This window comes from Lepus europaeus, chromosome 1, assembly GCF_033115175.1.
Source record: "Lepus europaeus isolate LE1 chromosome 1, mLepTim1.pri, whole genome shotgun sequence".
Taxonomy (NCBI): Eukaryota; Metazoa; Chordata; class Mammalia; order Lagomorpha; family Leporidae; genus Lepus; species Lepus europaeus.
The window spans coordinates 18,348,257-18,488,810 of record NC_084827.1 but is presented as its reverse complement, the minus strand read 5'-3'; the positions used below and the strand labels follow the sequence as shown (position 1 = coordinate 18,488,810).

The 140,554-nt window shown below is 50.2% G+C and overlaps 4 protein-coding genes and 1 pseudogene across 4 annotated transcripts; all 5 read left to right on the top strand.

Annotated features, from left to right (window-relative positions):
* Positions 1-24,278: 24,278 nt before the first annotated feature.
* On the top strand, positions 24,279-45,250 carry CPA2 (carboxypeptidase A2). The gene is made up of 11 exons (XM_062198224.1): positions 24,279-24,343; positions 26,966-27,047; positions 27,653-27,787; positions 28,616-28,711; positions 30,497-30,598; positions 32,530-32,628; positions 33,974-34,084; positions 35,099-35,189; positions 37,037-37,236; positions 39,240-39,324; positions 45,063-45,250. The coding sequence occupies exons 1-11, from the start codon at positions 24,279-24,281 to the stop codon at positions 45,248-45,250; spliced, it is 1,254 nt and encodes a 417-aa protein (XP_062054208.1).
* A 2,501-nt stretch (positions 45,251-47,751) lies between these two features.
* Positions 47,752-69,177, top strand: CPA4 (carboxypeptidase A4). Its single transcript, XM_062195170.1, has 12 exons — positions 47,752-47,819; positions 49,075-49,368; positions 53,476-53,557; positions 54,418-54,552; positions 55,579-55,677; positions 59,133-59,234; positions 60,807-60,914; positions 61,589-61,699; positions 62,751-62,841; positions 64,591-64,790; positions 65,667-65,751; positions 68,990-69,177. Exons 1-12 carry the CDS (start codon positions 47,752-47,754, stop codon positions 69,175-69,177), a joined length of 1,563 nt encoding a protein of 520 aa, XP_062051154.1.
* A 1,515-nt stretch (positions 69,178-70,692) lies between these two features.
* LOC133762078 (large ribosomal subunit protein uL10-like) lies at positions 70,693-80,617 on the top strand (annotated as a pseudogene).
* An 18,042-nt stretch (positions 80,618-98,659) lies between these two features.
* On the top strand, positions 98,660-121,978 carry CPA5 (carboxypeptidase A5). The gene is made up of 11 exons (XM_062198214.1): positions 98,660-98,775; positions 99,722-99,803; positions 101,119-101,253; positions 113,162-113,260; positions 114,966-115,067; positions 116,180-116,281; positions 116,641-116,751; positions 117,105-117,195; positions 120,768-120,967; positions 121,258-121,342; positions 121,791-121,978. Exons 1-11 carry the CDS (start codon positions 98,660-98,662, stop codon positions 121,976-121,978), a joined length of 1,311 nt encoding a protein of 436 aa, XP_062054198.1.
* Positions 121,979-128,914: 6,936 nt separating this feature from the next.
* CPA1 (carboxypeptidase A1) lies at positions 128,915-134,506 on the top strand. Its single transcript, XM_062198204.1, has 10 exons — positions 128,915-128,979; positions 129,393-129,474; positions 129,864-130,097; positions 130,335-130,436; positions 130,972-131,073; positions 131,178-131,288; positions 131,589-131,679; positions 132,131-132,330; positions 132,783-132,867; positions 134,319-134,506. The coding sequence occupies exons 1-10, from the start codon at positions 128,915-128,917 to the stop codon at positions 134,504-134,506; spliced, it is 1,260 nt and encodes a 419-aa protein (XP_062054188.1).
* Positions 134,507-140,554: the final 6,048 nt, after the last annotated feature.

Here is a 140,554-nt window from a genome sequence, read left to right as displayed (position 1 = left end):
AAGTGTCAGGCTACACAGCTTCCCATCCAGTCTTCTGTTAGAGCACCCTGGGAGGCAGCAGATGATGGATGAAGTTTGTGTCCCTGCCACCCATGTGGGAGACCAGGATTGAGTTCTGGGCTGCTGGCTTCCAACTGGCTCAGCCCTGGCTATTACTGCAGGCATTTGGAGAGTGAACGAGTGGGTGGAAAATTTCTCTCTGCCTCCTTCCCTCCTTCCCTTCCTCCTTCCCTCCGTCTTCTTTCTGTTTCTCTGTGTGTCTCTCTGTCTTCCTGTCAAATAAAATGAATGTAGCTAAGACTTTTATACTAAAAACTAGACCCCACCAGAACATCACACATAAGGGTGGGTGTTGTTTTTGTTTCAGTGTGTGTCTACCGAGTTGTAATGCGAAATGTGGTTTTTACTATGGTAAAATAAACTGCTCTAGAGTAGTTCTCTTTGCAGCTTTCACGTTACTCAACTAAGCCACCAATTTAGTGAAGGCAGTAGTCGCTGCACACATTTCCAGTTGTTTTATGCTAGTAATCCATCAGCCCTCAGCCCATGGTTCAGGAGGGAACAACCACCCAGACGGGTGAAAAGTCTGAATGGAATCATATTACTTTAAAAGGACTTCAGGTTTATTATTTTCAAATACAGTACATGGGAGCAAGCAAACCAACTGTTGCCTGGTACACGGAGATGGGGTTTGCCTGGGTGAATAGACCAAAGTCATTTGTAATTGACATTTCAAAGAAGCCTTAGAAACAGGCCAGCCTTTGTTTAATTCATAATTACCCTGTTTGTATGTAAAAGGATACTTCTAAAGCATTTCAAAACAACTGGTTCTTTTAAGTAGATAATTATTCCCCTTGCAATCTTGTTTACACTATTCAGAACTTTAGTGAACTCTATTTTTTCATAGATAGTATAAAGGTTAACTTCAGCCAGGCCTTCCTCAAATTATCACAAATTCCCAATTAGTGAATTCTAAACAGGATTTTCCCTCTAACAACATGCCACAGACTTCTAGGATGTGTTCTTTATTGCTTTGAATAACATCTGACAGGTTTCCAAGTACCCAGCCACCTGGATATTCTCATTCTGTCAGGAACATGTGCTTCGAGGGGTGGATGGGAGGGAAAGGGGGAGACGCCAATCAGGGGCAACCTCAGGGGTGGCGAAGGAAGACAGAAGGGAGACAGCGCTCTTGTTGTTGCTTTAAGTATCTATTACTTTCCAACGGATTATTAAATCATGCACTTCTTGATAGAAAGAAGAGCTGCACTGAGTGTCTACATTTAACAAAGCTGCACGTGAAAATAGAAAGCTGAGCTTCTTTGTATGTAGACTGGAAAGTTCTTGGAGAGGCCTAGGGGTGTTGGCAGCAGAGAGGCACAAAGGGGATTGTACATGTCCTTTTTTGAATAACTTATTTCTCACTGTAAACGTCCACTCAGTGCACAAAGGAAATGCATGCAATACTTTTGTAAAAGCAGACACTGGGGCTGGCGCCGTGACTCAACAGGCTAATCCTCTGCCTAGCGGCACCGGCACACCGGGTTCTAGTCCCGGTCGGGGCGCCGGATTCTGTCCCGGTTGCCCCTCTTCCAGGCCAGCTCTCTGCTGTGGCCAGGGAGTGCATGGAGGATGGCCCAAGTGCTTGGGCCCTGCACCCCATGGGAGACCAGGAGAAGCACCTGGCTCCTGCCTTCGGATCAGCACGGTGTGCCGGCCGCAGCTTGCCAGCCGTGGCGGCCATTGGGGGGTGAACCAACGGTAAAGGAAGACCTTTCTCTCTGTCTCTCTCTCTCTCACTGTCCACTCTACCTGTCAAAACAAACAAACAAACAAACAAACAAACAAAAAAACAGACACTGTAAATGTGTAAATGCCAGGGCGTTTCTTGTATTTTTATCTTGTATTTTCTGAGCTTGGCCTCCTTCACAGGCTGTTCCTCAGACTGCCTTGTGCTCTATAATTGTCTGTGTTTACTGGGGTGCTCTGTCACCATGAAGTTTCATGGGTTCAAAATCTTGATTTAGCAGCGAGAACGCCATGCAGGGAGCTGACTCTGTTACTAATTAGTATAAATCAAGAAGGGGAAGTGGGCAGATAAAAACCAGGTTATACTGGAGAGGTCTATAGCTAGGGTTCACAAGACTGGCCAGCAGGCCAGAGGTCTGAATAAGATACTTAAGGGCTTGGAGAAATGCCACTTAAAGCCAGAATATTTATATTTATATTTATTTTTTAAAAGCAATGGCCATAGCTGAGCCGATCCGAAGCCAGGAGCCAGGAGCTTCTTCCTGGTCTCCCATGTAGGTGCAGGGGCCCCAGGACCCGGGCCATCTTCCACTGCTTTCCCAGGCCATAGCAGAGAGCTGGATCAGAACAGGAGCAGCTGGGACTTGAACCAGAGCCCATATATGATGTTGGCAGTGCAGGCTGGGGTTCTAACCCACTGCACCACAGCGCCAGCCCCAAACCACAGTCTTTTTGTCTCTTTTGTCTGATTGCACTGTTTCACACTCAGAAAGGGTATGTAGTAGCCTCCACTAATGGTTTCCTTTCTTTCATTCTAGTATTTCCTGATTTTGTTCCATTGTTTCCCTCTTCCATGGCTTAGAGTTGAGTTTTCCTTGGCCGAAGCTGGTCACGCTCAATGAATGCTCTAACATGGGCATCTCATTCTGGGTCTCAGAGGAAGTTAGCATTCTGAAAAAAGTTTCTTCAGTCTTAAAAACCAGCAGAGAGGGGCCAGTGCTGTGGCACAATGGGTTAAAGCCATGGCCTGCAGCACCAGCATCCCATATGGGCACTGGTTCAAATCATGGCTGCTCCACTTCCCATCCAGCTCCTTGCTAATGTGCCTGGGAAAGCAGTGGAGGATGGCCCAAGTCCTTGAGCCTCTGTACCCATGTGGGAGACCCGGAAGAAGCTTCTGGCTCCTGGCTTCTGCCTGACCCAGCACTGGTCATTGTGGCCATTTGGGAAGTGAACCAGCAGGTGGAAGATTTTTTCTCTCTCTCTCTCTCTAACTCTGCCTTTCAAATAAATAAATAAATCTTAAAACAACAACAACAACAAAAAACCAGCAAAGAGGAGAAATGGTCCCTTTCTTGTTTGTGAGGACTGGACCTGTGATAGCTGGCTCATCTCCATGAAGGCGTTAGTCTGAATATGATAGAGGAGAAACATGGGACAGACCGGTTCCTGAGCTGCTGAATTAACAAATTTGGGAAATTTCCTATTGTTGGACTTCTGGCTGGATAAGACCGATGTGGGCGGTGAATATATTAATTTTTGATCTGGGTTCTTGTCTCCCATGGAGATAGAGATACTAACTGGAGACTGGTGTTGGGTGCAGATAGGAGCAGAGTTTATTTGGCAGTGAGAGGATCATCACACTCACATGTGAACGTGGGCCTCCCCACACAGAGGAGCACCCAACATGAGTGGGCCAAAGAATTGCCCATAAACTGGAGAGGAAAGGAAAACCAAAAACGGTACCTATAGCTGGGAAGGCCCCTCTGAGAGTGGGTTAGCGTGGGAGAGGGAAAAGTGCAGCCCAGCTCTAGGGTGGAGAGGGGTAGGTCTGAGTGCTCACCTGTGGAAAGGGAGCAAATGGGAGCAGTACCTCTGATCATAGCATGTGCCTTGGTCCTGGATGTGACAGGTGCATCCTGGGAAGGTGGGTGCAGCAAATTGACAGTTAAAGAGACAGCGTCATTTTGCAGGGATTGCGTTCCAGCTCCTCACAGCTAGCTAGCTTCCTGCCTGTTTATCCACATCAGGATGATTCTCCTGGCTGATCAAGCATTGTAAGCTGGTTTCCCTGCCACTTGCAGCTGATACAGGTCTTAATCATATTACCCCCCGTAATTCCAGAGCAGCTCCTTTTACCTAGAAAGCATCCCATAATGCCCAAGTTACTGGAGAAATAGGCGCATGTACAGTTACCTTTGGTCTCCACAATACATTGGTTCCAGGACCCGCAAGAATCCCAAAGTCCATGGATACTTGAGGCCTTTATTTTAAATGGTGAAGTATTTGCACAGAACCTATACATGTTCATATATATATGTGTGTGTGTGTGTGTGTGTATGTATTTATACACATATGTGTATTTGAGAGATAGAGACAGTATCATACCTTGGCACTTTAATATGTGATGTGAGTGAACCAGCTGCTAGGCTCCACATCTGCCTCCTCCCCCACACACTTTAAATCCTCTTTAAATTACTTACAATACCTTAGTTGTTAATACTGTATTTTTAGGGAACAATGAAAAAGTCTAGGCATGTTCAGTACAGATACAGTTTTTTGGGGGAATACTGTCTGGTCTGGTTGGGTCCTTGGATGTGGAACTTGCAGATAGAGAGGGTCCACTGTGCTGCAGGGGGGAGCCTGGAGCCCTACCTGTGGTGGCAATGATGGTGAGAGCTATCAATAGCTGAGCGAAGGTCTTTATGGATGTCTTGATCCTTTTGTGTTGATTGCCCCATCTCTTTTCTTTCTGCCGAGCCTCTTTCTCCAGTTCTCATGAATGTTAGTGTGAGGTGACCCTGTCCACTCCCACTCACTTCACCTTGACCAGACACTGATGGCAGTAGAATTTTCTTCCAGTCTGACTCCCTTTCTGAGAATTTGGAGTTGGAGCCAGAACAAAAAGCCCAGTCATTCCCTGGGTGAGTGGACCTAGCACAGGGGCCACATTTCCCTCCCTGCAGATTGGAAATGAGTGGAGGCAGACTGTAGCTGAAAGAAGACAATGAAACAGAGGGGAAGAGAGACATGAAATGGGAAGTCCTGATGGTTTTCAAATCCCTGGTCCCAGGTCCTTCCTAAGGCCCATCTGCTCACGTTCTCCTGGGCACGCTGAGTGTCACCAGCAGATTCTTACAATCAATCCCCCCTTTTGCTTATGCTAGCTCAAATGGGGATCTATGAGTGTTCCTGGAACCCAAAGAATCCTCAAAGCAGCGATGGTGTTTAACAACTGGCTCTGATTTTGTAGTACTTGCTGAATCCCACGATATGGATACCCCCTATTGCTTATCCCAAGCTAGAGTGGCATCACTGAACATGGGGCTGGGAAGACACGGGTACGTTAGTCCTGGGGAGCTGGTCTGAGATAGCTGCGGCCCGCCCCTGACTACGGATCACGGCACCCACACCACTTCTCAGTTACACAGGAGGTTCAGGGACATCCATGTGTGGCTGCCTAGTTAGGAATTCCAGTACAACATCTTTTAATTAGTTTCAAATGTGCAGAGTCTTGCGGCTCAGCGAGTAGAGGAAGTAGGATTAAGCTTTTAAATCATATTGAACTTTTTTTGTGTGTAAGAATGCACTTGTATGTGTTAGGAGGTGGGTGGGTGGGTAAGGGAATTGGACAGGAGAAGGGAAAGAACTGGGCTATGTGGAAGAACGTGACCCCTGGGAAGACGGGCCCCAGGGCTCCACAGAGTGGAGAGGACCGTGTTTCCCAGGTGGCCAGAATGCCCCTGCCCACCTGGGACCCCAGGCCACCACACCAACAAAGGACTACATCAGAGTCCTGTGGCTGACGGGAGATCCCTGATGAGGAGAGGGGATGGGGAAAGACGGAGTCTGGGCTTTAGGGAGCCCATTCCAGTCACCTCTGCACCCGGGTTCCTCTGATGGGAGAGCAGGTCTTCAGATGAATGCCTCAAAAGTGGAAGCTGACCTCAGGTTTGGACTAGCCTGAAAGGTCTTCCCTCTGTAACATTTCTGCCCCACAGTTCAGGCTCCTGTTGTAGCTGATCACATATTCTTGTAATGGATACTGATCCCTCCTCTCGTATGTTTGATGTTCAAGTAACTGGAGTAATTTAGACATTACACAGCAACAGAGTGAAACTCACAGAGTTAGGATATTTGTACATGAGCTCATGAACAAACATTTCAAGTAACTGCATTGTTTAATTTCAACAGCAGTATCTGTGCACACTGGTGTTTGTATATCTGTTTGAATATTTGAGCCTTGGCATTTATACATGGAAAAATGAATGTGCTATGTTACTGATAAGAGTAAATCTTGTAAACTTAGTTCAGTTGAGACAAAGCTGGAAATCATTAGACTTGCTGGCTGGGGTGCATTTTAACACCAATCTCATATTTAGACTTAAGCCTGTTGATTCTGTTCATTTGTGAAAAAGGAAACTGTCAAAATTAAAGAATACACATAAAATGCTTGAAACATATATTCCTGGAGAATATATCTATCTGAAAGTTGGTGTGGACTGATCCCTTACATAAAAATTAATTCCAGATGGAACAAAATTGAGAAATAAAACAAGGAAATCATAAATGTACTAGAAAAAAGATAGTAAAAAATTTCCTAATCTCACACAAAAGTAGGCAAGTCTTGTCCAAGCATAATATAAATAAAACCCAGAAGCCTTCACAAAAAGGTTCATACTTGGACTGAATAAAAATATTTAAATCTCTGTAGATTGAGAAAAAACACTTAGTAAGCAAAATAAAAAGAGGAACTGGGGGAAATTTTGGAGCACAAAATTAGGTCAAGCCTTAATTTCTCTGATATATGAAAAGCTTTAGCAGTAAGTTAAAGCCAAATAAATTAGTGGAAAAGTAGTCATAACTTAGGAACACAAAGTTCACAGAGGAGAAATCCCCAATGGCTAACAGATACATTATAAAGATACTTGACTTCATAAAAAAATGTGAAGTAAAACACGAAGTATATTTCTGGTTTTAGATACATGTAGATTCAATTATTGATGATATTAATATGGGAAAAATATGGAAAGAAGCCGTTTCAAAAGCAATTTTGGTGGGAAAGAAAACTATTTTAGTTTCCTTGGAGGGTAATCTGGAAATACTAAAAAGAAAAATGCTCACATAGTGTAACCCAACAATTCCATTGTTAATAATTTATCTAACAGAAATATCCTATCAGATGCACAAAAAAATAGACACAGACCTAAGAATATTCACTTCAATATTGTCTATGTTTAGGTTTCCAGGATCCTGGAATCTGCTTCTTAAAAATGACATTTTTTAAAAAGATTTATTTATTTGAAAGAGTTACACAGAGAGAGAAGGAGAGGCAGAGAGAGAGAGAAAGAGAGAGAGAGAAATCTTCCATCCGCTGGTTCACTCCCCAAATGGCTCCAACGGCTGAAGCTGTGCCGATCTGAAGCCAGGGGCCAAGAGCTTCTTCCAGGTTTCCCACGTGGGTACAGGGGCCTAAGGACTTGGGCCATCTTCCTCAGCTTTCCCAGGTACATCAGCAGATAGCTGGATGGGAAGTGGAGCAGCCAGGACTTGAACCAGTGCCCATATGGGATGCTGGCACTTCAGGCAGCGGCTTAACCTGCTATATCACAGTGCCGGGCCCAAAAATGTCATTTTTAATGTGCTGTTTTTTGATTAGAAATATCCATCCACATTGTGTAAGAAATTAAAATAACATTACGTTAACATAAAAAGAAAAAATTAAAAAAAAATTTTTTTTGACAGAGTGGACAGTGAGAGAGAGAGAGACAGAGAGAAAGGTCTTCCTTTATGGTTGGTTCACCCTCCAATGGAGGCTGCGGCTGGTGTGCTGCAGCCGGTGCACCGCGCTGATCCGAAGCTGGGAGCCAGGTGCTTCTCCTGGTCTCCCATGGGGTGCAGGGCCCAAGCACTTGGGCCATCCTCCACTGCACTCCCGGGCCATAGCAGAGAGCTGGCCTGGAAGAGGGGCAGCCGGGACAGAATCCGGTGCCCCAACCGGGACTAGAACCCGGTGTGCCGGTGCCACACGGCGGAGGATTAGCCTATTGAGCCGCGGCACCAGCCTAAAAAGAAAAATTTATCCCAAAGGTGATTACTACTAATAGTCACATGTATATCATCTCTAGACATGTATATCATCATTTTTGTATGATAATCTACGTTCCAAACTTAGGAGCCAAAAGGATTCACATAAATATTTTGAGAAATATTTTTCTTTGTCCAAATTCTCCATATTTGGTATTCAAAAGTTAGAAGAAGGGGCCGGCACTGTGGCCTAGCCGGCTAAGCCTCTGCCTGCAGCACCAGCATCCCATATGGGAGCTGGTTTGTGTCCCAGCTGCTCCACTTCTGATCCAGCTCTCTTCTATGGCCTGGGAAAGCAACAGAAGATGGCCCAGGTGCTTGGACCCCCCTATACCCGCGTGGGAGATCTGGAAGAAGCTCCTGGTTCTTGTTTTCAGATTGGCCCATTGCAGCCATTTAGGGAGTGGACCAGCAGATGGAAAATTTCTCTTTCTTCCTGTCTGTAACCCTACCTCTCAAATAAATAAATAGATTTTTTAAAAAAGCTAAAGTTAGAAGGAAACTCACTGAATTCCCTACGTAAAGCTTAACTCTTGCTGTCTCAGTTTAGAAATATATTTGGGGGAACAGGCAGCGAAGGCTAGCAGTTAAGATGTCCGTGTCCCACGTCGGAGTGTCAAGGTTTGATTCTTGGTTTCCTGCCAGTGCAGCCCTGGGAGTCAGTGGTGATGGCTCAGGTAGTTGAGTTCTTGCCACCCATGTGGGAGACCTGGACTGAATTTCTGTCTCTCAGCTTTGGTCCCAGTTGGGAGCTGCTGCAGGCATTTGGGGACCAGTGGATGGGAGCTCTCTCTCTCTCTCTCTGTCTCTCCCTGCCCCATTTGTCTCTCTTTCTCTCTGCTTCTAATATACATAAATGATTTTTTAAAGAAATAAATTGGGATAGCCAGGAATAATTCTACAAATATTTTCTTACCAAAGTTAAACTGTAACATACACTATTCAAAAACTTGCCTTTTAAAGCATAGAAATATAGTTTAGAACCCTTCCTGGCCAGTTGATAAAAATATCTCTCAGGCAGGGTTCCCATCTACTGGTTTTCTCTTCAGATGCCTGCAACAGCCAGGGATAATGGCCAAAGCAAAGCACCAGGAGCTCAAGCCAGGTGTCTCACAGGGGTGGCAGGTGCTCCAACACTGGAACCATCACCCACTGCCTCTCAGGGTTTGCATGAGCAGGAACCTGGAGTTGGGAGCAGAGTTGGCACTTAGGTATGGAAGGAAGGCATCCCAAAAGGTGTCTGAATGCCAGGCCAAACATACACCCTATCTCTTTTCTTTTTTTTTTTTTTTTTTAATTTTTTGAAGATTTATTCTCTCTCTCTCTCTCTCTCTTTTTTTTTTTTTTTTTTTTGAGAGCGAGTGAGAGCGAGAGAGAGGTTTTCCGTCTGTTGCTTCACTCTCCAAATGCTCTTCAACAGCCAGGGTTGGACCAGGCCAAAGTCAGGAGCCAGGAGCTCCATCCTGGTCACCCATGTGGGTGGCAGGAGCCAGAGTACTTGGACCATCATGTGTTGCCTCCTAAGTGCATTGGCAGGAAGTGCGATCAGAAACAGGGCAGCCAGGACTCAGACTGGAGCTCTGATACGGAATGTGGGCATCTTAAGCAATGGTTTAACCCTGTACCACAATGCCCCCTCCTCATTTCTTTTAGTATTTTTTAGAGATTTATTTATTTGAAAGGCAGAGTGATACACACACACACACACAGATCTTCCATTTGCTGCTTCACTCCCCAGATTGCCACAACAGCCATGGCTGGGCCAGCTGAAACCAAAAGCCAGGAACTCCATCCTGGTCTCCCGCATGTGTGGCAGAAGCCCAGGTATTTTGGGCCATTCTGCACTGCCTTCCCAGGCAAATTAGCAAGGAGCTAGATTGGAAGTGGAGCAGTCAGGTCTTGAACAAGCATTCCTATTTGGGATGCCAGTGTTGCAAGAGGTGGCTTAACCCACAGCCACAATGCCAGCTCCCTAGTCATTTTTTATGCTACATTTTTCAGTAATTTTTTCATGTTTTTAGTATGTGAATATTATTTAGAAGGTATTGTCAAAGAACAAAATTTCAACAAATTGATTCTAAAAATATAATTTTATTAACAATCCATGCATTGGGCAGCATGCCATCTACAAAACAGTTGTTTCATTGAGCTAAGCAGATGGGCTGGCATTGTGGCATAGCTGGTGAAGGACACTGGCATCCCATATGGGCATCAGTTCAAGTCCTGGCTGCTCCGCTTCCGATCCAGCTCCCTGCTGATATGCCTGCTAATAAGATGGCCCAAGTGTTAGGGCCCCTGCACCCACGCGGGAGACCCAGAGGAAGCTCCTAGTTTTGGTCTGGCCCAGTCCTGGCTGTTGTGGCCATTTGAAGGGTGAACCAGTGAATGGAAGGTTCCTTTCTCTGCCCCACCCCCACCCCCACTGACTCTGCCTTTCAAATAAATTTTTAAAAAAATTTTAAAAAATGAGATGAGCAGAGTGAGTGGGTGTGCTTTGTAGGCAGAAAAAGGCCAAAGAAAACAGCAGTAAGGAGCACAATGCAAACTGGTCACCTCAAAGCTGCTTTCCTCACAGGGCTCGAGCGGAGGTGGCTTCCTTGTCCGGCTACTTGGATTGACTGCACCGCTTTCTATTAGCTGCTGTGGATCACGTGTTTTTTGGAAAATGGGTGTATTTCTGAATTCAGTTAGGTGACATGGCCTCTGAAATGAGGGATTCCATCTGACCTGTTGAACCTTGGCATTTAGTCTACGACAATAGCCTCCAGATATAAGTTTTATTTAGCAGTGTGTGCCTGAATGCTCTTTGTAAAAGACTGAAATAGTGAGGGGTCAGTGTGGTGGTGTAGCAGGTTGGTCAGCTGCCTGCAACTCCAGCATCCCGTGCGGGCACTGGTTCGAGTCCTGGCTGCTCCATTTCCAATCCAGCTCCCTGCTCATGGCCTGGGAAAGCAGTGGAGAATGGCCTGAGGACTTGGATCCCTGCCACCCACGTGGGAGACCTGGAAGAAGCTCCTGACTCCTGGCTTTGGCCTGGCCCAGCCTCAGCCATTGCAGTCATCTGGGGATTGGAACAGTAGATGGAAGATCTTGCTCTCTCTCTGTCTCTCTTGCTCTCTCTGTAACTCTGACTTTCAAATAAATGGATGGATCTTTAAGAAAAAAATAGTGAAAATTTTGAGGCCATAAAAAAGGATTGCTTTTATACTCCAATACTGGTTATACTCCAGTACAGTATAATTCTCACTTAGAAAATAATATATAGGGGCCAGTGCTGTGGCCTAGAAGGTTAAGCCACTGCCTGCAGTGCTGGAATCCATATGGGCCCACTTCCAGTCCCGGCTGCTCCACTCCAGATCCAGCTCCCTGCTAATGTGCTTGGGAAAGCAGTGGAGGATGGCCCAAGTGCTTGGGCCCCTGTACCAACCTGGAACACCCAGATGAAGCTGCTGGCTCCTGGCTTAGGCCTGGCCCAGCCCTGGCCATTACAGCATTTGGGGAAGGAAGCTAGCAGATGGAAGATTCTGTGTGGGTTCTCTCTCGGTCTTAATAAAAAGAAAAATAGCCGGCGCCGCGGCTCACTAGGCTAATCCTCCGCCTTGTGGCGCCAGCACACCGGGTTCTAGTCCCAGTTGGGGCGCCGGATTCTGTCCCGGTTGCCCCTCTTCCAGGCCAGATCTCTGCTGTGGCCCGGGAGTGCAGTGGAGGATGGCCCAAGTGCTTGGGCCCTGCACCCCATGGGAGACCAGGAGAAGCACCTGGCTCCCAGCTTCGGATCAGCGCAGTGCACCGGCTGCAGCGCTGGCTGCAGCGGCCATTGGAGGTGAACCAATGGCAAAGGAAGACCTTTCTCTCTGTCTCTCTCTCTCACTATCCACTCTGCCTGTCAAAAAATAAAAAAAAAAAAAAATAAAAAGAAAAATAATATATGAAATAGTCTATATATGATACATTTTTTTTGACAGGCAGAGTGGACAGTGAGAGAGAGAGAGACAGAGAGAAAGGTCTTCCTTTGCCGTTGGTTCACCCCTCAATGGCCGCTGCAGCCAGCGCTGCAGCCGGTGCACTGCGCTGATCCGAAGCTGGGAGCCAGGTGCTTCTCCTGGTCTCCCATGGGGTGCAGGGCCCAAGCACTTGGGCCATCCTCCATTGCACTCCCTGGCCACAGCAGAGAGCTGGCCTGGAAGAGGAGCAACCGGGACAGAATCCGGTGCCCCGACCGGGACTAGAACCCAGTGTGCCGGTGCCGCAGGTGGAGGATTAGCCTGTTGAGCCACGGCGCCGGCCATGATACATATTTTTTTAAAGATTTATTTATTTGAAAGTGTTACATAGAGACAGAGGCACTGTGAGAGAGAGAGACAGAGCGAGTGTGTGTGAGAGAGAGAGAGATCTTTCATCCATTGGTTCACTCCCCAAATGGCCGCAACGGCTGGAGCTGTGCCAATCCAAAGCCAGGAGCCAGGAGCCAGGAGCTTCCTCTGGGTCTCCCACATCGGTGCAGGGGCCCAAGCACTTGGGCCATCTTCTACTGCTGTCCCAGGCCATAGAAGAGAGCTGGACCATAAGAGGAGCAGCTGGGTCTCAAACTGGTGCCCAAATGGGATGCCAGCACTGCAGGTGGTGGCTTTACCCGCTATGCCACAGTGCCGGCCCCTATAATATGTTTTTACATAGATCAAGCTGTTTATTGTCTCTAGGAGTGTTTTACCTTTCTATTTTTGTGATGTTTTAATTCTTTTTTTTAAAAAAAGATTTATTTATTTATATGAAAGAGTTACACAGAGAGGAGAGGCAGAGAGAGAGAGAGAGAAAGAAATTTTTCATCCATTGGTTCACTCCCCAGTTGGCCGCAACAGCCGGAGCTGTGCCGATCCAAAGCCAGAAGCCAGGAGCTTCTTCCAGGTCTCCCACATGGGTACAGGGGCCCACGGACTAGGGCCATCTTCTACTGCTTTCCCAGGCCATAGCAGAGAGTTGGATGGGAAGTGGAGCAGCCAGGACTAGAACCAGCGCCCACATGGGATGCTGGTGCTTCAGGCTGGGGCTTTAACCCGCTACGCCACAGCGCCAAACCCTGTTTTAATTCTTTTTAAGCTGCATGAATTGCCTTTAAAATTGAGGGAAAAAAGGTTATTATTTGATGTAGGTTGAAATTTAGTATTTTACCATAATTTTTAGCACTTCAGAATTACATCACCTGTTATGTCAGGTAAGTCTTTTGTTTAATTTTTAGGCATTAACTTTTTCTGCACATTTCCAGGAACCTATTATGTTTGACACTAGAAGACTGTTTGCTTAGACATCATCTTTTCCTCTCTAGACCATTGCTGTCCAGTTGCCACATAATATAATTTAGACTTTTCTGGTGACTACTTAAAAAAAGACAAAATAAACAGGTGTGATTAGTTACCATCCATTTAATTAACCAATGTATCTAAAATGTTACCATTTCCCCATGTAATATATATAAAAATTATTTTTAAAAAAAGATTTATTTATTTGAAAAGCAGAGTGACAGGGAGAGAGGGAGGGAACGAGAGAGACAGATCTTCCATCTGCTGGCTCACTCTGCAAGTGACTGTAATAGCCAGGTTAGGAGCTCCATCTGAGCCTCCCACGTGGGGGGCAGGGCCCAAGCACTTGGGCCATCATCCACTGTCTTCCTATGCGCATTAACAGGGAGCTGGATTGGAAGTGGAGCAGCTGTACTCACACTGGCACTCCCATATGGGATTCTGGTATGACAAGCTTAACCTGCTGTATTACTACACGGGCCACTGGATGTAAAAATTATTGATGAGATATTTTATACTCTAATTTTCATACTAAATCTCTGTAATCTAGTAGTGTGTATTTTATACTTACAGCATATTTGAATCTGAATGGTAATTTTCAACAGTTAAAATGTTGTCATTACCAAACAGGAAAGTTTAAAATATTTAAAGGAAAAACAGTCTACAATGCTCCCATTTTAAATTTGTTAAAATAAATTGAAATTAAGAATATTTTAAGTCAGTTCCCCAGTCACACACGTAGCTGATGTCTACAGCTTGCTCCGTGTGACTACACATCAGTTCCCTGGCAGTGCTGGTCTGGACCCTGAGCTCTTACCACATGAAATCTGTCTTAGTCATCTTTTTTTTTTTTAACTTTAGATTTCTTTATTTATTTGAAATGTAGAGTTACACACACACACAGAGGCAGAGATAAAGAGAGAGAGGGCTTCCATCTGCTGGTTCACTCCCCAAATGGCCTCAACGGCTGGAATTGGGCTGAGCCAAAGCCAAGGGTCAGGAGGTTCTTGCGGGTGTGCCATGTGGGTGCAGGGGCCCAGGGACTTGGGCCATCCCCTACTGCTTTCCCAGGCCACAGCAGAGAGCTGGATTGGAAGTGGAGCAGCAGGGACTTGAACTGGCACCTGTATGGGGTGCTGGCACTGCAGGCAGTGGTTTTAGCTACTGCACCACAGTGCTGGCCCCTGTTTTAGACATCTGTGGACTCTACAGTCATGCAGAAGGAACTCCAAAAACGAGGAGCCCAATCATGGTCCTGACCTGGGGTCATCTGGGTGGGAAACTGATGAAGAAGGAGAAGGGGACACACAGTTCTGGGCAGCTCTATGTGCATCCCCCTGAGGCAGGACAAATAGTGCTTGTACTTGGAGCTCTTTCTTTTGCTTGGGGCTGCAAACAACGAATGATTTCAGAGTCTATTTGCTAACTTGGTTTTTTTTTTTTTTTTTTTTTTTTTTTAATACAGAAGAGAATGTGTGTCATGGACTTTCAGACCCAACCAACTACAAGGGCTGCTGTGGGCCAAGGCAGGAGCCCGCCCAGTGCAGACCGGGACGCGCTGGGTCGGCGGTGGTTGTCTGCTGGGGGCAGGAGGGGGCAGCAGAGAGCTGCCAGGGTGGTAAGCTCTGGGGAACCCCAAAGGACTGGCAAGTGGGAATACAGTGTGTGAGGGCAAACCCAAACCATGAACTCACAGATCAGAAGGACAGCCAGACTGGAAAGTATGGAACTGGGGGGGGGTGGGGTGGGGTGGGGCAAAACCAAGATGGGGCCAAGGTGTAGGGAAGGATGCTGAGAGCCAGTGGCTCTCCACACCACTGCTGTGGGGACCTGGGTTTTGTTTCTGTTTTTGTGTTTTGGTTGGTTGGTTGGTTGGTTGGTTTGCTTAAATTGCAAGCAAAATGAAGACAGTTAAAATTGATGCTCAACATAGAAGTTTTGGTAAACTTATGTGACTATCTCTGAGTTAACTATCTGTTGTATTTCCTTCCAATATAATTATCGTTTTGAAGGCATGCTTTATTTTGTAAACTGTGTTTTATTCTTTAAAAGAGATTTTTTTAATTTGAAAGAGAGAGTAACACAGAGAGAGGGATAGACACACACACACACACACAGAACTTTCATCCACTGGTTCACTCCCCAAATACCCACAACAGCCTGGGATGGGCCAGGCTGAAACCGGGAGCCTGAAACTCCATCCAGGTCTCCCGTGTGGGTAGCAGGGACACAAGCACTTGGGTTATCCTCCACTGCTTTCCCAGTGCGTTAACAGGAAGCTGGATCTGAAGTAGAGTAGCCGAGATTCCAGCTAGCACTCTGATCCAGGATATAGTGTCCAATGGCGGCTTAACCCAGTGTGCCACGAAGCCCGCCCTGTAAGCTGCTTTTAAAAAAACAAAAACAAGGGCCGGCGCCATGGCTCAATAGGCTAATCCTCCGCCTAGCGGCGCTGGCACCCTGGGTTCTAGTCCCGGTTGGGGCACCGATCCTGTCCCGGTTGCCCCTCTTCCAGGCCAGCTCTGCTGTGGCCAGGGAGTGCAGTGGAAGATGGCCCAAGTGCTTGGGCCCTGCACCCCATGGGAGACCAGGAGAAGCACCTGGCTCCTGGCTTTGGATCAGCGCGGTGTGCCAGCCGCAGCGTGCCAGCCGCGGTGGCCATTAGAGAGTGAACCAACGGCAAAGGAAGACCTTTCTCTCTGTCTCTCTCTCTCTCACTGTCCACTCTGCCTGTCAAAAAAAAAAAAAAATAAAATAAAAACAAACAAAAACAAAACCTTAATGCTTTGTGAATATCTTTTCATGTCTCTAAATTTCTTAGTATTCTTAGCCACATCATTTTTAATGGTCACCTCATCTTTAATTGATGTGGGTTTGCTCTGCCTGACTTAAAACCAACTGCCAATTGGAAGATAATAGGTTATTTTTAATTTAATACCATTAACATTTTTGAATTTATTTTTCCATTTTATTTGAAAGACAAGAGAGGCCAGTGCCGTGGCTTAACAGGCTAATCCTCCGCCTTGCGGCGCTGGCACACTGAGTTCTAGTCCCGGTTGGGGCGCCGGATTCTGTCCTGGTTGCTCCTCTTCCAGGCCAGCTCTCTGCTATGGCCCGGGAAGGCAGTGGAGGATGGCCCAAGTGCTTGGGCCCTGCACCCGCATGGGAGACCAGGAGAAGCACCTGGCTCCTGGCTTCGGATCAGCGAGATGCGCCGGCTGCAGTGACCATTGGAGGGTGAACCAATGGCAAAAAGGAAGACCTTTCTCTCTGTCTCTCTCTCTCACTATCCACTCTGCCTGTCAAAAAAAAAAAAAAAAAAAAAAAAAAAAAAAAAAAAAAAAAGAAAAGAAAAAAGAAAAGAAAGAAGACAAGAGAAAGATAAAGCAGGCAGACAGACAGAGCTCTTCCATCCTCTGGTTCACTCCCTAAATACCTACAAGAGTTGGTCCTGGGACAACTGAGCCGGGAGACAGGAAAGCAGGTCTCACATAGGTGCAGGAACCCAAGTACTTAAGCCATCATCTGCTGCCTCCCAGGGCACACACTAGCAGGAAACTGAACTTGGATGTGGAGGAGCCAGGCAAGACTAAAACCAGGCACCCCAATATAGAATGTGGACATCTCAAGGGCCAATTTAACCCTGTGTCAAACATCTGCCCCATCGCCATTTTAAACTCCATAAATTCTTGGTGAATTGTTGTGTGGACCCCTAATGATACCCTTAGGATAAATTCCTATAGGTAGAATGGAAGGCACAAAAATCTGTGTGTTTCTGGATTCAAATTTCTAAACCTTCCTCTTGGAAGGGCCATCACAGTTCATATTCTTCCCTTGGTGTTCACTTTCCCAAACCCTCACCAACTCTGCATAATATACACATAATTTTTAAAAAAATTAACATAGCACAGTAAAAATCCCATGACCAGTTAGGGAAAATAAATAGCATCTTCTTTTTAAAAACAGGATTTCTTTGTGCTGGGTCTTTGGCACAGCAGCGGGGATACCTGCATTTCATATTGGAGTGCCTGGGTTTGAGTCTCACCTCTGCACGCAGGCCCTCAGAGGCAGCAGGTGACAGATGGCCCAAGCAGTTGAGTCCTTGCTAGCCGCTTGGGAGACCTGGATTGAGTTCCCGGCTCCCAGTTTCTAAGTGGCCCAGCTCTGGCTATTGTAGGCATTTGGGGAGTCAAACAGCAGTTGGAAGATCTCTGTCTCTCTGCTTTTCAAATAAATAAATAAATAAAAATTTAAAAAATAGCATTTCTTTGACAGTACAGTTGTTGAACTTTAAAAAAATTTGAGAGGCAGAGAAACAGACATTGACAGACAGGCAGACGGACACACACACACACACACACATACACACAGATCTCTTATTTACTGATTTACTCCCCAGATGCCCACAATAGCTGTGGCTGGACAAGGCCAAAGCCAGGAGGTGGGAACTCAGTCTGGTAGGGACCCAAATCCTTGTGCTATCTCTGCACATTAGCAGGGAGCTGGAAATAAGGAGCCGGAGCAGGTAATCAAACCCAGGCTATAGGATACAGGCATCCAAATGGCTATGCCAAACATCTACCTCAACTTTTTGTTTTTTTTTAATGGTTTTATCTCTGTATGTGTGTGTGTGTGTGTGGGGGGAGAACATGCACTGCCTATTTTGTCCATTTTCTACAAAATATTTCCTTTCTTAAAAAATGTGTTTTATTTGTTTATTTGAAAGGCAGAGTGACAGAAAGAGAAGGATAGATGGATGGAAAGATCTTCCAGAGCGTGGTTCACTCCCCTAATACTCATTAACAACTGGGGGTAGGTCAGGCTGAAGTCAGGATCCAGGAACGCCATCTGGATCAATCAGTTGGGTGTCAGGAACCCAAGCACTTTGGGCCATCATCACCTGCTGCTTCTTGGGCCATTAGCAGGAAACTGGACTGGAAGTGGAGGAGGGACTCACTCCCTGCCAGGCACTCCCAGACGGGATGTGGGCATGAAGTGATATGTCACAGCTCCCACCCCTACGAGATCATTTTCTCTAAGTTTTCTAAGTGCTCTCTGCATAGAAGGATATTAACCCTTTGTAATAGGTATCACAAATATTTTCTGTTGTACGTTATTTGCCTTTGCATTATTTTGACACGTGTTTCCCAGAAGGTTTTATGTTTTAAATAAACTTGCTATTTTAGAATGATGTTTTTGGAAATTGTTTTAGATGTACAGAAAAGTTGCCAACACGGTACCTTGGCCCAACTTCGCCTAATGTTAACATCAGCTAAATCATGGTACATTTGTCAAAACAAAGAAATCCCTTCAGCTTTTACAGGTGCCCTGGTGTCGAGTGGCAGGCGCAGGCTCCTCTGATGTCTCCCTCTGCCTGTAGTGGGGAGTTCTGTCTAAAGTTTGCATGATGGAAACTGGGGGCATGTTCCCCCCTACCCCCCAAATCATGATTTTGTGAATTTCCCCGTCAGAACACTGAAGACAAGTTGATCAACAACATCCTGAAACACATCATGAATTGGTTAATATCACTGTAGAGCTCATCTTACCAAGTCACCACATCTGTGCCTGCAAGAGCCTAAAGAGCTTTTTTTTTTTTTTTTTTTTTTTTTTTTTTTTTTTTGACAGGCAGAATGGATAGTGAGAGAGAGAGACAGAGAGAAAGGTCTTCCTTTTTGCCATTGGTTCACCCTCCAATGGCCACTGCGGCCAAGCGCATCGTGCTGATCCAAAGCCAGGAGCCAGGTGCTTCTCCTGGTCTCCCATGTGGGTGCAGGGCCCAAGGACTTGGGCCATCCTCCACTGAACTCCTGGGCCATAGCAGAGAGCTGGCCTGGAAGAGGGGCAGCCGGGACAGAATCCGGCGCCCCAACTGGGACTAGAACCCGGTGTGCCGAAGCCACAAGGTGGAGGATTAGCCTGTTAAGCCATGGTGCCGGCCAAGAGCTTTGGTTTTGAAGTGTTCCGGGGTCTCAGACGTCCACTGCGAGACTGAAGTGGTGCTGCTTCCTCCTGGGATCCCAGCGAGAGTCCTAGGCACCCTAGTGTTAGGCGGGCTCACCTCCTGGAGTTCAAGGGTAAGAGCGGGCAATGTGCCTTAGTCATCCTTAGAGGGAGTAACCATTAGAGCTGTTTTCCAAAGACAGCAGTCATCTTTCTCTTGGTGAATCCCAGGCTCCCCAGGGATAGGCTGATAAGGAAGCCTTGGCTCCTAAATGGTCTTTTCCTAGAGCCAGGTAGATTTCCCGAGGGTAACTGGGCGGTGCCTGGGGCTGAGGCCAGCTCCTGGTGCCTGCTCTACCCCCGAGGAGGAGCCTGCTGCTTTCCGTGATTTCTTTGCGACTGGATTTTCTCTGTGATTCTGGGGATGACGGACATATGATATGTGATACTCGTGGTGCTGATAGTTTCATCCTGGGTGCATATCTATGTCAAAATGTATCACATTACAGGTTGTAAACAAATGCAAAGTTGCATATTTTAAATATATGCAGCTTATCCACTCCAAAACAAAGGTTCAGAAGAGGTTTTACTCAGCTTCTAGAATGAGGAGGAGGAAAGGCCGTGCCCTGTGGAGCCATGGGTCAGTTTGTATCATCAGAAACACAGACAAGGAGACTACAATGTCCTATGCTATGTGCTGTGCCTTCTCCTTCTTCCAACTTCTATTTATTTATTTTTTTAAATTACTCTCAGGGCCAGTGCTGTGGCATAGCAGGTAAGGCCTCCGCCTGTGATGCCAGCATTCCATATGGGTGGTGGTTCGAGTCCTGGCTGCTCCACTTCCAATCCAGCTCCCTGCTATTACACCTGGGAAAGCAGCAGAGGGTGGATCCCTTGCACCCACGCGGGAGACTCTGACTCTTGGCTTCTGATTGGCCCAGCTCCGGCCATTGCAGCCATTTGGGGAGTGAAGCAGCAAATGGAAGATATTCTCTCTCTCTCTCTCTCTCTCTCTCTCTCCCTGTTTCTTGTAACTCTTTAATAAATAAATAAACCTTAAAAAAATACTATCCTCATCCCTTCCAGGGAATGTTGGTTTTCCTCACTCAGGCGTCATCCTTGAGTCTTTTCTCCCTTTGGACTTGACACAGGATAGAAGCAGGCCCCTCCTAATCGGACATGGATCCATCTCCAGCTGTAAACCAGTCAGGAGCAAGGGACATGCGGAACCTCCCTGCAGATGACCTCCCTGGGGCTGACGGCAGTGAGCAACACTGACGATCTGAGTGTGTCATGTGCCAAATCCCCAACAGCACTTGTGCAGAACATGGAGCAGGGTGTACACTGAAAAGTGTCGTGTGCCAAGGGGGAGGAGCCAGGTTGTATGCCAGGGATGCAAATCAAAGAGTCATGTGCCGAGGGGAATCTCCAGGGCTCCCCAGTCCCATAAAAGCACCTGTCCAGCTCCCAGGGGAAAGCGAGGCGGCAGAACCTCCTCCCACCATGCTGTCCCGCCTTGTTCTTGAGCATAAGCCCCAATAAACCTTGTCTGGTTTGTTCATTGACCTCTTGACAGTTTGTGTTTGCAGATGAGTCACAGAACCGGGGGTTGGTAACAGACTCAGGAGTGAGGGTCACCAAAGCCTCCTTTGGACCCCCACTCTCTCTCTCTCTCTCTCTCTCTCTCTCTCTTGCCATTCCCACTATGCCTTCTGGGAAGAAAGGAGAGCACTCTGTCTGTCCAGTAACAGTGGTCTCAATTCATTGGCTAGTACTTCCCAGGAAAAGTTCTTTGGGAGTGTACCCATAGAGGAGTTCATCAAAACAAACTCTTGTGGTGGGCATTTAACCTAGCAGTAACACGTCTGTGTCCCACATCAGAGTGCTGGGGTTTGAGTCCCAGCTCTGGCTCCTGACTTCATCTTCCTGCTAATGCAGACCCTTGGAGGCAGCAGGTGATAGCTCAAGTAGTTGGGTCCCTGCCATCATTCACGTAGGAGACCTGGGCTTAGTTTATAGCTCCTGGCTTTAGTCCCGGCCCAGTCCCTACTATCGCAGGCCTTTGGGGGGAATGAATCAGTAGATGTGGGCTCTTCCTCTGTCTCTGACTCTCAAATAGATTTTTTTTTTTTTTTACAGGCAGAGTGGATAGTGAGAGAGAGAGACAGAGAGAAAGGTCTTCCTTTTTGCCGTTGGTTCACCCTCCAATGGCCGCTGTGGCCAGCGCATTGTGCTGATCCGAAGGCAGGAGCCAGGTGTTTCTCCTGGTCTCCCATGTGGGTGCAGGGCCCAAGCACTTGGGCCATAGCAGAGAGCTGGCCTGGAAGAGGAGCAACCGGGATAGAATCCGGCGCCCCAACCGGGACTAGAACCCGGTGTGCCGGCGCCACAAGGCGGAGGATTAGCCTGTTAAGCCACGGCGCCGGCCATCAAATAGATTTTAAAAATGGAAAAACCCAACAAGTCCTGTGGAACTTGGATGCGGAGGCCCTCTACCGTCTAGCCTAAGCTTCTCGTTGCTGTGCCTTCCCCATAACTCCCAGGTCGAGTCTTTCCTTCAGCGGGGCAAGTTTCCCCCTTAACCCAGTTGTATGCTGTATGCTTGGCCTGTTCTCCACTTAGCTCATGTTCCTCTGCCACAAGAAATGCAGGCTCTCCTCACGCTGGGGCAAATCCCACTGGCCCTAAGACAGCTCAAACTCCATCTTTGCTACAAAGCCTTTTGGGCAGCTGGAGTCAGGAACTTTATCCATGTCTCCCAGTTAGGGTGCAGGGACCCAATTACTTGGCCACCACCTGCTGCCTCCAGGAATCTAGAATGAGAAACTAGAGGCTGGAATTAAACCCAGGTACTCGATGTGGGATGCACGCATCCTAACCAGTCTTTATTTATTTATTTATTTATTTGAGAGGTAGAATTACAGACAGTGAGAGGGAGTGACAGAGAGAAAGGTCTTCTGTCCGTTGGTTCACTCTCCAAATGGGTGCAACGGCCGGAGCTGCGCCAGTCTGAAGCCAGGAGCCAGGTGCTTCCTCCTGGTCTCCCATGTGGGTGCAGGGACCCAAGCACTTGGGCCATCCTCCACTGTACTCCCGGGCCACAGCAGAGAGCTGGATTGGAAAAGGAGCAGCCAGGACTAGAACTGGTGCCCAAATGGGATGCCGGCGCTGCAGGTGGAGGACTAACCTCCCCTAACCAGTCTTAACCACTAAGCTAAATGCTTGCTTTTCCTGGAGGATTTGATGAATTCTCCATCACATTCATTACAATTTATTGGACAACTGTTTATCTGATAGCTGCTGGGGACGCGAAGATGAGTCATTAGCTTCTGCCTTTTGGTTTTGGTCTTCTCTCTAAATCTCAAGAGAATGATAAACCAAGATAATCCCATGATTTCTTAAGCCAGAAACATCATATGTATACTTTTTCTCTTAACCAGGGACTTGAGAATTTTAAGCCTGGGATTTAAAGTGAGTGTGGATGAAGGATTGGACACACAGAGGATGGATGAACATTTTTTTTTTTTTTTGTAGCTGTTTGTGGTTGGTTCTTGTCGGGCTTAATATAATGTGTATGGGTGACCAAATATTATTAAGTATGATTCCTAGAAATACAGGTTCTTTTTTAAGTAAAAGAGATTTATTTATTTATTTATTTGAAGGGCAGAGTAACAGAGAGAGAGAGAGAGAGAGAGAGAGAGAGATGTCACATTCCCTGGTTCACTCCCCAAATGCCCACAATAGCCAGAATTGAACCAGGCTGAAGCCAGGAGCCTGGACTTCTATTCCATGCAGGTCTCTCACAAGGGTCAGGAACCCAAGCACTTGACCCATCATCTGTGGCCTGTAGGTGCATTAGCAGGAAGTTAGATCAGAATGAGAAGCAGGACCGAATCCCAGGCACTCCAGTATGGGATGCAGGCTTCCCAAATGGCAGTTTGACCAGCGGGACCGCAACACCTGCCCCACAGGTGTTTTCTTGTGTAGTAAACAGCAGTGGCTGATTAAGGTGGATCTAGGAAAGATTACTTTAAAAAAAACAAAACAAAACTCTTTGCTTAAAAAGCAATATGTGTGAAAAAATACTCTGGGGCAGGCATTTGGCACAGAGGTTCAGATGCTGCTTGGTGTGTCCGCATCCCATACTGGAGTGCCTGGGTTCAAGTTCCAGCCTGCCCCTGATTCCAGCTTCCTGCTGATCTACACCTTAGGAGGCAGCAGGGGATGTCTCAAGTACTTGGGTCTTCATCATCCATGTAGGAGACTTGAATTGAGTTCCGGACCCCTGGCTTCAGCCTGGACCAGTCCCAGCTGTTGTAGGCATTTGGGGAGGGAACGAGTGGACAAAAGATCTCTGTCTCTCCACGTCTCTGCCTTCCAAAGAAATAATAACAATAATAAATAAAGTCATGGCTTCTTTGAAAAAATATTGTGAAATATAGAAAGACATTTGGAAAGGTATCCTCCGATTGGTGATGACACAACACACTTCTTTTTCATCCAAATTTTCTATAGCAAGCACTGTTATTGTTACACCCAGAGAGACATTTTCATTTTTGGGAAAAACTCAGGGATATCAATTAGGTGCAAATGCAGATAGATCATGTTAAGAGACAGAAAAATTAAATATTCAAAGGGCTTCTGTCTAGTTTTACTGTAGAGCGAGGATTGGAATGGGCCATATCTACAGGGACCTTCAGCAGATGTGGCCTCAGTGATTGTGGTGTTTCAGGGTAAACATTAGAAAAATAAACAAACGAGCGAACTAATGGAATGTGATAGACAGGGTGCCCGACTAATTGCCATAAGTGCTCTGCGCCCCCCCCCCCCCCCCCCCCCGCCTTATTTCCCCCGTCAGAGGCCCAGAAAGGACTTTCACCTCCAGGTCTGTTACTCTGCCTTCCCTCACTGGGCAAAGCCAGTGTTCTGATCATGAATATATGTTTTGCCCTTGGCGTACTCCGGCAGCGCTGTTTTCTTTCCGACCAAGTTTGTTATCGCACTCAAGCAATGGCAAATGGACAGCCGGGTGATAGCACGCAGGTGGCTCTCTGCAGCCTTGAGACTTTCCCAGGCAGGTGGGAATTTGACCATTTGGGAGTTTGCTTGAGTTCTAGCGGGCCAACAGATCAGCCTCCGCTGTGTACCCTATAAATAAAGTTCTGGAAGGACTGGATCCTGGACTCTGGGAAAGCCTTGACCATGAGGTTCATCCTGTTTTTGGGTGCACTGTTTGGGCACATCTACTGTCGAGAAACATTTGTGGGGTAAGTTAACTGTTTCTGGTGCTTGTTTGAATTTTACTTAACTGATGCACAGGACTCTCCCTGTTTGTAACCTAATAAGGGGTGAGTGTGTTCAGTATTTTCAGAGGTGTTCCCTTAGATTGAAGGAGGGTAGTGGGGAAGGTAGGAGCGAGTGATCAAAAAAGAGATGCATGACATTTAAAGGGGGAAAAAAGGTGAAAACCATCAAAGTCAAATACAACTATAGAGACGAATCTCCAGTGGAGGAACTTTGATTTGGAAATAAAAGACCAGGATTGCGATCCAGGACATACATGCACAAGCCAGGGGAACTCTGGGATGTCCTGAGAACAAAGGAAAAGTGAGGGGTTTGGTTAGGTCAGAGAAATCTATAAGTTATTCTGAATGACGACTCATTGCCACTTTCGGGGCTGGCCCATGCTGGCCAGTTGCAATTATTATGCAAGGTTAGACGTAGGGCAAGGCTGCAGTTCTGTTGGCCATTGCTAAGGGAAAAGAGCCTTGAAGAGAGGGCTGGCTGCCTTGCTGGTCTGTGAGGGGTCTCTGTGTTTGAGTCCTTTCTTCCCCATGGCCCCTCGACTCCATGTCAGTGGACGTGTCGGGACTGACTCCATTCTGTATCACGCATCTTCATGAGACAACACACACACAGCCCTATTTCTCTCCGGGCTTCTGCATTCTTCCCTCTGATCAGAATGCCGTGATGAGAGACACCAGGGAAAGTCAAGCTGGCCCCTGGCCTCTGGGGGTCACCAGGCTACTGTCCCACTGCCTCTGCAGGCCCCTGGGCTGTATCCTCCAGGTTGGCTCTGGGCCTTCCCTGTCTTCATATCCGGTGGCTGCGCAGTGGGACCTTGGCAGTGGGAAGGCCAGGGTTGTTAGCAGACTGGCACTTCTCTTCCTGGCTTTGTAGGGCACATCCTTGTGAAGTCCTGTGGTCCCACAAGCTGTGAAGGGCCTTAGGCAGCATTTCTTTCTTCATAATTTAAAGTACAAACTCCATTTTATTTATTTGATATAGATAGAGAATCTCCCATCTACTGGTTTCACTGTCCAAATGCTTGCAACAGCTGGGGCTGGGCTGAAGCAAGGGAGCTGGACACTCGGTCCAGGTCTCCCATGTGCGTGGCAAGAGCCCAGCTACTTGAGCCATCACTGTTGCCCACCAGAGTCCACATTAGCAGGAAGCTACTAGAATCAGGAGCCAGAGTCAGGAACCGAACCCAGGCACTCAGATATAGGAAGCAGGTGTTTTAATGAGGGTCTTAACCACTAGGCTAAACAGCCACCCCTCAGCAGCATTTTTTTTTAAAGCATATTTGTAAGGAACTAAAGAAGCTGGAAAAAAAAAAACTTTGTCTAAAAAAACTGAGTAGTCAAATAAATTTGGGAGGAAAGGGACATAAATATTGTAGACTTTCTAGGAACTTGGTCTAGATTAGGGTGCTTCTGTAAGAGGTGCGCTAGGTCACAGCATGGACCCAGGGTTTTTTTTTTTTTTTTTTTTATCATGAAACTCCTATCTCTTTATCATTTTGCTGAGCAGCTCAAAGGACTACTTACCGATCTTCAGAACACACACCTGGAACTATTAGCCTAATGCATTACTTTTCCCAGGGCTTTCCCTTTTTAAAAGAGGACCCCAGGGAGCCCATGCATTAACCAAAAGTAGTAAGACTCAAGTGAAATGCGGAGTATTTACAGCAGATGGATGTGTGGAGGCAGGAGCGCCTGGAAGAGCGCATGCTCTCTCCTGATGTTCACTGGAACCACATGGGGCTTGGTTTCAGAAGACCTGACTCTGGTTCCTGTGTATGGCTTATTACACAGATTCATCCCCCACTCACATATGGATGTGTGTGGCGGGGACTTGGGAAGTCAGTGGCTTAGAGAAAGGGCTGGAGGAAACTGGCGCCAAGAAAAGTCTGTGGGATGCACCCGGTTTCTTCTCTAGGATATGTCTGCTTGTTCTGAGAGGTCTTTTTCCTTCCCAGGTGTCCTTAATATCCTGTATTCCGTGTGCATGTGTGTGTGTGTGTGAGAGAGAGAGAGCGAGCGAGAGCAAGAGAGCAAGAGAGAGAGCGAGCGAGAGAAGCACATCCTGACTTGTCTGAGTACTAATTGTACCCAGCCATGCTCCAAGTTTGGGCCACGTGAACGGGGGTTTGGATATGGAGCATTGTCAGCTGACAAAAACCAAAGCAATACAAATAGAAGATCTACCTCAGTATGAATTGATTTACGAGCACTAAACTGATGATTCCACTCTCCCTTGGTATTATTTCTGAAAACCGGGCATAAGTTTTAAAAGCCATTGCAGGTGTTGTTTGACAAATACTCTTTAGCTAAAGGAGAGTAAGTGTAACGGCAGCTCTCTGCAAGGAGCAGGTCTACCTCTTACTGGTTATTTCCCTAACCCTGTCTTGGAGGAAAGGAAGCCGTGGCGTGACCTCCCCAGGTCTGGGGATCTGGGTGCGTATGCTCACGAGTTTTTGGACTGTCAAAGAGATGATGGACGATTGCATTCATCTCTTCCAAGCGGACACTGACCGGAGCAGGAAGCTACTGAACGCAGTGTTCAAGCTCCGTTCTGAAGTCATGTTTGTGGTCACTGTGTTTTAGAGACCAGGTTCTTGAGATCACACCAAGCAATGAAGAACAAATGAAGAGTCTGGTGCAGCTGGAGGCTGAAGAGCATCTCCAGGTATCCGTCCTTGCGGGGGCTCTCTGCCTCCCGGAGTGAAAACTGTAGGTAGACACGACGGCTGGGGTCTCTTCCGCATTGCATGCTGACCTCTCTGACATGGCGTGGAATACGAACTTGTGAGATGGGATTCTGAAAACCTGGGCTCCAGTCCCCGCTGCCTGCCAGGTTGAAGTCCCCTACTGGCTTGTGTTTCATTTTCCCATTCAGAAACACGGGCATAAATATACCATTCACCTGTCGCTCAGATTTATTGTAAGAATGAAGAGATCAAATGTGAAGGTTACCTTGAAACACTATTGGGCACTTCGAGCACATTGTTTCCTTCCTAAAACATTTCATAGTGTTCACATCTTATGATGAAATGAGGCAGCTTTTTTAAAAAAGTGCCCTAGTTTTAAATCTTTTCCTTCAGTCCATTTTAATATCTAGCTGTAGGGGAAAACAACACAAAACCTTTGCTAATACTTGAGTATTGAAAAACCCTTGCCCTGTTGTAGGGAAAACAGATACAAAAGGATTTCTTGAAACCTTTCCATGCTGAGCCGTCCATGTCCCCAGAATAACCCACTCATTGCCTTGGCTTGGCCATTTATCCTTTTCAGCTGGACTTTTGGAAACCAGTGACCATACCAGGGGCAAGAGCCCACGTCCGTGTCCCCTTCGGCAGCGTGCAGGCTGTCAAAGCTTTCCTGGAGTCCCAAGGAATTGCTTATTCCATCATGATTGAAGATGTTCAGGTAATTACAGCACAGATCAGCCTCCCCGAGCTAGCTGTTCTCCGTGAACTGGAGGTCCAGCCTGGGGGCCCTGCGGGTGTCACCAGGGCCTCCCAGCAGTCTGGGTTACAGCTGCAGGGGGGCAGAGGGAGATGCTACCTCCTTTGCATTTGGCACAACTGGAATATGGTGACAAAGAATGTAAGGGAAAGGACAAAAACAAGCTACAGTATGAAATAGGAGTGCATACCGAGGGTATTAGTCAAAATAGGAAAAAGCAAACTGCTATTCATTTCTTTCTTTGAGAGTCAGAAAGAGAGAGAGAGTGCTTCTACCTGCTGGTTCACTCCCCAGATTCCTGCGACAGCTGGAGCTGGGAGCCAGGAAATCAATCCAGCTGTCCCACATCGGTAGCATAGACCCAACTACTTGAGCCACTACCTGCTGCCTCCCAGGGTCTGCGTTAGCATGAAGACGGAGTGAGGAGGTGGAGTGTGGATTGAACCCAGGGACTTCTGTCTGGAACATGGGTGTCTTGTCGGCTGCTGTTTAGTTTTTAATCAGAAGTCAACTTGGGCCAGGAGTTCCCAGAAAGGTAGGGAGAGCCATAGGAGTGTGCCATCCACCAAGGGACTGCGCGTCTGTGTCTGCCGCATCTGACTAGCTGGAAGTCCAGTTAGTGCCACGTTCCCTTTCAGAGGGCTACCGGAATAAAGACAAGATATGACCCTAAGGCCAACAGGACAGGAAGGGGAAGGCTTGGTACGGGGACCTAGGAGTCACTTCTTTCAAAACTGGACTGAAATGCATTGCTATGCACTGACTATCCCTAGAATTGGTTTATCTTAGGTGCTGTTGGACAAAGAGGATGAAGAAATGCTACAGAATCGGAGAAGAGAACGCAACGGGAACTTCAACTTTGGGGCCTACCATACCTTGGAAGAGGTAGGTGTTTCAAAATGGGTGTTTCAACATGAACACCGGAGAAATGGGCCACTCTCTCCTCTGCTGATAAGGACTACGTGGGAAGTGATTTGATGACTTAGAAAGTAGTCTCAGGCCGGCGCCGTGGCTTAACAGGCTAATCCTCCGCCTTGTGGTGCCGGCACACCGGGTTCTAGTCCCGGTTGGGGCGCCGGATTCTATCCCGATTGCCCCTCTTCCAGGCCAGCTCTCTGCTATGGCCCGGGAAGGCAGTGGAGGATGGCCCAAGTGCTTGGGCCCTGCACCCACATGGGAGACCAGGAGAAGCACCTGGCTCCTGGCTTCGGATCAGCAAGATGCGCCGGCCGCAGCGGCCATTGGAGGGTGAACCAATGGCAAAAAGGAAGACCTTTCTCTCTGTCTCTCTCTCACTATCCACTCTGCCTGTCAAAAAAAAAAAAAAAAAAAAAAAGTAGTCTCCAATTACTTCCGAACCTCTCCAAGTTTTCCTAGGATTTCACAGCCAGTGTCACGGTCACTGCCTTAAGGCAGGACCTAAAGTCTGCCTGCCCATCCCAGCAGCCACCCAGGGTTGTGGATAGTCTGACGTGAGTTCATAGGCAGCTGCTGCTCACAAAGCCAATGGAGAGCTGTACCTTAGCACTGCCACTGAGGATGGAATCAGGGGCCACCGTGACACCTCTGACTTCCAGCCAAGGTTGGGGTCTCCCAGCCAGCCCAAGCATCATGGTAGCAAAGTCTTACTTGAGTGCCATGAACCATGCCCCCTACCTCTATGTGGGTCACCTGGTGCTACCTGGGTTCCTGGGTGGTGCTGCATTGAACTGTTTGTGACACAGAGCACTTCTTGGGGCCCACTGGGGTCCACCTGCACTTGGGAATCAGGTGGGTGAGGGAATGGTCATGGGGGGTTAAGAAGTGAGAGGGCGGGGGTGGGGTAGGAGCTGTAAAGAAGGCACAAGTTTCCAAACCAGTAAATTAAACATTTGCAAGCATTCTGAAAAAATTATTTGTGGGGCAGCACGGTGTGATCTAAACTCATTTGGGGGGCAAAATCTGATGTGACTGACTGGCTAACTTGTTTCACCACCGGAAATACTCAGGTGCCCGAGTATGCAGCAAGGTCATGTGTGTGTGCCACACAGTATACTTCCAATTACTCATATAGAACTCCCTCTTCAAAAACAAAGTCTGAATTTGAAACACATACGGCCCCAAAGGTTTCAACCCGGGACTGCGTGGATGAAGGCAAGGAGTGGAAGGGAGCAGCCTGGGCTGCTGGCACCTGCCAATCGCGTGCACCTCGCTCCCAGCGTGGGCGCAGGCGGGCAGCGTCTCCCCGGACAGGAGCGAGGCCACCCATGGCTTTGGGGTCGCCGGGCAGACTCGTGTCCCAGGCCCGAGCTAGCCCGGCTACATTCTACAGCAGCTGCCTTTGTGGGTGCCACTGCCATTTGCGTCCCCCTGCGGGGAAGGGCGAGCAGCTTTAAGGTCAGGGCAGCGCTGCCCGGAGAGGGGCCGAGGAAAACCCCAGGCAGACCACATCTGGCCTTCGCTTTGCACCGAACTGCCAAGAGCCGGCTCTGCTGCGGCAAGATGGCCTCTCCCTGCCAGCCCTGCAGGCGCCGCCTGGCCCAGCCTCCGGCAGCGGGGGCCCCAAGTCAGCCCACCCGGCTCTTGCCATGGGGTCCCCGGGGTCAGGGATGGGGAGAGGGAGAAGTCGTTAATGTTAGGATTAGCTCATTCAATTGCAAATACTTTTTTTTTTTTTTTGAAACATTGCAGATTTCCCAAGAAATGGACAACATCGTGGCCGAGCACCCTGGGCTAGTGAGCAAAGTGCGCGTTGGGGCTTCCTTTGAAAACCGGACCTTGACCGCACTCAAGGTAACGGCCGCTGCGGAGCGGCTCTCCCTCTGGATGCTTCTAGAACCCAGCTCCTCCCAGCTCAGCCGGCTAGCTGGCCTTTTTTTTTTTTTTTTTCCTTCCTTCCTAACCGGTCCTTGCTGGTTTTGAGCACCCCTCCCCCCACCCCAACCTGCAACCCTCTTTCTCTTTTTCTCTTGCGCAGGCTGACGCAGGCTGCAGCCGGGAATTAATGCGCACGTACTGATGGTTGCGCTCCCAGGGACCGGGACGAGGGGGGCTCACCCGCGGGAGCCAGGGCGGGGGCGGGGGCGGGGGTGGGGGCGGCCCGGCGGAGCCAGGAGGGGCGGGGTATATTGTGTATTAATTAAGGTGGGCGTCCTTTGCCTCCCTCCCTCCCTCCCTCCCTCTCTCTCTCTCTTTTTCTGTATCTTTGCCTTTCTTTTCTAACAGTAAAAAAAAAAAAAAAAAAAAAAAAACCCACACACAAAATGACAACACCGAGAAATTGCCCAAGCTGCATTAAAATAAAAGGTTCAGCGTGCGGGATGACGGCCAGCTACACCACGAGGGCAAACAGATGCCTTGCACCGCAGGCAGGCGGGTCTTAGGTGATCGCCTGGAAGGAGGTTAGAGTTTTACTCCAACTGGTAACCTCTAACCGCCGCTAAGTGCTGACCACTTCACATTTTTTGCACTTTGCCCTGAAAAAGAGTGAAAATTATTTCCCCAGATTTCCTAGAAAGAGCTTGTTAAAAAAAAAAAAAAAAAAAAAAAAGGGAGCAAGAGGGAATGTCACAACTGGGCTAAATTTGGAAGCGTGTGGCTGGGAACCAACTGAGTCACTGGGGCAGATGGACTTCGCCAGTGTTTTTCCTCCAGCGGGCCTGGCAGGAGTGTTTTGCCTGCTTTATGGAGCTGCGGTACGGTTGTTCACGTTTACTCCTCTTCTCCGCTTCTTCCAGCCACGCGGCCGCCAGGGTTCTCCTCCGCTGTGGATTTTCCTGGGCCTCCCCTCTTCCAGGTGTTCCGGTGGTTGGGGATGTCGCGTGGTTTTGGAGGAAGAGGCATAGAACACTTTGAACCAAAACTCTCCAAACCCGTGAAATGCAATTTTTTAGCAAGGATTTGCATTTCTCATTTACCTTATCTGCTGTGTTTAGAATGCTGCGCCGAGAGAAGTTGATGGTGCAAAAATAATCTTTTCCTCCCCATTTACTGATCCAATTGGTCCAGCCACTGTTCCAGATAAAACCAAGTCACTTAGATCATAAAATTTCAGCTCTAGAAAGCTCCTCCAGAGCCTGATGTCCTGTTTTTGATGAAGGACTCCAAAGGTTATCACAGGCATTTTTCTAACAAAAATTCACAAGATCATTACACGAATTTGGAACAGAGAGAAGAAAACCAAAAAAACTGAGAAAAGGAAAAAAAAAAAAACTCCATCATTTTAATTCTTCTACAGGATAATAGCTGGGACTATTTTGTTGTCTATTTTTCTACTTCTTTCTCTCTTTTTCTTTTTCCTTTTCTCTTTCCGTCTCCCTCTCCCTCCGTTTGTATGGATGTATACATATGTGAGCATTTACGTGAAGTCATATTTTTAAAAATAAGGATATCCTGTTCTGTAACCTGGCTTGTTCCACTTTCCAGCCTGAGAATGTATTTTCATATCATTACACTCTCTGCAAGAATTTTTCTTTTTTTTTTTAACAGACATCAAAGGATAAAAAGTCCGTGCCCTCTTGTTAGCCTGTATTTAAACTCACTTTAAAAGGGGGACAGAAGATACTCAAGTTTGGGGAGAAGACACTGACTGTCAGCTGCCCGCGTCTCTTCCTTCTCCCTTCTCTATCGCGACTAGAACAGAAGGTGGGGGGAGGGCAGAGGAGGAGACAGGGTGGAGAGGCTGGGGGCAGGAGATTGGTCACATTCTTGCACTTGTTTTTCAGTTCAGCACTGGAGGTGACAAGCCAGCCATCTGGCTGGACGCGGGGATCCATGCGCGAGAGTGGGTTACCCAAGCTACCGCACTCTGGACAGCAAATAAGGTTATCTTGCCCCACATTTCTAACTTATTCTGTCTTTCTGGGGTCAGGCCCACTAAGTGTGCAATAGTCCCTGTGGTCCTGACAGCCAAGCCTCCTCTTGCCATACGGGCAGGAAATAAACCCATCCAACCCCTTTTGGTATTGCCCTATCCGGTGCCCTGGCACACTGACCCTGGCCCAGCCACTGTGAGCTCTATTGAAAGACACAGGGAGCTAGACAAGATCAAGATTGAAAAGGTGGCGGAGAAGGGCCCCGGGGGGGGGGGGGTGGTGGTGGTCAGGGATTTCAGCATTAGATTCCAGAGAGATCGCTTTGCAGCCTGACTCAGAGGGCTGAAGCTTCATGTACCAGGAACCTATAAAATGGCAAAAGGAGCTCGGAGGGGAAATAGAAACAGGTGCGAAAGCAGCTTACTTGGACCTACAGATCCAAAGTGAAATTAGTTAAGGGTGTTTGGGTTGCTCTGAAAATTTCCCAAATCTGATTTCGAAGTCAGAATGTAGCAATCGCTCCCTTCCACATGTTCCTTGGCATTGGAGTCAGGACATGGGGCTGGGTGGGACCTAGTCTGGTATTTCTTAAGTAATTCCGAAATGACATGCTATAAATCAGAATGTTAATTCATGAGCAAAGGAAATCAATCCACATCAGATTATTCAAGCATGTACAACCACGTGCATACCGAGTGACACATTTTTGCCTTCAATTAAAATGCGGTTACCTTTAGGGTATTATGAAATGGATATTTAACAGTTGAATAATAATGCCTTAGGATGGCTGAGCACAGGAAATGAATAAATTTTAATCCGGCAGAAACTCCAACTCTACCGCAATTGATGGCGAGTAAAAAAAAAATCTAATTCCCTGAATGGAATTTAAGGAGTTGTCTGTATCTTTAGCAAAGTCTACATGTATTTCAGTAAATCTGATATTGGTCAAGAGCTCTGGAAAGCCTCTATGTGGGGGAATTAAGGAATATTAAAGAATATTCCACAATATAAATAAAAAATTTCTCTTCGGCTCATTGATCTATATGAGTGACCATTGCCCATCCCTGCGAAATGCCTCAGTAGAGTTCGTAGGCAGACGGCTGCTGCTTCGGGAGAAGAATGGATGTGAGAGCTCTGATTTTTGCTTCATACAAGTAAATTATGCTGGCCGAAGATAAGAGTCTAGGCCCAGGCCTGTTACACTCATTAACGTTACAGGAGACTGGGCTGCTGTATCAGGAAAGTTCTCGTTGATCAGTAGTGGTTCCTAGCTCGCATTTGGAAAAATCGCATTGCCCTGTGTCCCCTGGCGAACGGGGAGGGTGAGGGTGATGTATGTGTTGTCGCTGTTCAGATTGCCTCCGACTATGGAAGGGATCCATCCATCACTTCCATTCTGGACGCCGTCGATGTCTTCCTGTTGCCGGTAACCAACCCCGATGGATATGTGTTCTCGCAAACCCACGTAAGCCTGGACTTTTCCTCTTCTGGCCCAGGGACCTAAGATGTGTAGGAACTTGAAAAACCAAATAGAAGTAGTCTTCCTGCCCTGGATTTACTCCAAACAGAATGCCTCACCTCACAGTGGTGGCCCCGAGCTGAGGCATGGAGGAGTGTTTCTAATCACTTCTTAGCGCGGCCCGCGGTGTCGGGCCACGCTGCCTCAGCTGGAGCCCACTTCAGCTGTTCCTGGGCTTGTAGAGCCCAGTGTCGGCTGTGAGTCGCCTGGGAGATTTGTCCCAATTATCTCCATGTTCCTTGTGTTGGGATGGGTAGGAGAGCGGAAGGGATGTTTACCTGCCGACAGTTAGATGGCAGTAGGACCTGGGTAGGCAGGACAACGCAGCTAGCATCTAACTTCCTGTTTGTGGTAGAAGTCCTCTGTAACGGCACTAAAAAGGAGCTGTGCAGTGGGTCCCCCCCCCCCCTTTAAAATCTCATTACAAAGTGCCATTGTGGCCACCGTGACCCCGCGTATATTGGAAATGAATCAGAGCTTCCAGCTTTGTGTTTGGAGAGAGCTGACCACGGCCGTGCTTTCAAAGAAACAGAGCTGCCGCCCGGATCAGATTCCACAGTCAAGAGCAGGGAACACCACCCACTATATCCCTTTCCCAGAGGGTCATCAGAACCTTGCGGGTTCTGAAGTAAATTTACCAACTCAGCCCCATAGTTCCCCCCAATGACCTCTTGAGGAACACCCCCCCCCCACCGGAACCTGGTGGGGCAGGCACATATTTGAGGCGATGGGGGAAACCCCTACTTCTTGCCCAGGTGAGAGGGCCAGATAAGCCCAGGCAGAACCCTGCAGGTGGGACGGGGTGAGCCCTCTGCGAACAAGGGAAGTGGGTGCAATTCCACAGGGACCTTGGGACAAGGGAATGGACAGAATTCCAAAGGGCCCCTCCCATCAGGCCAAATGACCAGCGTTCTCTCCCCACCCTCCACCCCCATATTCCTTTTGGGATGGATGTTAAAGAATCGCATGTGGCGCAAGACGCGGTCCAAGGTGTCTGGAAGCCTTTGTGTCGGAGTGGATCCTAACCGGAACTGGGACGCAGGATTCGGAGGTGAGCAGGGGCCTGATCCCCGGGGACAGTCAGACCTTTGTCTGGCCAGATAGCCGGTCTGCAAGGCGCCGTAGTGCGTCAGCCCGCTGAGCCCATTCAGGATCCCAGGCATTTAAAAAGCTATTTGAAAAACACTTAACTAAATTCTCTTCACAGGAGTGCAGTGCTGTCACAGAGCTCTGAGCAGCGTTTAATAGGTTTGGTCTCATGTCTTGGTTTTCCCACAAGCTGCAGCCCCGGTTCCCCGGCAAGACTGTGCAATGGCGGGAGCCTCAGGAAGATCTTAACCAGCCACTAGAGGGGGTTAGGACCTATTCGGAGGAGAAGAATTACATCATCCGTGGACGCTTCGAGAAAGAAAGCTGAAACGAAGTACACATAGGATTAAGAATTGATTTTCAAAATAGTTCCAGAAGATAAACTATTAGCTTGCTTCTCTGGCTTTGTTGTCTGGGTGCTCCTAAGTGTGGGAGTTTGGTGGCAGGCGAGGTGGGAGGGCCCAGTTGTTCTCAGGACCAGTTAAAACCCGATATGTTATAGTGATTGCAGAGTGGAAATTCATCTGGGTTTTCCTTACTGGGCCACTGTGCCAGTGAGGTCAGGAGCTGCGTCTTTGTCCTATTCCTGACGCCTGGTGCAGCATCCACAGTGTAGTAAAGCAAATGAATTACTGAGAGTTAGGGAACCGAGTCAGGACACACTGGGGAATTGTGACACGATGTGGATGAGTGGCAGCTTCCTTCATTACTGTTACAATTTTTTTTTTTTAAGGATAAGGGGGGAAAAAATCAAAGCTCCAGACTCAAAATACTGAACAAAGCCTAGCAATTTAATGACGCTTTTTGTCCTGAAATGTTACCCTATTAAATAATTTTAACAGAAGGCAACAGAGGTTGTATTTACACTTGCTGTCACTGAGATCTGGGGACTCCCGGCCCTCACCCTGCTCTCAGGGGTTCCGCAGCCCCAGAGCCCCACCAGGCCTATGGCGGCTCCACTGCAGGGTCTTGGAGCAGCTACAGGGGCCCTTGTCACATGTGCCCCTCATGCAGAAGGGTGGCGGAGGCTCCTTGCATTTGTGGCTTTGTGACTTGGAAATACAGATGCACACGATCTTCTACTCTTGGACTCTATGAATTGGAAGAGATCCCAGAAAATGAACTTAATAAACTCCCACCCAGTGCAGGAATTCCATCTATAAAATTAAACCTAGCTTTTCTTCCAACAACTCCCAGAGAGAGGAGATGATCTAATTTGATAGCCCTTCTGTCATATGGAGGTACTATAATTGTTTATTAATTTTCATTTTATTGGAAAGGCAGAGAAATAGATGGAGAGGTTTTCCATTTGCTGGTTCACTCCCCAAATTCCCAAAACAGCCAGGGTTGGGATAGATTGAAGCCTGGATTGCTTCTCAGCCTTTTGGCTAAGATCAAGTGTGTAGATTGGAGCCTGGAGCCCAGAACTCGGTGCAGGTCTTCCACGTGGGTGGCAGAGACCCAAGTACGCGAGCCGCCACCTGCTGCAGCCCAGGGTGTGCTTCAGGAGGAAGCTGGAACGAAGAGGAGCAGCTGGGACTTGAACTAGGCACTCTGATTTACGGTGCTGGCATCCCAGGCAGCAGCTTAGCCACAGTCCCACATACCTGGGACAATCTGTCTAGAGATTTGTCTAGGTTCACTTCAGTTAGGCTTCCTGACTACGCCCTTAGGAAGACACAGGATCTAGCACCATGATCGTCTCGGTCTGATTTCCAGAGGGGGAGCTCAGTGGTGTGCATAACCTCCTCCCTGGAGTGTCTCCTTGAAAGCTCCTGGTCCTCACTGGGCTCTTCTGCACCCCATTAGGCCCTGGAGCCAGTGCCAGCCCTTGCTCTGATTCGTACCGCGGATCCAGGGCCAACTCCGAAGTCGAAGTGAAATCCATAGTGGACTTCATCCAGAATCATGGGAAAGTCAAGGCCTTCATCACCCTTCACAGCTACTCCCAGCTGTTGATGTTCCCCTACGGGTACAAGTGTACCAAACCCGAGCACTTTGATGAGCTGGTGAGTCCCCGAAATTTAACTTCAGCTCAGCCACGAACATCCGCTGGCTGTGTGGACGAGTAAGTTTCAGTCAGTAGGTGGGCCCTGGGGAGGGGGCAGGAGAGGTGGACCAGTACAAGTCACACAAACGAGTGACACGGTAGTGAAGCCCCGGTCCACGCTGCCGAGATCATGTGGCGGCCAACGGTTTGCAAGGCCGGTGACAAACTTTCCTTGGGAAACAGAATTGCTGAAATTCTTGTTATGCGAATCTAAATGAGCAGAACCCTGATTTGGCCATGGTTTCTCAGAATGTACTTTCTATTGCTTAGGGGGAAAAAAAAAACACTTGGATTTGTACTGAGGCTCTTAGATCAGGCGTCAGGTGCTCTCTGCTGAGCAGTGGCTTCCAGCAATTAGCACAGGAGTACCCGGGGCCTTTGGCTGTGTGACCTCTCCCCACGATGCGCTGGTCTATGACTTGAGGGCGAAGCCCTCTCCTCTCTAACTGGGAACCTTCCATCCTTTTCCTGCTGGTGACAGCCTTGGGTCAGCTGTTGACACAAGCGAGGAGCTGTCCACAGCTGAAGAGAATGTGCAGACATATCTAATTTGGCTTGAAGGCCTGGCTCTTGAATCCCATCAATTAGGAATGAGCCCTTAATTAGGGCCTTTTGATCAGTTTACCTTCAAATAGATGATGAGCAGCAGCCCCAGGCAGAAGTGGTGGTGCTGATTCCACCTAGATGTCTCTTTTGCCTCATCAGTTGAATTTTGGTCCCGTAGGACAGCTTTTGGAGTTCTGATTGTGAGTGTTACCGTGTCAGGGCCGGAAGGTACCAGAAGTGTTCTTGCAGCAGACCTAGCTGACCTCACATCATGCAAACCTGGTGCTCAGATCTTTGCTGGATAGCCTCCAGCCCACGCCTGGCTGCATCCTTGCCTCCTAGGGAGCCCATTCCTTGCGGGCAGGTTTCCGTGTTAGGGCTTCTCCTAGCCAGCCAGTAAGGAGTCCTGCTTAAGGTTTTCCCAGCCAGCCCGGGTTTATCATCTGGTTCTACTGAGCAAGTTTATTTTCCCATGAGAGGTGAAGCTAATAGTTACTTGAAGGCAGTAACCTGCCTTCTCCTGGGTCTTTCTCTGTTCCCCCCAAATCACCCCAGTTCCTTTAAGTATGCACAGTGTGGACCCCGGCTCGCTTGCCATCCTGGCCCTTGCTTTCTGCACATGCTTTGCTTTGTCTGTGTTTTTCTAGGGTGGCTCACAGAGGGGAGTGTGAAGCTGGTGGGCTCTCCCGCGCAGGGCCGAGCGTGACCACTGCTGCCCTTGTCCACGCCAGGCATTTGTGATGGCTCTTGAGGGTCACATTAGTTCTTTGGCAGTAGCACAGCAGCGCCGTTGACTCACATTGGGCTCACTGACAACTGAAACCCCCAGGCTCTCCCAGGCTTCTGCAGAGCCAGGTTTCCCCCATCTGGTGATTGTACATTTGTTTCCCTGGACCCAAGTTCACGACCTTCCATTTATCCCCTAGCAAGGACGGTAAAGCCTCAATCAGTCAACATTGGAACCCTCAAGTAACAGAAACTATTTTGCTGAGCTCCACTTCTTGGAAAAAGACAATTACAGGGAAATGGGCCAATGTAGGGATATAACAACAACAACAAAAAATATCAACTTCCTAGACGCCTCCTGGAGTCAGCACACATTCTCTTAGATGGTCCCATTATACCCAGCTTCTTTCTATCCGCACTCCTGAGCAGGGAGAGCCGGTGGCAGAACTGTGCCGGTGGCAGGACCCTAGAGTATTGTACACACCTGGGTGATCAAGTAGACAATGGGGGCTCCATGCTGTGTTTGCAAATGTGCTCATTTCTCAGTGAAATCCTTGAAACAAAAAGGGCATCGCTTCCACCTGGAGTCCAGTTAGCCAGGACTTTTCAGTCCACGTTCTGTTACTGGGCAGCCGATCTCCTGGGAGACAAGTGTTAACCCTTCACCTTTCTTTGGTTTCCCCACTCTAGAATGACGTAGCCCAAAAGGCTGCCCAGTCGCTTGCGAGCCTGCACGGCACCAAGTATGAAGTAGGACCCATCTGCTCAGCCATTTGTAAGTACCTGATGTGCAGGACGTTTTTACAAAGGATCCACTAAGATGGCAGGCACCCTGGGAGTCCAGTGAAAGCTTTTTTTTTTTTTTTTTTTTTTTAAGATTTATTTATTTGAAATGCAGAGTACAGAGAGAGAGGGAGAGACAGAGAGAAAGGTCTTCCATCTGCAGGTTCACTCCTCAAATGACTGCAACAGCCACAGTTGGGCTGGTCTGAAGCCAGGGGCCAGGAGCTTCTCCTAGGTCTCCCACGTGCGTTTGGGGGCCCAAGGACTTGGGCCATCTTCCTCAGCTTTCCTAGGTACGTCAGCAGGGAGCTGGATCAGAAGTGGAGTAGCCAGGACTTGAACTCGTGCCCATATGGGATGCTGGCACTGCAGGTGGCTATATCACAGAGCCAGCCTCCACATCAAAGCTTTTTAAATGCCTTGGTCTGAAAGGGATAGGCCTTCATGCCTGGAATCCAAGCTTACCGAGTTTCCCTCAGTAACTCTAGACTCCTCCATGAGATACTTACTATGGATATCTAGAACGAAGAACTTCTTCAGTATATGAGTTGTGGGGCTTTCTTAGGCTTGTCTAGACCCTTACAACTAACTCTCACCATGTGGAACTTCTTTGCTTAAAAAATGAGTCCTTTATCAAGACCTGCTTCTAAGCCATGCTCTCTTACTAATTTTCTCTTTCCTGGCCAAGAAGATCTTCTGTCCTGAATAATCCAGCGGACTGTGCTGGGAGACACAAAGGGTGTGCCTCTTCAGGAGGACTGGATGGCTCTGTGGGTGCACTGTGAAAGCCATTTGTCTGTGCCGTGTGTGGGGAAACAAGGAGAGGGCAAGTCAGGGGTCCTGAGTGCGGGGAGGCTGCTGTAAGAGGCTCTCCTCCCCGGTGGGTGGGAATAAAAACAGGAAGTGCTGTAGTGTTGTGGGAAATCCCAGTGCACACTTGTGCGGATTCTGAATCCCGCAAAGGCACAGTCCCTTTCTGGTGGACAAAGCCAGAAACTGAGGCCCACACAGTTGAATGAACAGGAGTTCCCTAGTGCTGTCAAGTTCAAGGATCCTTCAGAAACCAATGTCTCCAACAGGCACTTGTTCTGCTCAACACACTATAATGCCAAATACTAAGAGAGATACAGAATGATCCCACAAGGAACCCACTTTTTCGTTGAGGTGCACAGAGAGAATTTTATATGATCTGTGCAATGGTAGGCTATACGTGATACAAAAGTATTAGACTGTTAAGGGGATTTGACGTGGCTGGGTCAGGAAAAGTTCAAATAGGAAGAAGGCTGAGGTTTAAAGGTTGATCACCTTGTAGCTGGGGGAAAGGGATGAGGCATTCTGGCTACTCAACAGCACGTGCAAAGGCCCAGCATAGGAAATTGCGGATGAGCTCTGGAACTGCCTGTCGGTTTGGAATTGCTGGAAGGAAAGAGGTAAGAGGGGAGAGTTGGGAGCTCAGGCTTTTGTGTGCCACGGGAAAGAGTTTAGATTTGACCCAAAGGATTCTGGAAGCCACTGCCAGTTTCAGCAGGGTAGTGAGTGAGTTGAGGCACAGTGTGGAGATACACATGTTACCTGCACTGGAGGATGGAGGGAAGCTGGACCGGAAGTAGGCACGTCTCCTAGGAAGAGTAGGAGAAACTGAACGGAAGAAGATGGGCTAAGCTAGAGCATGGCCAGTGAGGATGGTTGAGGCTGAAGAGGTAATGCCAAACTGGATGTGGACATTCTGTCACTAAAGGTCATGACGATGAGCCACTACTGGAGAGAGATCCAGGACAGTGGAAGAGGGGTGGAGTTGGAAAGATCACGAATTCGATCGTGGACCTACTGAGGTTGAAACCCATATTAGGTGAAAGTGGACATGTCCTGTGGCCTTTGAGCTGCATGGCTTGAGATTCTGCAGAGACAAATGTAGGAAGAACGGACCGAGTGAGTGTGGTTAGAATGGAAGAGCAAGGAGATATTGGGAGTGGGGCAGAAGTGGGGAGCCAGGTTTTAGACAGCAGAAGGGGTTAAGAGCAGACAGTGAAGCTGAGAACCTTGGATTTCAGTAACCAGAGAAGTTGCAATTGTTAAAAAGGAGGCCGTGGTTAATAATGATGAAGGCCATGAGAAGGTCAACTAAGGCAAGGATTGAATGTGTTCCATTGGATTTTCATCACTCGGTTGTTGGTGACTGTAACAGAGCAGATTCAGGAAAGCGGATGAGAAGTCAAATGGGAAAGAAAGAAACGGAAGGCTTTGCTGTTCTTTCTCTCCTTTCTTTCTTTCGAGATAAGAGATGTATTTGTTGACTGTGGGAGAAGAACCAACAGAGAAGGAGAGGTGGGAGAAGCAGGAGAGAGAAATGATCAATGAAGCTGGATTCCCGAGCAGGGGAAAGACGGGGTCACCCACAGGTGCAGAGAAGTGCGATCAGGCTTGATCAGAGCACTAGGTCTTTGGACACGCTGTGGGCCCGGACATAGCTGGAGCCGCAGGAGGGGTGGTGGGAGTGGCGGGTGGAGGGTGCGGTGGTGACGTGCGTACCTCTTAGTCATGGTTTCCTTATCAGGGGTCTTGGAGAGCAGAGCAGAAACATTTCACTCACGAGATCCAGAATGCCTCCCAGAAATGCAAAAATTACTCATCTAACAACACGACATGTCACAAAGGTTTCTCTTATTCCCAGAGTATAATTGTTGTTTTAGTTTAGATTCGATTTATGATGCATTTTAAAAACTATGGGAAAAAGTATCCAGGGATCATCATGTTTTACTTTAATTTGCAATCACATTGTTGATTTTTGTCAAGGAACCCGCCTTATCTAGAGGTGGAAGGCTGGGATTGAGTGTTTTCCTTGGTGAGATATTGCAGATATTTCCAATAAGCAAATATCACGCAAATATAGGGTTTGCTGGCTGATCTTTTGGAAGCTGCCCATCAATCGCCAAGCAAGTTCTGGCTGCCTCTCTGTCCAGAACTGAACCTGTTATCCTGCCTCATCGCGGCTTGGACAAGCAGTGCCCCTAAGCACCTTGTGCCTCTTGCCCCAGGCCGGTGTGCTGCTCTGCAGGCAGCACCTGCACCACTCCACCCGGGAGGTGGGTCATCTGTCGGGCGTGAGACATTTCCGGGGCAGCTTCCCACGCAGAGAGCCTGGCCCAAGAGAAGTTGTTCCTTGAGTTCATCCTCAGGGAAGTGTAATGGAAAAAACCCAGACCTGGAGGCTTGACTTTGACTAATAGCTCTACCACGTTGGAACTGAGTCACCTTGGGCAGCTCGCTTCTCCTCCCTTGATTTCTTCATCTGTGAAAAGGCTTGTCAAGAATTTTGAAAGATAGTGTGTGGACTAAAAGCGTTTGCTAACGCTCATGCACTTAGAAACATTGTTAGTTTCCTGGTGAACTGCTCTGCTCTTGGTAGCGCTGATCTGTAATGTGGTCCAGCTTTTTGGATAGGATCCTAGTCATTTATTGATAATGATATTTATAGTCATAACTGATGCTTATTGAAGCCTACTGAACATCATGTTATCCCAGCTCCTTTACTTAATCTCCTAAATCCCAACTGCCTCATTTTTTAAATATTTATTTATTTGCTTGAAAGTCAGAGTTACACAGAGAAAGAGAGGCAGAGAGAGAAAGAGAAAGAGAGAGGTCTTCCATCCGCTGGTTCATTCCCCAGAAGGCTGCAATGGCTGGAGCTGTGCTGATCCGAAGCCAGGAGCCAGGAGCTTCTTCTGGGTCTCCCATGTGGGTGCAGGGGCCCAAGGACTTGGGCCATCTTCTACTGCTTTCCCAGGCCATAGCAGAGAGCTAGATGGGAAGTGGAGCAGCCGGGACTCAAACTGGTGCCCATATGGGATGCTGGCACTGCAGGCTGGGGCTTTATCTGTTACGCCACAGCACCAGCCCCCCAACTTCCTCATTTGTAAAATGGGAATACCACGAGGAGACTTCAAAAACTTAATGGGAAATGTAAATAAAAGATAAGCTTATTTTGGTGCAAAAATGTCTGAAACCCATGAATAGCTTTTTCATAGTTCACATTTTCTTTGAATTTGTTGAAGACGCTCCCTTAGCCCCACTACGTGTTAGCAGTTGATCGTGCCTGTTTGCCATATGATGCGTCTACAACTCAGAGCAATAAATGACTCGCCATGGGTCACCCAGCTGACCCATGCAGGGTCAGGATTTAATCTGGAGGAGCCTGTGTTGTGTCCTTTGGGGATCCTCATGGTGGGACTGGCTGTGGCAGAGGAATTGGCTCTAGCCAAGGTTAGTAATTCTGGTACCCAGGGAAGATTCAGGTCAGGGGTGCAGCCATTTCGTCTTTGTTATTCACCAGGTGCTACTATAGCCATCATGAGTGAAGGCAAGGTCTTGGGGTTCCTCAGCATTATAGATTGAGGACCCCTAACCCCAGAATCCAAAATGCTCCAAACCCTGAAACCGTGTGTGCCAGGGTGACTCCATGAGTGGAAAACCCCATGCCTGGTCATGTCGCATACAGGTGCCTGGGAAGTGTTACATAAAATTACCTTCAGTCTCTGGGTGCAAGTTATCTGAACCATAAGTGAATCTTGTGTTTGGACTTGGGTCCCATCGCTGGACATCTTACTAAGTAAATGAAAGGGCTCCAACATCTGGAAAAGTTCGTAATTCAAAACACTTCTGGTCTCAGGCATTTCTGTTTAGGGGTTCTCATCCCATAACTCACAATATTTTTTTAGTCTATTTTTTTAGACAGTGAGAGAGACAGAGAGAAAGGTCTTCCATCCATTGGCTCACCCCCCCAAATGGCCCCTACGACAGGCGCGCTGCACCGATCTGAAGCCAGGAGCCAGGTGCTTCCTCCTGGTCTCCCATGCAGGTACAGGGCCCAAGCACTTGGGCCATCCTCCACTGTACTCCCGGGCCACAGCAGAGAGCTGGACTGGAAGAGGAGCAGCTGGGACAGAATCTGGCCTCCCAACTGGGACAGAATCTGGTGCCCCAACTGGGACTAGAACCCGGTGTGCCAGCGCCGCAGGTGGAGGATTAGCCTAGTGAGCCGCGGCGCTGGCCCATAGCTCACAATATTGACCTCGAGGCCTACTCTCCTCTGGCCCAGTCTCCTTGCCCGCCCAGCCCTGTTCTTAAGAACCAGGTGGCTCCCTCCATCTTTGCCCCAGCCAGGTCCTCCGTGTGACCTCCACCTGCCCTCCCTGGGCGGGGCCTCAGGGCAGACTTCTGAGTCACACCTGCCATCGTCCCTCCTCACTGTCAGGTCAGCAGCCACACGAGTCTCAGGTGCGCATTACTGTGCTGGCCTAAGTCACCCGCAGAGGTGTCAGGCTTGTGACTTGTATCAGAGCAGAGTCTGCTCCACCCTCGGCTGAGGGTCCTCTGAGGGCAGGGCCTTAACCCGCGCTCTATTTGCAAGCCCTCCTCTCCCACTACACATCCCCCGAAGCTGGAGAAGACGTTAGTCAGGAGCGCAGGCAGAGTTCCAGGTGGTCCTGGGGGGAGGGGGGCAGAGACCACCCAAGAAGACGAAGTGTAGTGGCCACGTGCAGACACCTTTTGCTTTTCAAATTATCTTCGAGTTTCTCATGAGCATGACTTTCTCCTAAACTCTGTTGTCTGCGTCCACGCATGTAGGGGCCTGCCTTACGTTCGATGATAGAGAACTTGACATGGGGGCCACGTGGCCGTGAGCGGCCAGTGGGAAAACATAACCAGACTTTACTCCCGTGTGCCCTTCAGACCAAGCCAGCGGCGGAAGCATTGACTGGTCCTATGATTCTGGCATCAAATACTCCTTTGCCTTCGAGCTGAGAGACACGGGCCGCTACGGCTTCCTCCTGCCAGCCTCGCAGATCCTGCCCACGGCCGAAGAGACCTGGCTTGGCCTGGAGACCATCATGGGGCATGTCCGGGACCATCCTTATTAGGCTCTGGGGGCGCGCGAACACCATTAAAGTCTCGTGGGTTTGAAGCAGAGCTGGGTTGTGCTGGTTCTTGTTTTGAATCCTCATCTGGGAGCAAGCCCCTGCCCCGTCCCCCTTCATTTTCCAAAACCAAAAAGATTCATCCTAAGCAAAATGTTCCCAATTTCCTTTAAAATTTTTTATTGTGATAAATTATACAGAATATAAACTTGATCATTTTGATCACTTCACACGGGCTGGCATTGTGGCATACAGGGTGAAACCCCTGCCTGCCATGCCAGGATCCCTTATGGGCACAGAATCAGGTCTTGGCTGCTTCGCTTCAATCCAGCTCCCTGCTAATGGCCTGGGAAAGCCGTGGAAGATGGTCCAAGTGCTTGGGCCTCCACACCCATGTGGGAGACCTGGAGGAAGCCCCTGGCTCCTGGCTTTGACTGGGCCCAGGCCTGACTCTTGTGGCCATCTGGGGAGTGAACTAGTGGATGGAAGACTTCTCTCTATAACTATTTCAAATAAAATAAATATATAATTTTTTAAAGAGCATTTGCAATGTCACACCGCTGTTCATCTCTAGAACATCATTGTCATCCCAAACTGAAACTCTCTCCCCGTTAAACAGTAGCTCCCCTTGCCCTCTCCCTCCTGCCTGTGGTTAGGACGGCTGCGCTTTCTGCCCGTCTCTCTGAATTTCCTATTCTTGGTGCCTCTTAGAAGTGGGATCATACAGTTTGTCCTTTTGTGTCTGGTTTATGTCACTAGGCATAATGATTTCAGGGCTTCAGCCTGGTGGTATATAGCACAAGTCAGCTCCTTCTTCCTAAAGTTGATGAGCAGCTTTTTAGAGCAAGCAGTGCACTTTTGAGTTCATTTATTGGATGAATACTAGTGAATCCAGCACAGGTACCAGGCATTACATTGTGTGCCGCCTCCTCTGGGTCCAGCGTTGCCGCTGGCTTTTCCATTTCTGGAACGCTGCCTTGTGAAAACTGGTAGGAACCCAGACCTACAATCTTCCTGTCTTTATTTTTTAAAAAGATTTCTTTTATTTATTTGAATGACAGAATTACAGAGAGAGAGGGAGAGACAGGTCTTCCATCTGCTTGTTCACTCCCCAAATAGCCGTAACGGCTGGGACTGGGCCAGGTCGAAGCCAGGAGCTTGGAACTTCATCTGAGTCTATCAAGTGGGTGGCAGGGGCCCCAGTACGTGGGCCATCTTCTGTTGCCTTCCCAGGTGCATAAGCAAGGAGGTGGATCGGAAGTGGAACAGCCAGGACTTGAACTTGCACTGTGATATAGATGTTGGTGTCACAGGTGGCAGCTTAACTCTCTGTGCCACAATGTCAGCGTTATTTATGATGGTGATTTTAAAATTTAAACACTACTCAAGAGGCTTCTTGTTGAGTCAGAAAGTCAATTTTTAAAATTTTTATTTGTTTTATTATTTATGAGAGAGAAAGAGAGTTTGTATATGCTGGTTCATTCATTCCCCAAATGCTCACAACAGCTGGGGTTGGGCTGAGCCTAGGAGCCGGGAACTCAATCCTGGTCTCCCACATGGGTAGTAGGGACCCAGCTACCTGAGCCATCACTGTTGTCTCTCAGGAGCTTGGGCATCTTAGCTGCTAGGCCAAACGTCCACTCTGCTTACCATTCTAACAAATGTCAGAACAATTACTCGTTAATGCTTCCAGCAATGGCCCTCAGTTTTATCCACTCCTCTTAGGTAACTATGGAAAGAATGGGACAGCGAGATGGGGAATTCTCATGGAACTCCCAGGACAGACTAAACGCCCCAGATCCCCCTGAAGAAATCATGGAGATCACGGATTTCTCCCATGTATTCTGCTGTGTCTCGGAAAGGACACCAGACTCGCAGTCTAGCAAACCTAAGAAAATCTTCTCAGTGATTCCATTAAGCCTTAGCTGTACTTTTGACCCCAAGGAAGGCTGATGGCTTATTCAGAGTAACAGAACCTTCCTATCATGTTTATCTCATATTTCTGTTCTCTTAGAGGAATCATTAGAATTGGGCCTCAGAGCCACAAATGCTCCCCATTACGACCCACACCGGTGGGCTTCTCTGACGAGGCTTGGCAGGTGTGCGGTCTGGCCCTCGCTCTGCTGGTCCTCCCTTTCTGGTTACCCCAGAGTACCTCCATCCTGGGTCGGCACCGTGGCCTCTCCCATTGGTGCAGATCGCACCCAGCACCCTGGGACTGTCTTACTCGTGGAAGCCACACGACTGAGAGGCCAAGAGATGGCCCCCTCGGAGAAGCAGATGTTCCCAGCTCGTGGAACAAGTTCCTGACCTTGTAGATCAGGACGCCCAGCCTTGATCACTGGAAAGGAATGGGAGAGGCTTAGCCAGGGCCCCGCCTCCTGTGTCCTCAGAGTTGCAAGGGTGCTTGGGAATCACGTTAGCATTGCTGAGGACGTGAGTCTGCCTCACGCTCCCTATAAATACAGCTTGACTCAGCCGCCGGATGACCGACACCTTGGGACATGAGGTGGCTCCTGCTCGTCGCGACCCTCGTTGGGTCCAGCATCTGTGGCCGAGAGAAATTTTTGGGGTAAGTTCCTTTGGACTTATTATTTGGTTATTTCAGAAATGTGGGAGCCAGTGGAAATGAGGACGATGATGCCTCGGGTAGTAGGGTCTAGGGAGAAGAAGCCTTGGGTTTTCGACCTGGCTTTGCCTCGGTGTTGTCCTGGACAAGTCGCTTCCCCTCTGAGCCCTGATTTCATCTGTGAGATCTGGACAAGGTGGTCCCCCCTCCTCCCTCCCCATCTCCCCGATCTCCTGTCAGTCCTTCTTCCTGATTCTTATTTGTCAGTGTCGGGTATCTCTGACGCTCTTAGTCCTGTATTTGTTATTGTTGCTGCTCTTTGCCGTGTTCAAGGGGCAGACCTGGGTGCTGGGCTTCCTGGCTTCACTTGGTTTCTGGGACGTGAAGATTTAGTAGATCCTGCCCAACTACAGTCACAAGAACTGACATGAGGGGACGCACGCCAGGCCACCTGTGCACACGGAATGCTCCGAGGTTTGCAAAGGAGACGGTGTGCAGGTCGCAGAGACGAATGCATGGCATGGCAGGGTGTGCTGTGGGCAGACTGAATGCTAACTGCTCAGGATTGCCTAACGCGGTGCCCTTTGCAAGGTGCTTCAACTTGTGGTTCACGCAACAGCTCTGCCTGGCAGGGCTGTTCTTTTCCTCTGCGTAAACACGAAAAAACTCAGCCTTAAAAAGGTTAAGGAACCCACCCAAGGCCACTTAGCTGGTAAGCAGGGGAGCAGGAACTCTGAATGCAAACCCTGTTCTCTTTCTGCTGCAACCCAAGTTCACCTCCAAATAGAAGCCTCTGTCTCGCGGGTCTGTCCCTGTCTGTTAGCCTCCAGTATACCACCTGGCTAAAGGGACTTGGGGTTGTTTATGGAGGTAATTACTTAGACGAGATTGAGTAATTTTCATGGGGATGACTTCTGTTCACACCTGTCTCTCTCCTGCTAAACAGCTCGGAGGGGTGAGGCGTAGCCCGTGGCCAGGGAGGGACAATTTTTCGCTGGCAGCTCAGCAGCAGGTGCGTCATAACTACACCTGCCGCTGCGTGGGCTGGAGCACGGAGCTGTCAGCTCCCGTCGCAGCTTCTCACACAGCTCCACAACCTCTGTTTCTCAGGATATGTGCCCATCGTACGAGGTGGCGGCCACCTGGGCTGGGCCTTCGAGTTCACCGCAGAGGTTTTGAACAGAAAGAGCTGAGGGCCTGAGTGGATGATTTCACCCAGTGGTGTCATCCTTACCCCGCATCTCTTCTCACTCCACAGTCGTGGACCTAGCAAACGCGGTGGCATCCTCCCTGGGGCCCACCGATGCTTCAGTGAGCAGTCGGGGCGAGGGGAAGCTCCCACGGAGCACCCAGGTGGGCAGGCGGCCAGGACACAGAATGCCCGAGTGGAGGAGGATGTGCCCTCTCGCCTGTCTCCCTTCATCCCCTCCGTCTCACGGACCTCCCCGGTCCTTCTTGCTCTGCTGGTGCCTTCTGCCCTGACCTTTAGGCTTTTTAAGGATGGGATGGTGGCCAGGATGTCTGGAGGTGCTGGGCGGGCAGAGAGCAGGAAGTAGCGGCAGAACTGGCTGTGGCATCTGCAGCAGCTGGCAGGCGTCGGAGCGCCCTGGGCAACCGCCTCTTCCTTAAGCATCGCTGCTCGTAGTGGCTGCTGAGCCCGGCTGGAGATGCAGAGGAGACACAGAGGAGGGGTCCCCAGTCACCTGCCTGCGTGGGAAAGGCAAAGGACAGGAGCTCAGTCCAGGGGCAGCTGTTGCTTGTCCAGAACTTGGCACAAGGCAAGGAGGATTTCCAAATAGAGACACAGGCTGCCCCGCCCTTCGTACACCAGCCCCTCGCAACCGCTCTGCTTGCAGATCTAGCTGTGCTTACACGTCTAGGAACGTCAGACCCTGCCATCCCTGTCTAGAGACCATGTCCAGGCTTTGCTTGCTCTGGTTGGGGAAAGCCTCACGGCGGACGGGAGTGGGTCCTGAGAGAGACCGCCAGGCACATAAGGGATGGGACTGGGGCTGCAGGCTCAGGGATCGGCCCGTGGGAAGTCGAACAGGAGTGAACGTACATGGTGAACTTGGGGCTTCAGGGGCGCTGGAGCCAGGTGGAGGTGGAAGTGAGAGGAGGGGAGACAGAGACGGATGGGCTCCATTCTGCAGCAGCCCTTCCGTCCGGCCCCCCGCACTCTAGGGGTGTTGCCTTAACCCTGTAGCTTGGCGATGAGAGCATGAGTGAGTTGTGGATTTACTCTTCTTCGGGGCCTCTGAGAGGCACTGTGTCCCTGCCGTGGCCTGTGCCCAGGAGTAGGGAAGTTCTGCTTCTGCAAAACCAGAGTGCGTGTGCTGGACGAATGTGTGACGTGGTCTCCACGCTTGTTCTTACGTCTCCCGTTGTTTCATCTGCTCCTCCCCCCACCCCTTCTGTAATTGCTTATGCCTAATGTTGCCGCTGGAGGCGTCAACACACAGGATCTTTCTAGATTGCCCACTTCACTTTTTTTTTTTTTTCAATTGTCTGCTTATTTGATGGTGAGGCAGGGAGATGGAGAAAGAGAGATAGCAAGATACAGAGTTCCCATCCATTGGTTTACTCCCCCAGGGCCTTCAACCATCAAAGCTGGGCTGGCCCAAATCTGAGAACTGGGAATTCTACCCATGTGGGTGGATGGAAGGGATCCAAGTACTTCAGCCACCACCTGCTGCCTCCCAGGAAATGTATTCGCAAGAAGCTACAATTGGGAGCAGGGCCAGGACTCAAACCCAGGCATTTTGGTATGGGATGTTGTGGGTACCCTAACAGCTACCCCAAACACCTACTCCATAGGATGCCCATATGGAAAATATATTTACTTAATTTATTTGGGGTGGGGGAAGATTTCCTATATATTGGTTCATTCCCTCAAATGCCTGCAATCGCCAGGGCTGGGCCAGGCCAAAGCCAGGAGCCGGGAACTCAAGCTGGGTCTATGTGGGTGGCAGGAACACAAGTACTTGAGCCAATATCTGCTACCCCCAAGGGTGCGCATTAGTAGGAAGCTGGGATTGGAAGTGGAGCCGGGAGTCCGACCCAGGCACTTTAACCACTGCGCCAAACGCCTGCCCCAGAAAGCCTGTTTAGAGCACCCTTTGGGGCCAGTGCTGTGGCATAGAAGGTTAAGCCTCTGCCTGCAATGCTGGCATCCCACGTGGACGCCGGTTCGCGTTCAGGTGCTCCACTTCCAATCCAGCTCCCTGCTAACACTCCTGGGAAAGCAGTGGAGCTGGCTCAATTGTGTGGGCCCCTGCACCCACGCGGGAGACCCAGAAGAAGCTCCTGGCTCCTGGCTTTGGCCTGGCCCAGGCCCAGCGGATGGAAGCTTGCACTCTCCCCATCTCTCTGTATCTGCCTTTCAAATAAATAAGTCTTAAACAAAAATAAATACAGCAGCTCTTTCTCTGGCATCTCGGAAGTAGGTTGTGACAGAACATGGGTTTGGCAGGCTGGTCCTTGTCTTCAATCAGGAATAGGGCTTTCCCTTCTGTTTTTTTTTTTTTTTTAAATTAATTTATTTATTTGAAAGGCAGAGTTACAGAGAGGAAAAGGCACAGAGAAAGAGAGAGAGAGAGAGAGAGAGAGAGAGAGAGTCTTCCATCTGCTGGTTCACTCCCCAGATGGTTGGAGCTGTGCCGATTCAAAGCTAGGAGCCAGAAGCTTCTTCCAGGTCTCCCACATGGGTGCAGGGGCCCAAGGTCTTATACCATCTTCTACTGCCTTCCCAGGCCATAGCAGAGAGCTGGATCAGAACCAGCGCCCATGTGGGATGCCGGTGCTGCAGACCAGGGCGTTAACCTGCTGCGCCATAGAGCCGGCCCCGCCCCTCCTGTTTCGAATCCTCCCTTTTGGCAGGGCTGCTTGCCCATGCCTGGGGAAAGTGGTTTGACTCCCACCTGCCCAGGGCTGCAATCCCACTTTTTTTTTTTTTTTTAAAGATTTATTTATTTATTTGAAAGTCAGACAGAGGGAGAGGCACAGAAAGAGAGAGAGGTGTCTTCCATCTGCTGGTTCACTCCCCAGATGGCCGCAATGGCCAGGGCTGGACCAGGCTGCCCTGTCTCTTGGGCCTCTCATGAGGGCTTCCTTGGCCACACATCAACATGGCAATGGCACCACAGTGGGAGTGTGTGCAAGAGGGAGTGGTCACAGTTCGATGGGAAGCCGGACAGTGAGAAAAGGGCTCAGACTTGTTCTTTTATGAGCACCTGCTCCTGTGGGAACTAACTCGGGTCCCCTGAAAACTGTTCATCCCCGCCAAGAACCCAAGGGCCTGGTTGCTTAAATGCCCCACCACGCCCACCACTGCCCTCCAGGGACTCAGCTTCCAGCACAGGGACCCTTGGGGAGCACTCTCACGCCCTATCCCAACCCCCAGCCAGCCAGGGCTTTTCACCTGGGCTTTCAGCCCCTCTGCTGGAGGCAGTTAGCTGCCCACCCCTCAGCCCCGGTGGGGGCTGGGCTGGTAGGCAAGGGCAAGCCTGGCAGGGTAACAACTCTAAAGTGGATCTTGCCTTCTTGGGGGCTGGCCTAGACCCTCCTGGAGAGTCCCCAGAACCTTCCCGAAGCAAGTGAAGTCCTGAGGGTCTGTCTGGATGGAACTGGTTTCTTTCTAATGAGGCGCTGCCCCGTGAGCCCACAGTCCCCCTGCAGCAGCGCGCCCCGCATTCACTCGTGTCAAAAGATGACGCATGTGACAGTGTCGAGTGCGGCTGCAGTTGGGCCGTCACTTAGCAACGGGCTAATGGCTCCCCTGGCTGCCCGAGCGGGCTGGGAGCACAAAGGCAGCTTTTCAGGCCCGGCCTTCTCCCACCCACACACGGGACTCGGGGGGCCGCTCCCCCTGCCTCTGCTGCGGAAGTGAAATAAAGTATAGGAAACAAGTGCAGGACAAGCAACAAAGGAGGCCGCCCCGGCGGGCAGGGTGCCTTCTCAGGGCCCTGTGCGAAGGAGCCATGCCCAAGGTCGGCCCCTAGCACCCGGGGCCACTCGCTGTTGCTGGCTGCAGCGTGCACTGATGTAGGATTCCGGGGCTGGCAGCCAGGCAGCGGGCCCCCAGCCTCTCCCGTCTTTAGGAGGAAGGCAGCCAACCTTCCCCAGGACGGAGTCTCTGCCAGGGTTTCAGGCCTCACCCTTGACAGTGAAGAAGTGCTTCTTTATGTCTCCAGTTAGCTTTGCGTGTAACTCAGGAACATTCCTTCTGTGAAATATATATGTTTTTCATTATAAAGTAATATGACTACATTACAAAAAACAGATACAAGGAAAAAAAATCAGCCATCCATAATCCCACGACCCGAACTCGAGCGCTGTCAGCATTTGCTGTATTTCCGTTGTCTGTTTCCCTTCCAGTGCATCTGCTTTTTCCATACTTGTAATCATGGCACACATACAATTTTGGGTCCTGCTCTTTCACTTAATATTTCCCTTAAAGTTATACCATAAGCACTTTTTCATATTTGCCACGTAGTCTTATTTTTTTAATGGCTATACATTATAACCAAAGACGCGACCATTTCCTCTCGTTCGGCCTAGTTCTGTCTGGAATTGTGGGCTTAGGGTTTTATTTGCCAGCTGAAAGCTCACCATTATCTTGTGTGTGTGTGTGTGTGCATTTTTTTTTTTTCTCCTCCAGGGACCAAGTTTTTAGGATTAATGTCAGAAATGGAGACGAGATCAGCAAATTGAGTTGGCTGGTGAATTCGGACAACTTTAAGGTACGTGGTGTTTCGTGGTTGTCCCACGTAACTTGGTGGGAAAAGACCCTTGCACTAAAGGGATTTTTATTTTTTATTCTAAAGCTCTTTTATGTCTGAAGGTTCTTCAAAGAGTTCATGAAAAAAGGAACATTATGAAAAACCACATATGAGTTTAAAAAGTTTTTTTTTACACCAACATAAGCTTATCTTTTTATCTATTTATTTTTTTCTTAAAGATTTATCTTACTTGTTTGAAAGGCAGAGTGATACAGAGAGGGAGAGGCAGAGAGAGAGGTCTTCCATCTGTTCGTTCACTTTCCAAATGGCTGCAGTGCCCGGGGCCATGCCGAAGCCAAGAGCTCCAAACAGATCTCCCACCTGGGTGGTAGGGGCCACGTGCTTGGCCACTTTCTACTGCCTTCATGGGAGTATTGGCAGGAGGCTACATGGGAAATGGAGCAGCCGGGACTTGAACTGGTGTTCTGTTACGGGATGCTGACGTCGCAAGTGGCAGCCCCTACACTTGTCCTTCCAAGTCCCCTCGGAGATCCTGTAGTAGTCAACGTGCCATGGACACAGCTGAGAACGGACAGGACTCATGGACAGAAGAGGCACTGTGGTTGACAGCAGTGTCGTCCTGGGAGGCGCGGCCTGAGCAGCTGGCTCTGTGCTTCCAGTTGCTACTGGGCTGTCACTTCCTGGGTGCTGCTGCTGGGCAGGTGCCAGATGCAGTTGTGAAATGGACAAAGTTTGTCCTCGGGTGGAACCTGGCCCCTCAGGTATCACCCTGGCTTTTGGCAGTAGTTCTCGAAGAATGAGTTCATTGTGCCTTTTACCCGAACCGCCCTTTAACCTGGTTTTACTTCTGTTGCCTTCAGCTCAATGTCTGGAAATCTCCCTCCACCTTTGGTCGGCCGGTAGATGTCCTGGTCCCATCTGTCAGCGTGCAGTCGGTCAAGTCCTTCCTGGCATCCCAGGGCTTGGAGTACTCGGTGACAATTGAAGACCTACAGGTGGGTAGCCCAGGGCTCCTCACTGGTCTTGCGTAGGCCCAGGCTGCCAGTTGAGAATGGACCTATTTCACAGATGAAAAGACTGAGGCAAACAGAAGAAGAGTAGTAACAATGTGTTGAGGGAGAAAGGGCACCCCTAGTTAGGGAGCTACACAGATCCGGATCCAAACCCCCGACTTGGCTACCTCCTAGCACTGTGTCTTCAGATAAGCTAATACCGTCTTGAGTCTCCATTTCGCCATCAGTGACGTGGTGAGAACTAGATTCCTACTCCGTGGGATTTATGGAGAAGTGCAGTAATTAAACGCATACGGGATGTCTAACAGTGCCTGATACATCCTCAATGTGCCATTAAGGGAAAACTGCCTCTCGCTGGCTTTTTTTTTTTTTTTTTTTTTTTTAAAGTCAGGAGGCAAGAGCAGAGTGGGGGTGGGCTTTGGAGAGCGGTCTACGAAGCCCCCTTTGAGGAAGGAGGAAGGAGTGTCGCCAGCAGCCCCCGGCCGGGGGGACTTCACCATGCAGCGGGACTGCCCTCTCCTCCACGGAGGTGGGTTGTGGACTAATTGGTGATTTGGCCCGGGAGTCTCCTGATGGCGTGAGCAGCTGTGAGCGTATTAATCATCCTCCCGTGTCACAGACATCTGCCAGGAACCTTCAAAGTATGAGTGGTTATGAGAATTTCTTTGTTTCGGAATGGTTTCCCAAGCTGTGTGTTTCAGGGGCCCTGGGTACCAGATGCAGGCGGATTCTGCGGGCTCCTACCGTAGAATAACCAAATAGCACATATGTTGCTTCCAGGGAGTCAGTGGGTTTTACATGGAGGGATGTAAATCGAGCATCCAGGAGTAAAATTTTACAGATACACGAAGGAAACCTGACCCCCTTGTAAACCTTGGCATTTGTGCCACTTGACACGCTGAGGGCACGGCCATTTTGGCCGGACCACGTACCAAGCCGTAGCAGGAGGCACGGGAGCCTACATCTCCAGTGGGTCACTGGACGACACTGCTGTGCGCGTGTTTTTAGGCCCTGTTAGACAACGAAGATGAAGAGATGCAACAGAACGAAGGGCAGGAACGGAGCGGCAGTAACTTCAACTATGGCGCTTATCATTCTCTGGAAGCCGTAAGTGTTCAAGGGCAGGTTCAGCATCACGCTCTTCTGCGCCCTGACCGTGCGGCCCCTCTCCTTACTCGCAGGGGGTGTTGGTCTCCAGCGTGGGATCACTTCACTGAGGGACTAACATGTGTAAGCTTCAGTTCCTTTCTCATTCTTGCGTTAACTCCCACCAGCACCTAAGAGCGCAGTAAAACCCGAACTAGACATTTCTCCCACACACATCCTTCTTAGGCAAGCCCTTCAGGAAAACCGTGAAATAATCGTAATCATTTCCAGTCCTTGTAATGCAACCTTCTCCCACCCCACCACGATCCCTCACTCAGAATAAAATGTACTTATTCCAGGCAAGTAGACAAGTGGTTATTTCCAAGGTTAACCAAATATTTCCACTCATTGATCATGACTACTTATAGTGTATATTTGTTCCCTAATGCATTTTGGTGCTGTGTTCAGTTAGAAACCACTTTACAGAGATGACTGACTTTCAAGGGAAGCCAAACCTATAAATGAAAAAGTTGGAGCAGAAATAATTACACGCGATGCTGGAACCTGAGAAATCCCAGGGGGCTGCATGGAGGCCGGTGCGTTTCTCTTACGCCCTCCGGGATCCTCTGCGTTAGTCGGCAAACTCGCCACTGGTTCACAAACAAAGGACCGGGTTCCGTCGGTATGCTCCCTCCGACACCTGAGGACACGCTGTTCTGGGCGTGCAGACACCGTGTTCCTGGCACGCCTTTCCCAGGACATAGACGTCGACCTGCTTTCTTCTACATGAGGGATTATTTCAAAGGTTGACCGGCTCTTTCCACTGCTTTCCCATGCTTGTCAGTAGCTCTGTTTATTGTGTACACGTCCAACCACGCTGCCCCCTGATCCCGCTTGTGACCAGGGACATACATCTGCAAAACAGCTGGATAAAGTTAGGAGTTCAGGCTCAGGCCATGGACGAACGCAGAGCTCGGAGCCCACACAGGGATCAAAACCATGACGCTAGCCTCATTAACGTGGGGCCCTCCCCAGCTGATCTAACCAGTTGCAAATGTCACCCATGACTCCAGAGGGGCCCGGCTCTGCCTTGCTGGCTGCTGCGGCTTCGCTTTCTCATCCACACACCTTGGTTTCCCTGGGGCTGGGTGTCGTTCAGGATCCGGTTCACAGCTCTCTCTTGCCTCTGGCTAGGCACCGTCGTGCCATCTCCCTCGCAGTGTGCTCAGACTCAGTTTTCCAGAAATAGCTTCGAAGAGCTCGCATCCTGCAGCCGCTAGGGCTTTCTTAGGTCTCCAGTGGGAATTTCATGCGTGTCCCTGCCAAGGTTTCTGGTTCTAGATTCTTTGTGCGTGTCCCTCTTGATTTCTCTAGATCCGTAGTGGTTGGCAGTGTGCGTCTGGGCCCCGCATCGGGACACAGCTTGGTGTTCTGACTTTTCCTGGACGACTTTTTCCTCTCATGGCTCAGGACAGCCACCCTGCTGCTCCTTCACCCTCCAGGGCCAGCGGGTAGAATCGCCAAGCCCTTTATGAGGCCAGAACTGCCAATTCCCAGCTCCTCGCCCTGCACTGGGTCCTGTGCCTTGTACTCTTCTCTCTGGTTTGCTTCCGCCCTGAAAGGCCCAGTGCAGCTCCGTGGCTCGGTTTCTTGCACTCTACCTGCGCTAGCTGCTTCTTCGCTCTGCCACCTACACTTAGCCCTCCTTTAGCATTTAGGCTTGGCTGGGAACCATTGCATCGTGTGCTATCTGCTTGCCTGTGTGATTTGGGGGGAGGTTTCCTGTTTCTGCTCAGGGTGGGGTATCCACTGCAAGTCTGATAAACTCTTTAGGCTTGACTTTATTCTTTACCAATTTCACATTTTTCTCTTCTGTATAACACCTTCTTCCCATCTTAAGGACAGAATTTTGAAATCTGAGCAACAAATATGGGTAAACTCTATTTAAATAAATTTTTTTTCTTTTCTTCCCTTTTTTTCCCCCCAAAGCAAATGGGTATATTTTTAGCCATTTTTCTAGTTCTTTGCTTATTTTCACAAGCCTTTAAAGAAATCATTTCCAAAGCCATGTGCCTGTACCCCAGGGTGTAAGCAAGATGGCCCACCAGGATGGAAGAAACTACTACACCTTCTATTTATTTCTCTGTATTTATATTTATTACTAATGCAACCATTTTAATTTCTGTTTAATAATATACATAATACATTGTGTGGTAGCATATTAGTATGCATCTGAGGGTATCTCAAAATGTTTGTGGAAAAAAATGGAATTAAAAGTTAAACTTATTTTGGCATACAGATTTTGAAATCCATGCAAAGAAAAGTGTTTTCAAAAAGGTCATTGGTAATGCAGCCTATTTAAAAGCTGTACATAGATTTTTTTTTTTAATTTGACAGATAGAGTTAGACAGTGAGAGAGAGAGAGACAGAGAGAAAGGTCTTCCTTCTTTGGTTCACCCCCCAAATGTGATCCGAAGCCAGGAGCCAGGTGCTTCCTCCTGGTCTCCCATGCGGGTGTAGGGCCCAAGCACTTGGGCCATCCTCCACTGCCCTCCTGGGACACAGCAGAGAGCTGGACTGGAAGAGGAGCAACTGGGACTAGAACCTGGCGCCCATATGGGATGCTGGCACCGCAGGCGGTGGATTAACCAAGTGAGCCATGGCGCTGGCCCTGTACATATATTTTAAAATTTCTTTGCATCAAAAGCAATTTACTAAATTAAAAATAAACTTTATAAAATTAAAAAGGTAAATCTCTTTAACTCCATTTTCCATGAACTTTTTGAAGCTCTTCTATTTATGGTCCATGCTAATTCTGATCTTATTTTTTTGGTCTGGTGTAGGAAGTAGTCACAACATTTTGAAAAGTCTTGCCACAGACAGCCTGGGCAGGTGGGCACGTGGCGCTGCAGCTGGGACGCCCGGGGCCCAGGTCAGAGTGCCCGGGTTCAAGCCCAGTTTCCTGCTGATGCAAACCCCGAGAGGTAGCAGGGGACAGGGTCCCTGCCTCTCTCACTGGAGAGCTGGACTGAGTTCCCAGCTCCCAGCTTCAGCCTGGTCCAGCTCTGCCTATTGGGGGCATCTGGGGAGTGAACAAGTGAATGGAGTTCTCTGTTTCTCTGCCTTTTAAATAAATAAAACAACTTAAAATAAAAAAGAACTTTGGATAAGCGGAGATGCTGCAAAGGCCTATACATTTAAGACAGTATCTTGTTAAGACAGGATCTGTGCAAATCTCCCCACTACAGTTTCGTGAAGTATAATTTGGTGGACAAATAAAATATGTCATACCCTAGAAAACTTAAGGACGGACTGCCCAGGCAGTTCCTTGTAATAAGCATTCCAGGCTGTTAACATGGTCAACCCTAAGGTTGAGAGCCTGGAAGAAATCTTTGAGACCAACACAATAAACAGGCATCCATCCAGACCTGGACACGTTTTCCAAAGGTCCCTGGGTTCCCTTTCGCACGCTTCAGATTTACCACGAGATGGACAGCATTGCCACAGATTTTCCTGACCTGGCGAGCAGGGTGAAGATTGGACGTTCCTTTGAGAACCGGCCCATGTACGTCCTGAAGGTGAGGCCCCCGTGCTTGTAAGGGTCCTGATGAGACACACACTGCTGGGTCCTTGTGCCCAGGATTCCACCCTTAGAACTCTGGAGGGGTAGCGGTTTAGACCCCTTACACTTCAGGAGGCTCCCCTGGGGTAGAGTTGATCTGGCAGAATCCCTTCCTTTAGTCTAACATGAGGGGAGTTGGAAGGAGCACATCACATTCAAGTTTTGACTGAGAGACAGGGTCAGAGGGCGGGCAGGCAGTACTCCAGAAAGTTCTCAGAAAAGCCAGAGTCCTGCCTTCTTCTTCTTCTTTTTTTTTGACAGGCAGAGTGGAGAGTGAGAGAGAGACAGAGAGAAATGTCTTCCTTTGCCGTTGGTTCACCCTCCAATGGCCGCCGTGGCCGGTGCACTGCGGCCGGCGCACTGCGCTGATCTGATGGCAGGAGCCAGGTGCTTCTCCTGGTCTCCCATGGGGTGCAGGGCCCAAGGACTTGGGCCATCCTCCACTGCACTCCCTGACCACAGCAGAGAGCTGGCCTGGAAGAGGGGCAACCGGGACAGAATCCGGCGCCCTGACCGGGACTAGAACCTGGTGTGCCAGCGCCGCTAGGCGGAGGATTAGCCTATTGAGCCACGGCACCGGCGCCGGCGAGTCCTGCCTTCTTCCCAACTTCTGTAAACAGCAGGTGGGGCAGTGACAGGTGTATACGTTCCATTCTGCTTTTAGGAGTGCTCACTGGAGAAGCAACCAAAGGAGCTGACGTTAGGATTGATGTAGTCCTGAGCCTAGCCTCAGATCATTGGCTGCTCAAAGCCCAATTTTTGGATATTTCAGATGGATTTAGATCTCTATTGGCAAAAGAGGTCGAAAACTATGACAATGACAGAGATAAGCCAGCTGATGAACAAAAGGGAATTTGGCCATGGAATAACGATGGTGCTAAGAATTTGTCAAACCCTTAGCTTCACATAAGCCCCAAAGAACCTAGGTTTATAGTGGTGGGCAAATGCCCAGCAGGAGGGGAGGGCTGGCACTGAGCTGCCTGCTCAGAAATAATTCTATTTAGTCTATTTGCCCGTATGATGGAGACCCTGGCTTCATTAGCACCAAGCCCGGACCTAAGGGGCCCCAAAAGCAGGAGCTGGAATTCATTACTGCCACTTACAAAGAGTTATAGTGGACCCCCTCCCCCCCAATTTAAAACCAGGTTCCTTTATTGCAGCAGCTAGAACAGCCGGGCTTGCGTATCCTTGTGTGTGTCTCTCTCTCTCTGTTGGGATACCATTTGAGGTCTTTCAAGAGACATAATATTCTCTCTAATCACACGGGCATTCTAATCCACAATCACAATTATTTCTCCTTCCCATTTGCTCCGAACGCCGGAGAGGCTGAGGCCCGGCAGCTGAACCCGCAGCCAACCAATTAAGCTCCCTGGTCACGGATAAGCCCGAGAAATAGATGGGGCCCTCAGGAACATTTGGTCTCTGCATTATCTTAAATGAATTAAATGAATGAGAGCGAGCCGGGGAGAGAAGAGGTGAGGGAGAGCAGGCCGGCGGGTCACTTTCTGGCCTCTCTCTGCTTCTGCAGTTCAGCACTGGAAAAGGAGGCCAACGGCGGCCGGCCGTTTGGCTGAATGCAGGCATCCATTCCCGCGAGTGGGTCTCCCAGGCCACGGCCATCTGGACGGCGAGGAAGGTCATGTCACCTGGTATTAGCCAAGGATTTGGGTGGGCCCAGGGGCCCTCGGCAGGTCCCATGTGGCTGAGACCCAGGGGGAGGCGGGAAGGGGCTCTGCATAGGCTGGGCCTTTTCAGATTGGAGAAGCAAAAGGCCAAAGCCCTTGATCAGCCCGCTGAGGCTAAGTGACAAGGTGTGTTCATGGCGGGGAGCAAGGTCCTGAGGCAGAGGTGGGCCTGACCTGCAATCTGCAGCCAACTCCCGTGAGCCTTGCCTGTGGCTCTTGCCACACCTCACAGGCCCTTGGGGACTTCCTGCTGGCTTCAGATCCTTCTAGAAAGTCTGTCTGAAGCCAGCACTAGGAGAGGAAGGGTGGTGCATGTGAAAGATACACCTTCCCTACCCCTTAGTTGGGGGCTCCCATTCCTAAGGTCCGTGATGTGGCTCTGCCCTCCTGGGAGGAACTAATGAAGTGGGTACCCCAGGGCTCCCTGTGGCTGCTGATCATGCAACTGTGCTCCCCAGGGTTTGATGAGCGAGCTGAGCCTCGTGGGCCCCAGGGTGGTGTCGCAGGGTGGGTGCTGTTCTGCAGACATCCACTCTAGCCAGATGCCTGCGTGTCAGGAAGACACGGCTTAGAGGGAGCCACCCAGCTTGCACGGCCTGCCTGACAAGCCCCTGTCTCTGCTTAGATTGCCTCCGACTACCAGAGGGATCCAGCCCTCACCGCCATCTTGGAGAAAATGGATATTTTCTTGTTGCCTGTGGCCAATCCCGATGGATATGTGTACACACAGACTCATGTGAGTAACCCGGTAGGCTGGGCTTGAGCGAAGACTTCCTTGCCTTGCACTAGCTGTCTGACCTTTAAGAGAATTTCTACCCCACCATGTGTTATGAAATCCCTTGGGAGCATGCTTTCTGGTCATTGTCAGCACTGGGACTCACCGGGGAGTATCTGTTCTTAGAGAGACTTGCGTAAGGAACTCCCTGTTAGGATCTTGAACAACCACCAACACCTTACCAATCTCCTTTTCATCTTTCTCCCTCCCACACATTTTTTCCTGACATAATGTTAAAGCAAATCCCAGACATCATGTTATTTTACCCAGAGCTACCTTGGTATGCATCTCTAGATGATAGTTAAAAAAAAAAAAAAAAAAGAACCCAAAAAATGCACTATACCAACTATTTCCTTTAAAGGATTACTGGAAGTTCTTTAACCTCATCAGACACCCCCAGTTGTCTTAAAAATGTCTCTTAAGAGTCAGTTTGTTCAAGTTATGATCCGACTAGGCCCACATACTGCACACACGCCTGATTGTTCTTCTGTTGCACACCACCACTCCCTATGCACCTTTTTGCAATATCATTCTTTTGTTGGAGGAACCAAGTAATTTCTTGTACAAGGGTTGCACATTCTGAGCTTGGCTGATGATTTCTTTGTTGCACCATTGAATTTGTTCCCTTTTCCCTGTATTTCCTATTCACTGGTGGTCAGAGCCAAGGCTTGATTGCATTCAGGTAATTTTTAGGCGAGACTAAAATGCTTGGAGATGCTATGCACTTGGGTTGCACCAGTGAGGCACCTGGCGTCCACCTGTCCTACTTCCCCCAAAAGCCAGCCATGACCCAGTGGGTTCAGGTGCTGTCAGCCTGGTTCTCGCATATGAAGTTCTCATCAGGGTGTCTGTGTGGGGTCCCTCCCTGAGAGCCAGAGGGGCTCACCCTTCGCTCTGGGGAGACTGCTCTGCTGGTGAGGACAGAGCCCCACGCACTATGCTCATCACCACGTTAGCCTCCCAGAGCAACCCCCTCAGCCCTCTGTGGCCTGACCTGCCATGTCTTTTACAGAACCGGATGTGGAGGAAGACACGGTCCTTCAATCCTGGAAGCCCCTGCATTGGCACTGATCCAAACAGGAACTGGAATGCAAGCTTTGCGGGTAGGTGGTGGAGACGGTTTTCAGATCCTGCTGCTACTGATGAGAGCGGCCCACCTGTGCCCTGAGCTGGAGCGCAGGGAGCCAGCTGCACCCCGGTTCTATTGCTGGACCACTGAGGGAGGGGGCCGTCCCGCAGCACTCCATGCCTCTGGGCTTTGACTTCTATTGTGATAACTACAATTTTATTTATTTTCACTTTATTTGAAGGGCAGACACACGAGTCGAGGGACAGATAGATGACAGATAGATTAATCTTCCATCTGCTGGTTCACTCCCCAGATGCCCACAACAGTCAGGGCTATGCCAGGCTGAAGCCAGGAGCCAGGAACTCCTCCTGGGTCTGCCACATGTGTGGCAGGGACCCAAATGCTGGAGCCATCACCTGCTGCTTCCCAGGATACCCATTTGCAGGAAGCCAGAAGGAAAAGTGGAGGAGCCGGGTATTTGAGCCCAGGCAGTCTGATATGGGATGCAGATTCTTAACTGCTGTGCCCAATGTCTGTCTCTGTTGCAGTTTTGAAAGGGAATATGCTTTAGGAATTCCTGTCCTCCTGAGAGCAGTGGGGCACGGCATCTTTCCACTGTGGTTACAATCTACACGAGTGTTTTTAAAACCAGTCTCGCCTTAGATGTGGTCACCTCTTCCTTGTCCTTGTCCTTGTCGTAGTGTCACCTGGGCATGTTGTGGACAGATAGGAGGGTCCCTAGCGGCAGCTCAAAAGAGGGCAGCCAGCTCTGTTCCCCTAATAGGCATGATGGTGTGGTGAACAGTAGGCCTTGAGATGTGTCAGTGTGAACCTTGGCAGCCCACTGTCATGGACAGAGAATGGGTTCTGAGTTCCAGCTGTTTGAATGTCAGCCCCTACAAATGTGTCAGTTGTGTGCAAGGATTTCCCCATATAGATCTTTATTCTTAGCTCGTGAATGAACTTTATCATTGAGATGAGGCAGCTGATGGTCAATGTCGAGAGCCTGTGACTCATTAACTTAGGGCCCCAGCTCACCTTCCACTCCCAAATCCAGGCTCTCGTCCTACGCTGCAGCAGCATCAATGTCTTGTTTTGAGCGTACAGCCTTCACTTACATAGAGATACCACAAAAAAGAAGTGACTGTGGGAGAGGAGCTGATACAAATGTGGGAGCCGAGGCCATCAAAGTCAAGGCAGAAATTCCCACAGCTGAGGTGGCTTCTCTCACATACCCCACCCTGATACCTCGGGGAGATATCTTGCAAAGTAACTCACAAAGTAGTATTTCTAAATACCTGTCAAATAACCAAGAGATTGTAGCCACAACAATACATTATTTTTGGCAGCAGCTGGCCATTAAAATCTGAACCCAGAGAGTAAGTTGACATCAGAATAAATGGAGTCATTTTCATTATTTATTGGTATTCATATTAATTATCTAGTACACTTATTAATCATTCTTAAGTATGATATTAATTATTTATGACAACTGCTGTTGGTATAATATGAGGTCAACTCCATCCATTTTTTTTTTTAACTCTATCCATTTCAAGAATACCTCACAAGTCTCCTCCATGCTGGTGGCAAATCCAGCCCCTGATCACCAGTGCCCTTTGTCCCTTCCTACAGTCCCCACACAGAGCATGGACCAGGTCTCAGGGGCGTCCAGCAGTGGCCTGCCCATGGCCAGTACCTCCAGTTCCTCCTATGGGGTGTGTGTCCTGCATTTCTGTTTCCTTGGCCTATAGGTTAATGCTTCTTCATGCACTGTCTCCCCCAGGACAGGGAACCAGTGCCGACCCTTGCTCCGAAGTGTATCATGGCCCGCATGCCAATTCGGAAGTGGAGGTGAAATCGGTGGTCGATTTCATTCAGAATCACGGGAATTTCAAATGCTTCATCGACCTGCATAGCTACTCGCAGCTGCTGATGTATCCATATGGGTACACTGTCAAGAAGGCCCCGGATGCAGACGAGCTGGTGAGTGATGGGTGCCTCTATCCGTCCCTAGGCTGCTGCCCGGGGCTTGTTCTGCAGCGTTAGAGCAACAACTGGGGAGCCGGGGCGTGCTTCCTTAGGGTTCAGTCTTCTCTCCTTGCCCCTGGGATGCATCATCAGCCCCACCAGGGACAGGAAGAAGCCCGTGCCCTTATTTCTGCCTTTGCTTTTTCCTGGTTTTCCTGATTGAAGCACATTACAGACCGGCTGCTTGCACCTGGCGCTGGGGTGGGCAGGGGTAGGTGCTCCTCATGCTGGTCAAGGCAGACTGGAAAGAGGGTGGAGGCCACAGCGCAGGGGTGCTGTGTGATGTCCAGAGACTCACCCCAGCAGGTGCATCTGTGGGTGACTGCTGCCTGAGAGGGCCCATTATCTTCCCACCCCTCCCCGCCAAGGCCCTGTCTGTGCCTCTACGCCAGGAGACAGCTCTTCCAGGGCCTTCTCTTGGACGTCCTTGGCCTTCCCTCCCTCAGGGCGGACAAAGGTGGTCATGCCTTTGCTACATTCCCAAGGGGCCGGTGAGCCGCCCACAGACCACTGGAGAACTTGACTCCCTCTCCTGCAACTTGAGGACATAACGCGTGCACTTGCAGAATGCTTGTCCATCTGCTTCCTCTTCTCGCTTTCCATCCTTCCCCAAACTGGGAGGAAAGCTCTGGGGATGAGGCAGGCAGCAGACCTGGGTGACACACGCGTGTGCCTCAGGTCGGAGTCAGGCTTCAGCTCTGCTTAGGCGGAAATGGAGACACCGGAAGGGAGACTCAGGGGATGGACCAAGAATCTTTGGAATTCATCACGGTGCAACACCAGTGGGGAATGTCTGGCTTCAAGACCCATTCTTTCTCTCTCCTTTCCCAGGACGAGGTGGCGCGGTGTGCGGCCGAGGCTCTGGCTTCCGTGTCGGGCACTGAGTACCAAGTGGGTCCCACCTGCACCACTGTCTGTGAGTACTCTGTGTGTTTATTTGTCACTTAGTGCTTTGAGAGGAGCCTTGAGATGCAGAGCTGCAGGGAGAACGTCCCACGTTGTGGTCTGCTTGTTTCTGTGACTGGTAACGGGATGACGTCACGTGCTAACAGCCGTCGCGGGCAGCTGTGTCCATTAGCGTCGTGACCACTCTCGTGCTAGTCATCCTGTGTGCATGACGGGTTAAGTCCCAATAGGGGCTGGACGCTATAGACTCAGACATAGTGGATTAGAGATTGATCCGCTCGTTCTCCCAGCGTCCAAGGAAACTCACTGTGGGCCCGGCAGACTGAGGTGGTCGTGGTGGGGGGTGAGGAGGTGCCGTCACTTTCCAGGAGACTGAGCAAGTGCTGGAGTGTGGCCAGCTGGGAGCTGGTTCAGGGTTCCCAATAATACGGGGGCCGGGGCCAAAGGAAACACAATCAAGTCCCCAGAACTAAACCTGGTCTGGAGGTTCATGACCCACCACCTCGTTTTGAGGAAAACACCTGTGTTTGTTTCCCAATGATCTGTTACATCGGCACAATCCTCCATTCCTGCTGCGACCCTCCATTCCTTTATGCTGTGAGCCTTTGCTTCTGTTGGGGAAAACGTGTCCCATTTCCAGGCCACTGGCTGCAGGTGGGAAACGGAGGTAAAAACATGGAGGGCAGAGCTGTGGTCCCGTTGAAGGCAGGGCTGTCCTTGTCCCCCTCGTGCTTCCCCGGTCAGCAGTGTCGTGCAGGGTCCCCGCTCAGAGCCCCTGCACTCTGGCTGATCAACCTCTTTCCTCTTCAGTCCTGTGTCACCTCCATCCTAGCTCATTCCTTAATCACTCAGGAGGATGCTCCAGACCAGGCTCCAGCCGCCTCTGAGCTCAGCTCCCGGCCCTGTCTCTGTTCCCAGCCAGGCAGACAGCAGTTAGCGGACTTGGCATTTGTGTTGCTAATTGCAGCGGGGAGTCATTAACTATTCCTGGTTTATTGTTATTAGTGTTGTTAAATGGGGACTCCTCAGAGAGCACAGCAGCAGATTACTCCCCCCTCTGCGTAATTAGCCAGAACTGAGTCAGGGCCCAAGGAGAATGAAAGGAGCCTTCTGAGGAGGTCCTCTCGAAGATCTTGGTGGGTCACCAGGGTGCCGGCTTATGGGGAAACACCAGTGATGTCGTCCTGCGACATCACACACACGGTGCCCACACCGTGCTACTCATCAGATTTCCCCAGCAGACTCTGGACAGCCTTCCCGAGGGTCATCCAAGAGACGTGAAATTGCTTACCTCTTTCCAGAGCCCATCTTCTGTGTCCTTTCTAGGCCCGTCTGCTCGCCCCAAGAGCCATCGATTCTTGTGTGACAGCATCCTATCTAAACTCCCGGGTTATGGCAAGCACTACGTAAAGAGCTGACGCTGGTTCCTTCAAGCGTTGGACTTTTCCTTAGCTTAACTCTTTTAGATGAAAATCACTCTAAAATTGATTTCACACTTTCCTGCTTTCTTAGAGCATATGGAAGAAATCTAAGCCCCTTCCATTGTGACCGCACGGTTTTCCGGCATCCTGATGGTCTGCTGTGCCGTACTGGACTGTCCCTCTGCTCAGCATCCCAGCCTGTTTGGGTTAATCCTCCTGTCCCCTTTGCAGTGCCTTTACCCTCTCCCTCCTATCAGAGGTGGCTCGTAACTGCCTACAGCCTGGCTGTCTCTAGCAACCCTCTCCCCTCCTCTTCAATGATCCTGCTGTACTCAGGGTTTGCAAACTAAGACTTTGCAAAAGGTCTTCGAGTGCCTCTGACTCGGATCAATCATGAGTACGAAGGGTGTTCACGACAGCATTACTTACAGTCATAAAAGACCGGTAAGCACTGAAATGTCTACCAGGACGGGGCTGGATAAATACGTAGTACATGCATGCAGTGAGACACGATGCAGCCCTTAAATGAATGCACTGGATTTATTTGTGCTAATAACCTTAGATTTTTAAAAGGAAGCTGGAGTCAGGGGTTGGAGCTGGAGCCGGGACCTGAACCCACAGACTACAAAGTAGGACACAGGCCTCCTAACCACTGGGTCAAACTTCACTCCCCAGCTCTGCCATTTTCCATCTGACTTTGCTCAGTTAAATTACCCATTCTGAGCCTGGATGTCCTCATCCGTAAAACACGGGCAATAATCCCTACCTTATTGAGTTTTTAAAGATTATGAGATCATAAATGCGACATTTCTAGTGTAATTACTGGCTCATGGCAGATGCTGGAGGAATAGCTGCCATTGAGAGCATTCCTTTATCAGTCCGTATCATCCACACTTTGCACTTTCAGCCGTATCTACCCTAGTGGAGCTGGATCTGGAAGTAACAGAAAACAGGTCTCTTGTCTTTCTGAAGCTTTTTGGCAAAGGGAGGCCCAAGGATTGTGTTTCCTTTTCTCTGTCTATCTGTTATCGCTTGCTATGTTAAAAAAAATTCCAAAACTTTAGCCGCTTAAAACAATAAATATTAATTTTCTTGCGCTGTTCCTTAGTTCAGGAACCCGAGTGGCTTAGCTGGTGACTCTGGCTCAGGAGCTTGTGTGAGGGCCCAGTCGGATGTCCTCCAGGGCCCGTTCACGAAAGGCTCCACTGGACTGGAGGGTCTGCTCCCAGGCCATGTCCCTCGGGGCCTGGCAAGTCAGAGCTGACCCTTGACGGGATGTCTCGGGTCTTCACCCTTGCGCCTCTGGAGAGGGCTGTTTGAGTGCCCATGGCTTCCATCCAGAGCGCGTGGCCCAAGAGAGAGAAGGCAGAAATGACAGTGTCTCCTGTGGCTTAGCTCTGAGGGTCATATGGCTTAATTTCTGCACTAGCCTGTTAGTTACAGAGGTGGGGCCAGGCCTGTTCCACACAGGACAAGACTCGACAAGGAGGCAGCATCCGGAACACCAGGGTCACTGGGGCGATCTTGGAGGCTGCCTGTCACACTCTGTCCCTGTAAGAACTGACTAGAGTCACCTGCAGGAAGGACACAGTGAGTGAGGGCCAAGGGGAGGGTGAGGATTTCACATCTCTTGGTGGCCCTGACCCTCAAGGTGCAGGATGGCCTGAGGCCTGTGGATCAGGCCAGTGTTTATGTGTCATAGGCCTGATGATTTGCACAAAGAACCCAGGATCCCTCAGAAACCTCAGGCAGGCAGCACTGCTGGCCCCTCCCCCTCTAATCCTGATGGGAACTGGGCTTCAAGGGGGTTTTCTCTCTGGTTTACAGACCCAGCTAGTGGGAGCAGCATCGACTGGGCGTATGATAATGGCATCAAGTACGCATTCACCTTTGAGCTGCGAGACACCGGGCACTATGGCTTCCTCCTGCCGGCCAACCAGATCATCCCCACTGCCGAGGAGAGTTGGTTGGGGCTAAAGACCATCATGGAGCATGTCCGGGACCATCTCTACTAAACGGGGAGCCCCTCCCTGTCTACATCTCTCTGTGCGCACACGGGGGGGGGGTGGTGGTGGTGGTGGCGGGGCACTGTTAAAGAGCTCATTGCTGGCCGGCGCCGTGGCTTAACAGGCTAATCCTCTGCCTTGCGGCGCCGGCACACCGGGTTCTAGTCCTGGTCAGGGCACCGGATTCTGTCCCGGTTGCCCCTCTTCCAGGCCAGCTCTCTGCTATGGCCCGGGAAGGCAGTGGAGGATGGCCCAAGTGCTTGGGCCCTGCACCCCATGGGAGACCAGGAGAAGCACCTGGCTCCTGGCTTCGGATCAGCGAGATGCGCCGGCCGCGGCGGCCATTGGAGAGTGAACCAACGGCAAAGGAAGATCTTCCTCTCTGTCTCTCTCACTGTCCACTCTGCCTGTCAAAAAAAAAAAAAAAAAAAAAAGAGCTCATTGTTTCGCACGAGTCGGAGCCCTCTGGGTATGTGGAGACCTCGGGCCAGCCCTCTCCAGCCTGACTCCTTGGAGCTGGTGGATCCTGGTGGTGTACCTGCGTGGAGGTCTCTGCCAGCCAGCTCTATCCTGGTCCTGCTGTTTCGCTGAGCCTTGGACGCCCAAGTTTTCCACATGGCTGGTCGGGCAGGCTCTGGTCAGAATCAGCCCCTGCTGGGTGACTTATCTCTACCTCATCTTTAGAAAAAAGAACATCTCAGATGGTTCTCCGGCCCCTGCACTTCTTGCCAATCCAGGGATCTTGCTCTGGTGGGAGCCACTCGGAAACAATGAGTATCTTTCAATCAGTCTCTTTCATCTTTCTCATTCCTTCTCGAACAGATTTTTCTTTGAGCAACCAATCTTGTTGGGTCATCAGTATGGGTTTCCCTCTTCCCACTTTTTTTTTTTTTTTTTTTTTTTTTTGTGATTGGCTCACATGCCTTCATTAAGTTAAGGATCTACAGATAATACTGTTCGTATCAACTTGTTCTTTTGTTATTCGGCATAACAGATCTCAGCGGCCAAGCTGTGTCCCCGCAGGTGCTGTTTGTCCAAGGGTGTGGGGTAGAGCGGTGATGCCATGCGGCATTGCTGACCTCCCAGTCTGTTCTGAGGGGCTCACCTCCACTTCACCTTTTGAACTCACTTCAAAGACCTTGCCCTCATCCTACACGTCCTAAATCACTCTCCAGGTCTGGATAATCTTACTGCCCCGGCACATTCCTGTTGGCTCTGCTATGCCCTGTGTTTCTTTCTCCTGTCTTTGTTTTGTTATTGTTTAATTTAGGTTTTATTGATTATTTTTCGGTCTCTGAGGTCACCTTCTTCTGTTTTGCATCCTGGAGCACGAATCCTCAAGTGTGGCAAGAACTCGCAGTCAGACACCCCTCATTCCATTTCTCCTCAGTGGGAACCATCTGTCCTTTTTTTGTTCTTTTGTTTTTGTTTTTTGCTCTTCTCAAACATGTCTGTAAATCTTAACCTTCTGCCTAGGATTTGTGCAGCATCTGGTGTGTGCTCAAAGGCCAATAAATATTCAATATGAGTCTCATGATCCGGCCCTATTCTTCGTCTTCACCTGAACGGAAGCAAACCATGGTTTTGAATATGCAACTCTTTATAATGGCAGAAGTCAGCTTGAATCCCGGTCTGTATCGCGTGACACGTAGGAAGGCCTTCTCCATCAGGCTGAGGGCCTCTTGGGCAATGTTACCTTGGTGATTCATTCTGGTCCTGGGTTTAGTTCTTCGTTTCTCAGCTCAGAAGCTCGATATTCTCCATGTCTCTGTTGATTAGACTTGGGGATGCTGACTCACGCCTACAGAGCTCGGATGAGGCAGATGATAAAATCAGAATACGAATTTATTAATTTATATCATGGCATGTAACTGTTTAATGGATTGGATCCTCACGTCAGCCTGAACAGTACATTCTCTCCCCGTAGGCAAGATACATGGGAAGCCAAATTATAATCAGAAGGTTGCTTAGCGAGCGGGCGTCGGAGCAAGGAAAAGTTAATTACAGTCTATGATTAGAATTTGTAATGGTTGCAGCTCTGCTAGCATGATGTATCTAGTTCTGTACCAGAACACACCTGCCAGCCAGCCAGCTGGTCACTTGTGCTGGCTGCTCAGGGCTGTCTCAGATGGGACAGTGCTTTGGTAGTCATGACAGTGTTGCCTCTAACTTGGCTCCCTTTATGACTGCCCCCTCTCAGAGTGAACCTGTCCTTCTAGTTCCTTAAAGGAAGACTTCCTTATGAAAGAAAAAGATGGATAGCTGTGACTGTAATAAAGTCAAGAACCTTTGTTCATTGAAGGATACCATGGGGGAGGGCACCTGGTTTAATGGTTAAGCTGCTGGTTGGGACCCCGGCATCCCACACGGAAGTGCTTGGGTGTAGTCTGAGCCCTCCTCCCGATTCCAGGTTCCTACTAATGTGCACCCTGGGAGACAGCAGGTGAAGGTTCAAGTAACTGAGTTCCTACTGGATTGAGTTTCTGGCTCCTAGCTTTGACCAGGCCCAGCCCTAGCCACCGTGGGCATTTGGGGGATTGAACCAGCAGAGGGAAGCTTGGTCTGTCTATTTTAATGTCTGTCTCTTGAATCAGTGAAAAATAAGGAAAGAAAAAAGAGGCACCATAAAGTGAGAAAACAAGTTATATGCTAAAAGAAGATATGCACAATATTGATAATACACACAAAAGGCAAAGAATATACAAATAACTTCTACAAATCAATAGAAAAGCACAATAGCTTATAGAAAAATAGGCAAAAGATATGAGCAAGCATTTTACTCCAGAGGAAGCAGGTATATCTGATAAACACATGAAGGGATGATCAGTGACTAAGGACGTGTGAATTGAGACTGCAATACAATGCTATCACATACTCACGCAGTTCACAACGATAATGTTGGAGAGGAGGCGGACAGCAGGGTCGCTGTGCAAGTAAATGAATAAAATCACTCTGGGAAATGGTCTGACATTGTTTTTTTCAAGCTCACACCCCATTCCACCCCAGCCTTACACTAAGAAATTCTTGTGGCTGGCACCATGGCTCACTAGGCTAATCCTCCACCTGTGGCACCGGCACACCAGGTTCTAGTCCCGGTTGGGGCACCGGATTCTGTCCCGGTTGCTCCTTTTCCAGTCCAGCTCTCTGCTGTGGCCCGGGAATGCAGTGGGGGATGGCCCAAGTGCTTGGGGCCCTGCACCTGCATGGGAGACCAAGAGGAAGCACCTGGCTCCTGGTTTCAGATCGGTGCAGTGCGTCAGCCAGAGTGGCCATTTGGGGGGTGAACCAATGGAAGGAAGACCTTTGTCTCTGTCTTTCTCTCTCTCACTCTCTAACTCTGCCTGTCAAAAAAAAAATTCTTGCAATTCTACACCAGGGAACATACATTAGCAGTACTGTTTGTAACAGCAAAGACCTAAAGACAGATCAAAAGACCATCAGTGGGACAGTGTGGGAATAAAGCATGAATTAGTATACAGCAGTCAGAATAAAATTTAATGGTTGCTTTCCTAAAAAGTTCCAAACATCTGTATGCTTCTTTTATTTATTTATTTTTTAAGATTTACTTATTTATTCGGAAGGCAGAGTTACAGAGAGGCAGAGGCAGAGAGAGAGAGGGAGAAGTCAACTGCATGCTTTTATAGAAGACATACAAATTTGATAAAACTGTATGAAAGGGGAAACAGGACCTAGAGGACATACCCGGACCCCCTCTTCCTCGTCAGGTGCACAGATCCCCAGCTTCCAATGGTTCAAGGCTTCCTCCCTTTCCAGAGAATTCTCCCTGCCCAAGTGGGGGCTGGCTCACCCAGGAGGCTGTGCCCTGTTTTCCTTCTTACCTGAGGGCATGAACAGCTAGTTCCTTGCCTCAAGCTGGGGGTCGACACCTGCAGCTCCCCTGGGGGTCAGGGTCATCCTTGCTGAGCTTTCCCCCTCTCCCCTTCCCCCCTCCCTTCTCCAGAAAACTCTCCCTCGGCAGCTCATTTGTACAACAACCCCCACCTCAGGCCCTGCTTATAGGGAGGTGGTTTGGGACAAGAAATGAAAACCCTGAGATTCCAAATGACGGGGGCAGGCGTGGGAATGGGCTGGGAAGCAGAGCCCTGTGGTCAGATGAAGGACCCTAGCTTTGTTTCAGGTTCTGTTTTGTCATATGTTTAGGATACGATTTTTTTAAAGACCTATTTACATAGCCAAATGAATAAAAGAGGGCTGTGCATGGATCAGTGATGAGTGTGCCATTAACCAAGGACTATGATTTATCTTTCCTATGAACCTAAAATCTAATTTAAAAATATTCATAGAGGTGTGTTTTAATACAAATATTTAAAAATATTCATAAAGATATGTCTTGATGCAAATATTTTAATCATTCAATATGCACTTATTTACCATGTACCAGAGATGTGTTTGAAGGCCAACACTGCAATGTCAGTCAGGAAGACAAAATCCCTTCTTGCAAGGAATTTCATTGTTGTTGGAGAGGCGGGCAGTACTTGAGGAGACAACTTAATTAAAAAGTTAATTTGGGAAATGAGAGCTGCTATAAATAAAAGACGACAGGCTGGTCTAAGAGAGTGAAAGGTGGTAGTAGGCCTCTCTAGACTGGGAAAACCAGAGAAGACGGTACTTGGGCACATATTTTAAATTACTCCTAACTTAATTTTTGGTATTCTCGGTGTACATTCCCTAAACCATGTGAAACAGGTGGGCTTGATTTTATTATTCACATTTCATGGATGGAAAAACTCAAGAGCAGTATTTCTTGCCCACGATGAATAATTAATGTGTTCTCGTCTCTAAGCGAAGGCCCCATGGAAAAAGAGAAAACTGGAGCCATAAACATTTGTGGGTGTTACCTACATTTCTGAAACACTTTAGGTTTGAAAGCTTTTCATGCCTTATCCTTTGATGAGTTATGGAAGCAACTGTAAGGAATTTCCTACCAATGAGAACACCACGGAGGTTGGAAAAGGGAGAATCAGCAATGATGGGAACAGTGTGTTTTGAATTCTTTTTGCAGTCCTGGGAGGGGTTTCTCTGAGTCAACCCCACCTCTCCTTCTGGGTATCAAATAAAGAATCTGGGGCCGGCATTGTGGTACAGTGGGCTAAGCCATTGTCTGTGATGCTGGTATCCCTTATGAGCTCTGGTTCAAGTCCCAGCTGCTCCACTTCCCATACAAACGCCTGCTAATGTGCCTGGAAAAGCAGCACAGGACAGCCCATGTACTTGGACACCTCTGCCACCACACGGGAGACCAGGATGGAGTTCCAAGCTCCTGGCTTCAGCGTGGTTCAACCCTGGCTGTTGTGGCCGTTTGAGAGAGTGAACTAGTAACGTTGCCTTCCAAATAAATACATCTTAAAAAAAAAAAAAAACCTTCATGAAATGGCCAGTAGGCTAAGGAGCAGAGGCTGGGACTGTGGGTGGGCTTCCCTGTCATCCTGTGCTACCCCCTGAAAGCACAGCCACTCACTGAGAAGGCACGGGGAGCAGGGCATGCCCGCGTCTGTCCTCAGGGTCACAGGCGGAGTGGAGCAGCACAGAGGCCCTTGCCCTGCGATGTGACCTCTGCGAGCCTCAGTTTCCCAGCTTTAGAATGAGAATAATGACAGCATCTGTGATGATCTGTCGGGAGTTAAGTAAGCTGAGAAGGGGCGCAGTGCTTTAGCTGGCCGGGAAAGCCCTCGGTGTGGGTGAGGATGGTGCTTCTCACCAAGCAGTAGACGTTTATTTATGAATCAGGTCGTGGAAATAACCCAAAGCGTAAGACGTGCATGCTCTACATTTTCCACGAGACTTAATAGCAAAACCTCAACTGTGCACAGGAAGGTCACCACCACTAGCTGGATGTGGTGATTCTTAGTATTATTTGGGTTTTGAAATTCTGGGGTCCTTTTGCTGGGCACTTTCCCATGTTGTGTTGTCAGTGATGCCCCTTTAACCAGGTGCAGACAAAGGACCCCTGCAGACACTTTCGCAGGCCCAGCTTCCAGGCACAACCATGTGAAGCATCTGGGCTCACCTGGGAGTTTTACAGGCCCTGAGAAGGTCCTGCGTAACTATTCTGGGTGAAGCTGAGGCGATGATCCAACATGGGCACGTCCTGTGTAGACTGCACTTCTTTTATGCTGGTATATAAAGACCAGCTATGCAGCATCATTTTTATCACTCTCATCATCACCCTTATCTTTTTGTTTGATGAGGTCTGGAATTTTGCCAAGCCAGGCAGCTTGTAAAATAAATTCTCCCTGCTGTTTGTACTGAGCCTTAAATCATGAGCACCAGCTGTTCCCTGTATGTGAGGGAAAGCTCCAGGTGCACGAGGGCATCCAGGGAGCACAGGCAGTGAGCTCTCCGCTGGGAAATATGGGTTCTCTGGGGTGGCTGGGCACTGGGCTCCTTTAATGCAGAAAGTGGGGCTCACGCTTTTCTTTTTTTTTTTTTTTTGTATCGTCTACAAGGCTGAGCTCAGCAGCTTGTAAATATTTGTTGATTGGATTTGCTGCAGGGCAGCCAGTTAACAATCCCATAAGCTGTACTCACAACAAGTTAGGGCAGCAGGAAAAGAGGACTTTTCCCAACAAATATCATCAGTGGAATCCTGGAAAACACATTGGAATGTATGTCCCTAAGTTCTAACAGAGACAGAGCATAAATTAAAGGTTCAGAGATAAGGAAGACTCGATACTGATTAAACTGCTTGCAGTTTGGCAATGATTTATAGTTTGTAAATGCCTTATAGATAATGGATAATTAAATTATCACAACCACCTGGTGATAATGCAGACTGAGCATTATTGTCCTTTTTTCTCTAAGGAGGAACTGGAGTCTTAAAGGGCCCAGGAGGTGATGTGCCAGAACTTACATGGATGGAAATGGTGACGCGGAGGGCCAGGAGCAGCTCCAGAATTGCTGAGAAAGCAAAGAGGCAGGCAGTGTGGTGTTGTCTTTGGTTTTGAATGAGAATTTCTTTAGAATACATAGACGTGGGGAAGGGGTGTGCAAAAAGCTCATGGAAAATGAAATTAAAAGAAAAAAAAGATTTATTTATTTATTTGAAAGGCAGAGTTACAGAGAGGTAGAGGCAAAGAGAAAGAGAGAGAGATAGAGAGAGAGAGATAGAGAGTCTTCCATTACTGGTTCATTCCCCAAGTGGCTGCAACAGCCAGAGCTGAGCCAATCAGAAGCCAGGAGCCAGGAGATTCTTCTGGGTCTCCCACACGGATACAGGGGCCCAAGGACTTGGGCCATCTTCTACTGCTTTCCCAGGCCATAGCAGAGAGCTGGATCGGAAGTGGAGCAGCCAGGGCTTGGACCGGTGCCCACATGGAATGCTGGCACCACAGGCAGCGGCTTGACCCACTATGCCACAGCACCGGCCCCAGATAACGCACCTTTCCTTAGGAACTTCTGGACCCCTGTACTTCCTGCTGCCTCTGTGGTCCCACACCTCTGTGGTATCTTCCTGGCTCCTGCAACCCTTGAATTCTCAGTTTTGCAGTCATAAGAGGGGGCGTCATGAGGAAAACAGGAGCCAGGTCTTCTTCACCAGCTGCCAGTGCTGGCTGAAGACATTCCGTGGACCGAGGGCGCTCTGTGGCTCTCCCGGGTCTGCACCCCGGGGGCTTGTGCGCAGGCTCGCCTTCCAGGGAGAGTTAAGAGAAATGCTCTGATATGAAACCTCTGGCATGGGGCAGCTCGTAGAACCCCCTTTCCCCTATGGGTAGCTTTCAGCCTCTCACACCCTTGGAGGAAAAAATGTCCACTTCTCTGAATAAGCAAATGCCTGTACTCTGTCTGAGCACTTACATCATGTGTCCTAGCCTTAGAAACTATTACCTCAGGCTTGGGTTTGTAAGCCCTTCACAGGCAGAGCCAGGCTGTTATTCATTTTGGATGCTCAGCGCCTAGCACATCACGGTGTGTATCACAAAGACGTACCGGACACCTGCCTCCCTAGCAATTCCACATCCAGGGCAAAAGGAGCCCAGTGCCTGCTCTCCACTGAGCCAACTGGTGGCCGCAGTCTTCCTCCTTTAGCTTTGAGGGCCTTGCAGGGCCTTGTTCTTGTCTGATGGGCGTGAGAAGTACAGAGGTCAGGGAAAGAGAAGACCTTTTGTTCCAGGTTCAGCAACAATGCGGAGAAACCAGGTCTCCTGGGAAAGGGTGACACATTTCATCATTGCCAAGTGGTATTTCTAAAACGCTCCCAGAGGCAGCAGGTGGGTGGACAGGTATTAACTTGTTTAAAGAGGCAAGTCAGAAAAGCAGGCATCTGATCTCCCTCCTTCCCAGCTGCCCAGGGCCAGCGGTGGGATCAAGATGTAGCAGGTGTGCCTCTCTCTGTCCTCGGGGCTCCCTGGCACCAGCCTTCTGTTTGCTCTCCTGTAGCCAGAGAGATGTTTGTTCATGCTGGAGAGTGGACAGATTGTCGGGCTGGAGGGGCTCGTTTGGGTGTCGTCCTGGCCCAGGAAGAGGAATAGTCCTCCATGCCTGCTGATGTAGCACAGGTGTAAGGGGCCAGGAGCCGGTGCTGAGAGGAGGCTACCCTGACCTTTGGACGTGTAATTGGAAGCTTGGGAGGGGGTTCAGAGATGAGTTCCCTTACTTGCAATAGGAGGAGAGAGAGAAAACAGTAGAACCATGTTTTCTTGAAAGGCTCATGCCAAAAGGACTTTTGACTCCAGCAGAACCAGGATTCTCCTGTTGATTTCTCTGACATTTGGGCTTAAGCTTGCAGACCCTCCTCCAGCTGCTGCCACCCGTGTTTTGCCAATGTAAGGTTTGTAGTAAAGTTGTTGCTTAGCATGAAATGACCCTGTGTTCTAAATCTCTATTTTTCAACATCCTAAAGTGTCTTTCAAATGTGTCCACACCCAGGGTATTCCTGTGGTCCCAGGAAAGGACAGGCTCCATTCTTTTTTTTTTTTTAAGATTTATTTTATTTATTTGAAAGAGTTACAGAGAGAGGCAGAGATAGAGAGAGAGAGGTCTTCCATCCTCTGGTTCACTCCCCAGATGGCCACAACGGCCAGAGCTGCGCTGATCCGAAGCCAGAAGCCAGGAGCTTCTTCCGGGTCTCCCACGCAGGTGCAGGGGCCCAAGGACTTGGGCCATCCTCCACTGCTGTCCCAGGCCATAGCAGAGAGCTGGATCGGAAGAGGAGCAGCCGAGACTTGAACCGGCACCCACATGGGATGCTGGTGCTTCAGGCCAGGGCTTCAACCTGCTGCACCACAGCACCGGCCCCAAGGACAGGCTCCATTCTTACTGCAAGAACCAGCTTCCAGAGTCAGGCTACCGCCTCTTTTCGGAGATGATAAATTCCTGAGCTAGTATTCAAAATTTGAAGCATGAAAGTCTAGCGTTAGACATGGGTACTAGGGAGAAGCCCTTCCCCAGTGAGCCAAGGTCTTGCTGCTCGAAGTGGAATGACAACACCAGGCCACACCTGGGCGCTTGTCAGAAACAGAATTTGCCCTACTATAGACCTACAGAGTCAGAATCTGCGCTGAACACGACTCCTAGATAATCTACGTGGACAGCAATGTGTGGGAAGCGCTGAGATGAAAAAAATATTGCTAATGATACCTCACCTCGTCATCTTTTAGCCAGGTGGCCTCCACCCTGGCTATGTGTCGGAATTACACAGGAGCTTTAATGAACGACTAATTCTTGGGCTCCACTCAAAACCAATGAAAACCGAATCTCTGGACTTTGGGTTTGTAAAAATCTTCCAGGTGATGCTGATGGACAGCCGGGGGTGAGGACCACTGTTATAAGTTCAATTTCCAGTCCATTTCCCTAGTGTTTTTATACATCAGTGGGGAGACAATTCTCCATGGATTTTTTTTTTTTTTAAATTTCTGCATGTCCAGATTAGCCCTCATTATCACTCCAAGGATGGCAGAACAATAAACAGCCTTGGAAGATGGAGATAATGTTTCCCTGTGGAGTGAAGGGCAGATATATTTATTGTCCAGTGTAATAAAAATGACGTCTCCTTCGGCAGCAAAGGGCAGTTAGGTTCACTGCCTGTTATAAAAGGTTCAGGGGCTTCCGCTTTCAGCTCTGACATGTAAGGAGCCCGGAAACTCTTAGACACTTGTCCCTCCTATCTTTCGATAAGGATAATGCTGAACAAACTACAAATCACTGACTTTTCTTGGACTTATGGGAGAATGAAGGTCACAGGGCAAGCTGTTGGAGAGACAGGCGAATCCAAGTCGCAGCCATGATCTGTTTACCTGGAGTGGAAGTTTCTGGAGCTGAGAGCTGATAGGAACATTTACATGGTAATTTTGATAAAGTTGGAGGCTCTTCTCACCCAGCATCTTCCCAATCCCTGCTGCACCACCGTGTTGCCCAGGGAGGACAGGGAAACCAGCAAGTCCAACTACTTCCCTGTGCGAGACCCGGAAGACGCTCCTGTCCCCTGGCTTTGGATTGGACCAGCTCCGGCCATTGAGGCCATCTGGGGCGTGAACCAGTGGATGGAAGACTTTCTCTCTCTCTCTCTCTCTCTCTTTGCCTCTCTGTAACTCTGCCTTTCAAATAAAATAAATAAATCTTAAAAAAAAATCATCCAGCTTTTGGATGATTATCCAAAATGCTTCATTGTGAAAGCAGGTGCTACGGGCTTCAAGCAGGTGCAGCAGATTCACACGACCCTCTGAGGGACACCTGAACATATAAGGCCATTCGAGGGCATCTGGGAAACAACCCAGCCCCACAGAAACTGTCGCCTCATATCTGGGGGAATGTGGGATTTCTGTTCACCAAGGATGACCTCACTGAGATCAAGGACATGCTGGTGGCCAATAAAGTGTCACCTACTACCTGTGCTGGAACCACTGGCCCCTGGGAAGTCACTGTGACAGCCTAGAACTCTGGTCTGGGGCCAAAGACCTCCTTCTTCCAGGCTTTAGACATCGCCACTGAAATCTCCAGAGGTACCAGGGCAATGCTGAGTGATGTGCAACCGATAAAGACTGGAGTCAGAGTAGGAGCCAGTGAACCCACACTGCTGACTGTGCTGAACATCGGCCCCTTCTCCTTTGTGCTGATCTTCCAGCGGGTGTTTGATGGAAGCACCCACAATCCCATTCTGCAGTCTCACTTCCTGGAGGGTATCTGCAGGGTTGCCAGCGTGTGTCTGCAGATTGGCTACCCAGCGGCACCAGTCTCCCGTTCTATCTTCAGTAGGTACAAGTGGGCCCTGGCATTGTCTGTGGAAACCCACTATGTATTTCCACTTGCTGAAAAGGGCAAGACCCTCTTGGCTACTCCCCCTGTGGCTGCTGCCTCTGCTGCTGCAGCCCCAGCCAAGTTCAAAGCCAAGGAAGAGGCTAAGGAGTTGGAGGAGGATACGAGATTTGGTTTCTTCAACTATCACCAAAAAGCAACCAATTCAGGCAGCTTTATTTGTAAAGCAAGGAAATAGAGACTCCTCTTTAAAAAAAGAGAAAAAAAAAAAAGGGAGGCCTAAGTGTGGAACTGCACAGGAGTGAGGGATTTTAGGGGTTTGCAGTCCTCCCTCTAGGAACCCGACCAGATTCTCGTGGTGAAGAAGGGGAGAGGAAAGATAATCACAACAAAGAGCCACTCTACTGGGAAAACCTTTTCTGTGCCTCGTCGGAGGTAGCAGATGGGAAATTACTCAGCTCCAGCCTCTCCAGGTAAGGGAGGGCAAACAGAGGCTAAGCAGCTCTTGGGGCCCACCGAAAGACTGATGTTTGATCTTAAGATCTGAAACACTTTCCTTCCCCCACCATACCACCCGCCAACACGGCACTAGTGTCGTGAAGGTGGATCAAAGCCAGAAGAGCTTCAAGTAGCTGACTTTCTCAGAGAGGGAATATCAAGGGAAACCCAGAGACAACCAGGGGGACAAAAGCAAGGATGCTTGAGGACTTTGAGGCTTTTGGCACCTGTGCACACAGCCAATATTAAACACAGCCCAGCTCCCGGTCAGACTAATGTAAAACTTCACACTAAAGAATTATTCACCTTGGTTCCTATTACTTGATACATCACATTCTACTTTCAACAAAAAATTATACATCATGCTAACACAAGAAAAAACACTGTCTGAAGAGACAAAGCAAGCATCAGAACCAAACTCAAATGTGATGTACTTATGGAATGATCACATAGGGAGTTTTAAATAACGCTGGTTGCTATGTGAAGGGCTCTGGTGGAAAAAGTAGACAAAACGCAAGAGCAGATGGCTAATACAAGCCAGAGAAAGGTGGGAATTCCAAGAAAGAATCAAAAGGAAAGGCTAGAAGTCAGAAACACTGTAACAGAAATGAATGCCTTTGATGGAGTCATTCTTAGTAGACTGGACATGGCCAAGGAAGGAATCAGTGAGATTAAAGATATGTTCGTCAAACTTCTCAAATTGAAATGAAAAAGAGAAAAAATGAATGAAAAACAAAAGCAAAACCAACCTGGAACAGAACACCCAAGAACTGTGGGACGAATTTCAAAAGGCGTAACATACTTGTGGATGGAATCCCAGAGGAGAAGAAAACGATAACAGAGCAGAAGAATTGGCTGCAGTAATAGGGCCAAGCATTTTTCAGGCACCAAACTACACGTCTAGAAAGCTCTGAGACCACCAAGCAAGACAGACACCAAAAGTTGTACCTAGACATACTGTTATCAAACCACAGAGAAAAAAAGTCTTGAAAGAAGCCAGAGACAAACACATATATAAAATTAGAGAAATATATATATACATATATAAAATTGAAGAAATAAAAGTAAGAATTACAGTGTACTTCTTAGAAACTATCTAAGCAAGAAGAGAGGGCAGCATCTAAGCAGGGGAGGGGAACGTCTGGCCTGCAGGCCATATAAGGTCTGCAAAATCATCTGGTCTGGCCTTGTCGAGGCAACTGTGGGTAGGACTTAAAATTCAATAAATCTGTAGCAGGCTAATTTTTAAGTTGCTAATTTTATATGGCCCAGGAGTGATGTTATAAATATACAAATGGCCCTTGGCAGAAAAAAGGTTCCCATCTCTGATTTAATGTATTGGAAGTAAAAAGTCAACCTAGGGGTCGGCACTGTGGCATTAGTGGTAAAGCTGCCACCTGCAGTGCCGGCATCCCATATGGGTGCTAGTTTGAGTCTTGGCTGCTCTACTTCTGATCTAGCTCTCTGCTATGGCCTGGGAAAGCAGTAAAAGATGGCCCAAGTCCTTGGGCCCCTGCACCCGCATGGGAGACCAGGAAGAAGCACCTGGCTCCTGGCTTCTGATCGGCGCAGCTCCGGCCGTTGCGGCCAGCTGGGGAGTGAACCAGCAGATGGAAGACCTCTCTCTGTCTCTCCCTCTCTCTGTAACTCTACCTCTCAAATAAATAAAATCTTAAAGCAAGAAAAAGTCAACCTAGAATCCTCTATCTGGTGAGATTATCCTTCAAGAGTGTTGGAGAAATAGTTTCTTGGACAAACAAAAACTGAGGGAATTCATCACCAGACTTACTCTACGATAAATATGAAAAGAGGTGGGAAAAGGATAGAAGTTGAAAAATTTGGCTCTACATAAAGAAAGGGAAGGAGAAAGAACAAACGATGGTAAAATAAAATATTTTGTTTTCTATAATTAATTGATCTTGAAGATAACTAAAGCAAAATGGCAATAATGCATTATGTGATTATAGCATATGAATTAATGAGACAAATTTCAGCAATGTCATAAGGCACAAGAGAAATGAACTGAGAATAATAATCTGGTATAAATTACCTGCATTACATGGAAGTAGCATAGTGTTATTTGAAGGTGAACTTAGATTCAAGTGTATTGCAAAGTCTAGGGCAACTATTAGTTTAACAGAGTCATAGAGGGACTGGCATTGTGGCATAATGGGTCAAGCTGCCACTTGTGACACCGGCATCCCATATGGGTGCCAGTTTGAGTTCCAGATGTTCCATTTTCAATTCAGCTCCCTGCTAAGCACTTGGGAGAGCAGTGGAGGATGCCCAAGTATTTGGGCCCCTGCACCCAGCTGGGAGACCCAGAAGAAACTCCTGGCTCCTGGCTTCGAGCTGGCCCAGCCCTGGCCATTGCAGTCATTTGGGAAGTGAACCAGCAGATGGAAGACCTCTCTTTCTGTTTGTCTCTCCCTCTCTGTAACTCTGCCTTTCAAATAAATAAAATAAATCTTATAAAAAAAAGAGTGTCATAGAACATGAGGCAAAAACTCAACTGCAAGTAGAAAAAGACAAATTCACTGTTACAGTTGGAAACTTCAAAAACCTCCTTTCAGTAATTTATAGGTGAAACAGGCAGAAAATCAGTAATAATACAGTTGACCTGACTAGCACCATCAATCCACATGGCCTAATTGACATTTATGGAATAATCCATCCAACAACAATACAATACACATTGTCCTCAAGCTCACATGGAACATTCATTCACTGAGATACTGAATCTTGAGCCATAAAAAATAAATTTTAGATTTAAAAGAATATAAATCATGAAAGGTTTCAGTTCTCCATGCTCAGGTTTCCTCTCTCATAAACCAACCCACCGCCCAGGCAGACCATTATCTGGCCCTCTTTGTGCTGTCCTGTGGAAAATGGGGCTCAGCGAGCAAATGCTGACATTGCTGTCAGTGCTAAGGTTCTTTGTCTCTGACGCAGCATGGTTGTGTCTTCTGCTGGCATTCATGAAACTGTGGCAGACTAACTTGTTTCCTTTTAGGGGTAACTCTCTGACCCTACAGTTTTGACGACATCTTCTACAGTTCTATTGTTTTCTTGTTTAATCAACACCCAGATACCCGAGTTAATCCAATGAAGGTCCAGGTGAAGTGAATGATTTGTTTCTGGCATGTTTAGTTCACCTTTATTTCAGTTGCATCAAGTTTATCTCAACAATGTAGTCACTGGCACTAAAAATTTGAGTTTTCCATTTTCCAGTAATTTGTGCAAACATGCAAAAATATTGCTGCTTAGATGAAGACAAATGAGCTGAGGAACTCAACTGGCAGGCAGAACTCTCTAACTTGTCCTTTGCTGCACAAAAGTTGGAAAGTTGGCTGTTGCACAAGGCTGAATTCAGCGTAGACAGGGGTGTTACCATATAATTTATATAAGTTAAGCCCAGCCTGAAGTCAACCCAGTAATTTGAATTCTTGATCCCAAAGGCCTACCTTAGGGGAAGATGATTAAGACTCTCTACAACAGTGAGGAGTAGCAGAAACTCCAAAATCCCAAACAGATCCAGGCTCCAAAGGTAGAACTTTACTCACAGTAGTGCTCAATACATAACTTTCCCCCCCATAACACAGATTTCAAGGATAGTGAAATTCTTCCACATCTATCAGCACTGATTTAAGTAAGTTTTACTTTAAAAATTCAGATTGTATCACCCACTATTATGTGAGAGAACAGGTACTTACAGAAACAAAAGCATGACGGTGTGAAGCTTTTCAAGACAAATTGATGCGAGATCATTAGGCCAGCATTCTTCAGATTTTTTTTATCCTGTACCCTATAATTAAAAAAAATAGCATGTCACTCTCGACATATGTAATTACATATTTTAAAATTATGTACAAATACCATTTTATCGTGTGCATTTTATAAACTATAAGCAAAGATAGAGATTTAAAAAATGAAAAAAATATGGCATAGAAGTCTTTTTTAAAAAATATATGTTTATTTATTTGAAAGTCAGAGTTAGAGAGATAAGGAGAGACACAGAAAAACTTTCCATTCACTGGTTCACTCCTCAAATGGCTGCAGCAACCAGAGCTGGGCCAAACCGAAGCCAGGAGCTTCTTCCAGGTCTCCCTGTGGGTGGCAGGAACCCAAGGACACCTTGGGCCACCTTCCACTGCTTTCCCAGGTCCATTAGCAGGGAGCTGGATGGTAAGTAGAGCAGCCGGGACTCGAACTGGTGCCCATTAGGGATGCTGGCACTGCAGGCAGTGGCTTTACCCGCTACGCCACAGTGCCAGTCCCAGGATTGATTTTTATACTTTTAAATGTAAAAAGGATTCTTCAGTGAGAAAACTTGCTCTATCTTATCTCATGGCCCCCCTCCATACCCAAAGCCCAAAATATTTATTCTTTGTAACTTTCTAGAAAAAGTTTGTTAAGGTCCACTCCCCTAGACAGGGAAAGTGTGTGGGCCGCCTTTGTCTCTGTTTCATGCACTCAGCAGGACCTCATGGGCTCCTCACAGGTGATATAGGGTGCCTGGGTGAGGGGAGTCTTATGGCCCCAAGAGCCTTTCATCAACTGTTGGGCCTACCTAGTCCCGGGGGTGAGGGTGGGGGACTGAGGAAAGCAAGAGCCTGGTGTTGGAGGACTACACTTAAGGATGAGCCCACGTGGGGTCTCTGGGTGTGAGTCGGGAAAGCGGTGTCTGGTAACTGAAAATGGGAAGAGCGAGCAGGTTTTAGGATTTCTGAGAGAACGCATGCAGAGCTGAATAGAACAGGCCAAAACCTAGGGAGCAAGGCTTGTCTCCCTGAGCCTTGGGGAGTCATTCGAATGACTGAACCAACAGATCAATCAACAAATACATCCTGGGCAGTGGCCTGGGCTCCTGGGACCACACGGGTGAGGATGACACAGCCCCAGCCCACAAGCGCTTTGTTTCCTGTCAGCAGATAAAGAATGGGAATCTACGGTGTGTGATGACAGACAAGAGGTATGAGCCAGGATTAGCTCAAGTGGGGAGGAAGGGTCACCAGCTCTGGTTTTCCCAGGGGAGTGGCCGCCGTGTGGGCTTCTCAATGAGGACGTAGACTGAGAACCTCCTAGGCGAACTTGAACTCATCTTTGGGTGGCTCATTGTTTCCTCTGAGAGCACCTGGTTGGCATATTTCTGGAAGGTGGGCTAAGCCAGTTTTTTGTTAATTAAATCACATTTTTGAGTGTGCTGGAGGAACTGCTATTTTAAGAAACCGTGCTAAATCCTCTTGTTAATCAAAAAATCCTTCTGGAATGTGAATGATGACTCTTGTTTTTCTGGTTTCTTTATTTTTTTTTAAAAAAGATTACATTTGATGTATTTATTTCCATAAAGAACCCAAAGGGGACTTCTGAAGATTAAACATAATTTAGTTTGGGAGTTTGATTTGCGCATGTTGGAGTGCTTCATGATCTCTGAAGACCCTCGGGGTGGTCTCCAGCCAGAAGTGGGAATTAAAACCTTTAATGAAGATGGGATTCAGGGCAAGAATCAGATTTCCTGCACCCTCCTGGGGGTGCTGCTTTGGCTAGTTAACTCCTTCGTGTCTCAGCTCAAACGCCATTTTTTAAGCATTTTTTAATGTGTAGCAAAATACTACTGTTTTAATTGGTTTTTATGTGGACAGTTCAGTGGTGTTAAATTAAGCACATTCACATCACTATGCATCACCATCCCTCTCCAGAACTTTTTCATTTTCCCAGACTGAAACTCTGTCTGCCTTAAACAGTAATTTCTTGTTCCTTTTTCCTCCTGGCCCTTGGCAACCACCATTCTGCTAGCTATTTCTATGTCCTTTTTAAAAACATTTATTTTATTTATTTGAAAGGCAAAGTGACTGAGAGAGGAGGATAGAGAAGGAGAGGGAGGGAAGGAGAGAGAGAGAGAGAGAGAGAGAGAGAGAGGGAATCTTCTATCTACTGATTCACTCCCCAAATGGCTGCAACGGCTGGGCTGGGCCAGGCCAAAACCAAGAACCAGGAACTCCATGCAGATCTCCCACATGGGTGGTAGGGACCCAAGTACTTGGGCCATCATCCACTGTTTTCCTAGGTGCATCAGCTGGGGGAGGATATATGTGGAGGAGCCGAATGGGAAGGAGAGCAGCCAGGACTTGAACTGGCCCTCTGATATGGGATGCCATTGTCACAAGCATAGCTTAACCTGCTGTGCCATAAGGTTGGCCCACTGTCTCAATGAAATTGATGCTGCAGGTATCACATGTCACTTTTTGGTCTATTCATTAATTATTTGAAAGGCAGGGAGACAGTGGGAAAGAGACAGAGGTATCTCCCATTTACTGTTTCATTCCCCAAATGCTCACAACACTCAGGGCTGGGCCGAGCTGAAGCTGCAAACTGGAAACTCAATGCAGGTGGGTGGCAGGGATCCAAGTACTTAAACCGTCATCTGCAGCCTTCTAGGGTGTACATTAACAAGAAACTGGACTCAGAACCCGAGTCAGGACTCGAACACAGACCCTCCAATATGGAATGTGGCTGTCCCAAATGGTGTCCTAACCACTGTGCCCAATATCTGCCCCAAACGTCACATGTAAGCTTCATTTTTATTTTATTCATCTACATCGTACATTGTTTGAAGAGACAAGTTATTCTCCAAGCCTTGTTATAAAAAGTTGTGGAGTTCCACTGCCCGTGGCCTACTCTCCAGCGACAAGTTTCTTGAAATCTTTTAGCCTTGTATTCATGAACTGAGTCAAGTGTTTCAATGGCAACTTCTTGATTCTTTAGTGTTAGGCATTTTCCATTGATTTCTCACTATGAAAAATAAGAATCCCACTTTCCGACAAATATATATTTCACTTCAAGTAAGTTTTACTGCAAAGTAACATGGGTACAAGAGCCTGTGTGAAACTTGGATGGTCTGTTAAAAATAAAATCTACACTCTAACCCACCAGTCAGCCCAAGATCGAGAAGTAACCTGACCTGAGGTGGGCACCTGGCCTACCAGTCAGGCTGCGGGTTGTGATGCCCACACGCCATACCCGAGTGCTGGTTGGAGTCCTGGCTCTGCTCTGACCCCAGCTTCCTGCTAATGTGCATGCCGGGAGACCGCAGGTGATGGCTCCAGTAGCTTGGGTCTGCACTCATGGGGGAGACTCAGCGTGAGCTCTGGCTCTGGCTTTGGCCTGACCCAGCCCCGGCTGCTGTGGACATTGGTACTGACCAGCACGGGGAGCTCTCATCTGTCTGTCACTCAAATAAATATGAAAGGAAATAACATTACCTGAGTAGCCTGTATGTGACCTTCCAATGCACTCTTTCCCCTTTCCCAGACGGAACCACTAATCCGTGTCTGTGCTAATAATTTCCTTCTTTTTCTTATAATCACCACGTGGTTCGTACATCTTCCTAAACACAGTATTGTTCTGTGGACGCCTATAAATGGAAACAGTATGTTCTGACTTGATTCTTCCACTCAGCATTATGTTTCAAGGTTTGTGCACGTGGACACATGTAATTGTCATTTTCTCTGTCTTCTGCTATAGGACTGTCATTGATTGGGTGCATGTGTGCAGGAATTTCTCCAGGGCATATAGGCAGGAGTGGAACAGGGGCATGGAGTGTGCAATACATTTTTTCCAACATTACCAGATGTATTCATCTGTTTCCTGTTCTTACAACAAGATACTTGAGACTAGGGACTCTATAAATAGAAGAGGTTTACTTAGTTAACAGTGGTGGAAGTTCAAGGGCACGGTCCTGGCTTTGACTTGTTTCTGGGGAGGATCTCATTGGCCGTCATTACATGTGGAGAGGGAGAGATCACATGGTGGAGACAGGAAGTCGGAGAGAGACTGGGGTTGTAAGCGGACTGTGTGGGGGCCAGTGCTGTAGCATAGTGGGTTAAGCCTTCGCCTGTGGTGCCAGCATCCCATATGGGCACCAGTTTGAGTCCTTGCTGCTCCGCTTCTGATCCAGCTCTCTGCTGACGGCCTGGAAAAGTAGTGGAAGATGGCCCAAGTGCTTGGGCCCTGGTGGGAGACCTGGAAGAAGCTCCTGGCTCCTGGTTTTGGCCTGACCCAGCCCATTGCAGCCATTTGGGGGGTGAACCAGCAGATGGAAGACCCTTCTCTCTGTCTCTCCTCTGTCTATAACTCTGCCTCTCAAATACATTTATAAATGCTTAAAAAAAAAATGAGGTCTGTGTTCATTCCTTCCCAGGGCATGTCCCAAAGACCTCAGGATCTCCTGCCAAGCCCTACCTCTTTTTTAAAAAAATTATTTATTTATTTATTTGAGAGGTAGAGTTACTGACAGAGAGGGAGAGAAAAAAAAGAAAGGTCTTCCATCCATTGGTTCACTCTCCAAGTGGCTGCAACTGCCGGAGCTGGGGCGATCTGAAACCAGGAGCCAGGAGCTTCTTCCAGGTCTTTCATGTGGGTGCAGGGGCCTAAGGACTTGGGCCATCTTCTACTGCTTTCCCTGGCCATAGCAGGGAGCTGGATCGGAAGTGGAGCAGCCAGGACTTGAACTGTTGCCCATATGGGATGCCAGCACTGCAGGCGGCAGCCTTACCTGCTATGACACAGCAGTGGCCCCTGCCTTGCCCTACCTCTTTTAACATGACAACATTGGGGATCAAGCTTCCAACACATGAAGTCTTGGGGAACACACTGCAACCGTATCAAAGCCACAGCACTAGGTAACTAACTGTCTTCTACAGTACGTTCACCAGTTGAAAGCTCCATCAGGAGTAGATGAGAGATGATTTTGCCCCGCATCTTGGTGACTTTTGGTGTTTCTTGGTGTGGACAGACTGACAACTTGGTGGTGTGACATGGTAGTTTCATTGTGATTTTAATTTTGTTTTTCCCAATTACAGACCTTCTTTTGTTCACAGATCATTTGTGAGTTCTTTTCTGTGAAACGACTTCTTGTTGTTTTGCCCATTTAAAAAAAGTTGATCCACAGATGTTCTTTACATATCCTGGATATTAATTCTTTGCCAGTTCTGAATGCTGCAAATACATCCCCTCAGTTTACGATCTGCTTTCTATTCCTAGCCAAGGGCCTTAAGAACAGAAGTTCTTCATTTTAATGCACTTGATTTCTATCCTTCTTTCCCTTTATGTTTTTTTCTATTGCACCTTGTTTAGAAAAACTATTTCCTGGCCGGCGCCGCGGCTCACTAGGCTAATCCTCCGCCTTGCGGCGCCGGCACACCGGGTTCTAGTCTTGGTTGGGGCGCCGGATTCTATCCCGGTTGCCCCTCTTCCAGGCCAGCTCTCTGCTGTGGCCAGGGAGTGCAGTGGAGGATGGCCCAGGTGCTTGGGCCCTGCACCCCATGGGAGACCAGGAGAAGCACCTGGCTCCTGCCATCAGATCAGCGCGGTGTGCCGGTCGCAGCGCGCCAGCCGCGGCGGCCATTGGAGGGTGAACCAACGGCAAAGGAAGACCTTTCTCTCTGTCTCTCTCTCTCTCTATCTATCTACTCTGCCTGTCAAAAAAAAAAAAAAAAAAAAAAAAAAAAAAAAAAAAAACAAAAAAACAAAACTATTTCCTACTACAATGCCATAAAAATATCCTCTAGGTTGTTTTCTAAGTTATAGGTTTGTCTTTTATATTTAGGCATCTAAAAAATGTGTAAGGAGATGGAAGCACTAACCTCACTTGATCACCATACCTTGAATACACGTGCCGAATTATCACTGCCAAATTATTCACAGCCTCTGTGAACAAACGCTGCTAAAATAATAAAAATAATATATAATAAAATAATAAAAAAGTGATCACCCCCAATTAAAAAAATCTACTTGGGATAGATTTTTGCATGTTGTTCCCCATATAAAGCTATCAGTGTTTGAGCAACATTTACTGAGTAGCCTGTCTGTTCCATGCTGATCTTCTGGGCCAAGTTTGTAAAAGATGAAGTTTCCAAATATGTTTGGATGTGTTTCCTCTGAGCCATGCTGTTTGTCTGTTGGGTCAACACTGCATTGTCTAAGAACTCTAGTTTTATAATATGTTATAATGTCTGGTATAGGAAGTTCTCCCAGCTAGTTTTCCATCAGGATTTGTGTTGGCTCTTCTTAGGATCTTTGTTGATTCATAGACATTTTTATCAGCTTGTGATATTTTATAGAACTGTAGGGCTTTTGGTTGGAATTACACTGAGTCTTTAGGTCTATTTGGTGGAGACTGGATGACTTTATGACATTGAGTTTCCTTATCCAAGAGTGTAGTCTCTCTTTAGATTTGCTTAGAGGGGCCAGCGTTATGGCCTGAAGTGCTGGCATCCCCTATGGGCACTGGTTTGAGACCTGGCTGCTCCACTTCTGATCCAGCTCTCTGCTGTGGCCTGAGAAAGCAGTAGACGATGGCCCAAGTGCTTGGGCCCCTGCACCCGCATGGGAGACCCAGAAGAAGCTCCTGGCTCCTGGCTTTGGATTGGCGCAGCTCTGGCCATTGCAGCCAATTGGGTTTGAACCATCGGATGGAAGACTTCTCTCTTCCTCTGCCTCTCCTCTCTGTGTAACTCTGATTTTCAAATAAATAAATTAATTAAAAAAAAAAGATTTGCTTAGAAGTTTAGCATTTTCCAATAGTATTATAGGAAAGATCACATTATTTGTAAAAATTATTCATAGATATTTTTATGTTAAATATTCTTCTTTTTTTTTTTTATTTTTTTTTGGACAGGCAGAGTGGACAGTGAGAGAGAGAAACAGAGAGAAAGGTCTTCCTTTTGCCGTTGGTTCACCCTCCAATGGCCGCTGCGGCTGGTGCATCGCGCTGATCCGATGGCAGGAGCCAGGTGCTTCTCCTGGTCTCCCATGGGGTGCAGGGCCCAAGTACCTGGGCCATCTCCACTGCACTCCCGGGCCACAGCAGAGAGCTGGACTGGAAGAGGGGCAACTGGGACAGGATCCGGTGCCCCGACCAGGACTAGAACCCGGTGTGCCGGCGCCGCTAGGTGGAGGATTAGCCTCTTGAACCACGGCGCCAGCCAATATTCTTAAGAAATTGAAGTATTATTAGGTTGTGATTTTATTTCCAATAATGCCTTTTTCCTTAAAACTTATTTTATCTTTTATTAATAAAGCCATGGGTGCTTTCCCATTCTTTTTTTTTTTTTTTTTTTTTTTTGACAGAGTGGATAGTGAGAGACAGAGAGAAAGGTCTTCCTTTACCGTTGGTTCACCCTCCAATGGCCGCTGCGGCCGGCGCATCATGCTGATCCGAAGCCAGGAGCCAGGTGCTTCTCCTGGTCTCCCATGCGGGTACAGGGCCCAAGCACTTGGGCCATCCTCCTCTGCACTCCCGGGCCATAGCAGAGAGCTGGCCTGGAAGAGGGGCAACCAGGACAGAATCCGGTGCCCCGACCGGGACTAGTACCTGGTGTGCTGGTGCCGCAAGGCGGAGGATTAGCCTGTTGAGCCATGGCGCCGGCCTGCTTTCCCATTCTAACATTTACCTGAAGGATCTTTTTTTTCTGCTCTTGTCTTTTAGTTTCTTTTCGTTCTTTTGCTTTAAGAGTGTCTTATGTAGGGTCTGGCGCTGTGGCACACTTGGTTAATCCTCCACCTGTGGTGCCGGCATCCCTTTATGGGCGCCGGGTTCTAGTCCCTGTTGCTCCTCTTCCAGTCCAGCTCTCTGCTGTGGCCCAGGAAGGCAGTGGAGGATGGCCCAAGTCCTTGGGCCCTGCACCCGCATGGGAGACCAGGAGGAGGCACCTGGATCCTGGCTTCGGATCGGCGCAGTGCCAGCCAAAGTGGCCATTTGGGGAGTGAACCAACGTAAGACCTTTCTCTCTGTCTCTCTCACTGTCTGTAACTCTACTTGTCAAATAAATAAATCTTAAAAAAAAAAAAAGGGTCTTATGTAAATACATGTAGCTCGGTGTTAAAAAGAATCTGATCATTTTTGTCTTTTACTGGAGAGTTAAATCCACTTATATTTAGTATTATTGCAAGTAGACTTAGGTAAATTTATTGTTTTATGTCCTTTCTACTTGTTCTACTTTTTAAAATTCTTTTTTTTTTAAGTTCTCATCTTCTTTTGGTTTATTTTTTCCCCCTTCTCATTTCATCTTTATCCTTTCCTATCTATTTGAAGTTATATGGATACTTTAAAAAGTTCATGGGAAATGGAGTTAAAAGATAATTTTTTTTATTCTGGTGCAAAGAAAAATTAAAATTCATACATACAAGGAGTCTCCAAAAGTTTAGGAAAAATGAGTATTATGAAACAAACCAAGAATGGATTTCAAAACCTACTGTACCAAAATAAACTTGTCTTTTAATTCCATTTCCTGAACATTTTGAAGTCCCTTGTATGCCTTGTGCTTCTTCTTTCAGTTGTTATTCTAGGTATTTGCACATATATTCTTATCAAAGTCTAAAACACTATCAGTATCTATCCTTTCTCCCAACCATTCACACTCTGATTTCTCATGCACTATTACTCTCCAGGACTTAACATGTTGGTGTGAGAGGAGTCTGGGAAAAACATCAAAAAGACAGGTAAGCCCCTGTGATTCTGTGTTAACTATGTTAACTATGCAGTAAAAAAAAAAAAAAAAAAAAAAAAAAAAGAATTGTGTCTGGTTGCTAGTGCTCCCCACCCTATAGAAATACATATGAATACTGGAGCTGATGTGGTAGTGTAGCTGGTTAAACTTGGAACCCTGGCATCATACACTGGCGTGCAATTTCAAGTCCTGGCTGGTCCACTTCAGATCCAGCTTTCTGCTAATGTACCTGGGAAGGCAGCCGGAGATGGCCCAAGTGCTTGAGCCCCTGCTACCCATGTGATGGAGTTCCTGGTGCCTGGTTTCAGCCTGGCCCAGACCTGGCTCTGGTGGCCCCTGGGGAGTGAACCAGCAATGGAAGCTCTCTCACACACACACATAAACGAATCAATCAATCTTCTTAAAAAATGCGAATCCCCTCTGGAGTAACTCAGCTTCAACCCAGGCCTCAAAGGATTTCCACAGATAAATGTTCAAAGAAAATGGATGAATGGCTTAAAGATAAATGGCATGAGAAAACAACATACCAAGAGTGAGAATTCACAAAAATGACATACAGCAGAAGTAGACTTAGAAAGTATTCAGGAAGTGGAATTATCCAACACAGGATATAAAATAACTGTTTTAAAAGTTTAAAGAAATAAACAAGAAGTTATAAACTAGATAAGAATTTCAGGTCCTTTGAACTTGAAAGAGAATCAAATAGAACTTCTAAAAAATGAAAAATAAATACCCTGTTGTATTGACTGTATACAGAACTTACTGTAAGATATACTAATTTTATGAGGCATCAGAAACACTGCCAATTATCACTTCAAGATTCCACTGGTTTTAAGACGCATCCTGATTTCAGAGTTGTTAAACTATGAAAAAAATGTTTTATTAACAATGAACTAGAGCAACTGAAATTTAAAATGTACCCTATCAATATAATTTCACATTAAATCCAGCTGATGAAAGAACCAATTCACTTGAATAAAGAAACAAATATCCAATACAAATAAATTATCCAGAATGTAGACTGGAGGGAGAGTGAAATGGACATACAGCAGAATGGTTAAGGAGAGAGTGAGAAGGCCTCATGTGTATCTAATCAGAAGTTCCAGATGAAGCTAATAGAACATGTGAGATAGAAGGCACTATTTAAAATATAATGACTGAGAAATTTTGAACATGGTGTAAAGAGAGAAATACCCAGATACAGGAATCCAAGAAGATTGTTAAGCCAGGTAAAACATATGATGGTGCCTCTGAAGAATGCTGGCACTGTGGTGTAGCAGGTAAAGCTACCACCTATGAAGCTGGCATCCCATATGGGTGCTGGTTTGAGTCCCACTGCTCCACTTGCGGTCTAGCTCCCTGCCAATGCACCTGGGAAAGCAATAAGAAATGGCCCAAATGTTTGGGTTCCTGTCACCTATGTGGGAGACCTGGAAGAAGCTCCTAGCTCCTGGGTTTGGCCTGGTCCAGTCTGGGCTATTGCAGCTATTTGAGGGAATGAAAGAGTAGATGGAAGATCTCTCTCTCTCTGCCTTTAAAATACAACAAATCTTCCTATGAAATTTGTGTTCATTAAATAAAAGTTTTCTTAAAAAAATAAATTTAGAAAATTAAAAATGAGGGGCTGGTGCTATGGTGCAGCGGGTTAAAGCCCTGGCCTGAAAGGCCAACATCCCACATGGGCACTGGTTCTAGTCCCGGCTGCTCCTCTTCCGATCCAGCTCTCTGCTAATGTGCCTGGGAAAGCAGTAGAAGATGGTCTAAGTCCTTGGGGCCCTGCACCTGTGTGGGAGACCGGGAAGAAGTTCCTGGCTCCTGGCTTCAGATCGGCGGAGCTCCAGCTGTTGTGGCCATCTGGGGAGTGAACCAATGGATGGAAGACCTCTCTCTCTCTCTCTCTCTCATTCTATGTAACTCTGACTTTTAAATAAATAAATCTAAAAAAAAAGAAAATGATAAATGAAAAAAAATCTTAAAAAAATAAACTGCAGAACGTCAAAGGCAAAGACTTCTGCAAAGAAACTTGGATAAGACAATCACAATGAGGCTGGCACCATGGCTTAACAGGCTAATCCTCCGCCTTGCGGCACCGGCACCCCGGGTTCTAGTCCCGGTTTGGGCGCCGGATTCTATCCCGGTTGCCCCTCTTCCAGGCCAGCTCTCTGCTATGGCCCGGGAGTGCAGTGGAGGATGGCCCAAGTGCTTGGGCCCTGCACCCGCATGGGAGACCAGGAGAAGCACCTGGCTTCTGGCTTCGGATCAGCAAGATGCGCTGGCCACAGCGGCCATTGGAGGGTAAACCAACGGCAAAAAGGAAGACCTTTCTCTCTGTCTCTCTCTCTCTCACTATCCACTCTGCCTGTCCAAAAAAAAAAAAAAAAACAAAAAACAAAAAACAATGAGAAGACAAACTGATTACTCTTTAACAGCAAAGTGGAAGCCAGGAGACTGTGGAATGATATTGTCACTCTACGGAAAGAAAAAGAATAATCAACCTAGACCTTATGCCTAGTGGAGTTCTTTCAAGAATGGGGTTAAAATATGGAAATTTCAAATACATAAAAATGAGAAGTTTGCTCACGGAAACTTTTAAAACAGATTTCAAGAAGGAGGAAAATGATCCTGGGAAGTAGTTGACTCTTCTGGGAGGAAGAGCAAGAACTGCAGGACTGTGAGAGCTACTCACAGGAAAGCCACCTCACCTCACAGATGGCTTTCTGGCTTTGACTGCTTTTGGGGATCCATAGATTCCCACTTTCCTGCCAGCCCAGAGATGCCTTTAAACAGTTGTTGCTGGAAAGATTTTCTCCTGCACTTGAGTTGTTTCTTTTGGTCAGGGCTGTTTAGATCAACTTCCCCACCTGTAGGAACTAAGTTTTCCAGTGAAAACTGGTGTCTATGGAGTCCATGACACCAGTCTGTTGGTACAACATGCCTTTCTTTCTCTCTCTCTCTCTCTTTTTTTTTTTTTTTTTTTTGACAGGCAGAGTTAGACAGTGAGAGAGACAGAAAGGTCTTCCTTTCATTGCTTCACCCCCTAAATGGCCAGGTGCTTCTCCTGGTCTCCCATGCGGGTGCAGGGCCCAAGCACTTGGGCCATCCTCCACTGCCTTTCCGGGCCACAGCAGAGAGCTGGACTGGAAGAGGAGCAACTGGGACAGAACCGGCACCCCAACTGGGACTAGAACCCAGGGTACTGGTGCCGCAGGCGGAGGATTAGCCTAATGAGCCACAGCGCTGGCCCACGCCTTTCTCTTGTAGCACATACACCAGCTCTACTTGTATACGTATCTGGATGTTCTTTGAATTAATTGTCTACTTACCCCATTAGAAATGTAAGGGCCAAGTCTCTGATGCACTCTGTTTGACTCCCAGACCTCAGCGAGTACCTGGCTCATAGGAGGTATTCGGGAGACATTTATTGAGTAAATGATCAGCCACGTAATTAATTATGAATGGGAAGGCAGGATGAGGTATCGGGTCAAACACAGTTGTAGCTCTCTGCTTCAAAATCAGCCACTGGAGTCTGTGCATTTTAGGGTGGGTGAATTCCCATAGGACTCTGCAGTCCAATAAGGTCATCAGGAGCCACAGGTGGCTATTTAAATTTACATGATTTGAAGTCCGATAAAAGTAAAAATTCAGTTCCCTGGTCTCACTTGCCACGTTTCTAGTTGCCAGTGACTGCCTCATCAGACAGTGTGAACATAGAACATTTCCATTATCACAGAAAGTTCTATTGGAAGTGCTGCCGTAGAACTCTGAACTGTCCCTCTCCCTTTCTCTGGCTCTGTCTCTCGCTCTCGCTCTTTTTCTCTCCCTCTCCCCACCCCCAAACCAACTTCAGGGATAGCTGTCTCATTATTAGTGACTTAAATTGACGCTTTTGAACCAGAAGACGCTGGGTGCTTTCGGTGACTAGCACCATCTCCATCTCTCTCTTTCCCGTTTCTGAGTTCTGCTTCTTTTATTCCCATTGCTACAAAGGCTGAATGTTGCTTGGGTGGAAAGCGTAATTGCTTTCTTTTCTAGGTCCTTAAACCCTTGGCTAATGTTCCTGTCTGAGCATGCCCAGAGCCAGGGTTCTAGGAGGGTCTGGCGCCTCTGAGCAGCTGAACCACGAAATAATGGAGTAGGGCTGGAGGGGTGGAGAGCGGGGCACTCTGTCGATAAAAGAGCTCCCCTCTCTGCACGCATGGCCGGCTAATTGGCCATTCTGGGAAAGGATGGATGGGGAGGGGGGCTTCTGAGAATTGCTGGTGACAGTTAAGTGGCCTTTTGTTGACATCGTCTGCTGAACAACTTTGTTGGATTGAGTCTCTGCCTCCCCCACCACCCCCATCCCCGCCGTGGATTTTCTCTTCGGTTCATCCTTTACTATTCAGGCATCATCTTTCACCTTCTCCTTCCGCCATGACTGCTCTGGGTGCTGGCCCCTGTTTTCTCCCTACTATTCCCAGACCATAAAGGGGACTGTTGAGACCTCTAATAACAATGGTGGTGGCCTTCCTGTCTACCAGAAAATGCACTACCTGTCCCAGCCTTACGGTGTCCGCCTGGAGACAGAGCAAGGGGACTCTCAACTGAACTCCTGCTCAAACAATATATATTCCCTTTGGCCCCCTCTCCATTCTCCTCTCTTCCCCATCTTCCCCTTGCAACAGGAGGACTGAACTAAAATGCAGCGGTGACAAGAGTTAGTGCCTTTGAAATAACAATATATTACATTTTGCAGGCTTTGTCAAGCCAATTCACCAAGTTGTCTCATCCAATACTCCCCAAGCCCTGTGAGGTAGGAGGGGGGTATTATTAACCCATTGGACAGCTGAGTAAACTGAGATTTAGGGAGATTAGGTCAGTGGCCCTGAGCTTTTAGACAGGAGTGGAACATGTGGCTCTCTGAGGGCAGTGTGAGATGGATGTGGCCCAAGGACAGTCCAGGGGGCCAGGAGGGAGTTCACTGAGGAAGGAGGAACAGAGTGGCCTCCCGGGGGTACCAGCTACTCCCCTTTGTCCAGAGAGGGGGCACTGGATGCTCGTCGAGACAGGAAGGGGAGCCGAGGGCCTTGTCTTCCTCCCCTTTCTTCCTAGAAGCGGGGGGCAGCTCTAGCTCTCCCGGGGCCTGGCCTATGGGAGGCCCATGCCGGGTCTCCCCAGGGAGAGCCTGACACCTGTCTCAGGCCGGCCCTACCGGCCTTTAGGTGCTGTGCTGTGCTGAGGCCGGTCCATGCCTGGGCCCCAGGAAAGCCCCTGAGGCGCCGGGAGGAAGAAGCATGCGGGGCACTGCCACACCTGGGACCGGCCCGGGGCTGCCCGCTGTGCACAGGACCACGCTCCTGATCTGCAGCTTTATCTTGGCAACAGCGCTGGGTCAAATGAATTTCACAGGGTGAGTGGCTGCCCCAAGCGTGGGAGGGGAGCTGTGGGACCAGAGGGTGGTGGCCACGGGGAGAGGGGCCATCTGGCGGGGCCCTGGTCAAGGGGGAGAAACAGTGACTTCGGTTCCTGTCCCGGGCCCACGGCTAGCTCTAGAGCCTCCTTCTTTTGTGCTCCAGGGCAGTTCAAACTAGAGTTCTTCAGGTTTCAGGTGCCCAAGAGTCCCCTGAAACCACAGGTAACTGTTTTCAGATATGCATTTTTTGGGAGGTGAAGTGTTCATTTATTTCTTTAGATCCTTAAGGCAGTTAATAAGCCCTCAAAGACTGTGTACCCTGGCCAGAAATGGATGTGCTAGTGTCTTCCCTCCAATAGTAGAAAGCTCTGGAATTACATGCCAGGTTCCAAAGCAGAGGAGACACAGCTCCGTCCTCCAGGGTCTGAGCCCGGTGGGGAGGAGCCAGCACCAGGCCAGGCATGTGCCCCAGCAGTCCTCAAGCTGCCGGCCTCTTGGTTACGCTGCCTCCTATCCACCTCCAGCTGCCCTCAGATGAGGAGAGGTGGGGTTACCTGATCTCTCTATGACCCTGGGGCCCTGTAAGAAGAGCTCTTGGGGCCACCAGTGGCCCTCCCAGCCCCACGCCCATTCTATTCTTACCCGCATGTGTACACACACACACATACACACCCTGCCCCTACATTCCTTCCCCATCCTCCTCTCCCTGTCCTGGCTTCTGGCTCATCAGTAGCACCAATAGGCTTTACTTGTTCCCCTGGGTGGTCTGTCCCTCGGGGCTCTGGGCTGAGGGCTGCGTGGCTCCCAGAGTGAGAGTCCTTCTCCCAGCCTGTGTGGCACTGTGCCTCCCAGAACATCTTCCCAGGTCCCCTCTCCCAAGCCGGCCAGCCAGCCTCCAGGAACCCTCTGCACAGCGTCTCTGTCCTTCCCTGCGCTTTTCCAGAGACCAGGTTCTTCGAGTCCTGGCCAGAGATGAGAAGCAGCTTTCACTTCTCAGGGACCTGGAGGGTCTGAAGCCCCAGAAGGTGAGGCCTCCTCAGGGCCTGGGGACCCCCACCCCACACCCGCCCTGCTCATGTCTCTGCTGAAGCTCACAGAGCTGTGGGAAGATCACACGTGGGACGGCTGGGCACACCTGCCCGGGAGGCCCGGCAGCCTTTCAGGCTGTGTCTCTCGCAGCTTCCTCTGCTGTCCTGGGTGGGGGCTCCTGATGGGACCCTGCCAGGGAGGCTGCTCTGCACACAGCGGGAGTGTCCTCAAGCCTCATGGGGACACATATGTCTCTGGGTGGGAGGGTTTATGGCTCAGTAACGGACGCATCTGTTCCCTATTGCGATGGCTTAGCTTGGCAAACCCGTATCGTGGTTGAGTTCAGCTCTGTTGGCTTGAACGTTTGTTTCCAAGAATTTGTCTTCTACAAGTTTTCCCGATGGAAAACATTTTCTCCAGCTAGGATTTTGTATGAGGGCTGTGGGAACCGCCAGGTATTTCTGCACGTGGTCACAGCCCTGATCCTTTTGGAAGTGTGTCCCTGTTGGTGGGAACTCAGGACACCTCCTGTAATTCTCTCCCTTTTACAAACTGAAAATAGGAGTAGGTGTGGTGAGGAGGGGTCTGGGAGGCAGCTGAAGCCTGCCCTGCACCTACTGGGATTGGGAGCAATGCTGGTGGCTTTATTTTTTGTTGTTGCTGTTAATGATTTATTTATTTGAAAGTGAGAGTTAGTTAGAGTTAGAGAGAGAGAGAGAGAGAGAGAGAGAGAGAGAGAGAGAGAAGGAGGGAAAGAGATTCTTCTACTTGCTGGTTCACTCCCCAAATGCCTGCAACAGCCGGGGCTGCAGCCAGAAGCCTGGAGCTTCATCCTGGCCTCCCACATGGATGCAGGTTCCCAAGTCCTTGGGCCATCTTCTGCTGCTTTCCCAGGCCATTAGCAGGGAACCAGATTGGAAGTAAAGTATGAACTGGAGCCCAAATGAGATGCCAGCATCACAGGCAGTGACTTAACCTGCTGTGTTAACAATGCCGGCCCCATATCTGCTCCTCTGGCCTGGTTCTTGTCTGTGTTAGCATCCCCGATAATGAACACTCTCCCTGCTAAGAAGCCCTGTAGGGCTCTGCAGATCCATACAGCGCTGCCATGTGTGAGTAAGGCTGTGAGACAAAGGTATTTGACGTTCGGGAAAGAACCACCAGACCGTCCTGGCCTTTCTGCTCAGGTTTAGGTTTTTCACTCTGGTCAGGAGCCCTTTTAAGTGTACAAGAGAAGTTCAGCTTGTCTGCCCAGGGCCTACAGGATTGGGTGTGCAACTGATGCATTTGTTTCTTTCCTTGGTGAACAAGGTGGACTTCTGGCGTGGCCCAGCCAGACCCAGCCTCCCCGTGGATATGAGAGTCCCTTTCTCTGAACTGAAAGACATCAAGGCTTATCTGGAGTCTCATGGGCTTGCTTACAGCATCATGATAAAGGACATCCAGGTGAGGCCCCCTGCCCAACACACACACACTGAGACAGAGGCTGGGGACTCCCCTTCCACGTTGCTTCTGGTTGGGCTCAACGTGGAGGGAAAACACACAGGCTTAAAAGTGGGCGTTTTGGCCAGCGCCATGGCTCACTAGGCTAATCCTCCGCCTGCGGCACCGGCACACCGGATTCTAGTCCCGGTTGGGGTGCCGGATTCTGTCCCGGTTGCTCCTCTTCCAGTCTAGCTCTCTGCTGTGGCCCAGGAAGGCAGTGGGGGATGGCCCAAGTGCTTGGGCCCTGCACCTGCATGGGAGACCAGAAGGAAGCACCTGGCTCCTGGCTTCGGATCAGTGCAGCGTGCTGGCCGTAGTGTCCATTTGGGGGGTGAACCAACGGAAGGAAGACCTTTCTCTCTCAACTCTCTCTCTCACTGTCTAACTCTGCCTGTCAAAAAAAGAAAAAAAAAAGTGGGCATTTTGTGAGCAAGTCTCCATCTGCATGTTTGTGAACATGCCAGGGGAGAAATGAAATCTACACTTCTCAGAGAAAAGGTGAGCCCAATACAGAGCTCATGGGGTGGGAAGCACTCCCACAGTGGCGATGGTAAGGGCGTTGACAGGTGAATTTCCTTCTGCAAGGATTTGCAGCTAACAGCAAAGAACTGGGCTGGGGAGCCAGGGAGAATGGAGATGGGAGAAAATAGGAAAGGTTTTCAAGCAGTTCACGCAAAGGCACATTATAAAAGAAAATCTATGCATGGAGTCCACAATTTTTTAGTACCAAAATAAACATCTGTTTGAAAGGCAGAGTGACACGGAGAGGAGTAAGAGAGAGACAGAGCTCTTCCATCTGCTGGTTCACTCCCCAAATGCCCAAACTAGCTGGGCTAGGCCAGGCTGAAGACAGGAGCTCCATCTGGGTCTCCACGTGGTTAGCAGGGACTCGAGTACTTACACCACCCTCTGCTGTCTCCCAGGCACATTGGCACGGGACCTAGGCACTCCAATATGAGACAGAGGCAATGTCGTCAGCTTCCCCCTGTGTCCTGCATGGGGGCCGCTGACTGGACCCTGTCCGGGAGGCTGCTGTGCAGGATCAGATCTGCATTTCATTAAAACCCGCTGCACCACAACGAGTCCCCCAAATGTCTCTTAGTTCCACCTTCTGTGAACTTTCTACAGGAAGCCAGCATCCTGGGCTCCCAACCTCCCTGCCCCCGCTTGGTCATGCACGTTACAGGGTCTTTTTTGAACACCAGGGAATTCTGTTCTCAAGGTTCTCGCTTCAAGGACAACCCAAAGCGCCTCTGAAAGGTGCTGGCAGCACGGCCTGCTTCCTAAATGCTGCTCCTGACTGTCCCCGGGGGAGTGCAGCACACAGACTCCCCGCCGACCGTGCTGTCCACCCTGCTCTCCTGTCAGGGTCTGCAATGTGGGAACACGGAGCCTCCTGGAGCACACACTTGACACCACATGCCAGGGGATAAACGCGTTAGGCCGCATTCCTTTCCCAGGCGTGCACAGGGCTGGAGCTTCTGGGGCCATTGAAAGGGGTCCACCCCTCATCAGGCACATCTGTTTCCCGCTCAACATGTGGGAGGGGGGATGCTTCTCTATTTAAATCCCCCACAAACAAAAATAGGAAAACTCCCACAGACAAAAGAGGCCACCACATCAAAAGAAACAGAACTGAGTTCTCATTTTTAGCCCAGGCCTCCATTTTGAAAGTTTGCATCTCTCCGCCTTTGTCCCGCCCCGGGAACCCCACAGCATTTGGCAAACAGATATGCGAAGTCTCAAAAAACTTCCTGTTGGTTTCTCCATGTCAAGGATAGCCCTGGAGTCGCCTTTGAGCCACTGCCACCACCCCCAGTCTTCCATACTCCCCTCTGCCTGTCCTCTCCTACTGTCGTCCCCAGCCCAGAACCCCTCTGGGCTCTGCACTGCCTCTCCGGAAAATGTTCCGGACTCTAAGCCCTGACCTGGCCAGGCAGGATCGTCACCAAGCCCATCAAGCTGGACCGCCCTGCTCCAGATAACACTGGGGCTCAGACAGCCGGAAGTGAGGAGAGGCGGAACTGCGCGTGGGGTTGATTTGTGGGATGATGGGGAGGGGTCCATGGAGGAGAGCTCAGGGCAGCTGGCTTACAGGATGGCAGGGGCTTTGCACTGCTCAGCCTGTGGGCGTCCAGTCTTTTCTCAGACGCGGATGTACAGGCCTGAACTCTCCCTGTCCTTCGGTTCTCTCCGTCTCGGTATTTGGCCTGATGTCCCCTGCAGAACGAGCCCTCAGGGATTCTCTGCTGACAGAGTTCGTCTGTCGGCTGGCTCAGGACGAGTGTGTCTAGAAGGGGACCAGCGGTCTGTGCTTCCACAGGCCCCTGGCTCGCACCCCTCCAGGCTCAGCAGGGGCTTTCGGAAGGGTTAGGCAAGTTAATGGAGGATGGGAGGTGAGGACGGAAGGGACAGGAATCTGAGTCTAGCAGACCAGGCTAAGAAGGAGCACAGAAAACAATACAGGTTTTCACTGGGGCCAGAGGCACCGTAGCTTCTTAAGGAAGGCGATGGTCCTTCCTGTCCTTGGTCTGATCAGAGGGGTGCTTGGGGAAGATGAGATGCTCTGGTCCATTCATTCCTCGTGCAGATAACAGACGCCTACCATGTGCTGCCTATGGGGGAAGATGCTGGAGAGTCAAAGCTAAAAAACCCGATGCCTGTATCCAGGGGAGTTGGAGAGTCTGGGGGGGATGGGGCGGTGGGGGAGGAACTGGGTGATGACAATGGCAGGGAAGATGGGGACGGGGCTGAGCGGTTGCTATGGGAGCACGTGGAGAAGGTGGTAATTATGGTGGCTGAAGAGGGGCCGGGGGCTGGGGAAGGGAAGGCCCCCTCCCTGACTGGCCAGAGGACATCCTCTGCCCCTGAAGAGGTGGGGGTTTTATCCTGAGAACTGTGGGAGCCCTCAGAGGAGCCCAGCGCGGTCAGCTCTGTGTTTCATAAAGACCACTCTGACAGTGACAGCACTGAGCTGGGGACAGGGCTGGGGAGAGTGACAGGCAGGGGGTAGTGAGGAAATTGCGGTGGGCCAGGCAAGAAATTATCTGATTTTGAGTGAGCTCTATTTGCATTTAATTTTTCCTCACCTCCTCGTTCTTTTCAGCCCTTTGGTGGTTTTTTTTTTTTTTTTTTTTTTTTCCCTAGGATGAATCACCATGGAAAAGTTTCACTTGAGCAATCAGCTCTGTGGATTTTAATGGCTTTTTTTTTTTTTCTGATTACAAAATTAATAAATATTCATGCTAGATAATTTGGAAAATAAGGGAAAAGCACAAGAAGAAAACAAAGATCACCCATGCTCTGGCCATCTTGAGTGGAATACAGTTTTGGGTGCATACTGCTTCATCGACCCCTCTCCCTGCTGGCTCACTCCCAGCACATGCTCAGAAGTACTCATCCCATCTTAGGAGCCCCTCTGGGTCCCTTCCCTGCCCCCTCCAGCCAACAGCCCACTCCTCTGCTCCCCTGTGGAGCAGAACTAGCCGAACTGGCTGTGCTCGCCATGCCCACCCTTCCTCTGCGGCCCACCCCTCATCACACCAAAGCCACCCTTGACAACTCCTGCTCCCACCTGGGGGTCAAGTCTTCATGCTCACCTTTGGTCAGCTCGACTGGTGGCTCCCTCTGCCCTGAGTCATATCTATTCTCGGAGTGTCCAGGACACTGCCCTGTCCCGGGTTTCCCAAGTTCGCTGGCTGCTCCTCGCTTACAGTTTTCATGTCCAGTGCTGTCCTCGGCCCTCTCTTTCATATCCTCCCCCAGCATCGTGGCGTTAAACACCTTCTACTTTCTAATGACTTCCATCCCGTGTCTCCAGTCACCACCTAGCTCCTGAATGCTGGGCTCCTGTAGCTGCCCGCCTACTCAGCATTTCCACCTGGTGTCTCGTGGGCATCTCAGGGTTTGCAGGCCCAAACCAAGTGCCCCCTGTACCTCCATCTGCTCCTCCACAGCTGTCCCCAGCTCAAGGAATAGCGATGCCATCCTTCCAGTCACTCAGACAAAACTTGCACTCATTTTTTCTTCCAAAAAATTTTTTTTAAAATTTATTTATTTGAGAATCAGTTGGACACAGAGAGCTCCAATATGCTAGTTCATTCTCCAAATGCCTGTAAAAGCCAAGGCTGGACCAAAGGCAAGAGCCAGAAACTCAATCCGGTTCTTCACTGGGTGGCAGGGACCCAGGTACTTGAGGCTTCGCCCACTGCCTCCCATGGTGCACATTAGTAAGGAGCTGAAGTCAGGACCAGCCACAGAATCAGAGGACCCTGGGCACTCTGATGTGGGACACAGGCACCTTGACTGGTATCCCAACTGCTAAGACAGACACCTGTCGCTTTGTGCCTTCTTGATTCCTTGCTCACACACTTCACATCCAATCTGTGCAAACCCCATGGACCCTGGCTTTTCAGCACACCCCACGCTACCACCCTGAGCCAATGTGCCAACATCCCTCACATTGCTTACTCCAGGAGCTTTCTGTCTCTCCCCTCCCTGCTCTCGCCTCCTTATTGCTCTGGTTTCTAAACAGCAGCCTTAAAAATATGGAAGTTCAATTGAGTCACTCCTCTGCTTCACGACCTCCAGTGGCTTCCCAACTCAAGAGTGAAACTGAAGTTCTTTTATTTTTTATTTTTTGACAGGCAGAGTGGACAGTGAGAGAGAGAGACAGAGAAAGGTCTTCCTTTTGACGTTGGTTCACCCTCCAATGGCCTCCGCGGCTGGTGCACCACGCTGATCTGAAGTCAGGAGCCAGGTGCTTCTCCTGTCTCCCATGCGGGTGCATGGCCCAAAGACTTGGGCCATCTTCCACTGCCTTCCCGGGCCATAGCAGAGAGCTGGCCTGGAAGAGGGGCAACCGGGACAGAATCCAGCGCCCTGACCGGGACTAGAACCCGGTGTGCCGGTGCCGCAGGCAGAGGATTAGCCTAGTGAGCCGTGGCGCCGGCAAAACTGAAGTTCTTAAGAGGGTCACAAGGCTCCTCATGACTTGCTCCCTGCCCCATACCCTTGCTCACTCTGCTCTACAAACAGGGACCTCCCTGATGGTGAACCTGCCTGGGCCATTCCTGCCTCAGGGCCTTTCTGGTCCCTCTACCTAGAATGGATAATTCCTTGCTTGCTTGCTTGCTTCCTTCCTTTCTTTCTTAAGATTTATTTGGTTTATTTGAAAGAGTTACAGAGAGAGGCAGAGACAGAGAGAGAGGTCTTCCATCCACTGGTTCACTCCCCAGATGGCTGCAATGGCCAGAGCTGCGCCAATCTGAAGCCAGGAGCCAGGAGCTTCTTCCGGGTCTCCCACGTGGGTGCAGGGGCCATATTCTGCTGCCTTCCCAGGCCATAGCAGAGAACTTGATCGGAAGAGGAGCAGCTGGGACTAGAACCGGTGCCCATATGGGATGTTGGCATTTCAGGCCAGGGCTTTAACCCTCTGCGCCATAGCACCAGCCCCCCTGCTACCTTCAAAGTCACACACATGTCACCTTTAACCTTTAAGTTATACTATCATCTCCCTCACTCATCCAATTCCCTCTTCCGCCTCCCTGCTTCACTCTTCTCAGCAGTTTCTCTGTTCTCACGCCCTCTGTAACCGAAATTTTTTTTTTTTAAGATTTACTTATTTATTTGAAAGTCAGAGTTACACAGAGAGAGGAGAGGCAGAACGAGAGAGAGGTCTTCCATCCGCTGGTTCACTCCCCAGATGGCCGCAATGGCCATAGCTGCACCGATCCGAAGCCAGGAGCCAGGAGCTTCCTCCAGGTCTCCCACGCGGGTGCAGGGGGTCCAAGGACTTGGGCCATCTTCTACTGCTTTCCCAGGCCACATCAGAGAGCTGGAGCAGAAGAAGAGCAGCCGGGACTAGAACTGGCACCCATATGGGATGCTGGTGCTTCAGGCCAGGGCTTTAACCCGCTGCACCACAGCGCTGGCCCCTGTAACCAAAATTTTTATCTCATTTGTTTTCCTGCCTCCTCACTGGACTTTAAGCTCCGTGAGGGCAGGTAGTTTGTTGGCTGCCACGTGTTTAGCGCCCAGCACACAATGTGACCTTGCGAGATTGCTGAGTGTTGAAGTGGAAACGCTGTTGGACCTTGTGGGGGTGAGTGGCAGCTCTGAAGAGGACAGGGGACAGCAAGGCCTGCAGAAGGCAGGGACGAAAGGGGCAGTGCTGGGGGGAGGAGGAACCACATGAGAGGCCGGTGCTGACCCCCCAGTGACCACTGAGGGGGGAGTCCTGGAGATGCCACATCCCCTCTGGGGGAGTCTGGACTTCCCGGCCATGCCTGCTGCGGATTCACCACACGACCCGTCGCCATCGTTATAGCTAACACCGACCCGCATTGACGACGCGCCAGGCCATAGTAGAAGCATTTTATAAGGATTAGCCTTCTCACTCTCATGAGAGCATTTTTCACTGTGGGCTAAAGCATATGATAACGTGGTCCCCGTCCAATGAGAGGAAACTGAGGCACAGGACTTTGGTAATTTGCCCAGGTTGGTGACAGCATCAGGGTTTAGTCTGACTCTGGGGCCCATACTCTACTCTGGTGCCATCTGCCTCCTCAGAGGCAAGTCAGCGCTGTAATTCTTCAAAATTGTCCTCTGGGCAGTGACACGACCTCAACCTCCGAGGGGGTCTGCTGTAAGGACATCAGCTCTGAGGCTACTTCCCGTGTCTCGTGGCAGCTATTACAAATGGTAGCATGGAGGAGCAGGCCGGAGACGCTGTGGAGAGGAGGCCGCCGCGGCTGCACCCTGTGTCCCCATGGGGTGTACCTGCCGAGTGGCGGAGGGGTCCTGCTCCTTTCAGACCCCGGCTTCACACGGGGACCCAGCTTTCCCCTCTCCACCATCCTGGACCTGCTGCCTTTTGCTTACTACCCTCTCCTTCCTGTCATAAATGAATCTGCACCAAGCCTTTACTTTCCCATGGCTTCCACAGAGGCAAATGGCTGACTTCTGAGCCAGCTGGTCTTTCGGTTTTTCCTCAGAAGCCCAGCAGGGCTGGAATGAGCACCTGTGCTTGCCATCAGTCTGCCTTCTTCCTCCTCCCCTCCCGTTCCTGGGCCCCGGGAAGGGAGCACACGTGTGCAGTTTTCGGGCCAGAGTAGAGGAACGTTCCCGGGCCCACGGCCCAGCTGTGAGGCCCGAGGGTCCCCAGTGTGTGCGAAGGGGTTGCGTCCCTCCACACGGCTGTGAGAGAGTCTGCAGAGCTGTTCGCAGTTTGCTGCTGACTTCCCACTTGCCGCCAAGCTCGTCTTCCTGTGGGGCTCCCTGGGGCTGTGGCTACGTGGGAAGGACTGTGTTCTCAGGTTCTTTTGTTCCAGTTTTTCTTCCTGGTCTTCCTCCCCCTCCAGCCCCCTCCAGCCCCTTGGAAACTAGCCTCTGGGGCTCTTGCACTTCAGGCCCTGGCCCAGCTGCTGTCCCCTTGCAGCTGCTGCCCACAGCTGGTGATGCCAGTCCCCAGTGGCGGGCATGCCCTGGTCATGGTGGGCTGCTGAGATTTGGGTCGGTTTCCTGGGAAGAAAACAAATTGTTTTCATTGGAGCTTCCCAGGGTTGGGCAGCAGGGTACCTCCAGCCAGCCATGTCTAACTTACCCAGCAATCCAAGCTCTGCCCAAGCAGGAATGTCCCCAGCGCACCCAGTCCAGCTAGAACTCATTGTATACATGTAGTTGGGGCTCAAAAATCAAATAAAATGAGCCCCAAACATCAGTTTCCAGTCCCACTTTGAAATCTATGAACTGGAGAGTTGTGGGCAAGCTAACAGGCCAGTGGACATGTCAGTCACTACGCAGTGGCCTCACCTGTAGCACGGAGGGCAGGGGGAGGGGGCAGAGCTGTTTTCTAGCCCTGGGAAGACTGTGACTGCTACTCCATGTTCGCTGTCAGGGCTTTAGCTTTCACTACCATTTATCCACTTGAAAATCCTTCCTCCCTGAAGTAGGATGAGCACAGTACCAAAGTGTAAAGATAGAAAAAAGAAAAAAATGCTCAAAATCCTAATCTAAGGCGGGCATTTGTTGTAGCAGCTAAGGTGTTGCTTGGGAGTATGGAATTGCGCACAGCAGGTTAAGCTGCTGCCTGCAGAACACACATCTTCTGTTGGAGCACCGGTTGGAGTCCCAGCTTGTCCACTTGTGATCCACCCACCTCCTCACTAACAGACCTGGGAAGGTACATGTGCTTGGGTCCCTGCCACCCATGTGGGAGACCAGGATGGAGTTCTTGGCTTCTGGCTTTGGCCTGGCCCAGTCCTGGCTGTTGCAGTTATTTGTGGAGTGAATCAGTGAAAGGAAGGTCTCTCTCTCTCTCTCTCTCTCTCTCTCACCCCCACCCCTCTCTGCCTTTCAAATAAATAAAAAGAAATATTAAATTTTAAAAAAAATGTTGTTTGGGATGCCTGTATCCCATATCAAAGTGCCTGGGTTCAAGTTCTGGCTAGACTCCTGATTCCAGCTCCCTGCTAACACACACCCTGGAAGGCAGCAGGAGATGGCTTAACGTGGTTGGGTCCCTACTGCCTACATGGGAGACCTGGGTTGAGTTCTGGGCTCCTGCCTTTGGCCTGATCCAGCTCTAGCTGTTGTGGACATTTGGAGAGTAAACCAGGGGATAGAAGAAATATCTCCACCCCCTACCTTTTGAATATAAATAATAAATAAAATTGTTTAAAGAGCAAAAAATTCTTATTCCTTTTGTTCTAACAGGCTAGTATTTTGTCTTTTTAGTGTCTTATTTTCCTATGCTTAGAGGTACTTGGTATTTCTTTTTTTAAAAAAAAAAACTTTTTTAAAAAGATTTTTTAATTTACTTATATGAGAGGTAGAGTTATAGTCAGTGAGAGGGAGAGACAGAGAGAAAAGTCTTCCTTCTGTTGGTTCATTCCCCAAATGGTCGCAATGGCCAGAGCTGCGCTGATCCAAAGCCAGGAGTCAGGGGCTTCTTCCAGGTCTCCCACGTGGGTGCAGGGGCCCAAGGACTTGGGCCATCTTCTACTGCTTTCCCAGGCCATAGTAGAGAGCTGGATTGGAAGAGAAGCAGCCGAGACTCGAACTGCCATCAAATGGGATGCCGGCACCACAGGTGGAGGATTAACCTACTGTGCCATGGCGCGCCCCACCCCCCTGGCAAAAAAAAAAAAAAAAAAAAAAAAAAAAAACACCTTTAATTGCAAAAGTAGTACAATGGAGTTTTCAGCTGTTGTCTACATTTTGCACATTTGCATACATGATCATGCTTTCAGACAGACAGGCCTGTGTAGGTATGTATATTGTTGTTGTTCACCTTTAGTTTTGGTAGCTGGTCTTAAGGAACCCAAGGCTGGGAAATAGGATGTCTGGTTCTTATCTTACCTCTGCCATCTGCTAGCTTTGCCATGAGGTCTCTTCACTTTCCCAGTCTGCCTCTCTCTAAAGATGGTCATCTGGCCATCTGACCAGGTCAAGTGAGATCAAGAGCACAGAGACACTTGGTGACCAAGAAGGTTGAGGCACCATTGCAACTTACTTGTGACCTAGCGCTGCAAGCAAGGGGCACCTTTGGGGTTGATGAGGATGCTCTCTCATCACCCTCTGGGGTGGGAGGGCCTAACCACATCCCACACGGGACAGTCTGCTGAATCCTGGGATGCCCTGCCTCCCACTATCTGGAGGTCTTTGTCTGCTTTGTGCTGCTATAACGGAATACATGATACTAATTTATAGACAATAGAGTATTTCTTATAGTTCTAGAGAATGGCAAGTCCAAGGCCGAGGGACCTGCATGTGGTGAGGGCCTTCTTCCTGAGTCATGCCTTGATGAAAGTAGAAAAACAAGGGGCTGGCGCTGTGGTATAGCGGGTAAAGCCACTGCCTGCAGTGCCAGCATCCCATATGGGTGCCAGTTTGAGTCCCAGCTACTCCGCTTCTGATCCAGCTCTCTGCTATGGCCTGGGAAAGCAGTAGAGGATGGCCCAAGTTCTTGGGCCCCTGCACTCACGTGGGAGAACCAAAAGAAGCTCCTGGCTCCTGGCTTTGGATTGGCACAGCTCCAGCCATTGCAGCCAAATGGGGAGTGAACCTCTCTCTCCTTGCCTCTCCTTCTCTCTATATAACTCTGACTTTCAAATAAAATAAATAAATAGTTTTTAAAAAGTGGAAAAGCAAGAGAGCAAGAGAAAGAGACAGGTAGACAGAGATTCAAACTCATTTCTGTTAACAAACCCATTTTCTCAATAATGAATCCACAGCCACCATAACAGCACTGGTCTACTCATGAGAGGGAGCCCTCATGACCTACTCACCATGTGCAGGTTGCACCTCTCAACCCTGCTGCACTGGGGACTGTGTTTCCGGTGCATAAACTTGGGGGACACCTTCAAGCCACAGCAGAGGGTATGGGCTTGTGGAAAGGTCACCTGCCCATCTCACAGAGATGTAAGCTGGGAAAAGTGTCTCAGGATGGAATGAGTAGTCTGAGCAGTGAGTGGTCGACCCAACGCAGGCCCTCTACTTCCCCATGGTCAGTCCCAAGTGCCGCATGAAGGTTGAGTGTCAATGCCAAACATATACTGAGAACGTGCTTTTGGGTCACCTATACTACAGTTTAGGAGGTGAACTGAAGACCGCTAGCATATTAATAATGATCTGGGGGCTGGCTTTGTGGCAAGGCAGGTTAAGCTGCTGCCTGGGATGCCAGCATCTCATATGGGTGCCGGTTTCAGTGCCAACTGCTCCACTTCCTATCCAGCTCCCTGCTAATGCACCTCGGGAAGCAGCAGATGATGGCCCAAGTGGTTGGGCCCCTGCATCCATGTGGGAGACCCGAAAGAAGCTCCTGGATCCTGGTTTCAGCCTGGCCCAGCCCTGGCCATTGCAGCCATTTGGGGGAGTGAACCAGTAGATAGAAGCTCTGTCTTTACTCCTCTCTGTAACTCTGCCTTTAAATAAGTATATAAATATTTAAAAAGAAAACAATTATTTGGACTGGCATTGGCTTAGATTCCAGTTGTCTAGGCTACTTCCTGGGGGTAGGGTTGATGTTGGGGTCAGAGAAGCCCTCTGCTCCCCACCCCAGAGGCATCACTGCACGTGGTTCAGCCTGGACCTGACGTAACAGTATGTTTAGAGGCAAAAGCAGTGTTGGCAGCAGACTGTGGGCATCTTCTCCAAAACACCTTCACATCTATTATTCCATTTTATCCTGTGAGGTGGCAAGGCAGATGTTGCTATCCCAGTTTTACAACTGAGAAAATTGGCTGGCGCCGCAGCTCAATAGGCTAATCCTCCACCTTCGGCGCCGGCACACCGGGTTCTAGTCCCAGTTGGGGCGCCGGATTCTGTCCCGGTTGCCCCTCTTCCAGGCCAGCTCTCTGCTGTGGCCCAGGAAGGCAGTGGAGGATGGCCCAAGTGCTTGGGCCCTGCACCCGCATGGGAGACCAGGAGAAGCACCTGGCTCCTGGCTTCGGCTCAGCGCAGTGCGCCGGCCACAATGCGCTAACCGCAGTGGCCATTGGAGGGTGAACCAACGGCAAAAGGAAGACCTTTCTCTCTGTCTCTCTCTCACTGTCCACTCTGCCTGTCAAAAAAAAAAAAAAAACAAAAAAAACAAAAAACCAAACAAACAGAAAATTAAGGCCACAGCAAGTGGCAAAAGCAGACACAGAAGCCAGCTTTCTAGACTCCTGTGGGAAGTGGCAGCATGAATGCCAGCTTGGCAGGTGGGAGAATAACCCAGCCACCCAGCACCCCTTCTGTGCACAGCTCACACTCAGTGGCTCATTCTCCTGTGTTGACACTGTCACCTGCTGTAGCGCTCAGAACAGGCATGGCTGACATGGCCCAGCCCTGCCCCGCCCTCCCAACATGTGTTTCTGTCTCCTAGGTTCTTCTGGATGAGGAAAGAGAAACCATGGCAAAATCCCGCCGGCTGGAGCGCAGCACCAGTAGCTTCAGTTACTCCTCTTACCATACCCTGGAGGAGGTAGGTCTGCCCAGCCATGCTCCTGACTCACTTGTTCTAGGGCTCCAGAAGTGTCTAGACTCATGCAGGAACTAGTGAGGACCCTGGGGTCTGTGGGAGACTGTGAATGACCCATGAGGAGTGTGGGGCAGACACGAGATGAAGGTCTGTCAGGTGGACGTTTAGTTTAAGGATTCAGATAGAGGGGACTACAGCTCAGCAGTGAAGCCCGAGGCAGGTGCACAGCCCAGCAATGAGTCCAGGAGGCAGAACACTGAAGCACAGACCCATGGTAGGCCAGAACAGAGCAAATGGAGGTTGCTTTCCTTAGCAAAGCCTCTGGCTAGAGATCCTGGGGTCTTGACTTTTCCATGTCCAGTACTGGTGCTCAGTGGCCCCAGCTGTGTGTGCCTCAGGAAATAAGGAGCAAGCAGCCAGGAACACTGGAGGGCAACGTTTGTAGAACTAGAGTCGCCTTTATCTGGGGAAGCTCACGGCTGCAGTTACTACCAGCCAGGACAGGTGTTATTGATTGTGACTTGTTTACAAAGGAGGCCATGCAAGGAGGGCACAGGGATGCCCACTGTAAAATAAACTAAGGCACACGTCTTATTTTATGCATGAAAAATGTGACATTATACAGACATCCACTCTGTTATCATCACCACTTTTCCCCTTCCACAAGACCTGTAACAGTGGAGCCAGAGTACTGAAAAGACAAGACAGCGAATAAATATAGTCTATCACTATTGATGTCAAAAATCAGTAAAGCCTGAATCCTGCCTTTAGTTAGAGCCTAAAAGGGGCAGGAAGATAAACAGCAAGGTCTGTGAGATCTGTCACGTGGATTGAATGGGCCAAGGAATGGAGACGAGAGAGAATTTCCAACAAGACAGGCTGCCCTGGGGATCTGAGCGGACTCAGCACACGCTGTTCTCCCAGGCAAAGGCACAGCTCTGCACAGGGAAGAGGAGCTTGTGAATCCAGCCAGACCACGACTAAATGCCCTTAGCCCGAAGGACATCTATGTTTGCTATTTTTTTTCCTTTTTTTTTTAAGCATTAAAAATTGTTTTTTACTTGAAAGGCTGTAAAAGAGAGAGAGAAAGAATGAGATTGAATGCTGGTTCACTCCCTAAATGCCCTCAACAGCTGGGGCTGGGTCAGGCCTAAGCAGGAGCCAGGAACTCCATCTGGGTCTCCCCCCATGGGTGGCAGGGAGCCAACTACATCTGCTGCTTCCAGGTCCACATTAGCAGGAAGTTGGAATTGGGAGTAGAGCTAAGAACCCAGGCACTCCAATACGAGATACGGGTGTCTCAACTGGTGTCTTTTTTTTTTTTTTTTTTTGGACAGGCAGAGTTAGAGAGTGAGAGAGAGAGACAGAGAGAAAGGTCTTCCTTCCATTGGTTCACTCCCCAAATGGCCGCCATGGCTGGTGCGCCGCGCTGATCCGAAGCCAGGAGCCAGGTGCTTCCTCCTGGTCTCCCATGGGGTGCAGGGCCCAAGCACTAGGGCCCTCCTCCTCAAGTGGTGTTTTAAATGCTGCACCACATGTCCACCTTAATTTTACAGATCTTGATCTGATCTGTGTTCTCTTAGATCCATGGGAGGTGGGAGAGTATTGAGGGTGGGATGGGTTAAGGAGACTATTCAGAGAGGTCCTGGGGTATCACTTTTCTCCCTGTTTAACTAACTGCCAGTCCGATCAACATCATTGCTTTCAGATCTACAGCTGGATCGACAACCTTGTGACTGAACATTCAGACATAGTCTCAAAGATTCACATTGGCAACAGCTTTGAGAATCGGTCCATTCTTGTCCTGAAGGTAAAAGCTCGGTGCCAACCAGTGGGCGGTATGGTGACAGCCTCTGGTTTAAGACTGAGCTCCTGGCAGGTAGCGGCTGGGTGGGAGTTGTGGGGAGAAGAAAGATGTGTGTACTCCTGCCCTCAAGTGACGCACAAGCCTTAGGATGATGGCATTCAGGGACTCACCCTCGTGGGCATGGACAGGTGACAGTGCAGTGACCTAGCACGCCCTTGGTCAGGAAGCAGTGGGAGGGTCGCGGCAGGGCACCTGTCACCTGAAGTGGGTGTGAATGTGGTGAGACAGCGTTCTTCCGGTTACCTCAGGGGCTCCATGTGCCACAAGGGGAGGGGAGGGCCATGGGGTCATTTGCAAATGCTGAGGTCATCTGGCTGAGACAGCCCCAGATGATGAGGGAACTCCTGGCCATTCACAGGGGCCACTGGAACAGAAGCGTATGCCGATATGGCAGCTGCAGTTTCCTTGGTCATGATGGAAGATGGGTGGGTGCAAAGCCCGCTAGAAAATGATGTTTGGCAGGTGCCCTGAGGGGCACTCAGGGGTGTGGGCCATGCATCGGCCACCAGGAAAGCCAGATGCTACTGCTCTCAGCAATGCTCTGGTGGATGCTTCCGAACAGCCACGTGGCCTCAGCGTGGCACTGACTTCACCTGTCCCTGCTTCTACTTCCCCCAGGGGCTGTCGTTTTCTCTCTTGAATGTGATCTAAGACCTTGCCTCTCCAACTGTGGTGCTTGCATGGCAGCACCCACGTCACCCGGGAGCATGTTAGATTCCTCCCAGACCTACTGAATCAGAATCTGCATTTAGTTGGATTCCCATGGGATTAATGTGCAGATTAAAGCTAGAAGCACTCGTCTTAAGAAGCTGTCCACCCTGAGAAATCCTGTGCTTTGCCCTGCAACAGTACCACCACAGGGCCTAGGGATCCCACACGTGTGCACATCATGGGAGTGTAGAAAGGTCCCTCACACGCATCCTCTCTTGGGCTAAGCACCCTGGGCCTAGGCAGTGAGGAAGTAGGGAAGCACCAGGTCCCCCTGTGGTCAGCCCGGGACAACGTCACTGCTGCTTTGCTCAAATCTCTGGTGGGGACCCGATTCTTCTCCCTAGTTCAGCACTGGAGGTTCTCAGCGCCCAGCCATCTGGATTGACACTGGAATCCATTCTCGGGAGTGGATTACCCATGCCACCGGCATCTGGATTGCCAAGAAGGTCAGCAAGGACCTGTAGCAAAGGGCAACTGGGAGTGGGCAGGAACTGGGGACTGGGTGGAGTGGGGCTGCCTGACTCCTCAAGGGCCCAACAAGTTGGAAAGACTCACCCTGAAATCCAGGGTGCTCTGTCCCCTCCCATTCTCTAAAACAGCCGCCATGTGCGGGCCTTCTGCAGCACCCAGCCCACATGGATCCTCTGCCTTCTAGTTGTCTGACAGCCAAGCCTTTGGTTCTGCACAAAGGCTCTACTTCATGGCCTGATGCTGCATCTTTCTGGGGCCACCCGCTGTGCAAATGTCCGGCTCCTCCTACTCCGAGAGCCCAGCAGGACCTCCCATTCCTCACCCTTTCTTGCAGATTGTCAACGACTATAGTAAAGAAGGTGTGCTGACAGAAATACTGAACGCTATGGACATCTTCATAGAGCTTGTCACCAACCCTGATGGCTTTGCTTTTACGCACAGCATGGTGAGGGCACCTCGGGCACGTGGGGGGCCAAGGAAGGGTTGCTGTGGCCTTGACAGCCAGCCCCTCCAGGGGTCCTTGCAGACAGTCTCCCTGAGGGTGGGAGGTACTGTAGCTGCAGCTTCTTGGCCTCCAAGCTCCTACCCCTTGCCCCAGGAAGACCACCACTGGTGGCCTGTGACCCTGACTTCAACCATCAATGTCGGATCTGCAGCCTTGGCTCAGTCCCATGCCAACCCCATCCTATCTCCAGAAGGTCCTGGCCTTTGCTCCTCCCCACTCCACCAGACCCCTTTCATAGGCTGGCATGTCAGAGGCTCCCAACTCTGGGAGTCAGCTGACCTGGGCTTTCTCAGAACCGCTTGTGGCGGAAGAACAAGTCCACAAGACCTGGCGTCTTCTGCATTGGTGTGGATCTCAACAGGAACTGGAATTCGGGCTTTGGAGGTACAGCAGCCTGTTGGTCGTGGGGGTGGGGCTAGATCTTGGTCCTTGGCTGGCCCTCCCATGCAGTCAGATTACATTGACCCATAACTTGGGAGGTACGGACAAATGTCATCATTAGCTAATAATGCGTGAGTCATGGCCAAGGACAAGCAAGTGCGTTCCTAAGATTGGCTGTGGGATGTGGGAAGAGGCAGCACATGTGTGTTAGAGGTTTACTTAGGCAACACCTGCACAGGAACTTTCAAGGGAGCTCCCAGCCCCTGAATGAAGACAAACTTCAAGGGTCAAATCCTAAATACGGCAGAGAAAGGTACAAGGAGGTACGAAGTGGCCTTGCCCGTTGTTTAAAACCAGTTTAAAGTGCCCCTAAAATGCTGCCGGTCCTCCCCTAAGTGTGTACAACAAGGAAACTCCTCTGAACTAATTTTCTGAGAGCTGTGGCCTGCAAACTGCCCTTTGGGAGGCCAAGCAATAGTTCAAAATAGAGTGGCTTGCACCCGGTATTCGTGTTTGACCCATTACTGTTTCAAACAAAGAGCTACCAGATCCCAGTGAGGGCTGGGCAGCTTCCTCCTGCATTCCCTGATGTTCCTCCCCGAAGGTCTCTTGCCAGGGATGGGGGGTTGGGGGGCAAACGGAAGCCTCCGGCAAGCCTTGAGACAGGTCCATGGACCCTGGAAATGCAGCAGTTTGGTCGGTGGGCAGCTGAGTTCAGCCAGGATGGAGTATCCAGAACAGACACAGCTCCTGCCCCAGATAGGGTATCCACAGCCCCAGGACACAGTGCCATTGCTGTGCACAAGCAGATCCACAGGCTGGTGGCCAAACCAATGCAACAGAACATTCTAGATCTGGATGTCCACTGCTTTGGAAATCTGGCTTCTTGGGGGTCTGTTCTTGAAAAATACGGATGGCTTGAAAGCGCTGGGTGCGAGTTCCCTGCTGCAGGGTCTGAGTATGGCCAGGCGTGGGAGGGAAAGAGACTGTGAAATGCGGGGTCTCCACCTCCCCATGACCAGATCTCAGCATCCAAATGGGCCCCTCAGAGCTGACCAGATGAGTGCCCAGAGCTATACCAGCTGGCAGAAAAACAAATTACCTCTTAAAGAAAATAACTTTTGTGGATTTTTCCACAGGAAAAAAAAATCCATACTATACACTGTAAAAAAAAAAAAAAAAAAACAATTATGGAAAAGAAAAGCCCAGAGGGGGCAAAAAGCTCCCATAATCCCACTACCCAAAGATGACTGCTTTGAATAATTCACCATGTCCTTCCCAAGATTTCCCCTCGCTACAAATTACATTTTTAGAGAAGGAAAAATAAATAGCTAATGAATCCATTAGCAGGTACTTGTGAAACAGGCAGGCTCAGAGGACCTTGACGGTGAACGTCAGAGAGGCAGGCAGCTAATTCCCATTTGGTCAGGGGAAGATTAGTTTATTCTGCTTAGCTCAAACCAGAACTAATGGCCTGAAGTGTTTCTCCATATTTGGGCAAAGCCACCTGGTCGCTGGCAGGGGAACTGCTTTGCGAGCGTGGGCTGCAAATGCAGACAAAACTCTCAGCCTTCCCGCTCTGCTCATCTGTTGCTCTTTGTCATTCATCAAGTGTAGCAGGTGCAGAGGCTCCCGGCAGACACAACAAACAGGGCCACTGTTAGCTGGGCCCACTGCAGCCTGGGGGGCTGCCCCTCACCCCCTCGCTCTCTGCAGGCACATCCCCTTTGAGCCTGGGTCCCCCACTCCAGGCAGAGCCAGGCAAACCGAGAAGGGGCACTCCAGTGACAGATTAGCCTAGGGCCAGAAGCGGTGTGTGCTTGTGTCTGGGCTGGTGACTCAGGCGAGGAAGGTTTTGTTTATGGTTTTAATATTGCCTTAACTTAATTGCTGTGTAATGTCTCGGCTGTAGACCATCCCTGCCCCTCATGCTCCGCGCCTCTTGGGAGGGCAGGCTGCTGTGTTTCTGCAGCATCATCTGAACTGGTCCATGGGCTGGGCTCAAGAGGGGTGCTCTGGCCTCCTCAGGGGGCTTCAGAACTTGGGGTAGGGACAGGTGTATGGCCTACAGTTAGGGTGTTCGAATCCTAGCTCCATTCCCAATTTCAGCTTCCTGCTAATACATACCCTGGAAGGCAACAGATGATGGCTCACGTCTCACCCTGTGGGAGACCTGGACTGCATTCCTGGTTTCTGGCTCTGGCCCGACAGCCCTGGCTGTTGTAGGCATTTGAGGAGTGAACCAGCAGATGGGAGATATGTTTGTCATTCAGATAAAATAGAATGAAGGCTAGCATTTGGCATGGTGGTTAAAATGCCACTTAGGATGCCCACATCCCACATCAGAGTGCCTGGGTTTGAGTCCTGGCTCTACTGCCTATTTTAGCTTCTTGTTAATATGGCCTGGGGGGGCAGCAAGTGACGGGTCAAGTACCTGGGTCCTTGTCACCCACATTAAGAGACCCAGATTGAGTTTCAGCCTCCTGGCTTCAACCTGGCCCTTCCCTGGCTGTTGTGCGCCTATGGGGAGTGAACCAATAGATGGAAACTCTTTCCCTGTCGCTACCCTTCTCTCCCTGTCTCTCGGCATTTCAAATAAACAACAACAAACAATGGGAGAAGTAGCTGGGGCAGTCCCCGGCCTCTGGACCAGGCTGGGGCACAGCCATTTCAGGAGCAGACGGGAGAGGAGGAGCTGGGATCGCTTCTCTCACACTGGCCAGCCCAGGCCAGCCCTCCCTAACGTACCCTTTGAGGAGTAGAGGGAAGCAGGAGGGTTGGAGAGGAAGAAAGGAGGTGGGGGAAGCAAAGGCTCAAGGGCCTCTCTGCATTTGCGAGCCAGGCAGCTGTGGGGATCTGTTCTCTCTTCTCCTGGCCCCAAGCCCTTGGAGCTCCTGGGGCCACAGCTGTGCCAAGCCCAAGCAGACACCACATTTGAGCGTTCAAGGGACAGAGAACCCAGGAAGGAATCAGGTCAAAGGGATCGCTGCTGAAGTGGGGAAGCAGAGACCGGGGAGAGACCTGGGGTTTCTGAATGAACCTTCTGGGGCAGGCCTGCCTTTCAAAGGAGCCTCAGCCAGGACTCGACCAGAAGAGCAAGTCAAGGGAGCTTGCTGCAGGGCTGTGGAGTTGCAGGGCGGTGGGGCGGCCTCCTGCTTCCAAGGTATTAGACTAGGGTACGCAGCGGTAACAAGCACCCCTCCAAACCCCAGTGGCTTCTACATATCAAAAGCTCATTTTTCAAGCACTCAGAGTCCAACGTGCTTAGGTAACTGTCCTTAGAAGTTCTCTGCCAGTGGTGACAGAGGGATCCAGGAGGTTGTGTCTTTCTGGAATCTCTTGCCTCCTGCCACACAGGGGAGAGTGTGGAGAAGTCACCCTGGCTTCTAACAGTCTCAGATCAGAACTGCCTCATCATTTCTGCTCAGCTTTCATTGGTCAGAGGTCGCATGCCCTCCGCCAAACTGCAAAGGAGTCTGGGAAATGTAGGGGACCGCATGGGTGTTTTGTGAGCCCCAGGTGTCTCTGCCATGCTCAGGAGTGCTGACCCTTTGGGTGGTTTTCTTTATTCCCAGGAAACGGTTCTAACAACAACCCCTGCTCAGAGACTTACCACGGGCCTTCTCCGCAGTCGGAGCCCGAGGTGGCTGCCATCGTGAACTTCATTACGGGCCACGGGAACTTCAAGGCTCTCATCTCCATCCACAGCTACTCCCAGATGCTCATGTACCCTTACGGCCACTCTCTGCAGCCTGTGGCAAACCAAGAGGAGTTGGTGAGATTGGCTGCTCTGGACGTAGGGGAGAAGGAGGCACCTCCCCAGGGAAATCTGACTGATTCCCCATCCCCAGCCAGGGGTGTGGACCGGCAGACACCACAGACGGCAGGTGGGGAGGCTGTGGCTCTCACGTGTGGTTAAGTCGGAAGCCAGGGCTGCTGCACTCCTCGGTCTCCAGAGCTCTCTGCACATTCAACTCCTGAGGCTGACAAGTGGCTGAGGGTGCTGGGGCCTGGGCAGAGCCACTTTGAGCCCCAACCTCTCCCGCTGGGGTGTTTTCTTTGCAGTATCATCTTGCCAAGGGTGCAGTGAAGGCCCTGTACAAGGTCCACGGTATCGAGTATATTTTTGGCAGCATCAGCACCACCCTTTGTGAGTGAAGCTTCCCTGGCCACTGCTCCAGATCCCACACACCCCTGGGGCTGGGCACGTGCAGCTCTGAGCTGCCTGGTGGTCCCCTGGATCTAGCTGGGCCGGCCTAATCTGCTTCCTACACTTGGACAGAGGGGTAGACAATGGCCCCCCAGCGCCTGCTCTGTGCGGCATGAATGCCCGGCCCCCAGTGCCTGGCTCACTGCAGAGGCTTTGAGGGGGGGGGAGAGCCTATCTCTGGAGGCCTCCCAGAGCTTTCCTGTGTAGAGCTCGAGGTGGCCACAGTGGTCAGGGGGTTGCCCGGGAGGAGGCCTGAGCCCGGGAGCATGGTGTGGCCTGGGCTCAGGGGTGGGCTCCAGGGTCCCCTTTCTCCTCGGGGTACATCTCTGTCTTGGGGCTGCACCACCTTCTTCCTCTTGGGGGCACCTCTTGGCCCTTTGGTTTCTAGATGTGGCCAGCGGGATCACCGTGGACTGGGCCTACGACAAAGGCATCAAGTATGCCTTCAGCTTTGAGCTCCGCGACACCGGGCGCTACGGCTTCCTGCTGCCAGCCTCCCAGATCATCCCCACGGCCCAGGAGACGTGGCTGGCGATTCTCACCATCATGGAGCACACCAGGACCCACCCCTACTAGCCACCCTCTGCAGGCCAAAGCAGGGGGGCTCCTCCTCGTCCCCAGGGCAGGGCCGCTCTTGAAATCCTTGCCTGGACCCTTTAGGAAATAAACAGTTTGTACGGGCTTTGCTGCTTCTACACATAGGCTGCTGCTCCTGCTGGCTTCGCATAGAGGGGGACACGGGCTGTGCCTCACCCCTGAGACAGCCTGCTGCACCCTCCCCAGGGCCCAAGGCGGTCCATCCCCTCCTCCTGCAGTATGCCCAGGCCCAGGACAGGGAAGACACCCCCAGGGGCTACCAGGCCACAGTTGTCCCAGCGGTGCCTGCTCTCCACTTCAGGGAGAGGCAGGTCCAGGCAAGCAGCCTCCCCTCCTCCTCCCCGGCGAGGGGCAAGGGCACATTTCAGGGGTCCTCACTCGCCCTTATAACCAAATGTGAACAAGCTGCTCGTCTGTAAGCTCCTCCTCCAAGGGCCTAGGAGCACAGAGTGAGAGCAGGCGGGAGCCAGCACAGTGCAGCAGCATGCACGCAGGGGGCGGAGTCCCCCTCTTCCTCCGTGTCATCGCTGTAACCATCATGGCTATCATGCGCGCAGCAGCTGCCTCCGGCCAGCCAAGGGGCTAAGGAGGCGCTCTAACAGAGCTTCAGTGGCGCTGTTTTGAGATCCTAGCGAGGGGCCTTCCAACACTGCCAGGCTTCCTTGGACTTTCTGTCTTCCTCCACCATTCAGGAGCAGGGGCACTGGGTCCCTTGGCTCTTCCCTTATTGGTTGAAGAGCTGAATGTGTTTGTGCAAGTCTGAGGCCTAGTCTCGTGAGCAAATCTTTCCTTTAGCTGGGCTGTGTGTGTGTGAACGAACGAAAAGGACTGTGGGTATCTCTGAGCCTGGAAGACACAGCAACAGGGATGAAAGCAGAACCGGTTCTTTCCACTCGACCTATAAAGTGAGACCAATGTCAGGCCACTTCGTGGAAGGAGGCCGTGGAGATGATCCAAACCCCGGATTCAAAATGGCACCAAAGCAGCAAATGAAAGGCTGAGGCCAGGGGCTGGAGCAGAGGTGAGAGGCGGTCCTGGGGCTGGGGATGCCCCAGCAGTGCCGCTGTTCACAGCTGTGAGTAAAGAAAGGGGGTTAGCAGGTGAGGAGGCCTAAGGCAGGGCCAAGATGGCCCAGTCCATGGTACCTCAAGTGTGGGCGGCACGTGGGGCCCTCCTGGGCTGGCTTCAGGCGTTGGAGATGCTTCGCTTCCGGGCAGCGGAGGAGGGAGGCCTGGTCCTGGGATGCGCTGTCCCCAGGAGGTGGCATTTTCTTAAAGCTGGAAGTGGTCTGAGTGAGGCAGAATTTCCAAGCTGAAGTTTTCTGCTGTTAGTGGAAACACGAAGTCTGGGTGAGGTTAATATAAGCCACAGATAAATAAAGCAAGTTATACCTCTGCACACTGTAGTCTGTGATTATAACTTGTATGCCCGCAATATAAATATTTTCATTTCATCCTCGTGGGGAGGGTATGGCTGGCATCACTAATAAGTTCATTTTTCAAATAAGGGAAGCAAGAGTTGGAGAAGTTTTTTTTTTTAACAGATTTTTTTTTTTTTTTAAGAAAGCAGTGTATTTTCAGTTGATTTATTTGTCTATTTAAAAGGTAGAGTGACAGAGCAAGGGAGAAAGACCTTCCACCTGCTAGCTCACTCCTAAATACGTGCAACAGCGGGGCTGGGCCAGGTTCAAGCCAGGAGCTCAGAACTCCATCTGGGACTCCCATGGGGGTGGCAGGGACCCAAATGCTTGAGCCATTACTGCTGCCTCCCAGAGCACAAAGTAGCAGGCGGCTGGAGTAGAAGCAGAGGAGCTGGCCCTCAAACCAGGAGTCCCAAGCCTAGGCTCACCCCGCAGCCCGTCAGTGCCTGCTTCGGGACAAGTTTCAAAGGCCAGGCGTGGCCAGCTTCAGTGTGTCTAACTCCAAACGCGCGAGGTCACCTTTGGTTCAGGTGAGGCCCGTGCCCACCCGCGGCAGACACCACGGGGACTGTTCAACGTGCAGGCGGGTATGTGTGTTTCACCCCCGGATGCTGCTTTGGTGTCATTTTGAATCCGTGGGTGTTCCAGACTGAAACAGAGCCGCCGGGGAGTACCCAGGCGATTCTCTGGCCATCGTGAAAAAGCACTCGCCTAGCGGCCGAGCGTTTGAACGCCCGTGGGCTGCCAAGCCAGAGAGATGATCTCGGACTGGCCGCGTGCCACGCACGATTGCAAGCCCGTGGCAGGATTAACACGTTGCTTCTCTGCCCTGGAGGTAGGATCCTTGCTGTCCTTATTTTCAGAGGAGCCTCGGGCTCAGGGAACACGGTCGTCAAAGGGCACACAGCTCGAGTGTGTCTCCCTTCAGGTCTGAGAGTCCCCGGCGGCCTGGGACGAAGGGCTCCCGTTCACAGCCGGGTTGGTTACGATCTCCTGTGGCTGGGAGTGAAGAGGCAACGCCCCCCCCCCCCACCTTGGCCTGACTTTAAATAACACGGGGCCCAAACACTCCCTGTCACTGACTAGCGCTCCTGCCCTGTTTGAACACCTGTTGCCTCCCTCTCGCGGGCTCCAACCTCAGCGGCTCGCCGCAGCTCCCTCGCAGCCACAGGGCCTTTGCACATGCCTCCCACGCCTCCCCTCTCCTCGCTAGCCCTAGGCCCACCCACCGGATGTGGGGGTTGCACCGCTCTCTTTCCAAAGGCTGGTGCATTCCCTCCCCACGTCCTGGTCTCCACGCTGTAGGTCTCCCCCACTAGTTTGCCAGCGGGGGCTACACTCCACGGTTCGTCCTCAAACACGCGGTAGCTGTGGAGACTGCGTCTCCCGCTCGGCCTGGCGCACAGCAGGCTAGGTGGCTCCGTCGGTGACGGACTCCCCTCAGCGTGGGCTCAGCCACACAGGGGGTTTGCTTCTGTCAGGCGGCAGGAAGTGGGTCTCCAGCATCCTTGCTCCCGGCGCAAGGCGGCTGCTCGCCCGCCCTGACTGAATTCTGGGCGCGAAAACCAAGCCCAAGCACCTGAGAGGGCGCGGTCAGCATCGTGTGGCCACGCCCCGCCGCGTGGCATGCCGGGAATTGGCTGAGGAGCCGGATGTGCCGCTGCCCCGAACGCGCGTGTGGGCGGGGAAAGGCACAATGGATTCTGGGAAGGTGGCCCGCACTGTCTGTTCGGGGTATGGTGGGTGGGGGCGCAGAATCCATTTCTCGCCATAGTTCATGAAGCAACCGACTTAATCAGAAAGCCATGGAACTTTCCAGAAGTTCTAGACCTCCCCCCTTCCCCCCTCGTGTTTTGGGTAAAGACCCTGGATCTGGAGACTTGCACACGGCGCTGGGAGGCCGCGCTGAGGAGACCCCAGCCCCCCGGCTGCTGCCCCCCACAAGCCGGGGCGTGCCGGCCTGGGGTTCAAGGCCATCCGACACAAAAGCTCGCTCCCACCTTCATAAACCCCGAGTCTTTTCCCGCCATTTTGCCAAGGCTGCAGAGCCCGAACAGGAGCTCAATTTTCCTGCGTGCTGCTGGGTGGCTGCTTTATTTTATTATTATTATTTTTTTTCTTTCTCCACACACTGCTCTTTTTAGGTATGTTTTTTCATCCTTCTCACTAGTAAAATTTATGAGCATTTATTTAAAAGAAAAAAAAAAAACCACTGGAAAAAGCGGAGCGAGAAAGAGCGATTATACATATGGAAAGCCATAAAGAACCGCAGTGAATGTGCTGTGCTGATTGCTTGCTTAAAAAAACAAACGGGCCGGGTGGTGTGGAATGTGCGAGGCCGGGCCCGGCCAGCGCCGGGTGATGGGCCAGGGGCTGCTGTCCAGGGAGGCCAGGAGCCGGACAGGGCCCCAGAGCGAGGAACTGTAGCCAAAAAATGAGATTTTAAGATACTCTTTTGGAAAAAAACAAAAAACTAGCAGGGTGGGTTTTGTGTTCTGATTTCCAAAGCTTGCCCCAAGTACTCCTGGGATAATGCCCCCCCCAACCCAGCACTCCGCCCCCTGCCCCCCACCCCCCTTTCCCCCTAAATCACTGATGGCAGTCACTGCAGCTCCCTGAGAGTAGACACGGAGCCAGGAAGTCCTTGGCTGGAGCCTTGGATTCCAGCGACACAGTGACCCAGATGCCACCCTTCTCTCCTGCCCGCACCCCAGTGCAGGCCGCCCAAGGGGGACAGGCTCGCTGGATCTCCAGCTTGGCAGGCAATCATGGTTTTTTGGGTCTGGGCAGGTTCGGCCTTTTGAGGTTCTTGTTCTCTCAGTACTTAGGAAAATTCTTAGAGATGAAAACAGGTGGGTCCGGTGTTGTGGTGTAGCGGGTAAAGCCGCTGCCTGTGTTGCCAGCATTCCATATGGGCACCGGTTCGAGTCCCGGCAGCTCTACTTCTGATCCAGCTGCCTGCTATGTCCTGGGAGAGCAGCGGAAGATGGCCCAAGTCCTTAGGCCCTGCCACTCACATAGGAGACCTGGGAGAAGCTCCTGGCTTTGGCCTGGCTCAGCCCTGGTCATTGCAGCCATTTGGGGAGCCAGTGGATGGAAGACCTCTTTCTCTCTCAAAATGAATGAATGAATGAATGAAAAAGAAATGAAAACAGGTGTAGAAAGCCATTCTTGCCCCTCAGCAGCCCCGGGGTCTGCAGTTGGCCCCTTGCTCTCTCCTAAACAGCTGCTGCCTCTCCACCCATCCCCGGGCCCCCTCAGCCTGTGTGTTGGTGGGGCAGGGTGGGGAAGGGGAGGGGGGCTTTCACCAAGTCCTACTTGGGTTCCAGAAGGGACATTCAATATAGGAGGGTACCTCAAAAAATTGGTGGGAAAGTGGAATCTAAAGATAGGTTTGGTGCAAAAATATTTAAATCCACACCTGGTTAATTCATCGTCTGCATTTTCTATAAACTCTTTGGAGACCCCCTGAGAAAATGAAAACTAGACACCGGACTTGGCTATCTCTGGTGTTGGAGCTGTTGGCTCATCTCCCTTCGTAGGAAGACCCCAGCAGGTCTCTGGTGGTGTCACTGACCCTTTGCCTAGAACAATCCCCCCTCTGAGAGGGGAGGCAGATCTGCCGCGGTCTGCCCTGGGTTACATTCTAGCACGCTGACTGGTCTTTACCAAGAGGTGATTTGCAGCTTTGTGAGGGGCTTCGGAGGGGCCCCCGAGTACTAGCTCTAGCCCCGACCTGAGATCAAATTCCTTGGCCACTGGGCTGCCAGCTTCCTGCTGGTATTGGCTCCGATTTCAGCTTGCAGTGCTAAATACAGCTTTTCCAGTCTTGCAGAAAATCTGTTACGTGGCTCTTGGCCATCTCAGATGGAGGCTGGCTGCAGGCAGAAAGAGGCTCTCTCGGTGAGGCTGTGGTCTTCCTTTAGGGCTATCCCTTTTGGGGCCACCTGTCATTTCCAGAAGAATTCCCAGAAGTCCCCCAAACCAGCCAACAGTCCCGTCCCCTATGTAGAGACTTGAAAGTAGAAGACTGCTTTATATCGGGGAAGAGAAAACTCGTTTTTCATAATGCAAACTAAAGAAAGCCTCTCCTAAACCTTTTTTCCTGGTGGGGACAGATGAGAAAAGCTATAGGACATTATAGGGTGCTAAGAGCTGAGAGAGATGGAAGAGAAGTAGGGGTGCCTTTGTGTTCCTTCCCTGCCTGGCAAACTCCCGTCATTCAGACCCAGGTCTATGCCACCTCCTTGGGGAAGATCTCCCCAGACCCTTGGTTGCTTGTGTGCCCCTTGTGTGTGTCCACAGTCCAAATGAAATGTTTCGCAGCTCCTCTGTGGGTGACAGCCTCTTGGAGGACCTGTTGGAGAACGGACAGCTTGGTTGGTTTCTTCTGTCTCCCTGGCTGAGCTGTGACCTCCCTGAGGTCAGGGTCCAGTCTGCCTTGGGCACCAGAGCAGCACCAGCTAGGTGGGAGAGGAGGCAGCCAGAAGCAGCTTGGGGAGGGAGGGAGCCCCTGGGCATCAGCACAGGGAAGGCCTCCAGGGGGTCGGCTCCAGGTCAGGGTTTTATGGTCGTCCTAGAGTTGGGCTCAGGAGGGAGCTGTGGGTGAGTAGAATGGAGCAGCTCCCCGTTGGCATAGGAGGAGCTGCCGGGGGGTGGGGGATGGGAACAGAAAGGGCCACCTGGGTGGTTGTTGGTGCTCAAGCCCAAGGCCCTGCCACAGAACAGAGCCCCGGATGGTGCTGGGCAGTCCCAGGACCCCCATGGGCTAGGGTGGTTTTAGGTTGAATGTTGGTACCCAGAGAAGAGCAAATGCCCTGTGGTGAATTTCGGCTTTGCCTGCAGGCCAGGTGGTCTGACACAGGTCTGGTCCTGCCCCTGCCTCCCACCCTTTCTATACAAGGCACCCCTGATCCCTGGGACCTGCAGCAGCGGCAGTGGGGTGGCGGGCAGCTTTGCTGTTGCTCCCCCCAAGACTGGTAGGATCGGGGTGGAAAATCCCCTTCAATGGCCTGGGTCTAGCGAGGGTTGTGCCCTGCCCAGGGTAGGGGCAGCCTGGACAAAGCCCGGGCAGTGAGGAACAAAGCAGAGCAGGAGGCAGATGGAGTGGAGGGCCTGAGCTTGTCTGACCCAGAAACAAAAGAGCTGGCCTTCAGGGCCATGGGAAAAGGGAGCGCCCTGCAGGAGGGCCCAGCAGGTGAGGCCACTCGCGGAGCCCCTGGCTTTTCCATTGCAGGGTCAGCAAACAGGACCCAGTGCCAGGTGACCGGAGCTGTGGGCTGGGAGGCCAGGTGTGGCGGCCTGGCTTATCGCTCCAGCTGCCCCGTTCCCTCTACTTTATCAGGGAGAGTGAGAAGGTGTCAGAGCCTGGGACAGGCCCAGGTGCGAGCAGGGCATAACTTCTCAGGCCCAGCCGGAAGGTGTCTGTCCTTGGCAGGTTTAAAAGAGCCTGCCGTCGCCCCGGCCTCAGTCGGACCTCCTCAGCCAGCTGCAGTATGCGGGTGCTGCTGATTTGGAGTGTGCTTCTGGGGGCTGCCCTGGGCAGTGAGGACTTTGTGGGGTAGGGGGATGGAGGGGGCGGGGTGCCCTGGGGGTGTGTGGGGGAGGACTGGGCTGCAGTGGGTGTCTAGAGCAGGCAGGCAGACGGGCTGGGAACACAGCCAGAGAGGATGGACCCCCCCCACCTTGAGCAGGCTTGAGGGCCACGGCGGGAAGGGGTTGCGTCCTGACCCTGGAGAAAGCTGAACTTTGCAGGAGCAGAGGAAGGAGACCTGGCTGGCTTGCAATAGAGTCTAAAATTTCCAAAGGTGGGGAGAGGGAGGCAGGGGGAAGGAGACCCCTCCCTACTGCAGCCTGGAGGACCCAGTCCCGGCCTAGGGGGAGGTCCCAGCTGTGCCTCCTTTCAGCCCCGGGAGTGTTGGTGGCCAGGACAGGCGCTGCCTCAGGTGCTGAGGGCCCCTCTTCTCTGCCCAGGCACCAGGTGCTCCGAATCTCTGCAGCCAATGAGGCCCAAGTACAGAAGGTAGCGGAGCTACAGGACCTGGAGCACCTGCAGGTTAGAGCCTGGGAGAGGGGCTCCCCTGGCCTGTCCCCACCACCCCCAAGGCCACCAAGGCCTGGGTGCCTTCTCCTCAGCCTCCCAGCTCTGGGACACGGGACTGATCCCTGTTTGGAAGTGACTTTAGCTCTCTGTTTCAGAACCTTGATGCTTAAGTATCTGAGCAAAGGGCCAGGACACACTATCCTCTCTGCTCTGTTTCCAGGCCATTCCTTGACTACACTGGACTTGGTCCAGTCCCCTGGGTACCACTAACACCCTTGTCCCATCCCTGATACTTCAGCGCTTCTAGCTCCATCACCCCACCCAGGCTGGCCCCGTCCTGGCCTGCTGTCCTGGCTGTGCCTCCAGCCTGCAGTGACAATATTGGCCCTTGTCATCCTCAGCTGGACTTCTGGCGGGGCCCTGCCCGACCTGGCTCCCCCATCGATGTGCGAGTGCCCTTCCCCAGCATCCAGGCCGTGAAAATCTTCCTGGAGGCCCACGGCATCAGCTACGAGATCATGATCGAAGATGTGCAGACGCTGCTGGACGAGGAGCAGGAGCAGATGTTTGCCTTCCGGGCCCGGGCCACCTCCACGGACACCTTCAACTATGCCACCTACCACACGCTGGAGGAGGTAAGGGTGTCCCTGGCGGCCATTCTGCATGGCATCCAGCCCTTCTGCATGGTCGGAAGAGCCAGGGCCAGCCTAGGTGTGGCTGGCACCTCTCTGTTTCCACATGGCCAGCCTTGTCCTGGTAGGGACCCCATTGCAGTGCAGGGCTTACGGCCAGCTGGGATAACAGAACCAACCGAGGCAGGCACCTGTGTGCCCAGAAGTCATTAAGGCCGTTCCTTCCTTCTTCTCTCTCAGATCTATGACTTCATAGACCAACTGGTGGCTGAGCACCCACAGCTCGTCAGCAAGATCCAGATTGGCAACACCTATGAAGGCCGGCCCATTTACGTGCTGAAGGTAAACATGTGTGGGCACAGGCAGAACTGGCTCCCAGAGGGCCCCGTCGTGCACCCACAGCGTGAGCTCCGGTGGGGAACACGGACACCCCAGGCAGGAGTTGGGGGAGGGCTCTGGATTTCTGTGCTGGCCTGGGTGCATGTACACGTACACACATGGTTTGAATTCTTGGGTGACCCTCGTGTTTCCGGTCAAGTGTCACGTAATGGAATTTGTCGTGAAGTCTGAGGTGTCCAGATAAAATGGGCTGTTTGTGACTTTCCGTGGACACCGTCCAGACAGCCGAACAGTGCTGGGCCTGCAAGTCGAGTCCCGTGGCCTCAAGCTCGGGCTGAGGGCAGGAGCATGCTCTGTGGGATCCCCATCAGGCTCTGGCCCCATGCCCACCTGAGGAATGGTCCCGCACACAGAGCCTCAACCTGCAATACACAGACAGCAGGTGTCCCGTGGGTTCCCCTTCGGGCAGTAGGGGGCAGTGGGCGTGAGGCCCCCGCTGTGCAGTTTCCTGGCCAATGCCTCCCTACCTCTTCTGCAGTTCAGCACCGGGGGGAACAACCGTCCCGCCATCTGGATTGACACGGGCATCCATTCCCGCGAGTGGGTGACCCAGGCCAGCGGGGTGTGGTTCGCCAAGAAGGTAAGGCTGGGCAGTTGAGGAGGGCTCCTGCCTGGTGGGGACCCTGATGTCCTTGGTCACCCCTCTCCCCTGCGGAAGCCCACTCTGCCCCTCTCACCCCCCAGATCACTGAAGACTATGGCCAGGACCCAACCGTCACCTCCATTCTGGATAACCTAGATGTCTTCCTGGAGATCGTCACCAACCCTGATGGTTTTGCCTTCACCCACAGCCAGGTACAGGCTCTCCATCCTCAGGGAAAGCAGGACGTGCCGCCGGCCTCCGAGCCCACAGCTTTGTGGTTGGGGGACTGCCCTGGGCATGCTGGGTCATGTCGCATCCTAGATGCCCAGAGCGTCCCCACCCCTAAGTCGTGACAACCAAAACCATCTTCTGACACTGTCCAATGCTGTGGGGGCTGTGGGCAGGTCAGGCCATCCCCAGTTGAGACCCACGGCGCCAGACCTCTCTCCCTGGGCGATTTTTGTGTTTATGGCAAATGCAGCCTCTGATGCCGATCCTTTTTGCTTCCTCAGAACCGCATGTGGCGCAAGACTCGGTCGCTCACGTCGGGCTCCTTCTGTATCGGGGTGGACCCCAACAGGAACTGGGACGCTGGCTTTGGGAGTAAGGCACAGTGTGACTTTAGGACAGGGATGGGACCCCTGAGTAGGGCTGCTCCCCTCCTTTGTCTCATCATCCCCACCCCTTTCCTGCCCCAGCAGTGGGGGTGGAGGGCTGTGGGGGGGACTCTGGGGGCTCTGCCTCTGGCAGCTGGCAGTGCCCTGACATGTGGTCCCTTGGTTGTGAAAAGGAAGCTCCTTCCAGTTTTCCGGCTAAGCCTCAACTCCTTCCCTCCTTGGCCACGCCCCTGTAAGAACCTGACTTCCCTGGGTGTGGCCATTAGTTCTTCCCAGCCTGGGAAGGGACTTCAGGTTGTAAGAGGAATCCCACAACTGCTTAATCCGTGGTGGGACGCAGCCCTCCTGCACCCACTCCGCTCCTGAATCTGTGGACATCACAGAAACCGTAGCGCCTGGGTGCAGGAAAAGCCAGTGCGTCCTCTGTCTTCCCACAGAAGCCGGCGCCAGCAGCAACCCCTGCTCAGACACTTACCACGGCAAGTCGGCCAACTCCGAGGTGGAGGTCAAGTCCATCGTGGACTTTGTGAAGAACCACGGGAACATCAAGGCCTTCATCTCCATCCACAGCTACTCCCAGCTCCTCCTCTACCCCTACGGCTACACCTCCGAGCCAGCCCCTGACCAGGAAGAGCTGGTAGGCACCCGCCCCTTCTCGCCCCGTCTTCCCCGCAGGTAGCCCTGGGCAGGCTTGGGGTTTCACACATCGGACCTGCTCGAGGCCCCAGAGCCCACACAGGGCCTAGCCCCCCTTTCCTCTCATGGACCCCTGATTTTCTTTCTAGGACATGGAGACACAGAGTGGTTGAGTCACTGTGTCTCACGGGCAGGGGTGGTCTGGGTTTTGAACCTGTGGCACCATGCTTGGAGCTGTGCTATGACCCAAGGGTGGGAAGACCCAGGCGGCCATCCCACAGGGTCAGAAGACCAGGGCCGGCCCTCCAGGGCTGAGCGGGCTCCAGGCTCCCCTTGCAAGGGTGCCTGCTCCTGGGCTGCCCTGCTACCAGCCCCCTGCCCCTCCCTACCCCTGCAGTGCTGCCGTTCCGGGGGCCTGGCCCTCATGGTGGCCTTGCTTGGGGTTTTCTCCAGCATCAGGTGGCCAAGTCTGCCGTGACGGCCCTGGCCTCTCTGTACGGGACCAAGTACCAGTACGGCAGCATCATCGACACCATCTGTAAGTGGCTGCGTGGTCTCCCGGGGTGGTCCAGGTCCAGAACAAACGTCAGCCGGCTGTCCCTTCATGAGTAGCCCCCACGGAAGGAGTAATGAGGGTCCCTGATTCGGGAATAAGGGTGAGAGGGAAAATCCCACGGTGCCTGAAAACCGCTGGCCCGGGCCATTGGGAGGGCGTCTGGTGCCTGCTGCCAGCGTGAACTCTGCCTGTCTTGAGGCTCCGACAGACTGTGCGCTCCTCTGAGAATTCTTGTCCCTTGAACTTGGGTTGAGTCTGGCATCACTCATGGGCAGGGTAGAGAGTCCTGCTTGGATTTGTCCCTCACCAGGAAATTTCACTTAAGCAAACACTTCTCCTCCAGTGCCCTCTAATTACAGAGAGCGTACTGGATCTCTCCTCTGCTTTCCTGCACCGTACGTGCCCTTGGGAGAGCATTACCACATCAAAGTGGAATGAGGGCAGCGAGCGTTTCTTGAGCACCTAGGCCACACCAGACTCTGTGTCGAAAGCACAGGGATTCAGCCGTGCGTAAAATAAGCAAAGATTAGGGAACAGCTTCTAGCCAGGCGAACCGACAGTAGGCTTAAAGAAGGAAACGCTACAGTTTGCCAGGTGGTAAATGTTGGGTGGAAAAACTAGAACCGTAGCAGCTGAGAGGAATCAGGAATTTGAGAGGGGGTAGATGGGGCAGAAGAAAAAAAGTTGGGGCAAGTGTTGGAGTGGGGAGCCAGCAGGCTATCTCTAGGCAGAGGAACTTTCTAGAATGTAGGCCTGGGGTGTTGTGGGAATAGCAGTGTGGTGGCCTCAGCGCTGTGAAGAGGGAGCAGGGAGCAGAGGTGGGGGCTGCCCACGCACCTCACATGCTTCCTGCCCTGAGTGCCCGGATTCTGAAGAGTCGATAGCTCACCCACGAAAACAGTTTTAACCCTGAGTCAAATGTTTCGCTGCACTCATTGTGGCCGGGTTGGATCCTGGTAATGCGGCCCACTTCCCTGTCCTCCGCCCAATTCGAAAGTGGCTCCATTTCCTGTGCTTGGCTGCAAATCTGGGCGCTGTTTCCCCCTAAAAGGAACACCAGAGGCTTTGGCGTTGATGTGCGCTGTGCCGCACAGACCAGAGCTCCAGGGCGAGCAAACCCTGGCTCCCCAAGCTGTGTCCAGAGGCTTCTTGAAGCGACTCTTGGATGAGAGTGGTTTCAGGCAGGCCTCTGCAATGGCAGAGACTCAGGCTCCCCCAGGGAATGGGAGACTCACAGTTGCTCTCCACTTCGGGCCTGTTGGGCTTAGCTCCGTCCTCGGGAGTTTTCTGGAAGCCAGGCTGCTTGGACAACAGCAGGCCTTCGCAGACAGTGAATCCGCTTGGCATTGCACAAGCCTCTGGGCCTTGGCCTGTTACCCTGGCCCGTGGAGATATTTCCGCAGCGACTGACCCTTGCTCTGCCCCTGCCCCAGATCAAGCCAGTGGAAGCACCGTGGACTGGACCTATAACCAGGGCATCAAGTATTCCTTCACCTTTGAGCTCCGCGACACCGGGCGCTACGGCTTCCTGCTGCCAGCCTCCCAGATCATCCCCACGGCCCAGGAGACGTGGCTGGCGCTTCTCACCATCATGGAGTACACCCAGACCCACCCCTACTGAACGGGCCCTGTGGCACCCTCCTCCTCCTCCTCCTCTACCTCCTCCTCCTCTACCTCCTCCTCCTCCTCCTCCTCCTCTCTGCTTCCCCACCACAAACAACCAAATAAAGCCTGAGTATACGAAGACCAGACTCTGGGGCTTGCGTGGGCAGTGCCTGTGGCCTGTTGGCCTCTTCAGGCTGGGCGGTCGTGATTTAGTTCCTATAGGCCTCAAAGCCAGTGTGGGGGTGGGGAGACTAGAGGACCCCTGCATTCCAAGGTCCTGTGAAGTTGTATCCAGAGTGGCGTCTGCTTTAATTAGACCACCCCAGGCTCAGCGCGGCAGTGGGGTGATGTGTTCATACCTTAGCAGCAAGCAGCAGCCACAGCTGCTGACCAAATGCCCGGCGCCCTGTGGCGCTGAGGAATTCGGCTTGTGCCATGGTCGAGCAACATGGATCTGTTCACCTCCTAAAGCAGCAACCTGGAGGAGGAAATGTAATCGTCCTGGTGCTCACTCGTGTCCAAAATAGATGTTGCAGCCAACTAAAACAGAATTCGGTTTATTTATTTATTTTTTATTTGAAAGGCAGGTCGGCCAGAAATCTTCCATCTGCTGGTTCATTCCCCGGATACCCACAAGTCAGGGCTGGGCCAGGTCAAAGCCAGGGACTCCATCTGGGACTTCCATGTGGGAAGCAGGGACCCAAGTCCCTGAGGCATCACCTGCTGCCTCCTGGCATGCACGTTAGCAAGGAAATAGGGAGTGGAGCTGGGACTGTAACCCAGGCACCCGGATATGAGGTGTACGCATTCCAAGGGTGTGTAAACTGCTGTGACAAACACCTGCCCTAAACAGGTTTTTGTCAAGCAAAATGTGGTGCCCCACCCCTCCATTGGAGGAGAGCAATGGAGTTAAATGAACCATTCACTGGGAGCAGGGTGAGGGTGACACAATCTCCCTGCGTCTCCTGGGTCAGCGTTTGGGATGCATCTAGCCTAACTCTTGCCTTTTCCCCACAAAATGGCCTGAAGGGCAAAATGCCTTTTTTTTTTTTTTAAGAGATGCAAAAGAATTTTTATGTAGGTGTATTTATTTCAGTATTATTTTTCCTACCAAACTTTTTTTTTTTAAATGTATCTATTTGAAAACCAGAGTGACACAGAGTAAGAGGAAAAGACAGGCATCTTGCACGTGCTGGTTCACTCTGCAAATGTCTGCAACAGCCGGGTTGGGCCAGGCTGAAAGCAGGAGCTAGAAATCCCATCCAGGTCTCCATGTGCCAGAGGCCCAGTACTTGAGCCTTCATATGGAGCTGGATCAGAAACCTAATAGCAGGGACTGGAACCTGCCCTCCAGCCTGGGGTGCAGGTGTTATAGCTGCTACCTAACCCATGGTGCCATAACACCAGTGGCTACCTAAACTCAAAAATAAAAAGAATGAAGCTATTTGTGTAGTATATGTAAACTCACATGTATGTGGGTTTATGAGGCAAGGTAAAATAGTGTTTCACTCTTCACTGAAAGGTGACCTAAAGATTTGATAACACTCTGAAATATACTTTGAAAAACACTTCGCTTCAATCCACAACAATAGATTGTAGATACGCCGAAACCCATTTTAATGCACACTTTGGGCAAGTAGGAATCTCATTTTTTTTAAAAAAAATTATTTATTTATTTGAAAGTCAGTTACACAGAGAGAGGAGAGGCAGAGAGAGGTCTTCCATCTGATGGTTCACTCCTCAATTGACCGCAACGGACGGAGCTGCACTGATCCAAAGCCAGGAGCCAGGAGCTTCTTCTGGGTCTCCCACACGGGTGCAGGGGCTCTAGCACTTGGGCCATCTTCCACTGCTCTCCCAGGCCATAGCAGAGAGCTGGATCGGAAGAGGAGCAGCCGGGACTAGAACCGGCACCCATATAGGATGCCAGCGCTTCAGGCCAGGGCGTTAACCGGCTGCGCCACAGCGCTGGCCATTCATTTTGTTTTAACAGACCGATAAGAAAAAAAATATCATGTTAGCATGAAGGCAGATAATTTCACAAAACAGGATTACGTAGACCCTGCCGGTGGAATTGCTTTCCTGATACCCCGGATACTTGTTTGGCAATCTCCAACACCATCAGCAGGATTTGCCACACAGAAGCCAAATGAACATGTGTGGAGTGAGAGCGTTTCACTTTTAGTAATGAATGCATACAGTTTATAATCTGCGTATTGTAGGCTAGCTAAAAATATCAATATGCAAGTTATTTTGAATTCCCAGAGTTGTAGAACATCAGGCTCTGAGCAAGTAAGCATCTCAAGAAAGCTGAACAGTCCAGGAAGCGTCAAACATCAGTGTGCAGAGTACACAAGGGAAGGGGCTGCCTTGTTCCGTGTGCGACTTAATCTCTGCGTGGTACACAGCACTAATAATATTAATGTCAAAATCGACCGGTGCCGCGGCTCAATAGGCTAATCCTCCGCCTGTGGCGCCGGCATCCCGGGTTCTAGTCCCAGTCAGGGTGCTGGATTCTGTCCCGGTTGCCCCTCTTCCAGGCCAGCTCTCTGCTGTGGCCAGGGAGTGCAGTGGAGGATGGCCCAAGTGCTTGGGCCTTGCACCCACATGGGAGACCAGGAGGAAGCATCTGGCTCCTGGCTTCGGATCAGTGCGGTGCGCCGGCCACAGCAGCCATTGGAGGGTGAACCAACGGCAAAGGAAGACCTTTCTCTCTGTCTCTCTCACTGTCCACTCTGCCTGTCAAAAAAAAAAAAATTAATGTCAAAATTATAAATGCTTGTTCAAGGGAACCAGGCAAGTCATATTTGTGTATTTTCAAGTGTGGGAAGGCCACTATTTTGTTTGAAGATGTTTTTACAAATCTAGGGGCAAAACATTTTTATTAGATTTATATCTAATTTATACATAAAAACACAAAACTAAAAGACAATAAATTCTAGAAAATAGTGTAACTTACAGAAGTATGAATAATGTTAAGGGCTTCAAGCAGAAGACCAACATTTCAAGAGGAAAAACAAAAAGGCAACTCCCAAAAGAAGAAACACAAAAAAACAAGGAATGTGTGAAATATCCCGACCCTCTGAATGATTTTTTGTACATTTAATGAAAAACAAAGGTATCACTTTTCTCTCATCAGATTGGCAAAGAAAAAGGTTGACAACTAACTCAGTGTCATCTAAGGGTATGAAGAAGGCAGGCTGTTACCGACTACTGGCGGGAAGATAAAGGCTTACCACCTTCTGGAGGGCAAATTTAACAATAAAAACAAATGCAGGGCCGGCGCCTTGGCTCACTTGGTTAATCCTCCGCCTGCAGCGCCGGCATCCCATGTGGGCGCCAGGTTCTAGTCCCAGTTGCTCCTCTTCCAGTCCAGCTCTCTGCTGTGGCCAGGGAGTGCAGTGGAGGATGGCCCAAGTGCTTGGGCCCTGCACCCGCATGGGAGACCAGGAGAAGCACCTGGCTCCTGGCTTTGGATCGGCACAGCGCCGACCAAGGCGGCCATTTTGGAGGTGAACCAATGGAAGGAAGACCTTTCTCTCGGTTTCTCTCTCTCACTGTCTGTAACTCTACCTGTCAAAAAAAAAAAAAAAAAAAAAAAAAAAAAGCAATGTGTTGCTGCTTTGACCCAGAAAACCCACTTGGGAGAATTTATTTTATAGACATTGGACGGAATAAAAAATCTGTATGTATGAGACGACAGTAGTAAAAAGGAAAGTAAGAAGGAAAAGAGCCGAGTGATTAGCAGGGTTGGGACTGTCTGGACGTGGCTGCACGACTGGCATGGTGCACGTGAAAACCCGCTCCTGACATGCGGGCCGAAGCAGGTGGCTACAACATGGAAGCATTCTCAGACTGGGAATCGGTGATCTGTCCACTTAACGCGGGTGAACTTGGTGGTATGTGATTTGCACTTCAATACCATTGCTTTAAAGAAAGGTGCGAAAAAGTGTGCTGAGTGTGAGTCCTGCTTCTCGATTTCTCTCTCTCTCTCTCTCCTCTCTGACTCTCTCTCTCTCTCTCTCTCTCACACACACACACACACAGTACCAAGAACATATTCCCCAACAATAACTGTGGCTACCCCTGGGTAGTGGTGGTGGGGTTCCTCTTTATACTTTTCTTGCAATGCAGTGTTGTCACCAGGTTCTTTTAATGAGCGGTTGTTGGTGGTGGGGGGGCAGGGAGGGAGGGACCGCGATTGCAGACACACCAGATGCCTGTGTGAAAAGTCACTGCTCCCAGCCTGCTATCAGCATTCCACGTCCGAAGGCCATCTTGGATCTTGCGTGGGTAGCTTTCTTTGGCCTGGTGTCTTTTTTCGCCATCTTGCCCGGAACACTGCAGCCTTCTCTTCGGTGTTGCTGCCCAGGGAAGGGACTGCTAAGGTCCCCCATTGGGAGCCATTCCCTAAGCGCTCTGTTGGAGATCCCAGGAGCCCTTTTTTCTCATTTACTTCCCTCGGCAATCCTGGGAACTGATGATGTGGGTGCCTATTCTCCAGAGCCTCTCAAAACAACCTTTCTTTTATTTGGAAGAGAGAGAGACCGACTGACTCCAACTGCTGGTTCACTCTCCAATCGCCCACAACAGCTAGGGCTGGGCCAGGCTGAAACCAGGAGTCAGGAACTCAATCCAGCTCTCTCACATGGGTGGCAGGAGCCCCCCACATGAGCCACCGCCTGCTGCCTCCTAGGGTACGTGTTAGCAAGGAACAGGAAGTGAGGTGGATCCAGGACTTGAAGGCAGGTGCTGTGACATGGAATGCGGGCATCCCAAGCAGTACCTTAACTGCCGCACCAAATGCCGCCCCTTTATTTCTAAATGAACTCGCTCTACTTTGATCTTAGGTCACTGTCTGTGGTTCTCAGTGAGGCCTGGGGGCCACTGGTGGTTCGCCAGAATCCTTGGGGAACTCTCTCGAATGAACACTCAGATATGTACGCCTCGCTTTCTGGCTTTGGCCCGAAGTTAACATTGCAATGTCACTCAGTACAATCCAGATATGACTTCACCGGTCTCTCACCCAGGGCTGTGCTATTCATCACCCTGGAAATTGTTCTGTAAAGGCAAGTGGGACCAGGTGGATCTGAAGACGCTCGGGCCTCCTGCTCTAGGGGCTGCAGAGCGCCACTCTGGGAGCACGCGAGGCCCAGATGCTGCTCAGGAAGCCAACACGACCACGCGCGGCGTCCAAATCGGCCGGCTCAAGGACAGGCTTTGAGAAACGCGCACAGCTGCTGTCAGAACTGAGGAACCGTCAAAGGGCAATGAATTCTCCCCCCGAGCTTTCAGGATCCGCATTCATTTGGCAACTCAAACCGTGAGCCTCATCGAGCAACCCCAGAGAGCGAGGCTGCCAAGTGCTGACTGCCAGAGCGACAGGAGGAAAGTCAGCCTTCTGCTCAGCCACGGTGTGGGTGTCGGCTCCAGGCTGAGAGGGAGGCCGTGCAGGAAGGGCTCTGCTGACGTGGGCTGCAGCCGAGAGAGCTGCCTCTGTTTCTCCCCCGAGTCCCAGGCCTGTAGCCGCCGGCCACTTCCCGCAGTTCAGGCTCTGCGCTAAGAAACAGAAGCTCAGACACACATTTTATCAACAAGCTTAGTGAACGTGGGGCTGGCGCTGTGGCGTAGCGGGTTAACGTCCTGGCCTGAAGCACCAGCATCCCACCTGGGCGCTGGTTTGAGACCCGGCTGCTCCACTTCCTGTCCAGCTCTCTGCTACGGCCCAGGAAGGCAGTAGAGGATGGCCCAAGTCCTTGGGCCCTGCACCCACGTGGGAGACCCAGAAGAAGCTCCTGGCTTCTGATTGGCACAGCTCCGGCTGTTGCGGCCATCTGGGGAGTGAACCAGCGGATGGAAGACCTCTCTCTCTCTCTCTCTCTCTCTGTGTAACTCTTTCAAATAAATAAATCTTAAAAAAAAAAAATACGTTTATTGAACAAGTCATTCGACTGATCTAAAAGTTTGTGCCTCTCATTCCCTACACGGCATGTCGGGGTGTCCATTCACAAACCAGAACAAGCCTCAGAAAGTCCGGAGCACCCGTCTCCGTGGCAGCATGTGT

Excerpts from the sequence above, each read along its gene's own strand:
- CPA5 (XM_062198214.1), top strand. The coding sequence starts at position 98,660 with ATGCGGGGCACTGCCACACCTGGGACCGGCCCGGGGCTGCCCGCTGTG. Across the intron at positions 115,068-116,179 it reads GGTCCATTCTTGTCCTGAAG|TTCAGCACTGGAGGTTCTCA; the intron begins GTAAAAGCTCGG and ends TCTTCTCCCTAG. Across the intron at positions 117,196-120,767 it reads CTGGAATTCGGGCTTTGGAG|GAAACGGTTCTAACAACAAC; the intron begins GTACAGCAGCCT and ends CTTTATTCCCAG.
- CPA2 (XM_062198224.1), top strand. The coding sequence starts at position 24,279 with ATGAGGTTCATCCTGTTTTTGGGTGCACTGTTTGGGCACATCTACTGT. Across the intron at positions 27,788-28,615 it reads TCATGATTGAAGATGTTCAG|GTGCTGTTGGACAAAGAGGA; the intron begins GTAATTACAGCA and ends GGTTTATCTTAG. Across the intron at positions 32,629-33,973 it reads CACTCTGGACAGCAAATAAG|ATTGCCTCCGACTATGGAAG; the intron begins GTTATCTTGCCC and ends GTCGCTGTTCAG.
- CPA1 (XM_062198204.1), top strand. The coding sequence starts at position 128,915 with ATGCGGGTGCTGCTGATTTGGAGTGTGCTTCTGGGGGCTGCCCTGGGC. Across the intron at positions 128,980-129,392 it reads GGCAGTGAGGACTTTGTGGG|GCACCAGGTGCTCCGAATCT; the intron begins GTAGGGGGATGG and ends TTCTCTGCCCAG. Across the intron at positions 131,680-132,130 it reads CTGGGACGCTGGCTTTGGGA|AAGCCGGCGCCAGCAGCAAC; the intron begins GTAAGGCACAGT and ends GTCTTCCCACAG.
- CPA4 (XM_062195170.1), top strand. The coding sequence starts at position 47,752 with ATGAGGTGGCTCCTGCTCGTCGCGACCCTCGTTGGGTCCAGCATCTGT. Across the intron at positions 59,235-60,806 it reads GGCCCATGTACGTCCTGAAG|TTCAGCACTGGAAAAGGAGG; the intron begins GTGAGGCCCCCG and ends CTGCTTCTGCAG. Across the intron at positions 64,791-65,666 it reads CCCCGGATGCAGACGAGCTG|GACGAGGTGGCGCGGTGTGC; the intron begins GTGAGTGATGGG and ends CTCCTTTCCCAG.